Raw genomic sequence first — 144,179 nt, forward strand, 5'->3', positions numbered from 1 at the left:
GATTAACTGTAGATAAGATAAAATAAGATAAGATAAAATAAGATAATCCTTTATTAGTCCCGCAGCGGGGAAATTTACAGGATTACAGCAGCATAGATATAGTGCAAACAAGGTACATAGTATTTTAAATAATCAAGTAAGTAAGAAAAATAAAAAATCCACAATAACTAAAAAAAACAAAAAATCTTATAAATACAGACAGAATAATTATAGTTATAGTATTGGTGGTATTCCCGCTTAGGTATCCTTAATGATACACAGTTATAGTTGCCCACTTTGTCTTGACACTGTGCAATAATTATGTTACATAGTAAATCATTAATTGGATCATTTAAAAAATAAATAAATGAATATACACCGTTAAAAACACAAATCACACGAGTTTCGCATTCGTGGTTCATTTTGCGCTCGTCGGCACCCGTAGCTCTGCGACATTGGATGACGCTGCGTCGGAAGAGGAGTATCTCTGTAATCCAAACATCGACGAGACAACCTCCATTGCTGTTATCTATAACAAATTATACCTCAGCGATTTAACTAACAGTATGGCTGCTCAGAAGATAAACGAGGCTCATGAGCACATAGCGAAAGCTGAAAAATGGTGAGTTTGGATGAATACCGTGGTTTCTTTTCCTCACCAGGAAATGGCATGTTGTGTTACTGTCAAAGGCCACTGTGGTGTTCTTCATCGGGGTAATGCGACATAAATATACAGTGTGTTTCTGCATCCTCAGTTCATTATAGTTAAATGTAATAACAACCATTCAACCACAATCCTGTCTTCTTCTGTCTTTTCTACTAAACGGATCACGCAGTTTATTTATGATTTGCTGATCATCATGTAAAACCCTCTGAGGCAAATGTGTGATTCATGTTTTTTTTGTTTTTGTTTTTTTTGCTTTACAAAATAACTTGCATTGAATGTATTTGTAGCTTAAAGACAGGTCTGACAAAGTGGAAGCCGGATTTTGACAGTGCTGCGTCAGAATACGCCAAAGCAGGTGACTTAACATTCATGTAATATGAAGTAATCATTTAACAAATGTCCCCCATTTGTGTCGCTCACTGTCTACTCGTGTCCTTCTTGTTTTAGCCGTGTGCTTCAAGAATGCGAAGCAGTATGACCAAGCAAAAGAAGCTTACCTGAAGGAAGCTGAATATCACACAGAAAACAAGACGTATCCTTTCTGTCTTCTGAACACAGCTGCAGGACACTATACTGCACTTTGATTTGTGTCTGTTTCCTTAACTTTTTTCCTACAGGCTTTTCCATGCTGCAAAGTAAGTATCTTGTGTTACAACCCAGCTATTAGTCAGCAGCAAACATAAATAAACAACTTTTTTATTTTTTATTCAAACTCTATTTTTTTCTCTCAGGGCTATTGAACAGGCAGGTATGATGATGAAGGTGAGTGCAGATTAAACATTGAACTCAATAACAGATGGATGTAGGTAAACTGTCTGCAGCAGAATTATAATTCAGCTGCGTTTGCATTGCTACAGGAACAAAAGAAGATGCCAGAGGCTATTCAGTTAATAGAGAAAGCCTGTATGATGTACATGGAGAATGGGACTCCTGACACTGCTGCCATGGCTCTGGACCGGGCTGGAAAGTAAATATATCTTCTTATTTTCTACACTTAAGGAAGTTGGCTGTTTTACCTTACATCAATTCCTTAACTGTTTGCTTTAAGTCTTATTATTTATTATCCAACACTGTACCTTTTAGTTCTAATTAATATCCATCCACTTAAAAGGGGTTACTGATGCAATGTCAGATTAGTTCAGGGGCCAAGAATATTTAGACTTTCCTTTGATCTAAAAACTTTATTTTATTATTCACCAGACTGATAGAGCCTATAAACCTAGAGAAAGCTGTGGACCTGTATCAGAAGGCAGCTGGCGTGTTTGAGGTAAAATTGAGCTTCTGACAAACCTACATTTATTATTTAATTGATAAGGATTGTTGATTTTATGTATTTATGCTTATAAACATCAATGTTTTTTCTCTGTAGAATGAGGACCGCCTGCGTCAGGCAGTTGAACTGCTGGGGAAAGCCTCCAGACTTCTGGTCAGGTTAAGAAGGTAAAATAAATAAAGATAAGGTGGAGGGGACGGATGTAGATGGTGTTTTTTTTTTATTTTTATAAAACACAGTATCAGTTTTAGCTGTCTTGTTTCAGCTAATGCTGAAGTAGTTAGCTATCAAGCAAGTTGAAAGATAACTTTTATTCATTAACCTCACTTAGATCTCACCCATATATAAAGGTGTTAAAGCTGTTTCAAATATTTTATATATTCACCTGCTAATGTGTCAAATTGACACAACAGCCCCAAACTGTTTATTCTTGTTTTTAAATAAAGTTAAAAGACAGTACCTGCTTCTCATCATTCCTCACTTGGTTATTGTTTCTCACCAGGTTGGATGAAGCTACAGTCGCTCTGCAGAAAGAGAAGAACATGTACAAAGAGATTGAGAACTTCCCCATGTGCTTCAAGGTGGGTTGTTGTTGTCAAACATAATATATTACCACAGTCGGCTAGAATTTAATATCTAGGCAATGCTGTGGTGTCCCTGCCGGGTATTTAAGTTGACGTGCAACCTGTATTTCTCTTAGATCATCAATATACCACAGCAGTGTAAACTCAGAACTGTTGTCTCAGTATAAACTAAACATATTGAAGATATTTGGTGGAATATGTTACAAAATGCATCATTATCGCACTTTATGAGTTTTTAGATGCTTATGGAGTTTTGTGGCGGTAGTTGTTAGTAGGATGAATTCATTGTTGGTTTGTTATCATTAAAGGAATCATTAATAATAGTATAATGTAAAATGAATGAATGTAAAAATGAGGAGCAGACTGGAGATCCTACCAGATCTTTAGGGCCTGTTCAGTAGCTAACCCTGACCTCTGACCCCTAAGAAATGTAAACACATTCAAATGGATTTAATCAGCTGATATTAATCATACATGTTGGTCTATGCTTTTCATTCTTTAGAAAACAACTGCTCAAGTACTGGTTCATCTTCATAGAGCGGACTACGTAGCAGCTGATAAATGTGTCAGAGAAAGTTACAGGTATGATCTTTATCACATTCTGTAATTTCTGTAATCTGGAATTACAAAGAGACAAAGTTTCCTTGTGCAAGGCATTAAATCTCTACCAGGTGACAGCTGATTTCCTGTAGTCAAACAGAAAACTTTGCAGTCAAAAGTTGATGGTATGCAAAGGCTCTCTTGGGAGTCTGTTTACCCTTGACATTACCTCACGTTCACGGTGTAACACTTCTGCCTCTTGAAACTGAGGATCATAACATGAAGTGCTGCTTGGTCTCACTAGCCTGCCCGGGTACAGTGGAAGCGAAGATTGCATTGCCATGGAGACGCTACTGCAGGGCTACGATGAGCAGGACGAGGACCAGGTCTACCGTGTGTGCAGCTCACCTTTACTGAAGTACATGGACAATGACGTGAGTACTGGTAACACCATTATAAATATGTATATATAAACATAGATTTATTTATTTGGGGTGTTTTGACAGCAATCTGCTGCAGATAATACACTGACTGAGGATAAGTACCTCTTACAACCCCACTTCCAAAAATCTAAACTATCATTTTGGGTTCAACACTCCAAAACTCATTTAATCTGCTTCATGAAGACGTTGCGTATGGTTTGATGAGGTTTGATCTACAGGGCGATGGTGTCATAAACAAACAACCCAACAACTTTTATCACATTTAAATTAAAATGTTGCTTAACTAGATTCATGCGCAACATTACAACATCACTTTTTTCCTGCGGAGCCCCGCCTTTTTCAAACCACTGTCAAAAGCACAAAAAACAACAGAAATCTCTCATATGAAATAACCAAAATTGTTCAAACTTCTGCAGAAAATGTACAGCAAATATAGTAAGAAGCTTATTACAGATAGATTTTCAGGGTCTTTAAAATCTGATGACTCACTTTACTCCCTGGTGTCTCACAGTACGCTAAACTGGCCATTTCCTTGAGGGTACCTGGAGGAGGTGGAAAGAAGAAGAAGGCTGCTGCTGCTCCACAAGGCGGCGCTGGTGGTGCGCCAGCTGCCGCTGAGGATGAGGATGATTATGAGGGAGGCCTGTGTTAGCCTTCAGCCTCCAAAGGGCCGACTCTACCCATCTGCTGCTCCTCCACTATACCCTCTGTGTACGAGTTAAAAACCTTGACGAATCCTTTCAGCTCTGAAGCCCAGATGTGTGGATGTTTAATCTTTATTGTGCAAGAAATAAGAAAAAAAGCTAATTTGAAAAAAACACCCTACAGTTATAGTGAGTGCTGCAGAAGAGTCGACCCGAGTCTGAGCAGCTTTTCAATTTGTGTTTCTTTGAGGTGGATCCTCGGTGTAATGAAACATCTTCAATGTCCTATAATGTATGAAAGCCTGTCGTATGTAAATGTTCCATTACTTCGTCTCTGTGAAGCTGTACATTTTGCTCTTATTGTTTGTGAGTCTTAAGATTACTATAGGTATATTCAAATCAGAAATGCTCTAAGTATGTCTAATGAATTGATCAGTGTATAGGTGTTTATTTGTACAGTTAAATTATTCATGTTTATGGCTGCAGCCTGTTGAAAATGTTACTGGAACAATATGCAATCAGTTTGTTAATGCATGTTTGCAATAATGTAATGGTAAATCAACGATTTGTGAATATTAAGGCTTAAAAATGATTGACACTTCAGCATTAATGCCTATTCAAGTTATTCAAGAATATTTAAATAACAGTACAGTTCCTGATGGCGCAGCTTGTAGCCAAGTTTACACGTTTTCTTCGGTGTGTGTGTGTTCTCTTCCACATTTAACAAAAGAAAGTCGTGGCTGTGTCTTTATTTCCAATTTTCACAGTACAATCCTCAAATTCAATGGACTTAAACATGAAAAAGGAACCATGCAGTGATGCTTTCAGTACATTGTCCCCACTGATTTTATGGAATTGTGCTTTAGCTTATCGCTCATACTGTTAATATGAGAAGCTCACTATAAGGGACAAATTCATTAACTTGCCAATTAAAATGATTATATTACTATATAACTAAAGGTGATAAAGGGACTGTTTACATTTTTTATTTGTGCTGTTGTGGCCCACTACTTGTATATTCCTCAAAGCATATCTCTAAAGTTCGCACATGCATCAATAAACATTTCCATCTTGTGGCATTTTATGGTCTCTGTTTATGGTCTCTGTGTGTGTGTGTGTGTGTGTGTGTGCGTGCGTGCGTGCGTGCACACATACTCATTCATGCTACTTTTGTGATGCCCTCTCATTGTCTGTGATGCATATGTGCATTAGCAAGTTCAAAACAAACTAAATGCTGCCTTTGGTGAAAATAAAAAATGTAGTGTTTACGAAAAACTTCAAGAGTTTGTCAAAATGTATAAAAATGTGAAGTCCTGTCAATGCAATACATTCCACACTATCTTAAACCACATGCCATACTGCCATTTTTTCAATCAATCGGTTGATTGGGGGGGGTAAAAAAACCCTTTCCATGGCACTTGTCATAGCAGAAAAAGTTTTGGGTTCAATTCCATTTAGGTGTCCTAGTTAGCCAGGACCAAGGAACTGACTCACCTAAATGACATGCAGTTGCTTTTTTTTTTTTTTTTTACTGGGATCAATCCCACCTGTACTTTTCCTGCTATGGCAAGACAAAATGTGGAGGTATCTATTTATTAAATGTATAGCCGCTTGTCCGGGCCAGCCAGTCAATTCAGGAAGGGGTCGCTTTTGCACAGACCACAGCAATCCTACACATCACCATTGAACAGTCTATTGAAGGGAATACTTCCATTGAATTGGAGAAAGCATTTGACAGGACAACACAATGGCATCTAAAGGATCACTACGGCATTCTCATCAAGATTATGGATTTAATCAAGAACTCAATTGATGAAACTTCATGCAAAGTCATGCTTGCAAGCCAGCTTTCTCAGAGCTTAAAGGTCACCACGAGCAACAAGAAGGGTTGTCACATTCCTGTTACTCCTGGCAACTGACTGGACAAGATGGAAACAAATGAAGGGAATAGAAATGGAATTCAGTGGACAATGTGGGAGTTTAGCTGCTCCCACATTGTCTGTTGAATTCCATTTCTATGGTCTACTTGACCTTGACTTTGCAGATGACATAGCTCTCCTTTGGCACACACAGATACGAATGCAGAAGAAGACGTACGGACTCTCACAAGCTGCAACAAAGGTTTTAGTGGTGTGGTGGCCATCTTCAAACCGGATGGTCTCAGGTTCAGTCGGCTGCAGTTGTTTTCCATTAAAATCCTGTTTAAGCACTGTTGACCAACACACAGATTATCCACCTGCTCACTCACAATCCTTCCCCACCAGCAAACAACAGCTGAATGCAAAACTCAACACCGTTCCAGATGTTTTATTTTCAGATCTCTGGACCTCTGTCATACCACAACGCCTTAAACATACAGGAACAATTTCACATTTCATTCCACCGTGAACTGTCTCCCTTAAACTTGTATGTACATGTAATGAAAATTAGTCATGGCAATAATGAAGTTTTTCTATCATGCTACAATGTCCTCTAATGCATAGTTTGGACCAAAGGGCTTCGTGTTTCAGCCCTTCATGTGAGGAATCTTTTTTTTGTGTCAGCTCGTTTCTTCTTCGATGACTGAATGCACACGACGCGCCACAGTGTTCATGAGTATGAATGTTAAAAACAGCGAGAGGTTCACAAGTGATGAGCAAGAATCTACCACCTAATGCATGTTACCCTGATTCAAAAACAGCCCTCTGCTGGTCTCAATTCTTGCCAACCTATAGATGAGTCCACACATGGATTATTGGCAATTAATCTCTACGAGGAAAACAGTCCACAGCGTTACATTTACTTTCCTAATTCAGCCTTAAATTGTTTCCCTTTGCAGTAAACATACTCAGTGTCAGCCTTTCTGATATATCATACCCACATTAAAATTCATGCCATTTAAATAGCTCTCATCTTTTCTACAATCTCATATTCTTTCCATCAAAGCCTACATATTGTAACATATAACTCATACAATGAATATCTGTGAAAAGAGCTCTTCCTGAGAAAGATATGTATGTAGTAGATAACAGTTCTCCTCATACAAACAAAACAAGTCAAGTAAAGATTGTCTGATAATGTTTTCTGCGTTGTGTCTCTCAGGAGGCTCCCATGTGACCTCTGACCTTTAAAAAAAAAAAAAAAAAAAAAAAAAAAGGAGGTCTTTATGTTCATGTTTCTTGGTCAAAACCAGCGTTTTCCCTCAATCCACATCCTTCAAAAAAACTTGGAGGAATGAAAGCTCAATATTGCACAGTCCCACAGTCCAAGCGTTCCAGTTGGGAGAAAATATGAGATTGTGCTCATGTGGTCATTATTGTGCACTTATTTGTTGATGGGAAGCCCTTAAAGTTTAATGTTGCAGCCCGTTATCTCTCCGCCTACCATGCGATTGTAAAAATGTTAGAGACAGGCATGAAGAGCGATGAGTTACCTCGGCAATTGTGTTTAAAAACATACCTTTATGTTAGGGACTTTAAATAACTTAGGAAAATTGTCCATAAAGATTTCTCCGTCTCCAACTGGACACCAGCTGCTTGTTTTATCAACTGGATGACAAACTGAGCCAGGTTTCGTGAGATAAATACAGCACCTGCAAATCTGTCCTCAATTGTTAATATTATGACTGCAATTGTTGTTGTTTTTATCAGTTAATAGTATAAAATACCAGTTTATAACTCAAGTGTGGTGCTAACACTGTATCGCTGCCATCAGAGCTCAGTAGAACAGGACAGTGCTGGTCCTCAGCTGACTTTGTGCTCCCTCAGCACATAAATCGGCTGAAACAGCTGCTCGCATCATCGACCACTTTCAGAATGAGCGGCTCCTCCAGTCCCAAAAAGCTCCGACCTTCATCAGTCTACGCCTCCTTGCTGTGTTTCACTCAGTTTTCTCTCTGGTCCACTTGATCATAGTCTCTGGAGAGCGGTAGAGGAAGATGAGTTTGGCGTACATGTCCTCCTCCAGGTCCAGCTCCCCCGTCTCTCGGACCAGGAAGATGTCCGTGCACAGTTTGAGGATGCGGTCCACGTTGGGCAGCTCCTCGAACATGATGGTGTGGGAGATGCCGCTGAAGAACTCGCGCACAAACTTGCCGATGACCAGAACCACAGAGGCGTACAAGCCCATGATCCTAGACAGGAAATAGAGAAAGGAAATAAGACAATGTGCTCCTTGACTCTTCCTCATCACAGTCCTGGCATATAACAAAAGGTTATTTTGTGATTTTTTGTTTTTGGTGCCTCGTCTGCTCCCAGTTCATTTTTGCTGGTCAAATTTATACAGATAATGGTTTTACGACGGCCTACAGAGCGGCACAACCGCACATACACATCATGTGGTGAAAGTTTAATTCTTAGAAAGAAAAAAAACGATCAGAATAGGCAGGTCAGAGAAGTAAAAACATTTTAAAATCAGCCAAGAAAAAAAGCAATCAGGGCATCTCTAGCTGCTTTCCTATCCTGTTAATCATCCTGCGACCCCCTAGATTTATCCAGGGATCCCTTGGTTAGGAATCATTGTTTCCTGTTGTTTCTAATAACAAGTTTAAGTTCAAATGACCATGCAAATGAGGTGAATAATCACCAGACCATGCTCACTGTGTGTAGAGCTTTGGATAATGTCTTAAAAGGTAAAATGTTTATTGAATGTAAATGCAGCTATTTCATTAATGCACCAAAGTAGGACAAATGCTTGTTTCGGTTTTCTAAATAACCACATACCCATATCCCGCCAGAAAGCCCAAACTGGGCGGGCTGACTTTGTCGCTAAATACATAGAGTTCCAGGCCTTGAGTCTTGTTGGGAGCCCTCTTTGGTATCGGGCCCGGCTTCGTCTGGCTGACAATCCACCATTCCTGGACCAGATTCCCGTCTCTATTCAGGTTCAAGGTGACGTTCAACATCTTTTCATCTACAAAGATGAGGAATACAATTATGTTCTTTAATCAGAATAAAACTGCTACAAATGCAAACAATGTTTTGTTTCTTTAAAAAAAAAAAAGAACACATTTACAAAAAACGTTCTCCCATTCCCAGTTTCAAAACATTGAACTGTGTTATTAAAATCTTTCAGATCATTCTTATGGCACAGGAGATATTCTTTCCTTTCTAATAGTGGGCATTTTGTTTTTTTGATACTGCTTATCTAAACTTAAATAAATGTACAAAGATGATTCAGCACTTTATATTCCTACGGGCACTTTAAGAATAGGTGTCAATTTATTGAAAGGTGAAATGTTTACTTTAAATTGAGGCTCTTAAATTTCCTTTGGTCTCATTAAATCAAGTAACAACTATGCAAAAAAAAAATCCAATCAAAACATTGTTAAAAACGGTGACATTCACCTTTATAAAGATCAACAGCCTTGGCATCTGAGTCACTGGGGGCTCGAATAAAGCGAGGGAAGATCTCTTTTAGGGTCCTGCAGAGGAAGAAAGGCCATTACTGCAGCAAAACACTCTTTATTACATGACATAAAAAAGAGGAGGAGAGTATCTCATCTGTGACTGATGGAAACAAGAATTTAGCTCCTGATTATCACATTACAGTGAAAAAGTACAAAGAAGAGAGGAGGCACACTCTGATATACTCACACTTGTGTACTTGAGTAGTTTCCTGTACTGCTTAGGATCTCTATGAGCTCCTTCTTTGTTTCTTGTTCGAGAGCTCTCACCCATTTTCCTGACGCTGTTTCAGACTTGGCTCCAAGAGTGAAGTTTCTGAGATCATGACGAGAAACAAAACATACAAGAATTAATTTGAAGAATTTATCACTTCATGAAATTGCAGCTGCTTGTGAGCTAAATTTCTTATTCAAAATATTAACTGATATTAGATAAGATAGAAAGGTACATACAATACACATAACACAACATTAAAAAAATCAAATATACAGTATACAATATACAAAAGTCCAAATTGGCAGGTCGTGGCAAATATGTTATATAAATATATAAAGCAGTCTGTGTTAAATGCCAGTATGGCATATAGAGACAGACAACCACTCACACTCACATCCACACCTACGGGCAATTTAGAGTCTTCAATGCACCTAAGCTGCATGGCTGACACAGGGAGAACATGCAAACTCCACACAGAAGGTTGTTTTTTTGCCCAGGAATTGAACCCAGGCCCCTCTTGCTGTGAGGCGACAGTGCTAACCAAGGGAATAAAACACTTCTAATAAATGTTCCAGCTGGCTCTTAATCGACGGCCAGACGGAAGAAGCTCAAACCCTGAGATTAGTGGATGTGAGGTATCTGCAGCCTTCCCTGTGTACAGCACTGTCAAATACATTACAAAGTTGTTTCTGTGAACTGCAAATCACCTTCAACGCTATACAAACAATCTTGGAGAGCTTTTTTTTGCTCTTTGCACTTGAGCTGGTAACTCGAGCTTTTATGCTTTTGCATGCTATTTCAAGTATGTGTTGGCTAACGCCAAAGCTCCTCAGCTGATTGGCTCTCCTAAATATTCCCTCTGCGTTCTCATTAAAAGTTCATCAATCAGCTCATCAATGATTGTGCCCGAGTGCTTAAAATGGCAGAGAGAAGCAGAGGGTCAACAGCCAAACTGCACCCCTACCAATCATTTTGTGTGGATTTGTTTTTGTGTTTATATGCATATGATTGATTGATTTGGCCAGACTACAGTCTCTGCAAGTAGACCCTTTTAAAAAAAAGTCCTGCAGGACATCTTCACAACATCAACTCACGACTGAAATATAATCCTGAGGATTTTTTTATATTCCTCAAGGACCATCTGATTGTGTGTTACTGGATTTTAAGATGTCTTGTAATCCCATGAGCCAAATGTTCGGCATGCCCTGGTACTAAAAGTTAACTGACTACACGGTGAACAGTGCACTAAGTGTCATCAAATAATGTGAGTAAATAAATGTTTCCCCTTTTTTGTTGTACTCTCTGACTATTGATCATAATTCATCCACTTTCTTGTCACATAGTAAAGAAACATGCAGACACGGTGAATGGACAACATGCAGGAGATGTACCTTTGCACAGACCAGGACACAGTGACGTGGAATTCCTCATTACTGCCCAACATCTCAATCAGGTTTCTTCTGCTGGGTGGACTGATGGTCCACAGAGAGTTGGAGTTGCCTTTAAGATCTGCAATGATCAGGTCCTCTGGCAGGTAGCCCTCTAGCCACTGCAAGGCGTCCTAACCGCGGAAAAAAATATATTTAAAACGTGCAATGTGTGAAATTCTTAGCCAACCGCATAGCAGTGTTACTCTTCGCAGGGCAATGTTGGTCTGTCTCCCACTTTGGTTATGAATGAAATATCTCAACAGCTATTGGGTGGATTGACATTCAATGTGGTACAGGCCTTCATGTTCCTCACAGGATGAACTTTGGTAACTTTTTTATTTGTCCAAATATTTGTTTTCATTTGTTTACTTTAAGCAGAATACATTAGTTAAATAACTGAGTAGACGACTGACAGAAAAATAGAACAGCAACTATCTTAATAATTAATGAATCAAACAAGTTTTTTGAGCGTCCCCCTATTATAGCTTCTCAATTGTGAGAATCTGCTGCTTTTCTTAATGTGATAATAAACGAAAAACCTTTTTGGCCTGTTGATAGGAAAAAGCAAGTGTCTCGTTGCATTTCCTTGGGCTTTAGGAAATTGTAAAAGGCATTTATCACATTATCCTAATATTTTATAAACTAAACAATTAATTAATCGAGAAGAAAATAGTTTATGTTTCCTGCTAATTGGCAGTTTGTTAAAGTCCCTAAACTTTGAGTATAAACATGATAAACATTACCTGATAAAATTAAGCAAATTCATATTTGTGAGCAAAGACCCAACACTCCCTCATGAGCAAACATTGGGGCGACTCAACAAGGAAAAGGCAAGCAGAACAGAACAGCGTGTACATTTTTTTGGTATTTGTAAGATGGTAACTAAAAGAAGGAGAGAGCTATAAGGGCTTGAGCAGAACTATTGTCAGTTTAAATGTATAGCGGATAATTATCACCTGTAAAGAACACTATTAAAAAATTAACTGTGTTAAACTAGAGCCGAAACCGAGTGCATTTCTTTTTCAATACATTGACTTATACAACAACAAATGCTACAACTGACATTGTGTATTTGTTATATATGTCTTATACTTACATCACAAGTCTTATATCCGTTCATAAACGTTTCATATTCGAATTTTGTCACATCCTGCAGTTGTTTTTGCTGAGCGCTCATGGTGAAGATGGGCTGTGAAAAAAAGACATTGATTGTTTGTTTTTAGTATTTGTGAGTGTTTCCCAGATACAGAATCAAACATTGAACCACGCAGCCAGAAAACTTACACAACCTAGAAAATACGGTCACAGTATTCTGGCTTATCTCTCACATCTGATCAAAAAGTGCCAGTTCAAGCCATTCAAATAAAGACTTTCCTTAGAATGAATAACAGACTTATTTATTTCAACTTCTCAAAGGAGGAAGGATTTCATTTGATTTGAGAAGCATTTTAGATTTGGACAGAGTTTCTCAGTAAAGCACTAGGTAAGCTTGTTTTGCCTCAAATTATTTGATAAAAGAAACTGTGTTCACACCTGAAAGCCAGCCAGGGTGATTTCAAACGACACATCCAGTGGTGGGTTGTGAACTCCGGCCACGGATTTAACAAGGGACATGAAGAGCAGCGGAAACCAGACGATACAGATCAGCAGCACCACGATCATCCCTCCCATCCCGTACTTCACCACCTTCTTCTTCTTCTGGCCTCGGGGCTGGGGATACCTCTGAGGATGGATGCGATAAAGGACAGTGAGATGTTTTATATGACCTGGATAACAGCTGTGCAGACCTGATGCAACAGTAATGGCTACATGTTTTCTATGCCTGGACTACTTTTGGTAAATCCGTTAGAATTAGGCAATTAATAGGACTAGGATTAAAAAGTAAAGATGGACCAAAAACTTTCAGAAGAAGAGGTACTTGCACACTGATCCAGGAAGGACTGCAAGAGTGCATTACTTACTTAAGTGAGCCTTAGGATAAACATATTTTTAGTGCACTTTTGGGAATATCAGGCACCAAAAAAATGTTTTCTTTGTTAACTAATATACAGTTCAGTGCAGAAAGTGACAGCCCAACTGATTTAAGAAAAGAAAAGATCTACTTCAACAAATCACAATGGTAAATTTCATCATGAATTCCAACATGGCAGACTTTGGCTCTGAAAGCGATTCACTTTCCCCACAATGATAAAAACCTTCTCAGACTCTCTCCAGCATTTGAGGATAAAGATGTGAGCGTAGATGTCCTCCACGCAGATCCAGCTGGACAAAGACAGCGAGGTGTCCGTCCAAACCCAGTCCATCACGGCTCGCAGCTCTGTTAGGAACGGCACCAGACGGAAACTACAAACAACAGACACATCTTAGTTATTTAGGCAAAATATGAGAAAAAAATTAAATCTGATTCAGTATTTCTATTCAGAAAATCATGCTTAGGAATTATAATAAAACAGTATAGTTCTGTATAGTTTTAACTGGGGGGGGGGGGGGGGGGTTACACTAAGAAGCCAAAACAACGCTAAATGATCTTAATTAAAATTAGTTAAGAGTAATATGACTGGACAGCACTAAAAGTTGTTGGCGACCACTACACATTTTTACATCAATATCCAATGATGGAAAGTAACTAAGTACATTCATGTATTTCAGTAGAATTTTGAGGTTCTTGGAATTTACTAATTTATACTTTTACTGCACTAACTAACATCTCACAGGATAATATAGAGTTTTTTTTACTCCACTACATTTATTTGACAGCTAAAGTTACTAGTAACTGTTAAAACAAAGATTTTACACAATGGAAAATTCAAAAACTTCAAAAATAGAACACATTGTTAAAGACTAAACCAGTGGTTTGCAACTTTTACTTGAAATTGATTATTTCACATTGATACTTTTGGTTAATTAAAGGAACTGACTACTGCTTCCTCCACTTTTAATATCACTTAACAGCCCTTACATACTCGAACATACTCGAGCATGAACACAAATGTTCAGTATTTTCGCTTGAAGTGACATTAAAGACTTGAAAACTGATATATACAAGAGAACATTCCCAAAAGACCCTAAATAAATATCTTGTTCCCACATTTTTTAAACAAATAACTCCAGGTGTAATCCTGTCTTTCTCTCCATTCTTGCAACATCAGCTAGTAGTCAACCTTCAACACGACCGGAGCCTTAGACCTGTTTGCCCAGCTGGAAGAAATGATACTTTCCCCAGAGTAACTCACCCTTGAAACAGGAAAAGGTTGACATAATTGTAGCTTTTGGTGAGGAAGTTTCCCAAAACGCGGGTGGGATATCCACAGCGGATCTGATAGGCTGACAGCCCGAAGTAGATGCACTTGACAAAATACCACATCTGAGCGACTGTGTTCTCGTTGAAACGCCTACGAGGGTAAGAGAAGCAAAACAGTTTGTAAAATTGAAGTAATCTGGATCTTTTTTTCATTTATAGACAGCACAAAGACTGTAGGAATATTCTGTTTAATGTTATAAATAACAAATATTCCTATTTATTTTAGCTTTTTCAAGAAAAGTAGGACTGAACATATTCCTTTCAGCTGTAAAACATTCATAATCAAACATTTTTAGATGTTTTTCTTGATTAAAAATAGTAATTGAAGCATGCACCACAGACACAAAGCCATATTTCAAACCAAGGATATTTTCACCAAAGTACCTCAAAATATTGAACTTTAATTAGGACACTTAATGACTTGAGATTAAATACAAAACATATCTTATATGACGGAGGATTGAGTTCTTACTTTTCTGTGACTCCTGGCAGAATAAAGAACATCCAGAAGTGGATGCCAAAGACCAGGATGACCTGGAAGATGACTTTGCCCATTACAGACTTTCTGAGGTAGAGGGCCCGGTCCACCACCATGGTCCCGAACTGGATCAGGACCATGACCAAGAAAGGTCCTGGCACCTGATCCTCCGACAGAGACGATGTGATGTCTGCAGCTGAGTGTTTCTACAAGGGATGAAAATAAATGTTAACTTTGTCAGAAGTGATTTTGTTTATGGATTTGAATCTGATTCTAAAACTTACACCAAACGCCCAGAATCCAAACACAGTGATGATGAAGTCGACTGTGTCAGCGAGGAACATCAGCACATAGACGTCTGTGACTGCGCTGTACTCCGGGTGGATCAAGTTGTAGAAGAACTGCCTCATGGGAAGGTAGATCTCCATGAACCTATGAAGGAATAAAAAATAAAAAAAATGGGCCCTTTAAAACAGATTCATTCTTATGTGGCTTGTTAGAATGATTTAGGAGAATTCGCTGCATTCACCAATTTTCTTGTGTTTTGAATTTTCTCTCAAGTACAAACATTTTTTCCAGTGGTCAAGGCCTCTCATAAGAGTTGTGCATTTTTTTTTTACAAAGGTATGGTTTTGGTTTATTCTTAGTTGACTTTATGGCACATTTTTAGGATGAAATCTTATAATATTAGAAATGCTATTTGTGGTTATATTATTACATTAATTAGGATTTTGTTGCATATTTTTTCTGATGTTTGTCTGTAACTCATCGTTAATGCTACCTATTTTGGCCAGGACAGGTTTAAAAGGTTAAAGAAATATATGTGAGTTGACAGACACCACTGGTCTTATTTTGAGAGAGAACATAGGCAACATAAGTGTTTTCTCTCTACGTTTAAACTACTGCTACAGACGTAATATCTCATAAACCGCTTTTTATTACATTTAGAACAGTAACATGTTTTGATCGTCTGTTGCAGCACTTACCAAAATTACACTGACGGGAATGCTGTAATTAAAGGTCTAAATTTAGACCTTTGAAAGGTTTTAGCTGCTGTCTCACTGATTTGATTTTCCATTATTTGTCCAGAATACTTGCTGAGCACAGTTCTCATAACTACCCTCATAAAGTTACAAACTTTCTTGTATAATTACAGTGAGGACTGTTGGCCAGTAAGCAGCTGTGGGTGAAGATTAAAAAAACACAACTTTTGTGAACCAGCTGTGCTTCATTGTACCGCTTTATGACGAAAGCTTTTCCCTTGAGGAGCTGCCCCCTCAGCTTCTCCATGATCAGCTGTTTGCGGGTCTTCTGCTGGACGCTGGCCTCGCTGCCGTCCTTGTGACTGCTGTTGTGGGAAGTCGTACTTCCTGTGGAAACAATTTACATTTCAAGCTCTAAATGAGGCATGGCGAGGAGTCGAGTCACTGATAAAGTCTTAGATTCATAAACACAAAGACTTAATCCAAGAGTGAAGACTAGAGACCACAAGACGTGTTTTTTATGACACAAGCCCCGAGGACTCCTTCTATTTATTGTTGTTATAGTTTTTATTGTTAGAAGAGTAACAGATATGCTTACAGCAAAATGACACATCACATTCAGGGATATTTTTAAGGGAAGAGTGTTAACTGTCCCACATTCAGCCTCATGTTTTCTAGTTAGTAGTATGAAATAGACAATAGACAAAGATCCTCACCTCTCTTGGACCTTGCAGAAGAGCGGAGTGATCGGTGAGAAATGTGCGAGCCTCCACTGGAGCTCTTGCGTCGCTGGTAGGTCTGCTGTTGCGGGTATTGCACCAGGACATGTCCCGAATCAATGGAGGTCCCAAAGGTTATCGATCTCAAGGTGTGAGTGGAGCCTCTCCCATCGCTCATCAGTGAGGAGGCGTGATCAGACCCCATCTCACTCTGCTTGTCTCTCCCATCGTCCTCCGACTCGCTCTGACGAGAGGGCGCTCTCTTTTCTTTGGAGTCGTCTTCGTCCCAAAGACCGTGGCACTGTAAAATGAAAAGAGGAAAGAAACAGGGATTTGTTGAGGAAAGAAGGAGAACTGCAAGAAACAGCCAAATATTCTAGCAAGATTCAATGTCTGTGCAGCAGGGACATACATCTAAATTGGGTCAATATTGGCCTTTTATTCAAGATTGCTAATCGCTAATTGCATAGAAAGACCAAAAGAGTGAGACCATCTCACAACACTTTACAATTTCCCCAACGTTTCTGTGGCATTCATCCCAGAACTCCTTTTTTTCGAGTATAATATTGTCCCTAACTAAGAGTTTACATAGTCAAAACTGATTGGTTAGGTCTTGCCTAACATTGACTTATCATCAAATCATGTTGGTTTTTTTTAGCTCAATGATCCCCTTTGTTTAATATAATATTTTTCATATAGAAAAATTGTACAAACAACAAAATGATTGGCCAAGATATACATGTAACTATCACTTTGCTGTTTCAGAATAATGGACTTTCTTGACCTCTAATACATTTGGTGTTCCCTTGAACATTTATGGCAGCAAGGCAGAGTATGAGTGATTGACTAAAGATGAACCACAATGTTCCGTGTTCGTTGTTGGTTTGGGTCTTTTTGTGGAATTTGTTGACAACTAGAAAAATTTACAATGTCACAATTTGTATAATTTGTTAAGATGCACATATTCAGGTTAACATTCTCCAAATATTCTGTGTTTGCAGAAACCTTCAAAATGGATCTGTGGAAGAAGAGAGCCAGTAATTGGACCAGGTCGTAGTGGACGTAGCCATCCTTCTTCTCCACTCCAATGATGTTGGGAGGATAATATGGCTTATTCTTATCTAAGAGGTTCTCGTTGAAGCCGAAGAAGCCGAACTGGAAGAAGTACTTGACGACGATGGTGACCTGGAGGGGAAACAAAGTGTGTGTCAGTGAAGCTGTCAGGAAGTTTTACAATGAAACATAATAGAAACTCAATTCTTACTCTTACTCTACAATGCAATTATCTTTTTCTTATTTTATTTTTTATCTTTATTTTATATTCATAATCAATGCACCAATGCAACAGTTTAATCTTTTGACTCCTACCTTTTGGATTGCAAACGTTTTTTTTAAATATAACAAATGTCAAGCTCTCTGAGCCTGTCTCAACTTTCTGCCGGCAGACAGATAATATGGTCCAGTCCTCCGTACCAGAGCTTTATTACCAGTAGAGATATCCACCATATTGTTCCAATGCTGATACAAAACTAAGTCTGTATCTGACTGTACCTCAGTATAGACGATGGCCGTCATCCAGTAGCGCTTGCTGGGCCGGGGGACTGACAGCATGGCCCAGAGGAAGATGGTGGTTGGAAGGACCAGGGTGGCGCAGGAGGCCGATACCATGTGGTTGATGATGATGACCAGGTAGCACACCATCTCTGAGTGGGCCACCAGCATGTTGTAGAGGGCGTAGCAGAGCTGGAGGATCAGAGGCTGTTTTGTGTAGAATTTATCCGACTGCTCCAGCTCCTCATCATAAAACATCCTGAAAGGACACAAAGAGACGGATTAATTTGGTGTTTGATTATTTTTCTGATTGTAAAAGATTACAGAAACATGAATATCTGGGTTGATCTGGGTTATTCTTGATTCACAAAAATGCCTGCAATCATGGGTGGATTACTGGGCTAAAGTGATAAAATGTCACATAAAGAGACACAAACAACCACAAAGAGATGCAAAAAGACCACAAGGACATGTAAAACAACCCGTGACTACAAAAAAGACACAAAACAACTACAAAGATATGCAGAACGACCACAAGGAGACACAAACAGGCAACAAAGAGATACAAAACAACTACAAACAGATTTAAATCAACAACAGAGACACTCAAAACAACTAAAAACAGATGCAAAACGCTCAAATAGGGACAAAACATGACCACAAAGAAGCACAAATAGAGAAAGATTTTACCCGTTGTTAATATTTGTTTGCAGAATTTACATTGACATCTTATTGAGATCTGATGGCTCGGTTTGAAACACACACAGGCAAGTTGTGAAGGGCCACAAAGAGACTCCAAACGACTACATTGAGATGCAAAATGACCACAAAGAGCCAAGATGACCACAAAAAGACACAAAACAACTACAAAGAGGCACAACATGACCACAAGGAGATGCAAAACAACCACAAAAAGATGCTAAACCAAGCAGCAAGAGGCACAGTAGAGAAGCAAAATTGACCATAAAGACATGTAGAATGACTACAAAGAGACACAAAATGACTACAAAGAGATGCAAAATGACTCAGAATGACACTTTCAGTCTGTGTGTCTTGTTTCCTATGTAGGAGGGGTGATGGGTCTATAACATATCTGTGCCCAGGGCCCCACTGTCTCATAATCAGTTTAACAAGTACTTTTCAATCACAGACTGCCACAGCAAAGAGGACCTCAAAGTCTGGCTCATGTTAAAGTTAATTTTTGTTGTTGTTGTCCGGATGTACAGCAGTATATTTTTGTACCTAGATTTATATGAAATCTGCAGTGCACCAATGTTCATGACTGGTGTAGCTTGGTTCATTTGAAAATTCGCAATATCAGTATCGACAGGATTAAGCATTAAATGGAAAGTTTTTGATATTCTGTAATACAGAAACACTTCAGAAAGTAATCAGAAAGTGTATAGTTTAATACCAATACCTGTGGACGACACAAACTTACACCTAACAACTTACAGGACACACTAGAAGCTATTACTAAAATGAACAAGATGAATCTGCAGCAAAAGGTTTGAGACAAATATCTGTTGATTGTGACTCCTGTGAGGCTTCATGCTGAAACAGGTTTTAGTAGTTGTAGCACTTACTTGTTGAGCAGCAGTTCGCTGGCGGTCAGCTCAGTGGTCATCGAGGGCAACATGATGTCCGACCTGCTGTCTGAGCGGCTGTCAGAGGTCATCACCATGCGCCTCTTCCTATCCATGTCACTCTCGTCATCGCTGACTTCCAGACGGTCGAAGCTGACGGCCTTGCTGTAACTGGGAGGCACGTCAGCGTCAGACGTCTTGGAAACATCTGTATCGGGGGTGTAGAGCTGCCCGACCCGCCCGTCCGTCTGCATGAAGTCCTGCTGATCTCCTCCATCTTCACTCTCAGGGGTGAAGTCTCTCTCCTGGGCCGAAGGGGCAGGCTCTGTCTCCTCCAGCCTGAGAGAGGGGCCCTCATCTGGGCCGAAGGATTCCCAGGGAGCCTTTTCTCTCTCCCCTCTGTCCTGGTATTTTGGTACCTCCTCACCCTGCAGTCCCTCCTGGCCCTCACCCTCCTTCTCCTCCTCCTCCCTCCTTCTCCTTTGGTTCTGCATCGCTCCGGCTGTTGCCCTCGGCCCCCTCACTCTCATCCAGCTGGTGGGATTCCCAGGGAACCTGCTGCTGCTGTTGTTTGTCTTCCCCTTGATCCTGCTCATCCTCCACTTCTTCTATGGTGTCTGTGGTGCCCTGTCTGGAGTAGAGTGTGATGCACTGGGTCGCTTCACTGCAGGGGGAAAAAACAGCAGGGATTGTGTAAATATAAACGCTCAAGTCTATCCGTTCACATGGAAATATAAAAAACTGGATGCCTGTTATAGAATCAGCCAAATATCAGAAAAATATCTGCTCACTTGCACATCCTCAGCAGGTTCCAGGTGTACTGATATGTAAAGTTATAACTTTCCAACCAATATTTATTAAAGCCTTTTCATTCTAACTATCCACTATCTTCTTTTTCTAAAACAGACAGCATTTATAAGCAGAATATTAAAAAAACATTTAATAAACTATAATTTGATATTACATTTTTAAGTGTTTTTAGTATATGTAACAAGTATAACATCACCTATAAAGACATATATTTGTATCATTTATGTATTTTACAATACTATATTGTCATTCACTATTATCTCCACATATATTTGTATCATTTATGTATTTTACAATACTATATTGTCATTCACTATTATCTCCACCAAGATATTATCTATTCTGCCTTGTGTGTGCTCTTTGTCTGTCTGTCCACAGCTAATCTCGCATACTACTGGACCCATCAGCATATTATTTTTGTTTCCATTTATGACTTTACGCTCAAGGTCCCTCTCATGGTTACAAGGATTAACACTTTTTGAAAACATATTTAAATGACCACATATTCTATTGACTGTTTTAACCATCATTGACTGCTGACTCTTCACTTTTCCCACCTGCTGGTAGGGGCCGCAAGTGATCAAAAACTGCTTCAGTCTTTTTTTAAGTACAGATTAAAATTGTTCCTGTATTGATGTGCATGGCTTGTTAAGATAATTGCATGTAGCCATAGCATATATGTATGTATAACTATCGCTTAGCAAATAACAAACTAAAAGGAGCGCTAACTACAACATAGGGTAGGAGGAGAACTAGTTAGTTGTTAGCAGACGGTGAAAGTACTGCAGTGTGTTTGGCTAACAGAGCTAACAGTTAACAAAACCAAACACACAGCAGGACTGACAGTTTCTGTTCAGAGGAAGCATTAAATCAGTCAGCATGAACCGTTACACAGTGAACTGCAGTTTAGCTGCCCGGAGCAGGTGCAGACAGCTGCATGGATTAAAATGAGAGCGTATCTCTTGCTTCAGATGTCCAAGTGAAAAAAAAATCTGATACGCTTGCGGTCTAGACGAGGCAATTGTAGTGTGTATTGATTCAATCAAACATTACAGCAGTGGTCTTTGCAGAAACACCTGGAAGAGATCTGCATTTCATATAGTGACTTTTCTAGTTATTTTGTTAAAGTTGATGACAAATAGAGTAAAAAAAAACTATATCTGCTTACAACTACACAATAGTGTGTTCCAAACCATTTATTAATTTATTAAGATCAGTGTTTTTGTTGTTGTTGTATGAAGTACTGTATGTCTAATGATCACTTAAACAAGAAAAGTAGTGTTCCAATCCGAAATTACAGACAGATAATATCTGAAGAGAAACAATCCAAGAGCCATGGTTATCTTTGCATTTTTGACAGAATGTAATATACGGGGTTAAAAAAAAAAGCCATGCAATGATTCTGCTGAAGTGAAAAATCAACAAACAATGATCTGGAGAAGTCTTTTGATAAAACAGAAGTCAGGAGCCGTGATGATCTTCTTCATGTCCGTGACAATAAGAAGTAACACATGTGTGTGAATGGATGATGCATAGGCCAGGCACCTGGAAATGAAGCTGCTGCAGCTTTCCATTGACGAATTGGAAACATCCAGGCCGTACATCTTATGCAGTTTGGGCCTGGCTCGCTCGCTTGTTTTGGGAATGCACTCTGGCATTGCATCCAGGTCTTCCAGGGTGGATTGGCGAGAAAACAGTGTGGTGGCCTCGGTGAAGGCACTGAGAGATGGTAAGAGTGACACATGAAATGATTAGTGATGAGAAGGATGAGATGGGATCTATGTTAGGTCATACAGACAGGAGGGATTCCCCATATGCTGTGTAATAAAAGCATCCAAACTTAACGTTAAAAAATGTTTACTTTGTCACATGACCAAAAAAAATCCTGACATGGCAGAGACAGCGGATGAAATGGCTCAATGTGATGTTATTGGAAAAAACCTCACAGCTACTGTCAATGGCTGCCAATTACACCATAAAGGGATGGTTCACCCAAATGGCAAAAAACAGTTACATATTCTCAGTTAACTCTAGGGGTTTGTAGCCATGCAGACAGTTTTGGTTTTATAGGATAAGGGTCTGAGATATCAGTCTCAGTGATTTTTACTTCCAATATAAAGACGATGACATTTAAAGAAATTGAAACAAGATCTTATTCCAGAAAGACGTCCCAGTCACCCTGGAAAATCCACAGAAAACACACCATAGGAAGTATTTCTCTTGCAAAGTTCCAGAGAAATTGTTCACACATCACAAATGCTGTTGTTAAAAATCTTTAAATGTCCTTTTAAATGTCATATCTCAAAACCTGGACAAATAAAACCTAAAACTCTGCATGTCTAGACAAGAGGGAAGTAGGAAAAACATTAATACGAGACACCCGTGCCAAAAATGTATGCACATGTGGAACTACAATTGATAAATCGAGAGCATGTTTTAGTAATATTACTATTGTTTTCCCAAAAAAGAACGGATTATATTTTTATGACTTCCACCTTGACAATGGACAATTTTCAATAAAAAATTTAGGGAAAAGAATCTAGGGAATTTAAAGAATTGGCACGACAGTGAATTAACGTATAAAAAACTAAAACATATCGGTGTCCTGTCCAGTCATGTTTTAACAAAGAAAGAAAAAAGATTTTTCTGCAGTAAAGCTCCTAAGTATTTAAATGGCTTATTTCACATTGCTTAATCTTAAGACCTCAAAAGATAAACTAAATAAAATTTAGAAAAAATGGAAAACCTAAAATGGGGCAGAAAGTTCAGGGAGGAAGAAGTCATGAAGCCATAAATATTATTTTTTGCTGTGTCTCTCACCACTGGTGAACACTCCCTGAAACGATGGTGACTCCTTTGGTCTCCCATGTTGCATTGCTGAGGCTCTGTGTACCTGGATATGCTGTCTCTGGAGGCTGTGGAGTCCTGGCTCTCCATGGGGTAGCCTCTTCGCCTTCTGCGGACCCTGGTGGAGCCCGAGGCCAACTCGTCCTCACTTAGTTGATCAAAACTGGCCTGCCTGGACATGTTGAGCCTCATGGCCTTCTGGTAGTAGACGTGGATGCTCTCTCTAGATGGCACGTTACCCTGGAGGGAGAAAAGGAGTTAAATATTTACAAATATTTACTTATTACACCAAAGTCCTTCAATTGGCTTATAAATTGTTAAAAAAAAAACAAGACAAATTCTAATTTAAAAACGTACCTTTTTGACCTCTCTGGTCAGCATGCAGCGCTCTATACGCAGCACAGTGGAGATGTCGATGTACTCCCTGCACATGTCATTCATCCACTTGGTGAAGCTGTCCACCGTCGTCTGGAAGAGCACCCACGTGAACTTTATGATGTTGAACACCCGCTTGATGATGTTGTCTGACATGACACAAAACACCCACATTAGTTCAACTTTTCAGGCTGCAGTAAAGAATTGCAAAATGATGGCTCTTAGTGGCAGTAAGAAATATATCTATATATATATATATATATATATATATATATATATATATATATGTTGAAGGAATGATCGTGAAAGATTATGAAAAGGTAAAATAATATGAAAAAAAATATGTTTGAAGTCTGTGCTATTTCACCAAAACACTTCATGACACAGAAGGAGAAACTTAACAGCACAAAATCAAGTCCATCCGTTCTTTGAAGATTCATAAAACAATTTTCTTGAGGAGAAACCAACCTGGACCACTAGACTTCTTGTTTTCGTCATCTTTTTCTTGCCCATCTGAGAGATCACCAATCTCTATGGTCACATTACCTGCTGAAGTACAGTAAAAACACCTCATTATGGTGGAAAGAATTCAATGTAAATGAAATTCATTCCCACTCATGACTAAAGTTAAAGTTTGTTTCATGTGAGTAGACTTGCTTACTTTTTTTCTTGCTTTTTCTGTGTCTTACACCTTTGGTGTATTTTTTCCAAAATTTGCGTTTCTCTTTCCCCCGAGCCCTCAGGGCCGCTTTGGGGTCTGTGATCCAGGCGTGATAAAGAAACTAGAGAGCAGAGAGGGAGATTAGTGTCGATGAAAGGACATGAAGAATAGGAGTCTCTGAGGTAAATTATTCAAGAGCAACAACAAGCAAAAGGAGGAATTAAACACCAATTCAAGGTGGTTTTGTACGCTTTAGTCTCTCAATTACAAATCATGTACTTTAAATTACAACAGACCATTTTCGAAACAATACCTTCACTTTTTAAAATTATTCCACAATAACATTTTCAACATATAGCTCTCAATGTTTCTCAGTAGCCAACTCTCACATAGCTGCTCAGAAATAAATCTTTTTCAAAAACAGTCCATTCAAAAGTCTAGTAGAACTTTTAAAAAATATATATATTGTATATTTCTGATGATCCATTGCCTATCTCAAGCAAGTTTTCATACTCTGCAGTCGTTAATGAACTGAAACATGCACAAACCACTAACTGCTGATAACGACTGACCATAATAACTTATAACTGCAAAGCTCACAGCAGTAGACCAAATTAAAAGGTCAAAACAGACAGGAAACACATAACCCAACCAATATAATGGCAGTATAATGCTCCAGTTCATGCAACCAACTTCAAGTCAAAACAACATGCAAAAGGGCAAAGGCCAAAGCATTTCTATTCCAGTTTATGTTTGATGATTTATGCCAAATTAGCAATTGCTTCTGATGTGGATAAACTCATCTAGCAAAGGTGCGTGTGAATAAGTTTAACATTTGGTTATTTCTGCAGGAGCAGAACACCAAACATGAGCTGGAAAGGCAGTTTGCTGCGGCGTTAGTTGTTACTTTAAGTGATGTTGATATATAAAGCAAGCTGTGTTGAATAGTTCTGGTGGTGAGTACCTTGCCTGCCTTGACTAGATACTGCAGTATAGTTTTAGGCAGCTTAATGATAGACTTGGGCAAAGCCAGAACAGCAGAGGCAAACTTTCCAATAGCTCGCTACAGAGAGACAGAGTGGGAGAGGATTAGTAGAAAATGATTTCATATTATTAGAAATATCGTTAGGAGACAGTGAACAAAGGAGGATTTGGATACTGTGAAGGTAAACCGACATATTTAGTCACATCTACTAAATGTCAGTATTCAAAACCCTTTAACATCTTTGATCCTTAAAAAAATATATTACAAATTAAACATCATACAATTTCTAAAATAGAAATAACACTAAAATGTTAAAAGAAAAGTTCACACAAGAAATGTTTGTTTGAGAGATACATTGTGCACTAGGCTATTTTTTGCAAGCAATGCATCCTTTTATTTTTAGTTTATTGAATGTTTAGCATATAAAATCTCAATCTGCTTAACCAATCAGCGGATACAGTAAAGGTTAGAAAGTGACAAAGTATTTCTTTATACATTTAATTCCCTCCATTTCAGAGGGAAATATTGCACTTCTTACTCCCCTTTATTTAAGACAGAAGCAGTTATTTCAAGAATAAGATTTTACACATGAAAGACATAAGCTTATAAAACTAAACATCAATAAATAGATAAAGACGTGGTGTGTGATCTTTGTGACTGAAAGCAGTGTCTGCTGACACGTTCACACGTTACAATAACTGCAGAAGCAGTACTTTTTTACTTCTGTGCCAAATACATATATTCAAGCATACTTCAGTACTTTACTTTAGTATTCCAGAGTTTTACTTATATTGAAGTATTTTGACATTTTTGTATTGGAACTTTTACTTTAAGCAAAGAATCTGAGTACTTTTTCTCTGGATACAGAAAATATAAATGAGTAACAAGTACAATATTTCCTTACTTCAAACTGTTAAGTACATGAGTAAACATACTTTATTATTTACCTCGGCTGAATACAACATCTTCATCAATAATAAATCATGTAATTCAATTAAATAACTCTGACAGAGACAGAATTAAAATCGTATTTCACACTAGTGGAAGTTACCTGAAACGCTGACTTCTTTGGCTGTTCATCGTCTTTTTTCTCTTCCTCCAACTCTTCATCCTCACTGTCAGTTTCAAACAAGTAATAGTCTCCACTTCTAACCACTGAAGGGGGCAGAGGGTAAAGTGTCGTTATATTCAGTCAAACAGAGGCTGAAGTCATTCATCTTTTTTCAACCACATTAAAATGAGCTTCAGAGAGGGTTCCCTTGCTGAAAGGAAGATGCAGGACAATCAAACCACTTACCGTAAAATTCTAAGTAAATCACTACTTTAAACATTTAACTGACTTTACAATAAGTCATGATATAGACACACATTTAAAAAACATCAGAGACATGAAAGGATGAAACAGAAATGCAGAAAACACATAATGTTAGTATGACTAATAGAACTATGAGCACATAGCACAATGAAGGGTGTCTATTAAATAATTATTCCTTATTCCAGTAAGCACAGTCGCCTTTAAGCTACTTGACAGAGCAAGTGACTCCTCTCTACAGCAGTTAAGTGGGATAGACAAGGCTGACTTATGTCCTTGAACAGAACCGCAGTAGGCGGGAGGTGAGGGAGGATGCTGGGATATGAAGATGAAACATCAAATGACAAATAGATGAAATGCAGAAATAATTTGAAAATGTCATGTGGGGGCGTAGAACGACATGAGACATGAGTTCAAACCAAACAGGCGACCACTGTATTGACTAACAAAGATGCTGGTATTTTTTTTTTTATTTACCACAAAGAGAGACAGCAAAGGTCGTCCAGTAGTCTAGCAAAGGTCATTTATATATTCAATCACTGGTCCAATCGTTCCCTTTTCATTTTCTCCTGTTTGGTGATCATGTCCACAGGCAAAGAATGAACAAACCCTTTCATCCTTTATTCCAGTACTGACAATAAAGGCGGGTCGACTTCATATCTTTGCATGAAAATGTTTTATAATGGAGTGATTCTCTACTGTGGGCTCTTTAGGTAAGACCGCGGATTATGTTTTAAACAATGTCAAGTACAAACCTCCAGACATTAGTCATTTTCTCTTGCAAAAGTCTCATTGTGTCTATTTAAGGCAACCCTTCCTCTTCACCGATACTGACACGGTTTTAAAGATCATCTTGAGTCTGAAGAGCCTCTCCACACATAGTGTACACGAGAGCTGCAGGTAGTAACAAGAGCCCTTGAATAGAGACAGAAAAGGACTAAAGTCTGAATGGAGTGACAGACTATTGTGTGTTGGTGCCTTCAGAGCCCAGGGGCAGTATGGGAATCCTCGAGCGTTCTGGTCAAGGACACAAGGGCCAATCAGAGTGGAGGAAGAGAAAAAAGAGGTTTGGGGGGTCAACCTACTGGAAGCATGGTCAACCCACGGCCTCCACCACTGCTTTTTTTTGGTCTTGGCTTTCGTTCGCTGTGCTCCTAAAATTTCACAAATACATCAAGGCAACATTTCATAAGAAAATGAATTCTTCTGCAAACTTCAAGGCATATTTTTTTTTCTATATTAAGCTGCTTTTTTAAGATCAAATACTAATGCAAATACATCGTTATACAACATATGATAATGAATTAGTTTGACATTAAGGCATTGATGCACTCTCACCCATCTTCCTTGAGCTCTACTAGCAAACATTTAACCTCAACACCAACTTTTCTAACATTGACTGCACAGACAGAGGCAGCCGTGGTCATACCTTCATCATCATCCTCCTCGGGCTGGACGAAGGCCGGTCCGTCTCCAGACTCCTGTGCCAGGCTCAGTATCCTCTCCTTGCCCCTCTTAAACTTTTGCTGCCTCACCTTAATGCGCTCCATCCTGATTAGATCAGAGAGGCAGTGAAGAGACACAAAGTATCGACACAGAGGAACATCACTGATGGCCTAACAGACTGACCATGAACATATCCAGGCTTCGTATACAAAATTAGTGTACGTTCTGAAACAGTGGAGTGCTCATTAGAGCGGGCAAGTGGATATTATCAGAGCTCATGAGTAACTCCTGAGATAAGTATAAGTGGAGGGAATACATTGACTCCATGTTGTGTGATATACTGAGTGACGGCTTCCTGGAAACAGTAAAGACCGAGCCAGGAGTTGCTTTTAACACAGAACAGATTTTAAATGGCTTTCCTAATCATGTTTCCTTGTGGACTAAATTGAGACTCATCAAAGATTTTCAAAGTCATGAAATATACATAACCGTGCTGGATGTTTTAGTAATTATATTCTATAGCCAACCAATTCCATGAAATGACAAAAAACAACAATTATAATATATATATACACATACTAATATATCTTATTGAGCTGTGCCATAGAGCTCCATTATTGTCCAAAAAGTATTAAAAACACATCAAAGAGCCACACTGTTGCACTGGCTGACCTGTTTCTTCATTATAATGAACAGGCACGGTGTAGTTTATTTTGAGTTAATTTTACATACCGTCCTACTGTCGCAAATACCTATTAGAGCACCAAATGTGTATTAATCAGCTGCTGAAAGTAGTCCCCTAAAAATGCACTATTAGCAACAGTTTGAGTAACATTTGCTATAAATCACAGCGTAATTACTGAGCCTATGAATTTTCTTTGTATCTGTTAACTTTCTTTTCTTTTTTTTTAAAGCACAATGAGTAGGAATTTCCTAAAAAAACTCCAAGTTCGTTCCAAGACAAATTCTAATCATTATGCCTTTGAGATTTCCATCTCTGGTAGGAATGGATGGGCTTTGGACGGAGTGCCATAGACAGTCAAAAATGACAGAGAGAGAGACTAACACATTGTTGGTTTTGGTCTTTTCATGGGATTTGTTGACAAAACTACAGAATAATGCCAGCCTCATCCTTCAAATAAAAGACAGGCAGCCACTGTCACAATATAAAATTTTCACTGCAAGATTATTGTGGCAAAAATAAGTCACAATAACGATATTATTGCTATATCTATAGAAAATGTGAAAAAATATATCATTTTATCTTTGTTTATCGTATGTTTTGTGTATTTGTTTGGAAATTATTTACACCATATTATGTTGATATGATTATGTGTGTTATTATTATGATATCATTCGTTTTCAAATATCACAGTTATCGTCAACACTGGTTTATTGCTATATTGCTCTTCCAAAACTTCCCCTAGTATTGCATATAATGCACCTCACCACCAAACCACAGCACTACTACACATGGAGTAATTCAAACAGTTGGAGTCTCACTGTCTCTTCAGCTGCTCTACAGATTTGCGCTCTTCCTCCAGTCTCGCTCTCACCGCCTTCACTATCGTGGCTTGGAAAAGCTCCGCCCCTCTGAAACACAATCAAATGTTCAAATCAACCAGAGTCAGAGAGAGTGTGAAGGCTTTATCCTACTTTACCATTTACTGACCAAAAGTATATTCCCTTTCTTTGGAAGCTGAAACAATGTCACACAACCCTTCAATGTGTTTATTGATTCCATATTTATCCAAATACAACATCATAATATTGAGGAAGTCAGTAACCAAAGGAGCCCAGTTGAATTTTACTGAAATACCATTGAAATTAACTCCACATTATCTCTCACGCATGTTTCTAATTACTGTAGTTTGTGTTTCGTATTAAACACTGACAAGACGCATATCATTCCAAACATACTGACAAAGAACTCCAGAACAGATTTTGGATTTGGCAGACATGTTTTCTTAATAAACATCACTAGTTTTTTTCTTTTCCCTCATGTCAAGATCTTGTTTTTTACATGTTCTTTGCTTACTGAATAATTCTTGCAAACCTTACGCCTTGTAGCATCGAAGCGCTCTTGTGTATTTATCAAATAGTCAGATTCGTAGACTTTTTCACAGCATACTTTTTAATATGTCATGGCAGTAAAAGCCAAAGCAGGCCAAAGCAGGCCAAAGCAGGCCAAAGCAGGCCGGCTCAGCCTCATCTGCGTACCTGCACGCAAGGATCTGCGACGCTCTGATATCAGCCACCACGTGGAGGAAGTAGTAGCTCATGAAGACTCGTCTCTGCAGCAGCAGGAAGGCGAAGCAGATACTGTCCCAGATGATCCCGGCCTCACTGCTGGGCAGCCCACATCCCTCTAGGATTGGTGAAAGTGACATTTATTATGAGGGTTAATATCAAGAATGTTAAATTAGACTTTTGTTTTATACGGAAGCCCTGAAATCTATGTGAGAACCAAACAATATTGGTGATCCATTTTTTGTGTGTTGAAACATGGGGGGATAAAAAAAAGTTTTGTCCCGTTGAATTTTTTGTACATTGTTTTTCTTCATCTGTCAGTTTTGTAAGGTCAATTTTTTTTGTCATGATCATTTTATTAATTGATTGTTATTGTAATCCTTGTTTTCCTTGCAAATTTCCTTGCAAATTTCCACTAATAAAGGATTATCTTATCTTATCTTATCTTATCTTTTGGTCACAATAAGCTGAAGGGCATCACTAGCTCATGTTCTAAATAGCACTAAAAGCTTTTATGTTTTCTTCGGGTTAGTTTGTTTGCTTTTAGTCCTATTAAGAACATGGAGTAGTGGTGCACCTTAGCCTCTTGTGGCCAAAATGTGAACAACAACAACAAACCATGTCAAAATGATCCTGAAAACAAACAAAAAAATCCACCTGTTTTCACAGATAAAAATAAATTGAAAAAAGTTAATTTGATCCTGGCAAAACTTATTTTCACCACCTGTTACCCAGAAGGAATTTAAAAAAGATTATCTTGGCAAAACCTTTTTTTCCACATGCTCTTCAATCATAAACGCAAACAAAGGATGCACTGAACTAAATTGGCCCTAAGAGATAAGCCTACAAAATAAACAAGGGTGTGTTTGTTTAATTTCAGCCTTTTGGGAAAGTCACTCTTGGACACAATCTAAAGCAGCAACTCACACACACACACACACACACACACACACACACACACACACACACACACACACACACACACACACACACACACACAACTAGTAGTTTTGCTCCTCCTGATATTGAATGTCATTTTCTTGTGAAATTTATTAGCAATCATAAGATGCACAAAGAAGTAAAATGTTGAGTGAACTCACTCTGGTCTGCTTTGACTTTGTTAACATCGTATTGCTTGATGGTGCAGGCCAGACTGAACAACTGGATCAACCAGCACCGGTCCTCAACCAGAGAGTTGATGTAGCCACAAGCCAGGATCTAAGAACAAGAATACTTTATTTTAAACTTGAATACAATGACTTATTTTATATATTATATCTTTACATATCTTACTTAAGATCTTTGATTGCACATAACACATAGGCAGTGTTGGTATTAACTAAAATATTAAGAACAAAGAAGTTTATAATAAATGTGTTTTTCTTCTACATTCATGCAGACAGAGCTTTTAAAATCTAAACATTATATCGTTACATGTACTTTATGAAGGATTTCTCACTGATCTTGATATACAATTTGCGATAGACTACTCACAGACAAAACATTCTTCATGGTGATTACAAAGATGTTGTAGGCGATCAGGAAGTCCCAGTAGTGGAGGATCTTTTTGATTGGTTTGAGCAACAGCTCACCACCAAAGAGCAGGAAGTAGAAGCAGGCCACCAGGTAGCCCATACAGAAGACGCTGATCCTGGTTGTCCCCGTGATGAAGATGATGGTGAGGACGAACCAGAACAGGTAGCTAAACATGATGACCTTCAGCATGTCCAGGTAGGACCTAGAAGACAGAAGTGAAAACGATACGTCAGCGTTTTTTCTCCCAAAAAATACAGATTCCACGGATAATTTAATAAATTATGATGCTTTTGTTGCTCCAAATAGAAAAAAATTCCCTTCAATACCCAGAGGTGATCTGACATCAGTAAACACAACATACAGAGCATCCTCATTCTGCAGCATAAGCAGAAGAGTGTCCACACATACTGTGTATTCGATGTGGCTCCTTTTTAAATAGCTGTATTGCCTCTATTATCTGAAACAAATACCCCCAAAAATACTCGTTAGCTGCAGCTCTCACTTCTTTTAAATCAAGCCTGAATTATTTTCTGTTTGCTGCTGCCTTTTATTAAATAATTTCTTACACTGCACTGATTTATTCTTGTATTTTATTCCTTTTCTTTTTCTAATTTAGCTTGTTCCTATTTTCTATTCTCTTGGCTCTGTAATGACTTTTAATTGTAATTAAATGTCCTTTGTTTTTTTACTTTGTTTTATGTGAAGGGCTTTGAACTTTTTCCAACCAGGTCTGCGTGACATTACATGAACACAGCATCACGTTTACCAACACAGCTGGTTAGGGATGTAAAGATGAAGCTCTCAATTGATACTATTCAGAATGTTTTTAATTAATCTGAAATTGGGCATTCTGCATAGTGAGTACTTCTACTTTTGGTACTTTAAGTATATTTTGATGATACTACTTTCTACTTTTACTTAATTTAAATTTTGAATGCAGAACTTTTATTTTTAATAGAGTGTTTCTACACTTTTGTATTGTTACTTTAACTTAAATAAAAGATCTGAGTACCTCTTACAACACTTGCTGAATTTAATTTTAATCTTATAGCAGCTCAATTAGTTTATTTTGCATTTTCCAGAGCCATGTTAATCACCTGTTATTGTGAGCTCAATACTTCAGTCACCTGGTGACAACAGAACCAACGCCTGAGCAAACATGGATGGATTCGGGCCAGCTGAGCTAAATTGCTATTAAGGTAGCATGCTTACCACATCACAAAAGTCAAAAACAACATTTCAGTTCATTCTGTTGCTGTGTGCATAATCGGCCCATCAATCACACTTAGTGTATCACTTAGTGTCAGGACACCGGTAAGAGTTTGATCAATGAACGTGAGCCAGAGCTGAAACCTGACTCCTGTCACTCAGCACAGATACATGTACACTTCATGCACCTGTGTGTCTAACATGCTAAAAGCATGTGTGTGGACCCAGTGTTTTCTTCTGTGAGAGACCATTAATATGATGTGTGGAGTGAAAACATAGGAAGCAATGTGCATTAATTTGATGGACCTGGGGAAAACATGGCACCACAACAACATCTGCACAGTTTAGGAAGCAGCTCTGATGAAGTGGGTTCGGATCGGACAACACGTTGATGGGCCGGAATAGCTGAGTGAGTGTCCTTCTTCATCAGGGGAGAGAATACCTTTTCCATACTTAAAAGCTATTTATTGAGTTAGAGTACCGGGCAAAAGCGTCTGAGTCGCGGAGTGACGGACAGAGTGTTTTTGTGGATTATGGATTTTCCCCCCCCCCAACCCGTATCCGTAATACGATCCTGGAGGGAAACGATGGAATAAGTGCAGAGCTGCTGTGGCGTGGACAGACGGGCTGTACAGCTCTCTTTCTTTCTACTTGGGCTTGTTGATGGACGCAGAGTGCGTTAATAAAAGACTTGTCCACTTTGCGCATCAAAACAGTGGAATGTGAAGAGCAACATAATCAATGACTGTGGACAGGTCAGGATGCTCTCGCTGTCTTTCTAACTCGCTCTCTATTTCCTTGCCTTTCAAAACCCTATCTTCCTTATTTTTTATTTGCAAAGTCAGTTTCTAGCTCTAGATTAAAATATCGGACGACAGCCAAAATTCTGAATTATGTATATACACTGGGTATTCAGTAACATCTCTCACTAAGCTACTGTCATCTGTATTACCTTTATTTATCCAGTATAAGGGATTTGCTGAGCAAGTAAGTTCTTATTCAGCACCACTCCACTTAAGATTTCTACACTTACACAGATGGCTGCCAAGTACAACAACAGTTTTCTACTGACTTGGCCTCTGAGCAGTGCGACTGGAGAGGCCTTGATACAAAGCAAGCAAGCGTCTTACTCAACTGCACCTCAGTGGTTGTTGCTGAAACTGAGGAGAATGATACCTTTGTTTAACGTTTCTAAATCTTAAACCTGAAACCATCTGCTCCACTGCCTTTTAGCCCAATCGCAGAGTTCAAAGCTCCTCTTGGTGACTTTGCACAATAGCTGCCCCCCTTTTTGTTTTGAACATGCATTAATTGATTTGTTGGCCACTTGGGGGGGCGGCGAAACAAGTTGACATATCATCACCTTTTAAGCTGTTATGGTAAACCAGTCAGTTCTCATTCCCAGGGCGTCAAATACCGAATAACAGGTCTTTATCATCTACCAAGGGTGATGTTAAGATAATGAATTACCTTTGCTGCATTACAGCTACATACCAGTGAACTATCCAGTAAAACATAGACCAAAATAGGAATATCTACACTCTATCACAACAATGGTAAAACTTTAAAGTTAATATTTTTCTCTTAAAAGGGTATATAAAAAAGTTTACCTCTACATAGACACTACAAGACTTCATGCTTTAATCCAAACTGCTTCTCCATACTGTGGGATGTAACCCATGCATGATACGAATATAAACAGATTTTAATAGCGCTGCATGTTTTGATAACATTTTACTTTTGACTTAATTGGAGACATCTAACATCATTAAGCATCAATTAAGCCGGCTACTTCATTTCCTTTCCATTTCTGTGCCTTGTTGTCCTCCATGTTAATGCCGGTTCAGTGGAGCTCCAATGGCACCACAATTATCTGTTTCAAGTGAATCTATTGTAAATTATAGTGTATGTGTTGAAATACAAGTGTATTTCAACACATATGTAGCCCTTATAGCCCTTATAGTTTTTTTTTTAAAAAAAAACTCAGGGCAATTTTTGCTGCAGTGTAATAGTAGCATAACTTTAGTGTAAATTGCTGTACCTGCAGTGGATGAAGTCGGGGACGGGGTTGTGGACGCTAAAAGACGCTGCGTCTAGGTCTCTGCAGATCTCCACGTTGTCTCCAGCCATGATACGAATCGCCGCCTTGTTTTCATCATCAAAGACCTGCCTCTGGAGAGAGGCACACAGCAGCAACATGAAGTCATCTAGAAAAGGAGAGAGGAGAAATCCTACTTATGCTAAGCCAAATCTTGCCAATACTAGAAACTATAAGGACAAATCATCAGTATAATAACCACTACATATACGTCAATCAGAAAACATACAGATGAGGAACGATGGATTGGGTTGGGACAGGAAATCTGGAACATAGAGCCACATGACCACATTGGAGTCCGTGGTAGAGTTTGGAAACCTCCAGGGATAGTCTGAAACGAAGACATGCACCATTATCATCGGACATTCATTTATGTAAAAACACTATAAAAAGGTCAGGTATATTATGGAGCATAGGACTTAAAATAAGAGCAACCTAGTCGCCAGAATAAAATGTTGACATTGTACATTTCTACAACCTACGGATATGTTGAATCTCGACTAAACCAAAAACGCATTTCATATCAACATTTCTACATACCAGTATATCAACATTATATTGTTATTAACCACTGGTGACACTTTTACCACTTATACATTATGTTTAGGTTTATGCAAAAAAACTACTTGGGTAGGTTTAGTAAAAGATCATGTTTTTATTAAAATAAGTGTATTACTTTTGGTTTAACACAGGATACAAACACTGGTTCCTGTTTGAAAGTCTTGTGTTTGTTTGATCCATTTAGACACCGCAATCACGCTCAACCTCTTTTATACGCAGACTTTGATTAACGTTATTGTGATACCTCAATTACAAATGTAATCAGGAAAAAAGTATATTCCCTCGAATTATAATTGACAATGCAGTTTTGTTACAAACTGGTTGAGTTAGTCACACAAACCTTTACAGGCTGCTGGTGGGATCCCGATGCAGACAAAGTACTGGAAGGTCAGCATGCAGGCCAGGAAGAAGCAGTACTTGGGCCAGATCTCAGCTATGGCTTTCCTCCTGCGTCTAAACATGACTGCGATCAGGGCGAAGGCGTGAAGCATGGCGTAGAAGTCCATACGCTGCCCGATAACATTGACTACCAACAGCAGGCATGTCTGAGAGAAACATACAAGGAATACAAACGTGAAGTGATGTTTTCAGATAAAATCATCCAATTTGTTCTAGCTCTTTTCACTTGTCTCGACCTCAAGTCCAAACTTGTAGAAGAAGTAGTTGATGAAGTATTTGATGAAGCGGATGATGCCGATGTCCAGATGCTGTCGTGTGATGTCATGGAAGATAATCCTGGCAGCTGGAGGCGACAGTTTGTTTCTCAGCCTGAAGTATTCCTGATGCCGATAAATGGTCACCTCAAACGCTAACAGAGCCAGCATCAGGAGGTTGTTCTGCACAGATGGAGAAAGTCTTTAAATATGCATTATATATGTATTAAATGAAAATTTTAACAACTGATTGGTCATTTATAAAAAAAGAAGAAAAAAAAGCTTAGGAGCCATTTTTTACTTATTTAATTTCTGGCAACCTTTGATGGAAATTTGGCATTTCATACCCAAAAGCTCAGTTTGAACGTACTGTAATTTACTTTCATCTGACGTGCTCTTTATCTTAACATTAATCGTCCAATATAACACGGGGTGAGAAATTGATGTACAAATGATCATTTTGGGTGTGAAGTATTCCTTAAACATAGCATTTGAGACCCTGTTGGTCAAATATAATTCTCGTTTTGCGACTGTTAAAGGAACAGTCACTTCCTGGATGAAAACAAATTGACATTTTTAAATTTAGGTTTTTGCATGGATAAACAAAAACGATATAACGTGTTAATTAGTGAGCTTTAGAGAGGCTGATAGGCAGATTTTGTTACCTTCGGAAGGAGCCAGGCTAGCTGTTTCTCCCTGTTTCCAGTCTTTGTGCTAAGCTAAGCTAATCAGCTGCTGGCTCCAGAGAACAGATTTGAAAGAGGTATCAACCGCATCTTATAACTATTCCTTTTACAATTTTGTTCATGATCATAGTTTAATGAATTGTTCTTCCCTTGCTGTGATGATATTATGTGTATGCTGCAAAAGTTCAGCTGAGGAAAGTTTCCACTGCTCACCCTGATGTAGCCCAGAAGGTCAGCAGACTTCTCCAGGCCGACCCAGTTGGCTGGATCCACTGGTCCTTTATACAGCAGAGACTTCTTCATCTCAGTGGTCAGAACCTCTGAGTAGACCGGCTGTGGACAGAAAATGTAATTGTATGAATGTAGTAAAAATAGATTATTACTGCATCTTAGGATAGTAAAGATAACATTAAGCAGTATGTAGTATCTACAACGAGGGTCAAAGAGCATATTCTGATTATATTCACCGGAGTGCAGTTCCTCGAGTAGGTAAGGGGGTTTATAGACTTCAGCTGGTACAACATTTTACATACGATGATGACACACGTCCAGACAGTGCAAACACTGGAGGCAAGGGGACGATACTGGCTGTAGGGCAGTGCAAAGGCCCAGGACGCCAGGAACACATAGTTGAACAAAGACACCTGCACAGGAGACAATATAGGCGATGAGGACAGAAAACAACGCCACACATACATCCTTTTTCCACTGACATTCTCCTTTTCTAGGAGACTAGCATTACTATTTTTTTGTGTTACAAGTTTCTGAACACTTTTACACAGCACTTCAAATAAAAAAGGTGAAAAATAATGTGAGGCAAATAAAAAAAGGTCAAGAATAAATAAAAGATCATTACATTACATAAATCTAAGTCTATAAAAGTGAGTTTTAATAAGAATTTAGAAGCCTTTGCAGCTTATCCTGGCTAAACCTCTCAGTCAGTTGGTGCCAAACTCTAAGAGCCCTGATGGCAAGAAAACAGCTACTACAGTTCGCCCAAATACCCGCAGACTATTATCCGGCGAGTCTGTGGTGTAAAAAAAAATCCTGGTTTATTTCAAATTGGTTCAAGTTGGCACAGTGTTGCAAGAGACAAAGTTATTTTATAGAGTGTATGAGCAATAAATTCGACCAAGAAAATGTGACCAATGCCCAATGTAACTATAGGAGCTTGTGATTATTTAAATTTAATAACTATTTGCTTCAGTACTTTATTAAATGTACTTAGTTATTGAAGGTTGTGACATGATAGTCTTTCATTTTCAAACAATGGCCTTTTTGAGGCTTTTGACAGTGTAGCACTTGGGCCACTGTCAAATGTAAAATCCACTTTAAACATCTTTGAATCATAAAAAAACTACTTTTATCTACTGTTTAAACATCAGTAACTCCATCTAGCATGCACATAAAAAAACTTCAAATCGAGAGCAAAATAATCAACTGATAATATAAGTAATCAATGTACACAGTGGATGCTACCGTGAAGCTGACCAGTCAAATCACAGTCAATCAAACTCAAACATGATTGATAGAGTGATTCCCTGTTGTTGTTGAAGATATTGATCCTTGTTCCACATTGTAACCTCAAGCTTTCATACCTCACTGACAGAGACCAGGACAATGTAGCAGGACACGATCTTGATGATGTGGATCTCCAGTAACCACCAGATGAACAGCTGCAGTTTGTGGAAATACTCCAGGAACTTGAGGAAGAGCACAGTCAGACGGTCGACCACCAGGTGCCATTTATTCTTCAGATCTGAAGAAGCAGAGAGATAGAGAAAAAAAAAAAGGTTTATGGAAAAACAGCGAGATTGAGCAGGTGCAAATGGAAAGTGTTTCCAGGTTTTAATTACAGCAGTATGTCCTCTGTTTGAACAGCATTATTCCTCTGCCGGTATTTTGCTTAGATGTCTTCTCAGACACCAACTCAAGCTGGAACAAACTGATAATATGATTCTCTTTTGTAAGACGTAACTAATTGGAACAACAAGTTTTGGAATTGGTCCAGTATTGAGGTAGTACGGTGCATAAGGCAGCCAGGAAATATTCAGCCATGACATTGAACATCTTTTAAATAATCAGACACTGACAACACAGGCACTCATATATATTGGGTTTTTGGTCTTGTTTTTGTATTACCATTATATATATATATTATATATATATATATATATATATATATACACACACTCACCTTTTTGTTTTAAATGTCTGTTTCCCTCTGCGACTACCCTGTTTAGTTGTATTGTTGTTTTTGCCACTGAATAACTTGAAAGTGCAATTATTTAATTTTGCTAGTTACGTTGAAAATCCAATAAACAAAGTGTTACGTTGAAAATCCAATTAACAAAGTTTTAGAAAAAGTAATGATAACTTCTTCCAAAGATAATAAGTAATCGTTTAACCAAGACAGCAAAACATTTATATAAAATGTATTATAAATTTAAATCCATTTAGTAAACATGCAAATTAGTCAAGAAGTTAGGTTTTTATTGAGTTTGTTAGAAGATTGAAATGGGAGTGACGTGTGTGACAATCTGCATGTTGGTGAGGGAAAGAGAAATTTCAACATGTACACCATTTTATAGAGTCAACTTAACAGCTAAACATGTGTTTTACATGTATTATGAAACTGTAAAATGATTGTTAATGTAATATTTTCCCCATATGCAGTAAAGATGTCAAGATGTATGAAAGCACAGCTGAAATCTTCATTAACAAGCACATTCGAAAGTGTTGCTTTAATTACCTGAGAACGACAACTTAACATTTGGTTTTATATTCTCACAAAGGTTATTAAACCTGCAGCCACAGTTTGGTGGGTGTATGTTTTCACAAAGCGTTAGTTGTTAATAGAGGCCCCATTGTTTGGATAAGAAAACTCTGAGAGGGCATATAGCTCATATAGCTTGCAGCTCATTATAAACTGAGAGGCCCTGCAGGGTTGTGTTTTATCACCTATTTTATTTTCTGTGTATATAAACAACATTTAAATTTAAGATCACTGTGACTGTCCGCGTAAATATGCTAACAGTGCAGTGTTAGTTGGCTTTAGCAGGACAATGTTATGGGTGAAAGTGACCACTTGAGCTATACTCTGAGTCAGAACAGACGACCAGAGGTAAATCTTACAGAACCCCAAAAAATCTGCAGTACAACCGATTTTTACAGCTTTACTCAGGATGATGAATGGCTTGCTGGTGAGAGTGCAGGCAGCAGATACTTGGGCAGCAGACTGAGCCTCTCTCAGAGAGCTTTGGCCTTTAAAAAACTGTATGCAACATACGTCTTTTGAGCAGACTGAAGAGCTACAGGATGAGAGAGATCTGTGAGAAAAAGTATCCGTGCTCATGATTGAAAGTGCTCTGAAGCTGCTTCAGAACAGAACATGTGAACCTCAGCTGTAAACACAGTGAGAGGAGAAACATGGCCGGCGGTGTGGGAAGCTTTGATACACTTTGGAAGGAAAAACATGAAATGATGAAGTATTTAAATACCTGTCTTAAATGTGAGCAGCAACACAGCCTCTAGATGAGCAGTTTTATTATCATATGAATTTGTTTTGATATTTGTTTGTTCACAGGCACATTAAACACAAGCACTTTCATAGCACTTTGTATGACGGCCTTGTCCAAAATGCATTATAAACTTATAATGCCTTATATTCTGCTTGTATATACATAGTTATAAGCACTCATAAAGATTTCATAATGCTTTATACCAATAACTAATAACATTTTCATAGTGTATTATAATCCGCATAGCTATAATACATTATACTCTTTTTTAATGCATTATTATTTGATTATAATGTATAATAATTAATTGGTCATTGTTTAGAGTATAATCCTTGGAAAAAGTGATCAGTAATAAAGTATTATGATAATTGAACTTATAAATCTTTATAGAATGCCTTATAACGACTTTGTTGAATACTAAGTTCTGATTTGTCTTTATAGTAAACTGCCGCTATGAATAACAGGTTGTTGCTATGGACACAGTTCTAATATCCCTACACAGCTAGACTAGTTTCTTTTTTTAAGCGAGAGCAAGAAAATGATTTCTAAATCCATAAAATCATTTTAAGATCAATAATTGAGTGAAATTATTATTTTATTTTGTAACCAAGCAGGTTTTAAGTAGGCTACTGCTCACACTGTCTGGGTTCAATTCAAAGTAATGACTGACTCGCTGTACATTTTACCTTTACTGGGATTACTGTTATAAAGCTTTATGAATATTCAGTGCTATAAGCAGTCCCGGCTATAAAGCATTATAGACAATTTCCAAAAATTGAGGTGAGACACTAATGACATTTTGGTGAAATTACGTAAAGAGTAACGCACATCTGTCAGAATGATATTGTGGTGTGACATCTCTTTAATAGCATTTTAATCCAGCTCTGTAAAATAATGCTATTCTAAAGGCACATAAATTAGTATAGTACTACACTGGAGGACATCATACGATTGTTTTTTAACCCAGAAAGCTCAGTCACCACTCAGACAGCAAAGCTAAACGTGCAGCAGATTCCCATTCAAAGACAACAATGCAGGAGCCGAGCCTATAGTGTGTTTGTTATTGCAGTCTGGCTGCATTCACCATCTGCTTCTTCATCAAACAGTGCCTGAGAATGGTGTTGGGCCTGACTCTATATCAACCGAGGAGGAGTAAAGTAGGATGAGCAAGTGAAGCTTCTAATGAGGTTAAATACTGTAGCTTTAAATGCCACTATTTGCCATGAATAAAAGCTTTACATTTACGTTAGTATCAAACTGATCAAACCTGAGCTCTGCTCGGTGCTCGGCTCTGGCTCCGTCCCAGCGCTGTAGTGTTGGCTCTCCTCTGTGCTGGACTGTCGCGGGTCGGAGAAGCTCTTGGGCTTCTCGCCAGTCATGTCAGTGTCATACATCACCACCACCAGGGCCTGCTCCTGCTCCTGCTCCTTCTCCTTCTCCTTCTCCTTCTCCTGCTCCTTCTCCTTCTCCGTCCCCCACTCTCCCTGATCCTCCTGCTTCACCTGTGGCTCCTGTTCCTCTCTGGACAGCCTGGCGTCCACAGAGTTGGCGCTGAGCATGGTGAGGTCTGCCAGACTGCCATCCTGGTGTACCAGTCTGAAGATATGAGAATACGTTATTACAGACACATGCATGCAGACTCACACACACACACAACTGCATCTCTATACTTATGAGGACCTTAAATGACCTGATGTTCTATTTAGGTGCATTTTTTAGGGGTCTTTCTTTCGGGGCAATATTTGGAACTACGAAGTAGCAGTTGACAAAAGTCTCACCACACAGGTCCATTTAGTAGCATTTCTGATAAAATCACTCAATCTTCCAGTAGTAAATTAAATAAAATCAGAACTGGTGCAATGATTGGTGTTGGCGCTGGTCTTCCTAATTTCTAACTTTAGGGATTCTTCCTAAACTTAGTCAAGAAGGCTGAAAAGAGAAGTCAAGGCGTCATATCATTAAAATCTAGTCTGCACTTGACGAAAGGTCCAATAGCTGCTGACATTCATAGAATATGGGGATGCATCCGCAGTCGGCCTGCCTGGGTTGGAATGTATTTTTATACTTATTGACTGTTGACATTTGACCCTGTCATCATTTTGAAAATATCTAATTTAGAATTTTAGCTTTTTAAGCCCTTTTTAGAGAGATTGGAGAGAAGATTGTGAAGATGTGAAAATGTGACCTACACCTATATCATTCCGCTAAAAACAAAAAACTCCCACTAAAGTGGGATTAACTTTAACATATTAGAAAGTAATCTGAATCTGATCTTAATTCTCACAGCAATTTAAAGAAATAAAGTCAGGGATAAAATCCAGCCCTGTTTCTACATAATTTATCATGTCTTATTTCTTATCTTTTTGAAGGCGTTCTGCCCTCATAAGTATATAAATACAAAACACATTGATACATGACTCCAGGTGATTGTCAAAAGGCTCTGATGCAGATGTTTGGATGGGAATCACCAGCTGTGACCACTAACTGAACAACAGAGCAGCATTTCATCAGGCATGAAACCGATCCATAAGCAGTGCACATTCCTTCTGCATTCTTTAAGACAATATATGTTGTTTGATTTTTTTGCGGGATGTTTTAGGATTTTTTCTTCTTGCAGGAGAATAATGGTAGCATCTGAAGGGAGGCATTAACCCTTTAAATTCCTTTCAGGCAATGGGTAAAGGTCGTGTTTATCTTGCATGAACCGGCCGCATACCAAGGCAAGCATTTCGTTATCCACTGGTCAGACTTACTTGCTCTGTTGAGTGGGAATTTTTTGCTTGATGCTGCTCAGAACAATAAAGTTACACAGAAGTCAAGATGAACAGAGAGGAGAGACACCGGCAAAGGCAGGCTGACACTGACACTGACATTATCAACGTAGGTTTATTAAAATAAATGAAAAATGGCCAAAAGGCTCCTGTGGTTTGGGATAGGCAAGCTTTTTCAGGAGGGGGCGATTTTCTGGGATTCAGTGCAGAGAAGTGGGTGTGTGGCAAGATACTAAAAGGGAAGAACAGTTTTAAAATTCAAACATGCTTGTTTGACACTCCATAAAACTCTTAGAGAGAAGTGGAAGGGTTTTTTGGGAGGTAAAAGGCCTGGGCTGGGTTTGGAGGGCGGTTAAAGAGCCATAAAAATAATAGTGAACCCAAAAAGAGAAGGCTACAGGCAAAATAATAATACAAAAAACCTGAAAACGAACACCATTCATGTCAGTAAAATACATAAACTCTCGGAGTAAGATATTTCAGAAAATCATCAATGTATCATCTTTGGCAAAAATAGGGTAACACAGACAATCCAACGAGGGGGGAATGGATCAATTGCAACAGGAAGAGGATGTTGAGGCTCAGAGGTGAACTGGGATGGTGAGGGATGCCACAGAAAGCGAGCAGATACCCACCTATTCATGATCAGATAGACACGGCCATTGACTTTAGCATGGCTGTGTGGAGAGAGAGGTGGCAGAGGAGAGATGGCAGAGAGAAGCAGAGCAGAGACGAGCTGAGCAAGCCGCAGCAAAAAACAATGGAAAATCCACAACAACACCGCCGTAAAGTTAAACACACACCACAACCCAGACTGTGGAAATTTGAATGTTCTAACACGGAGAGCACAACAAAGCACACAACGACAGATGTGTGATGAGAACAGCGGTTATAATGGGTGTTTAACAGGGTGCGTTAAGTGTGATTATCCAGAACAGTGCGAGATGAAAAGGGATGAACATTTTCACCTCACGCTCAACTAAGGTCTGTTTACATGCAAATATTGTCAGTTTTTTGGAGTAAGGGGCATTCTTCAGTATTACTGTTTATCAGCGTTCAGTTTTATCATGTGCTGATTCAGTTTATGCATCTCACATAGCCTTATTTCTTTTTTTCTTGTTTTTGAGAGCTGACTTTTTTGCAGTATATTACATTTCCTGATGCAGTGCATCTATACTAGATACTAGGCTAGTTTACGTTACAGCTCAGCCGAAGAGGACGCAATTAATGTTTACACATCGCGCTGTCAAGAGCGTGAGCTTTTCGTCCATGAGTAGATGCACACTTCCTTCTTCGCAGGGAAACTGTTGGCAGGTGTAGTTCGGTAAAAAGAAAATAGTTCCGACATGAAATTGCTCACAAGAAGGTGGGTAATCTTGAGTAACGAGTACGAGTGCCATCTAGCTTCATTATATTCAAGAGTAGGCAGACAATTACGACCAATATCTCTTAACAAATGGCTAAACAACACCAAAACAACCTAGGTTGATAAAAAAAAAAAGCACTGCAGTTAAGAGGAAAATTTATTTTGGGGTGAACTGTCCCTTTAAAGTGCCTTACTATACAAACATGACAAATGGATAACTGTAGTCTGGTCCATATTCAGCTGTATGTTTTTAAAGAACCAATGAAATATTATATTACTTCCTCAATATGATGTATTTTATTTTCAAACAGGATGTTTGGATGTGACATTATAGTAGACAACAAGGGATCAAACAAATGTAGTACTGAAGTTTAAATGCCCATATCTCAGGATTTCTAACACAAAAGACTGTAGATAAACTTTGCTAAGCAAAATGAAATCGACTGGATTAGATCTGGTTGTTTATGAACAACCTCCCTTTGTGGCCATCTTACTTTTGTTTAAATTACGCAGTATGTTTTTGTAATTCAGCTGTCTGAATTTACACAAACCAGAATAGAAAAACTAAAACGTCAACTTCTAAATTATGGTTTGAACCAAAGAAAATAAACAGAGCGTGTCTCACCTGTAGATAGCGCTCTCCTCTTTGGCCACTACAGCCTGGAGATCAGTGAGCTGGAGGAAGCGGTCGTGGAAGTAGTGCAGGTGGAGAATACACACCAACAGGAAAGACGTGGGAATGAAAATCCTGGTAAAGAGCATGGGGACAGTAAACCTCTTCAGGCCCAGGTCCTCCAAGCTGCATAGATGGAAAAAAGAGGAAACAGGAAAAACAGACTTGAGCTCACATCTTTTTTGAGGTACCTCTGAGCGAGGTGAACAAAAAAAGGTCAATACAATTTCAATTTTTCTTTTCTAATTAACGGTAAGAAAGCCAATGAAATGCTATTCTGTCATTGCTGGTTTTCATACAATTATGTTTTACGTGGTATCATTATTGTTATATACTATAACACATTCCTTTCAACAAAACAAATCTTTCAAACTACCAAGCTCTTATTCAAGTCAAACATTTAACATTTACATTTGAATACAGGGGAAAGTCTTGAAAACGTTATGTGTCAGAGCAACTAAAAGCCCTGAAAGGCAGGTGAGATAAAAAAAAAAAGGAATTCAGGTGATCCATTTTCTAAGTCTGGTCAAACCTCATTTCTATCCTGTGTTGTACATAAGAACAGGTGAAAAAAGGTTCTGCCAAGCAATAATTGTAAGTTCATTAAAATTATGTGATACAGATGTGAAAAACAAAGTTTGCCAGGATAATTATCATTTACTTATTTTCCATCTTTGAAAAGAAGTCAAAAAAAATGTTAGCAGGTAAATGTTTTTTAGGGATCATTTTGAAGTGTTTGTTGTTGTAATACTTTTTTCGACCACAAGAGCCTAAGGTGCACCACTACCCCATTTCTTAATAGGACCAAAGGCGTTAATATATTCCCTAACGGCACATTAATGCTGATTAAAGTACATTCTAGCCAAAAGAAAACCTGACAGTATGGCCGCTGTAACTACAAATATTTCAAACTCCCTAAAATGTCATCTGCATATATAATTCACTTTTTTATTACCTTAACAATTCTGTATTTCAATAATGCAGGTGATTCAGATAAGCTCACCTCCCTTTCGTCATTGCCAACGTTTTGGTCCAGAAGGTATTGCTGTCAAACTGGTAGGTGTAGACCAGGATGAGGACCAGCATGGTGTACATCACCACAGACATCCAGAAGTACTTTAGGATCCTTCGCCACCACTCATAGTGCACCTAGATAAAAATTATTGTGATAATTGCATTTCAGGAGTCATAAATTATCTGACATTAAGAGCTACCATCTACTTAATCAATCAAAGAGCTCAGAGCTCTGTGTTTACTATGGTAACAGTTTCAGTTGAATGGTAGTTTTTCAGATGTGAAGGAGTTACGATGTGGTGTACCACAAGAAAGCTGGTTGGGACTATTACTATTTTCTGTATTCACCAAAGACCTTTTTTCTTGTTCTTAATCAAGCAAGAGCAGTTATGTATGCAGATGATAGAATGCTATATTTACCAGCATTATCAATTGGAGAACTGTCTAGTGCATTGGATAGGGGATTACAATCAGCTGTAAATGGACATGGAGTTAAAAATGTGTTCTTATTTTTCAAAAAAAAAAAAGTATTGTTTTTGGATCAAATTTTAGATTTAAACATAAGCCACAGAACTGTTATCAATTTCCATATTGTAGTAATGGCCATAACGTTTATACAAGGCATGTATTGAGATGTTGTCTTTCACTTCCTGTTTCAAAAATTGTACTGCCCCATAATATTCTGACTATAAAATCGTTATTGAGGAATTTTCTTGTTCTATTTATATTTCAGGGACTGTAAATGCTTTTTTTGAAATGGTGCTGCTGTTGTTTTTGATGTTTTTAACAGTGTAAGTACCTATTGTTCTGTTGTTATTGTCATTAGTGATTTTATTTGTTGTTGATTTATTGCTTTTTGAAGTTTCCTTTTTTTGTTAAATGTTTTACTTGTTGTCATTTGTTGTTATTATTGTCCTTAGTAGTTTTATAGTTGTTAATTATTTTCTTTATTGTTGTTTTGGATGTAGTTTACTTGTATTTTTCTTTTGTTTTCTTCTTCCCCTTTTGCTTTGGATTTTATTACATATTTGTTTTTACATTGTGATGTAGTGTTCTGGTATAAATAAATAAAGTAGTGGTTATAAAACAGTTGAGAATACATTGAGAATTATGAGCCTGCTGTAGACAAACTTTATAATATACTAACATTGTCAGCACCTTCTGTCTTTTGGAAATGGAACTTGGAAACTTTACAGCGTTGTGCCCATATGCTTAATTTGTAATAAACACATACAGTACCACTTAGTAAAACAGCCTTTAAAGGATGAGAGTACATTTTGGATTGCATCCAAATTGGTTTCAAAGTTCTTAATAAGCAAAAGAGGTCCTGCGGTTTTAGTCTTGAGATTTTTGCATATAAAGATTAATTTACTAAATTTTATTAAAAGTAAAATCACAAAATATTCCATGTATGAAATATGTCTGCCAGACTTATTAATAAATAGGTACTGTACATTTTTAAATGTGCATACGTTTGACACATGAGATCAGCCACAAAAAGTGTAAAGATTTCAGTCAACATTGTGTCATTTAAATTTTTGTCATATTCAATCATGCGCTTGAATAAGAAGATACAGAACAATATAGTTAAAGAATGTGGAACAAATGTTTAAAATTGAAGAAACTGAGGGGGAATGTGAGATTGGTAATATGTGGCTACATAGAGTTTGTGTGCGTTTTGTTACCTGGTAGAGCGCCACACAGGAGAGGAACATTATCATGTATATGATCTTGTACATGACGATTGTTCCCTCGAAGCTGACGAAGAAGAACATGCCACCACATATGTAGATCCAGTATTTCACCAGCAGAGCCATGACCATGTTGCCCAGAACCTGCATGACGTCCGGGTCCCCTCCCTCCTCAGAGTCCTCTTCCTCTATAAAACACAGCAGCAAATCAGAAAACTCTGCACTGACTTGACTTATACTGATTTTTACTGAATTTCTGTCAATCAGTCATCAGTCCTTTCTAACTAACATACATACATATACAAACATTTATACTTTACATTTAGTAAAAAACCTTTCCAAAAACTGAAACCAAGAGAGAAAGATGAACAACAGACATTTATTTTGATTAACAATGGATTGCAGTAGAACAACATTATTTTTTGTTATACTGCAATCCATAATTTTAGTCTTTATTTGCCATTCAGAAGCAGAATATATACATTTAATTGATGGTTTATAATGTTTATTAAAGTAATAATCTTGAATATTTTTCATTTAATTTATTGCCTGTTAAGTCACCATCTACTACCGAATGAGGTAACACAATGGTGATTGAGCCAATGGCTCACTAATGAGAGTATTGCAATTTTTTCAGCATTACAAACTGGGCGTCTGTGGCAACATTCACAGAAACAATATTGCAGTATCTTCACATTAAAAGCATTTAACTGGCAAAACACAAGTTTACTTTTATTATGAAGTAGTAACAAGAAATGCAATGTGTTTGTCAAGGAGCTTTACACTGAGTAATATCATTCATTAAAAATACATCTACAAAACAAAACAAGATGTTCAAGCTGGCATGGAATAAGAAGGAGCGGCCACAGTTCGCTGCAGGCTACAGGCTGCACACCTCCAACTTATCAGCAAGATAACCATTTTCTTTCACTCTCACAGATTCATGCCATGTACAGCGTAAAATCCGATCATGATGGCTCATAAACAGATGGAAAAAGGCCAATTATTGATAGACTTCTTTATTAAAACGACGATAGTTTGTTTTTGCAGGCACCAGTATACTTGGAACTGTAGTATTAAACCACATTGATTGTTACAACCAGTAAACAAGAGAGTCTCGAAAACATAGTTCTATCAAAACACCCCGGATCAAAATAAGTCTTATATTTGTTCATTATTGTATTGTTTAATGATATGTAAGGTGGATGCTCATGATGTTCTGTCAAGAGTTGAAAACACAATAAAAATAACAGTAATAAAAAAAAGAGAGCTTACAATTTTTGAAATTTAGATTACTCTGTAAAATATTGAAAGGTGAAATACATAAACTGCCTGGTAGATAATGAATTATGAATCAATGCATAACTGAATTTGTTTTGAAGGAAATACTGAAAAGTCTTATCTGATCTTTTAAGGGCAATAATCAAACCTATAGCCCTCAGGGAGGCTAGAAATCTGGATGGCATGCAGAGCGGCCTCAGCATTCCTCCCTCAAAAATAAACTAAAGAGTACAATATGACTAATAAAGCTTAGCGAAAGTTCAGTCAGGAAGACTAGCTTTACACTCCTGTTCATACTCATTACAGGTGATTGGGGGGGCGTTCACGTAAAATTAACCAACCAGTTTCGGCCATGGTTTCCTTTAGCCAATCACAACGTTGCTGTCAGAGTTTAAAAATATGCTCTCTGCTGCGGTCAGTTGTCATTTCAGCATATTGCAGACGTGACCCTCCTCCACCCCAGTCACCGCCAGTCGTCAGCACAGGCAGCATTAGGATTGCAGGAAGTCCCTTCATCATCGTCAATCGTGGCTGTACCTAGACTGTGGTCGTGCCGCCTGCTGTGGCCCTGCTGACACCCACTGCTACTACCATTTTATTATTATTAGTCACATTACTATTACCTGTACCATTACGCATATTGGCTTTGCTTCCACCCTGAACCCCTTTTTTTGCTTTCTCGCCTCACAGTTTCCACAAAACATTGTGGTACCTGGACCGTGGTCGTGCCTCCTGCTGGGACCTGGCTGACACCCACTGCTACTTCGATTATTATTATTATTAGTCACGTTACTTTTCCCTATATCTTTATTTAAATTCTACTATAGTCATTGCTGCTGGTATTATAAGTAGTCTTCATTTTTCCTCCTTCGTTACTCTGCTACTACTTTGATTATATGAATCATTATGTCATATAATTGAATGTGTTGTATCTCTGTTATGCTGTTCATTGTGTACACATGACATCTATTGCATTCTGTCCATCCTGGGAGAAGGATCCCTCCTCTGTCGCTCTCCCATAGGTTTCTTCCTTTTTTCTCCCTGTTAGGGGAGTTTTTCCTGTGCCGATGTGAGGGTTCAGGGACAGAGGATGTGAGGGTCTAAGGACAGAGGATGTGAGGGTTCCGGGACAGAGGATGTCGCATGTGTACAGATTGTAAAGCCCTCTGAGGCAAAATTGTATTCGTGATTTCGGGCTATACAAAATAATCTGAATTGAATTGAATCATAATCACCACCACCAGTGTCTGGACTCCAGGGGGATTGTGTTTAGCTGATCTCAGCGTCTTGGCGCTTAGCTGATCTCAGTGGCTTGGCCATGGAGTCCAATAGCCAAAGACTTTGTACTATTCATTCTTATGCATGTGTAATAAATTATTGTTAAATTTATTGAAGTCTCTTCTGATTGAAATAAAGCCGAAGGCTTGCAAACAAAGGCAAACCTTAATCCTTGGTCTGTATCTTTTCACACCTATGGGCAGTGCTAGCATCTTATACTGCAACAGATTTAATATCATTTCTACTATAATCCAAATAAAATAAGAGCCCAGGGCTTACCCTTCTTTTTCTGATCCTCCACATGAACATCTGAGAGACCAGCGCTGTCTTCCTTTAGTTTTTCCTCTCTCTCTGTAAGCGTTTGTTTTAACAGCAGCCAGAAGCTCAGCAGACACAGGACCTACACACAATAAATTAAATGTTTAGACAAACAGAAAAGAAAAGATGAACTGAGATATAATTTACATTAGCAGTGTATGGGCGATTTTCCAAACTTCCCGGCACATGTTTTATTCATCTGTATGCAGTATCTGTATCAAAATTTGACCCGGGTGTGAAGTAGATTTGCATACTTACACATGCATTGTTTATTAAATCTGTAGTATGAGTCATAATAAACACACAGTTGCAAGTCTGTGGTGTTCAACTTGGTTATAAAATCTTATTCTAGACACAGTTAGGTCTTTGACCCATTCAGAAATAATGAATTTGTTGACTATAAGAGAGACACAGTTTGACAGTATATTCCATTAGCTGCATACAGAGAACATCTGATGCATCAGAAAATCCTTGAATATATTATAAATCACAGGTTGTCACTCAATCTAAAGGTCTGTTTAATGATGCATGGATTTATATTAGACAGAATCAAAATAATGCTTTGTGTTAAACCCCCAAACCTTGGATGAAAGAGAGTGGAAAGCGTTGTTCTTCTTGACAAAGAACCCAAGGACTTTGCTGTGATCAATGATCTCAAAACTCCAAATGTACTGCAGGACTATCAGCAGGTTGCCGTAGGCGACCATGAAGGGAGAGGACAGCATGGCGTAACGCCTCCTGTCCCTCACCATCCACAGCGCGCAAGACCAGATGAGGAAGACAAACGTCAGCCAGCTGACGTATGTGATGCTCCACGCCTGAAGGGAACAAATACCAGAACATTTAAAATAAATGCTGAAACTCTGCTGCTGATGAAGGGCTAATGAAGGTGAAATACAAATATAATTTACAGAGGCACTATGTGACTCAGGAAATAGCTATATATGTCATATATTTTAGTAGTAGTGGAATAAATGTTCATATCCATTTCTTATCCAAAAGTACAAAGTACTAATACAACACTGTGAAAATACTCCACTACAAGCAAAAGTCCTAAACTCAGAGCCGTACTTAAGTTAAACTATAAAAGTTTTATTAGGAAAATTAACTTAAAAGTATGAAAACTCAAAGAAGCTATAATGTCAAATTAAACTGTAAATATAAACCACAAAACTGAAAACAAATAATCTGATTTTGGGGGATGTTATTTTTTGGTAAATTACATTCAAACTAACACAGCCGACTCCACTTAAAGAGTTGTTTTTGCAACAAATTTTATATGGTACATTTTAAATTCACAAATAAAAGTGTTTTGGGATGTTCCTGTGGCTCCCCGTTTACACCATCTGCGGGCTGCATGACTCACCATCATGGCTATTAGAGCACAGATGTAGCTCTGTTTCATGACGAAGTGGAAGATTTTGACCATTGCACTGACTCCTCTCTTCTTAATCCCATCCTCTCCTCCCTCAGACTTCTCCTCTCCTTCCTCCAACGCTGAATCCTCCGGGGGAAAACACACCTCATACACACACTCTTCTTTCTTCTCTGGTTGGACACAGAAACACAACTCACTGTTAGAATAGTTACGATACTCGTTGGCATTATTGAGATAACGCTTCTGCCTCACTTTAGAAAAAGTTGCTCTAGTGTCATTAAAAGGCAAAAAGACTGCCACAAAAATATTGTTTAATAATATTATTTTACAATAAAAAAAAAAAGAAAAGATAACCAGGAAAATAGCATGTATTTGTCTTAACAGTCTGAGTGTCTGTATTTTTTCATTGACTCAGACAAAGTGATATACAAATAAAAAATGTAAAGTAAAAAATGTCCCACGTGAGACACAAGAGTTAAGTGCAGCACTGCTGTGATTTAGTGTTGAACTTTTATAAAAAGTCGGGAAAATGTTTAAAAATGTAAAAATAATAATCAAAACCTGTGCAGCAGAAGCCACGATATCCTGACTTTTATTCCAGACTATATGATAGATATTCATCTTCATGAACCATGAATTTACATTTTGTACAATAGTTAATTGTGACTGGCCATTGCTAAAAATGTGTAGTCTTTAAAACCAAAACAAGACTTTATAAAGCTCCTGCAGTAACAGAAGACATTAAACAGCTGTATACCCCCCCATGAATAGTTAGTTGAGTGCTCCTTTAGGACAAAAGTGTGAATCCAGTGGCAACAAAGTAAAAGTACAAAGAAAGAGTCAAGATAGTAAAAGTTATCCAAAGAGAAAGGCGTCTCTATACCTAAAATGCATCCCTAGGAGCAAGGAGAGGGGAGGCTTCGGGAAAAGGGGGCGAGGAAAGGAACGGAGGATGCACAAAATGAGAAATGAGAAGAGCGTCTTAGGATTTCTTTCCAATATCCAAATATGAAGTATGACACAAAAGCAGCATAAACCTGCTTTGGTAACTTCTACCTTATACCATCTGTAACCTGAGAATAATTATTTTATAATTTCATAGTTATTTAGTTCTTAGTATTCTTTCTACAGTAGCTCCACTCTATTTCCATGTCATTCAGTTTAATCTTTTCTTTGACATTTAGAGAGAAGACGCCGGCGGTAAGCAGCTCACCTGTACCGTCGCTGGGCTGGTCCATTTTATACGTAGGGGTGGAGTACAAGTCCAGACAGACTGGTCCATTCTCAGCTGTGACGAAATCAAAGGACGTCCCATTTGAAGTGGGCACAGCCTGTAGATCGTCATCACAAATTACAAATAAAAAAAGTCACTGAGGAACAGGTTTGTTATGGGATCACACTACCGTACTGCTTCCTGCCCCACAAAGGCAAAGATGTAAAATTGCTTTTGTGTGATCAAATGATTCACTAACAGGATATTTCATTCATTTGGAAGATATAAAAAAAAAAAAAAAAGATTGTCTATGTCGCTTTTTGTTGTTTTAAGTTAGTTTGTTAGCAGATTAGTTAGCACACTTTGGCTTTGTAAGGCAGTACAGGGATTTATTCTACTTTTCACACTGCACATTCTTTATTTAAACCCGACACAACCTGCCACATAACCCAGAGCCAACAAGCAATTTATAAAATACCTTTCTGGGCTTTTGGAAGGATGGGAAATACAAGCTATGGACTGTGTTGTTGAATCTGTCCTTTATTCACCAGATATGTCTAGCATTTGTGCACTTCCAGTTTCCGTGTCTTGAAGTCTATGGGTTATTTTATTGGGTTTTTGTTTAGATTCCAGAAATAAGGTCTGTGGTTAACACAAGCTAAAGAGACATTTGTTCTATGATATGAAATATGTTAGTAAATAGCCTGCTTTGGAATTTGGATGCTTTTTTCTTCTCTGGTCTTAAATATGCAATTGATATGAAAACACAAAGCACCATCACGCCAATGATTTGTCCATCTTCAGCTTTGTGGTGGTGATATAAAGTCATGTTACCATGCTGTAGTTTTTTCATAGCCTAACGCTACCCTTTTACTTCTGCCAATTGTATTTACAATTTTAAAAAAGTGGTGTTCATGTTGTGAAGATTATCTCGCTGAACAAAATGTGTAAATATCACAAACGTTTGTTTACCACAGAGCTTATATTCAGCGATAATCCCAAATCCAATTTTAAAGTCCCAATTGGCTTTTTGTCGAGGGAACCAGTGCGATGCTCATTTCCAGGTTGGACTACAAAAATACGTCATCCCTTTACCACTCTATACATCACAAACAATTTTTACTTATATGTCTACACAGTGCTTCTGGGCCGACAGGAACAATGGGAAAAGAAGCTTAACATTAACTTTGAAACAAAGGTTAAGGATAACTCAGTTCTATGAGGGTGCAGTGTGAAAAGCACTTTGCAGTGATTTCTTTTCTTGCAGCAAGACTGAGGGTTGAAGTGGGGGTAAGATGCACAGATTTAAGACACATCCAGAGCAGCCCCCACCTCAGTTGTACTGAAGCCATCCTGAGTGGAGATGAGCTAGGAGGAGAAAAGAGCATACAAGGCAAGGAGCGTTATCGATGAGCCGCTGAAGTCAAAGGCCTCCTTTGTTCTTTATAGTCGCTGATAAGCAGGAACAAAGTCGAGCAGCACTACTCTGTAAATCGAGCCCATCACTCATCTGTGGCTGCACACCCTAAAAGCTTTTAAACCTCAGGAGGTGGCCGGTGGAGGCAGACTACGGACCTTGATGTGGGAACAAGGTCAGAATGAGTGTGTGTGTGTGTGTGTGTGTGTGTGTGTGTGTGTGTGTGTGTGTGTGTGTGTGTGTGTGTGTGTGTGTGTGTGTGTGTGTGTGTGTGTGTGTGTGTGTGTGTGTGTGTGTGTGTGTGTGTGTCTATTAAAAAGGTGAAAGCTGGGGTTAAACAAGATGTAATGTAACAACTTGAGTTTACAGTTTAACAAAGTAGGTTTCATGTTTATTTTTTACCATTAACGCACTAAAACATTACACGATTTTTCCGTTCAACCTTGTTATTGTTTCAGCTAAACTGAATCAAATCAGTTATCAGCTGTTATTTGGGTTTTTAGCAGCCAAGCTTGTTGAAAGATTCTCAACAGATCTTCATTATATTTCAAGGCTGTTGTCTTAGAAAAATATATTCTTAAGCACGTATTGATGTTTGTTTGTTAATTTAACAATGGGGTTGTGTTTAGGTTTGTACAATGGTATCCTAACCAAAGGATGATTACTTCATGACCTAATAATAATCAATACTTTGTTAGTCATGTGTGTCTGTGTTAACCCTGACATACGTTTTTCTCATCTGTTCCTTGGCGTGATTCCCACCACATCTTCCTCTTCCTGTTGGCAGAGTTATTTGCTCTGTTTCCATCCAGATCTTCCTCCTCGCACATATCGCCATCCTTGTCGTCCTGAGAAAACAAAGATAGACAGTTTGGATGGTATATATCTTTACCACTAGACGTGATCTCAGTCTGCTATTGTGCAATGGAGAAAATACTGTCACGAATCTGTTTAAATCAGCTTCTATTGGAGACTTTTTTACAGTGTAGGAGCAGCATATCTGATGAGGAGGTGGCCTTTTAGAGAGGAAATTATGTAGTTTTACTGTATTTCTTACCATTGATTTTCTCAATTGTATTCACAACAAACAGTATCATCTAGTCAGTGTCCAGGTGGCTCAAATACCACAAAATACTGAAAAGAGAAAACTACACAAAACTTCTTTACAGGCTCTTGAGTCTTTAAGACATAATTTCTTCTTAAATTTACATTGGAAACTAAATTCAACTTGTTCTCAGTTTGCCGTGTTTCATGAATTTTGAGCATCAGCGTCTTAGAAAAACTAAATAATGCTGTCATCCAAATCTTGATTAGAAACAATATTGAAACAGAATCTAAAATATTAAGCTAAATAACAAATAACCACATTTGTTTATAAGTCTAGGGTTATGTTTTAAATTCGGTTTGTTTGTTTGTCAGCAGGATTACGGAAAAACTACTAGCCCGATTTTCATTAAACTTAGTGGAAGGGTTAAGCATGGGCCAATGAAGAACCCATTACATTTTTGAGCGGATCTGATCACACGAAGGATACACATAATATTCTTTAATTCGTAAACATTTCGATATAGGGCATGGCCTCGGCAGTGGTCTGTGTCCCTCCGAGTGGCCTTTAAGTTTTCAGTTAAATAAGAATTTGTTTCGCAAAATACATTCATATACTGCAACTTTTGCCTGAAGAAAAAATTAAATTTTCATTAGCGGTTATTAACTTGGTTCTAATTGTGTCTGTAGTTCTGGTGAGAAATATGTTTTCTTTTGGAATAAAAAATGGCAATTGGACACTTGTGATTTCAACACAATCATTTGTTAATAAAACCAACATGAAATCCAGACTGCACAATCAAAATGTTTTTCTCTATAAATAAATAATAATGTTGTGTGATTGCCATTTTTTGGATTTTTTTTGTTTTCAGTATGTAGTCAGATATCGCTTCCTTGTGTCTCATTCCTTTGGATACTTTTATTAAAATATAATTTAGTTATTGTGTTTTCACAGGTTTTACTGCATAGTCAAACTACTGCTGAATAAACAGGTTGAAAAAAAACTCAAGCATTAAATGAAGTGAAAAATGGTAACAGAGCATTCAGATTTTTCTTGTCTATTTGGCGAAGATGAGATCTATAATAATCTGGCATCTCCACTATCGAACAAACCTGTCAGCTGCTGATTTATCTCGTAATCATGTTTTATTATTAGTGTCGTCTAAAGTGTAAGAGTAGGTGAAAAAAGCACATACTCTCCCACTCACACACACAACCCCCCCCCCTCTCTGTGGAGAGATCAATAATGCATACAGCCCTGCAGGTTTACAGGGACGTATTGACCCCTCTATAAAAACACTAATCTATAACTCCATTACAGGACAGTAGAGCTGAGCCTCCAACTCTGAGATGAAGGAAGACAGGTTGAATTCAGGAGTGAGGGTCTCCATGACATTTCCAATGTTACATTAACTTTCATTGAGTTTCGTTTCGGTATTGGGAGGTGAAGAGTGAGTATAAAAAAGGTGGAGGTCCTCAATAACCATTGCATACTTTTTGGGCCAATCTGTTATGAGATACAACAGATTTTTAAAGGGTTAGTTCACCCAAAACACACATTTCATTCAAATAGTTTTGGTTTCACCCAAAACTACGTTGTAGTGGAGGTAAATGGAATTATACTAATTTATTTATTTAATTTATTTGTTTTTTCGTAGTCAGAGTTTACAATCTGACGCGCCTGTCTATACAACTTTCTAGTTTAAAACTTTAAAGTAACTGACCCCAGTTTTAACTAAAATTATAAATATGACATCATATTTTAGATTTTGTAAACATTTTTAAAACTACCAAAAATGCATTATGGCTACATAAGTCATCATATTTGGACCAGTATAGTCTGATTTGTTATGTAACAGTAACATTTACTCCTATAGAGCACTGGAACACTGGAGCATGGTACCAAGATGCATCTTCCCTTCACGCTTTGTCAAAATTAGACCACCAGTGTCTCAGATAACACCTGAGCTACAGCGGACAGATCCAGCCAACGATCGATCGTCCTGGAATCTTCCATCAATACAGTTTCTCTGATCACGAGGCCACCTGGCTGCCCATTTAATTCAATCTGGTTCTATTTCGGTTCACTGTCTGGAATTTACTGAGGAGCCGCACGGAGGTGTTATGTGTGTGTGCTGAATTTAACGAAACATCTTTGACACCCGCTGACTGTCTGCATCCACCAAGATTTGCATTAACTACACATTCAGCTTTCTCCAAGCAGGAGCTCATTCATGTTTAACAGCACAACTATTAGTTAAATCAAACAGTTTGAGTGGGAAAAAGTATAGTTATTTTATCTAGAGGTGATAATCTAGGTCTATTTCAGTTTTCTGTTTCACTTAAGGGTGGTAATTATCTAAAAATCCAACCTGAGATAGCTGTGATTTTGTGATGAAGAGTTGTAATCCACATCTTTGATAAACTCTTTGTCTTGTATTTTATTGTCTGGTCACTTAATTGCATTGCTGCATCTTCCAGAATAATGCATAATGCCCAGAAGGAGGTGTGAACTTGGTGCATTCGGCTGAGTTGATAGCACTAGTGAAACATTTATGACAAATCATGAAGTATGTCTTGAGGCTGCATTGCCAACTTGTCTATCGAGGCTCTGTTTATTTCTCTCTTAATGCTTGACTGAATCACTGGTAAATCTAGACAGAAGCCCTTACGCTATGTTTTTAAAGTAAACGGAAAAAGCATCATAAAATTGCATCGTAAATCACATTCATGGATTTTCAGTCAAAATCAACTACTATAATAAACCTGTATGGACAAATTATTACAAAGTTGTGAACTCAAAAGGTTTACTCTCTTTTATGTTTGCTGTCCTCACCATCAGCTGGTCGATGGGTTCCTGCAGCCAGAGGCGGATGAGCGTGGCCAGGGTGTAGTAGAGGATCAGCAGGATGATGGGATTGACAAAGTGGTTCCACTTAAGCTCCGGGTGCACGATGAGCTTCCATGTGTAGGAGCAGTTGCTCTGAACAATGGGGGAGATGCCAAATATACTGCAGAGACAGACAGACAGACAGACAGACAGACAGACAGACAGACAGACAGGTATATGAAGACAGGAACGTTGACCAAGATTTGATTTGAACTTTGAGTATATATTAGGACAGTATACATACATAAACAAACACTTGGAATTTTAATATAAAAGGGAGGAGGGATGGAGCTACGAGTGAGTCCAATTTAGTTTTTATAATCTGAAAGAGGTGCTGCCTAGTAGGGTTATTCTTCAGTGTTCTTCTTAGTTTTATAAATAAAGGCCCTGATGATCATAATAGGTGGTATATTACGGTAATGTACACTGGTAATCAATAGGGAAATAACTTTGCCAAGAAACAGTTGACTGGCCCTCATGTAAACAGCTTCATAAATTAAGTGTAGTCCTTGACCTTCTGTTAGGTGACATTCCTGCCAGACAATTTCCTTCCACGTTCAGAACGTTCAGAAGCAAAATGCACTGAGTCTATAACTCTGTTTGTACCACAAAGGATGCCGTATGATTCACTCCTCTTCCTCTGAGCAGAACAAAGATCATCTGCTCACCAGGAAGTGCGCTGACGTATCCCAGTGACAGCCACACAGATTTAGATGTCTCCCGAGTCTCTGCCATGTGGAGGAGCGCACACCCCTCTCTGACCCCATCACACTTCCTGAATGGTTTCTTGTTGCAGCTGGGGGGAAAGCCCACTGGTCACATGACTGGGGACTTCCATTGTAAGGAGGGACGGCAGGAAGTGGAGTGGAAGCCAGGCCTCTCAACAGTCTCACTCAACACCGGGCCGGCGGCAAGGCCGAGTCGACTTTCAACAAGCTCAATTAGGGCAAGCACCGAGGTGGCCTTTTGTCCAATGGGAGCTGCACGTATTTACGTTTGTAAGTTTCCCTCAGACGGTGCGAGGATGTGCAGAGAGGCAACGGGCCGGATCAGAGAGGAGCGTGTTACTTTTATCATCACATTGGGCCTCAGTTTTCACGCAGTGGTAGACAGAAATACCTCAGCGCTGTGGAAAGTCAACACGAACGGACAAAGACACGGGAGATGATGAAATAGTTGGCCTGTTCATGTAAAGAGCTATCAAAGAAGAATCAGATTTACTGCTGTGAACCAAATAAAGCAAATTTACAAGTTAGTATTGAAGTTAATGGTCAGTGATGTTGATTATTTAGCCTTTAAGCAGCGACAACAGCGAGTGGCTGGTATTGTTGTGTGAGTCATCACTGCAAAATGTGGTCATGGAGCAAATATTATAACACTTTGTTTGAATCCTTTTAATAATTTGGAGAGCCCTTCAGGGAGTTTTGGCCCCAAGGCTGTTAACCACTGATTTAGATACTACTCCTACTGTTTAGTTCATAGAGCATTCACGGTTTAAACAGACTATTGATGAGTTCTCTAACAAGAAGCCTGTCAATACAGCACTGTAATCACACCTTATCTGCCATCTGAAGCAGAAGAAGGATGGTGAGGACACAAGGTTTGTCCAAGGCAGCTTCCTCTATACATAGCTGTAAATAGCCTTGGTCCTGACACACAGCGGCACAGCTTTCAAATGAGAAACCGTGAGATCAATACAACCCTGCTACACCAAGGGCACTGAGACACCATGAGACAACGGCTACAATGAGACAACAATAGTGATACAACAGCTAGACGGAGACAACCGCTACAGTGAGACAATAGAGAGACTGAGACAACAGCTACATTAAAACAACTGCTACAGTAAGACAGATGATGTAATTATGATTATCATACATACATACTGGTTTCTATATTATATCCAACTGTGTAATTTATGGCCCAATTTAACCAGGGTCAAAAACGTATTTGTCTTTCGCTGTTGACTACAGTACATATTTTTTCCAAAATAAGTTCCCATGAGGCAGGACCAGAAGCGAAAAGATTTTGCCTCTCAATGGCATTTGACTTAATATCTTCCTTTCAAAATAAAGTGGGCATGTTTAAAAAAAAAAAAAGAAATTCAAAATCTACATATTGTAAATGTATCTCATTATTGATTATAACTATGTGTATTTTAATGCATATTCAGACCGAAATGAATATTAAATAAGAGCAATGGCCACTGTTGTAAAAAGTTTTTTAAAAGTTTTATATGAGATTTTGGCATCATTTTGTCTCATTGAGACTTCCATGGTAATATAAAAGTACCAATAAAGTATTTATTATTTTTGACTGATTAGAACTCTGTAGCATCTCCTATGGCTCAATGTTCCTCCTTTCTTGCAAACATCTAGGGTGGTAGTCTTGTTTTTAATTCTTAAGTAATTAGCAAATAAACTGCATTCTTTGCATTCCAGGTTGTCAGTCAAACAGGGAGATTAGTATTCATCACAACTGTGTCTAACGTATGTTGGCGAGATGTGCAAAGATGTGGCTTTACTCCAACCACAACGTTTCACCGCTGCAGCCACAGACAGCTGATTGTCTCCTTACTCATGCATAATAAAACAACACTGGTTGAACCGAAGAGCCTAAAAGCTCTGCTTGGGATATTGATGTGCTGTGAGAATGAGTTTGATGTATCTTCCCTCCAGCTGGGTTTGCCTTTTCCATGGCCTTCTTGTTTGTAACGTTGGTAAATATTTATTATCATTTAAACAAACTTGCCTGGGGCGCAATAAATATTGTCGAGTCAAATGCGTTTTTGCTGCTGAGCGCTGTCATCACATCATGTTAGTTTGACATTAGTAAGGAGCCAGACAGCATATGTATGGGCTTGTGCTGTTTAAATAGAGAAATACTATTATAACTATTCATCATAGACATGAGATCTAATGCCGGTAAATTTTCTATAGCTTGAGCCATTACTCATTGCTGTTACTAAGGCATTTTGTTCTCAAGGTTTAATTCATCTCTTTCTGTAGGAAGAAAGGCTCTCAGGTTTAAATTTAGAAAAATAATCTAAATCTAATGCATCCTAAAAAGCAGAGATTATTGCTGTTTTGGATTGATGAAATATGTTCGAACCTCGAGACTGGCAAAAAAAATACAGGATTGACACTCTCAGTGTTTAAGATTCTGTGTCAGTTTTTCTGGATATTAAACGTGCATGTGTGTCACCTGATGTAATAATCGTCCGGTGGTATGGACTCCTGGAAGAACTGGAACTGGTAGAGGTAGAGGACAATGAGGTGTCCAGCGCTAAAGATGGCCATCAGGACACACATGCAGCTGAAGATGAGCGTGTCAAAGGTCCGGCAGAGGGACCACCAGGTGCCCAGGAACAGGAAGCTGAAGAAGTAGACCGCCGAGGTCAACGAGGGCAGCATTATACCTGAAAACACAAAAAAAGGGGAATACAAAGTCAGATTGTCAGTTGTAGTTAACTTATCTGATTCGGATGATTATGAATTATCAGCTTTCTCCAACTTTTTGCATGTCTATTGATTCTGTTGAAATCTGGTATTTCTGCATTGGAAAGCTAAAGATGAGCTACACCTATATTATCATGTTTTATTTTTATTTTTTTTATTGTTTCATTATATTTTGTCAGTTATTTCATAGAACATAATTTGTATGGATTTATCTTTATTGTCTCATAGCATTGCTGAAGAGCACTTTTGTTTTTGTTATGTTTTAAGATCACACTGTGTTGTGTTCAACAATAATGAAAAGCTGTATAAAAAAGTCTGAATCAAACCCATACGACAAATAAGAAGCAGACTTTGTGAATAGGATAATGTGACATTCAGTTCTTTCTTAAAAATGTTCTGCCTCTCATATTTCAACAAAATTATTTTTAAAAACTATTTGCCTTCAGAACATTACTACAGAAAAAACAACAACAGTACAGTAACTGAAAAAAAGGTGATAGTAATCACTGTAAACCTAATCAGGTGGTAATGCTATGAAGGCACAGACTCACTGTACAGCGTCCAAAGCTGCTCACCTGTCATGCACAACAAGATGGTGACCACCACCTTCCCCGCAGTCGTGATCAAGTTCCCGATAATCTCCTTCACTTTGGACGCGACCTCCGCCACAAGCCTGAGGATCTTCCTCTTGGTGCTCTCCTTTGCTTCCTCCTCCTCCTCTTCTTCCTCTTCCTCCTCGTCCAACTCCTCCTCTTCCTCATCCTCCTCGGCCTCGTACCCCGCTTCAAAGTCCTCCTCTAGCAGGATGTTGTCGTCCAGGCTCAGCTTCTCCTCTTCTTCCTTTACGGGCAGGGATTAAAGCGACACGTCACATTTCAGTATAAAATGATTTATGATGCAGTTTAGAGGAGCTCTCCGTGGTGCTGAAAATACTTTTCTACAGGTAGCACTTGCTTAACAATCTCTATGTATACTCTAGTTTAGCATTTTCTAATCATGTATGCGGTCTGTTTGGCTGCTTGAGACATGATCAGTGACCTGTGGCAGATGTTTTCCTCTGGAACCACACGTTGGCTTGAATCTCATCCAGTCACTTCTTCCTTGGCTGCTGTATCTAACCAAATATGTGAGGCTCTTTTCCTACAGTCTCAATTAAATCGAGACATAATAACAAGTGAGACATTAGCCGGGATTTATATAGAATGCATAATGCACTAGACAAAGAAAGTAGCAGGTGGTGTACAGCCTGTTTTGAATCAAACAACAATTTCAGCTCAGATGGCTCACTGACTGGAAATAAAAGGCCGAAGACAACGCCAGCTCTATAGATGAATTCCTGTTGTTTTTTCAGTAATGGCAAGAGATGCCATCTGTGCCAGATTGAGCAGCGCAGTCGAAGTGAAAGTGAATGTGGATTTAATTAACACTGAGTCATAAAGAGAAGGGATGACTTGCCAGGGGATGGGGGCTGTATTCCAAGTCATTAACACTCAAAGGAGCTCCATTCAATCAGTTATGACTCCCAAAAGGTGGTGCTTCTTTTTGTTTGCATATGTTAAGTGCAAGTAAAAACATCCAGATGTCATCTGTTAACCAATATGGACAGTCAGAGACTTGAACTGCAGTCTGGACACGTTGACAAGCCCATAGTGGGAAAAAATAATTTGTCCTTCTCCTGGTCAAGACATTGAAAGGTTGTTGATGTTTACATTGGGATTTGTGCCCACGTGAGGTTTGTGGACGCATTTCCTTTTTATATTTACTTTCTAATTAAGACATTTTTTATTCATCTGTTTAGTTTGATGGACATAAAGGTCTGCCTGCACACAGTTTTCTAAGATGTTTATCCTAACACACGAATGACCTAAAGCAATGTTTATACTAGCCCAAGTCACTATTTACTGAAATGTAGCTCCTGCTTTTATAGCATTTTAAATGAATTGGTCGTCTTTGTAAATCAAGATTTAACATCTTCATTTAAATGTTTTACTTTTATGTTAAACATAACAAGTCATGAAAAAGAATGTCTAAAAAAGAATCTTGCACACAGCGGTCACAAAGTAAAAGTCCAGCTGATGTAAGAAAATATCACTCAATAGTTTTTTATTATTTTGTCGAAAACTTTTTTCTTTATCAAGGACAACTACTATATTTTACAAAAGGTGAGGATTTGCTGCTTTCATCTGATTTATGTCATTATAAAGAGAATATATTTTTGTTTTGGAATGTTGATTGGACAAAACAAGTTATTTGAAGACGTCACCTTGAATATGGGTAATTGTAGTGGGCATTTTTCAAGTAATGGACAGATTAATTGAAAATAAAAAATAAACAGTGGCAACCCTACATTAAAGGCAACTTATTTTACTAAATTACTAATAAATAAATCAATTAAATCAGATAAATAGATGGATGGATGTAAAAGTCAAACACTGGTTTCAGGACACTGCATGTCTTCACAAATGAAACCCACTTGTTCCTCGGCTTCGAAGTCGGCGTTGCACTGGGCCATGTCCTCAGGCGGCCTCTTCTGGACCAGACTGCGACACAGCAGCCAGATGGCCAAGCCCAACACGAACATGCCGATGTCGGGGATGAACACTCGGATGCTGTTGCCTGCATCTGCACCAATCACACTGGAGACAAACAGAGGATACCACAATGACGGAAAGCAGACACTCGATGATTCCTAATGTCTCCCAAAACTGTGATGTGGAACAATCTTGCAGGCTAGGATGGAACCAAATGATGGAAAATGGGGCAGAGTACAACAAACTTAACTGTCCATAGACGATCACGTCTAATATGAAACATTTTTCCTTAGACTGGCACTTATGGTTGCTCGTTAACTTCACTTGGATCAGGCCCATAAATAACTTTGCTGTCGTGAGTTTGGATCTGGCCTGGGATATTTGTCACATGTCGCCACCCTCTGTCTCTCTTAATCTTTCATGTCTCTCTGATTATATAAAAAAATGGTTTAACAATCTTTAAAAAGCTTGCAGTAGTTGTCACTGGGCATTAATTCCCTACAATCCGTGTTCACATAGACTGGACTATACTCAAACTCATGAGTATATTAATTGCAGAAATTACATCTTTCAGAAAACACATCTGTTCACATGGGGATAATTAATTTTTCCATTACTCAGCTTCTCTTTTAATATGTTTTGTGTTGAATTCTTCAGCTTTTATATGGAGTTCCACCCACTTTAATGAAATCAGGCTTGCCGGTTTTAAATGCATTGCCGTCAACAAGTGAGTGAAATTCCATTCAAACAAAAAGGCCATGAGAGAGCGTGGGTTTTCTTTTTAACCAACGTGTGAAAAACATGTTTACTCCATTGAAAATTGCATCCTTTGTTCACAATAACGTGGTGTGAACAATACACTCTTTTTTCCCTCATAAAACTGCTTGAAATAAAGTGAGAGGGTTTAAAACTACTTTAGATTTTCCAGATTTAAAGTCTTAATTAAGTTGTGCTGATGCTCATAGACATCTTGTAAATTATCCTCACACCAAACACTGTGTGAGGATTATAATAATTTATAAACAATTAATATTTACCCCAGTTCTGGTCTACACAGTGTGTGTTTTTCATTGATTGACTGAATTGAATGACATTGTTTGAGCAAACAGAGCTATTAATAATAATAATAATAATTAAGCCTTTATTAGTCCCACAATGGGGAAATTCGGTTCTCTGCATTTGACCCATCCCGGAGGAGCAGTGGGCTGCAATGAAGCGCCCGGGGAGCAATTTTGGGGTTAGGTGTCTCGCTCAAGGACACCTCGGCCACCGACCTTGTGGTTGCGGGTCAAGCGCTCTACCTCATGTGCCACAGCCGCCCCATATTGTAACATGTGTTATTTGATTAGCCTGCTCACCTCTAACTAAATACTAACTAAATACTCCTCAAACAGGAAGCTAAACAGTGGCGGACAACTGTTGCCATTACAGCTACAGAAACGCCAGGCTTCAATCCACTAAGAGGTATTCATGCTGCCTGAGGACAAGTTTTATGAGGTGTCATGATTGCATGTACAATTAAAGCAAATAAAAATTGTCCTTGAAATGGCTAGCAGGTTTCAAAACCTTTAAAGCTCACCAGCCAAACCAATGTCTATTTCAGTTTTATGACAATCACACCAACTTCCTGTGTTTGGCCACCAAAGGGTTTAATTTCATTTCATGCTGAGCTTCAAGTTTAATTAAATTGTTTACAATAAACAAAACATACTGGTGTTTCCGCGGTGAAGGCTGCAGAGAAAAAAGCTGACCAAATGTTTGGATCAAGTTATAAAGCAACTGGTGATTTCAAACAAAACCAATCTCATTCTAGCCTTGAGTGGATATTAAACTTGTAAAAGTTAACAAGTTGAAAACGGAAAGCTAATCAACATGATGGAAAATGCACACTCAGATAAATAGTTGGAGTCTAATTTAATCAAGGACGTCGGTTTCCATGTGCTTTATTGTTGTGAAGCTTCGTGCTTCCTCACATTGGATGAAACAGATGGAAATTATCAGAGCCAGAAAAGGTCAAGCGAGTCAGCAACTTTAAAGATGACTACTTTTCCCGCTCATCATGTGAGAATATTACAATAACATTAGCAGTGCTAAGACCTGTCCTCACTGCCTTCATGAGGCAGCGGGGGAAAACGACAAATACAGAGACCCCAAAGTATGTTCTAAATCACATAAATATTTGATATTTAGAAAGGATTTGTAAAGGTCAAGCTTGAGGAAACTAAAGGATCTGTCTGGGTGAAAAGACACACCACAGCTGTGAATTATTTTTAGGCTCCATAGATCTGACATCGACTCTGCATTTTCCTCCACATGGGCCGTAAAAGGGAGAAAGCATCCTCCTACGCAGCTGTAAATATTGTATATACTGTATATGATCCCCAACACAAACAGGTAAATGCGGGCGGGATATAATGTTTATGGCTTTACTTCCGCCACTTACAGTATACTATCCACCGAGGGCTGTTGAGTACTGGAAAAAGGATGTGGCTGAGTTTGGACATTCCCGTACTTAGGAAACCACATCTAACACGATCACGGGAGTGTGAGGAGACAGACACAGCGGCAAAAGCTTTGAAAAATAGGCCCCTCAACTGATTGTCAGCCGTAACTGGGTTTAGCGTTCATCAAGAATCCACACGGGGACGAGTTTAGGAGCATTTATAAACCTTGTCCGATGACGGGGCCAGCGCGGCTAAATGCAAAAAGTGGTGTTTAATGTTATTGTGGGGTTGCTATATTTAGGACACTTTGCACAAATGATGCAACCTTCTACAGTGGAGAACCACATCTCTGATCTTTAACATGTGAGAGAAATATGTTAATATTAATGGCTTTTGCTGTTGATTCTGATTTTTTACAAAAGAAAGATGTGGTCATATTGCTGTCTCTGCATTTTATCAGCAAAAAGCCCAATAACTTGCTCAAAAAGCATTGCCAAACTGTGAGAAAGATTCTTGCTCAGTTAAACAAAATCCACAATTGTATAATTTATGATGCATAATCGTCAGGAGAAATGTGATTTTTGAAACAGTTTTTCACATTCTTGGTCCCCCCAAGCTTTTTACATGTTACTTACATGAATGCATTTGTTGTGAGTGTGTTGAAATCATCATTATCTTACCTCTCAAAGCCAATTTGTCTTATGGATTTCTCCCACTGGGAACCTGGAAAAAACAGTGAGTTAGTGAATATAATATACTTTTATATAACAGTCATTAAAAACTTGGTCAAGCAGCTTTTATACAAAACTTTCAAATAAGCAAAACAAGATTTCTTTCCATTACTGTACATAGTATAGTAATGTTTATTATTCATTATAAATATAATATAAAGAATTGAGATTTTGTCTGTAAAACAAATTTTTTAATCCTCTGACAAAATAACAATAACAAAACAAACCTTTAAAAACACCTGCTTGAAATCATTTGTAAGAGCCAGAATATGTTTTTGTTTCAGTTGATATTTCAAAGGAGGAAAATAATCAATCTTTCTGTGCTCACGCAGAAAATAAAAACATTTAATTTGTGGTTTGTTTCCAAAGCTTGGACTGGCTGAGGTGTTCCTGAACGTCACTCCAGCGCTCAAAGGGAGATTTTCCAGGAAATCAACCGGCACACTGAGAAGAACTGCTGAAGTTTGACCGGCCTTTGTTCTACTGCCAGAGAAAACATAACATCAGCCTGCGAACTGAGGATCTCGACTCAATGACATATCGACACAACCGGCTGTTTCGACAGTGTATTAGGCGACTAATTAGGTGCTGAACCGGTGCGGTGCTGAAGTTTCTGTTTTATGGAGCGCGGTGAGGAGAGTGAGGATGTTTAAACACACTTCAGTGACAGTAACTCAAAACAGACTGCAGAGAAAACGCTGCATCAGAGTTACTTCATCTGCTCTGTCACCTGTGTCCAAACTACTTTCAGGAGGTTGTTAAGGATGAAAAAGTGTTTTTGAAGCAACTGTTGTTAAACTAGAAATGAAATGTTCAATTCCAAAGTAAAAAGAAAAATAATTTAAACCCAACCATTACTTCAGGATGACAAATATTTTTATTTTTAAGGGGTAAAAGTATTTTTAATAAAAGCATAAAGGTCACTTTGGATTCAGCTAAAATCAGAAAATAACTGTCAAAAGATAAAAAATAAAAGGTAATTCTCCACAAACACACACACACACACACACACACACACACGCACACACACACACACACACCCTATGTATCCAGTAAAGGAATGAGTCACACTGTTAGGCACTTTGTCAGAAACAGGAAACTCTGAATTCCACTCAAGATGAATAAAACGGTAATGGACTGTCAGTGCAAACCTTGGTGTTTCTTTATTACTCATCAGTGGATAAAATGCTTCCCTATCTCAGATGTTATATGTTGTGTGGTTTGGGTAGAGGAGAAGAGTTTGGAGGTCAGTTGATTCCTGACATTTAAAAAAATAATAATTAAGAAACCATATGTGATGGGAGGAGCCCATATGACTAACCCCTGACATAACCTCTGACATCCAACACCCACAGCCGTCCTCCGGCTGAACTGTTAAGCCTCCACACGTCTACTCCCATTTTTAAGGGCTGAGTGACCGAACTGTGATGCAACACATCACGAACTGTTAAACCTAAAAAGTAAAATCAACGTATACAAATCAGTTATTATTCTTCATGCATTTTGAGTTATTATCCATAGCTTGGGAAATGACTTGAAATCAATATCACAATACTTTTTAGAAATTTACCTCAACAACAATTTTCTTTGAGCGTTGGTGCCACTTTCTTTCTAACATCACAGTTCCTTACTGCATATTGATTATAATAATGTTATATTATAATAATATTAATTTCAATTATTCAAAATTTTAAATCATCTTATCATATCTCTTCATATTAAAAACTATTTAGTAACATAACAAATAGAAAAGCAATCGGTACTTTTAATTAGATGAAAATGATAATGATGAAAATCTTATTTTGGGGCTAGTTGTTAAGACCAGTTCTAAAAACGTCTTTCTTCTGTTGTAATAACTTAGATCCAGAGCACCACCTGTAAGGAGCATGTTTTAGAAAAAAGTCCTACTCAACCTACTAAATGTTAAGCCTAAAATTCTTGCTGAAGCTGAAAGATTTATAAACTGATATTATATATATCAACATTGTATCAAAGTGCTCTGTATGTAATGTAATCAAGTTGTTAGTAATCCCAAACCCCTGAGAATTAACACCCAACTTGGCATCTATAAACATAATTTAACTGCTTTAACCTCATTGTTTTGGTTTTATAGCTCACACGCAGACTACATGGTTGGGTCTCACTGATCCTCAACCCCAAATTAAACCATGGGCATGTTAGTCAAAGATGACTGAGTGGGAATATGGACAGATGTTGGCACCACGATAGCAGCTGATTTGGCACCGCGGCTGGTGTGATCCCATTGCAAGATGGCCGCTAGTTGTCTGATGGTTTTATTTAATCATTGTATCCTCTAGTGGTCAAGAAAAGCAAATAAAAATGAAAACTCATACAGAACACACTGTCATAAACAAACTTGTCTGGTGGGAGCAGTTTCAAGCATCAGTGTCAATACTTTTAATGCCAGCCACTTGCATATTATATTATCTCACAGTTTTTGGGCCTCCGGTCCATTAAACTAGCTACTTTCCCGTTTGTGTTATTTACAAGCCAAAGAACTTTAAGTGAACGTGATGCACAGGAAATATGGTTCACTGATGTTGTTGTAATCCCCAAAAGTCACCCACAAAGGTTGATAAAGAACATATATAACTTAATGCCCCATTTAAAGCTTAAAATAAAAACTCTTCCGCTTAAAATGTCAGCCTAGTGACCCCAGGCCAAACAAATTCTGTTTCAGTAACTACCAAGTCCAAACATCTGCAACACCCAACTTCCCCCAGTCCAAACGGAGCTCACAGGTGAAAGAGGAAACCAGTTTCATACATGAGGACTGCCAGATGTGAAGTCAGGCCAGTCTGGTCCATAAGACGAGGAGAGGAATATTGTGTAATACAGCATTGACTCAGCATGGAGCCTTCTGGAAAAGAGTGTGAGACTTTCTGCCCATCGAGGCGAGGCCGCTTTCCACCCCAGCTGAGCACCAAAAATACCTGTACTCAGACTTAATGTGGAAATCATAAAACAGCCTCTGTACTTGCTGGGCCGTTAACCTCTCAGCACAGCATTTCTTTGCACTCTCTCTTCTATCTCTGGGGCTTAATTCCTGTTGCCCTTTTCCGCGGAGACTGGTGATATGCAGCGTCAACACTTCAGCACGTCATGACTGTAATCAGGCAATCAGTATGCCGATTGAGAATTCAGTAAATGTCTCACATTCAAGATATGTGTGGATACGGAGGGCAGTAAAGGTCAACAATGGCCTTAATTACGTGACTTAATTACGAATACCTCTGAGGAACTGGTCACAAAACAGCCATTTAACAGGCCGTTTATTCCTTATGAGCTGGTGAAATATCCATTGCCATCAGATATGAGCCGAATCAAACTTGCAAATACTTTTTTATGGTTTGTTTTTACTTCCTTAATCTCTAGATGGGTGGGGTTTGCCACTTAGTACAATGACTGCCAAAGAGTTTAGACAATCACATGAAAGTATTTGGTATCTGGTGGTCTTTGACAGTTAATACAAATGCCTATGTCTGTACTGACTCAACATGGTGGGAACGCATTTACAAACAAAGGAAAGACAGATGACTCCAAAGGAAGCCGGCCCCAGCTCATCTGGTGACCAGTCACTGACCTGATCTAACAGCTGGAGGTGTTAGCCTTTTTGGAAAAGGTTTTCTCTTCAAACTCAACACAGTTTACTGCTCTAATGGTGCATTTGGCTACGATGAATAGGGGAAATTACATGAAGCTATCCGGAGGGAGGATAACCGCCTCACCGCAAAGGAGGACTCCTTGTTTATACTTGGCTGCCAAAAGGAAAAGGGTGTCAAGGGGTGTGATGCCAGATATAGAAATCTGAGATAAGGTATTTACTCAGAATGTAGGCAGCGCATCAAGGGGACAAAGAGTAATGTCTGACTTCCTGTTGCATATGTAGCCCAAAAATATAAATAGGAATAGCATGACACTGACTTCAGGAGGTAGAAAAATCCAACAACAAGTACACAAATCATCACAGTGATGATGTCAGAAATGGGCTGAACAAATGTTGCTTTAAAAAATCAATGCTAACACTTGGTCATTTAAAAAAAAAAAAATTCTAAGTGTCTCCTTAGGTCCATATGAAGTTTTTCATCATGAGTGTGTGATGTTATATTATTTCTCCACCCGGCGCCTCATTAATTGTCAAATGCCAGCCAGGATCCACCAGCTGCTCATCTTCCTGAGCCCAATGCTAATACAGGGACTTTGCTGTTAAATGTTCCAGATAATGACTTAAGATGGTATTCATTCAAATGCCAATGGAGCTTCATGATAGAAACCCTGAGTACCTTGAATTACAGATAACCATAGGCAGGTATGGCAGAGTCTTTTAGTTATTATTTTTTGGAGTGATAGTCTAGATAAATTGTATCTTTTAAAAAAATATGTTTGTAAGCATACTTTGAACTATGTCTTTAGTAATCTAGGCTGAGAATATGTTACTGACTTACCGTACTTCTTTCATATCATATATCACTATTGGTTTATTGTCACTGAAAAACCGTCAAAACAGACATTTTAAATATTACCGAGGTCTTTTCCTAAATTTGATGTCATGTTTCACTTAGTATAACTCAGATACAAGCATCATTATTATCTTCCTGTTATTTTTAATGAAAGTTTAGCTGATGTGCATGCCTCCCTTTGTTGTCCCGTTGTGAATTTTGGCAATTACTATTTCTATCTATGAATATCAGTGAACCACCCAGTCAATAATTTGATTGACTGTTGTGAAATAAAGCTTTTCAAAGTACAAATTATGTTGCAAAGATTCACAACATATGTTAATTTGTTTCACAATTTACAATCCTGTTAGTGCAGGTAAATATTATGTAAATCAACGGACAGACATACATACACAGATAACACATAGATTAACACAGCAGATGGATAGATATTATGGTCTCATCACACCAGGGTTTGATCTGCCAAAAACTGCCGCCCTTTAGTAATAAAGATCTCCTTGAGTGAATATTTAGTCTACCCTCTCTGAACGGTTCTGTGTGTTTCTGCCTGAGGCGATAAGGTCCGTTCTGCCCTCTGAGCAAAGTTGGCTGGACTTCGACGTTGGAAAGCGTGTTACCTCCATTAGAAAGAACAAGTCATTAGAACACACGGTCAGGGTCTGTCCCGTCTAGACACATTCAAAATTTACAGTTTGATTCAGAGTTTCATGAGAAGCCCAAGGCCAACTATTAACACCTTCCCAACGCTGAGTCAGTAGCGTACAGTGTTTGCTTTACTGGCAGCAAGAATCTTTATTTTTTTCTTCCTACGTCGCCATATGGCACAAGGATGATGATTACATTGAGGAATGTGTTACAATCATAAATCTTCAAGATGTGACAAAATGCAATAAGAGTGAGGATATTTCTAGAAATTGAGAATCGTTATTAGTGAGCATATTTTACCCTTTACTGCAAATGGAGCATGTCTTCACTTTTTCTGGGTGGAAACTTCCCCTGTACACCTTTTCTGGTGATATACAACTTTGTGACACTGCATCAAGAGCGCAGGTCAGAGTTTAAACACAAATCTGTCAGTGTGATGGATAGCCGACACGTGTGCACACAGTCTGTCATTAACATGTGGCCCAACAAGTAGAGATCTCACAATTTGGGTCTTACATGAGATCTCAGAGTGAGTGAGTTTCTAGAGAATCATGGGTTGATTCTTGTTAAGACCATCTCAAAATGTATATACTCAACTATCCAACCCAGTCTCCTACAAATTAAGACATGTAAATCAAATGTGTTGTCACATTGTATTGAAATAATGAGGAAAGATATTTAATGAATGTATCTGCAAAGTAGCAAAATCATACAACAGTATTGTGATTTCTGTTACCAAAAATATCCACTTATGGCAACTAAAGCATGGTAAGCATTTTACAGTTATGTGTAAGCTTCATTTATTACTTCTGCCTTAAGGAGCTAGGGCTACATCATAGCTGATGACCACCTCCTAACATTTTTTACCACACCCTTGGACTATGATGGCTACAGAGATACCACGTGGGAAGAGAAAGAACTGTAACTGATCAGTTTGGGCTGCATGTGTTTTTTCTGATGCCAGTAGAGGTTGTAAACTGTGAAGGTAACATGAAGCAAGTTGAAAAAAGGGTCAGCTATCTCCTTCTTTTCAGTAAAAAAAAAATCCTTCTGCTCACCATTTATTGTTGCTTTTTAATCACAGTTAATGAAAAACAACATATCAAATTTCTGTCTTTTCACACCCTGCATCTATCCTACCCACATTTGTAGGTATCTAACACTACTGGACTGGACACTGGATGTTTCCTCCATATAATGGTATTTGGCAAAACCATTTTATTGCATATAAACATAATTTTTAGGAGGCAAGATTGCATCTGTTCAAACAAAATTTAGTTTAAAGGGTTAACTAGTCTGTTGACGTCTCTAAAAACATATGAGTATTTCCTTTATGTCTTTCAAAAGGTTTGCACACAGCAAAAGCTGAAATCAATCAAATCCATTCTGCACCTTTTTCTCGTGGATTCTTGAGCTGCAGGTTGCTTTGATTTCAACCCACACAACAAACATCACTACCTTCAGAGCCTTTTCCATAAAGGCTGCAGTGTACTATACTCACAGTTGAAGTCAGATGTGATGGAGTTCCTGGCCAGGAGGCTGTTGACGGTAATCTGATAGATGATGTGCAGCAGCACGAAGGACATACTGGTGAAGCAGAGGGACTGCAGCAGACGCCCTGTGTGGCCTGGAGAAGGAGAGCAGCTACAGTGAGTTCACCACCAACACCAACACCACTCAGTTTAAGGATTCCCACATGTTATTTCTGACGTTCATGCACTGAAATCCAGAAAAGATCTCTTTGATGATTCAAGGCACAGAAACTTGAGTAAAATGTTAATATTTTTTTGTGCAACATTAAGAAGTGTCTGGTATTTCTGAGAGAACAACGATCAATGTTCATGTGATCAGCTGGGAAGTCTGGATCTGTTTTGAATGAATTAGAGAAGAAAGGTGAAGGTGGGTGGGAGAGAGGGATTTTCTGTGGATCATAATACATACCCTGGTTAAGAGCTGGGAACACTATGACACAGCAAAGCTTATTTCTGTTGCAAAGTCAAATAAACATTCTGGTGGACCACAAGACCTCTAACTTTCTCTAATTCATTGTAGAAAGGAGCCAAACCAGCTTTTATACCCGATTTGATTCTTTGGTTTCTTGGCTTTGGTGTTCTTTGGCTGTCTTTCTTTAATTTAGGTAAAGAACACAGCTGTCAGTGGACATTACTGTTCCTGGGAGGGAAGGATGAGAGCAGCAACAGCTGTCCAACACATGGCTATTTTATAGTGTACCTACAGGTATTTGGGATAATTTCAGGAGTTGTTATGGTGATAATTCTCTATAGTAGGATTTCTCAGACCCCCTCTTGTTTGTGGGAAGAAAAAAAAAAATTAACTTTACTGCATCCTTGCGGGGAACATAATAGTTTTACTGTAGTGTATTGCGAAATATCCTGGCTAAAGTGAAGCACTACTGCCGAGCCTCAGGCCGTCGAGGGCTAACCTTATCAAATGTGTGCAACAACAGACCATGGCAGACAAATTTAAAGGTAGAAGTGAAAACAAATTGTGCTAATTTCCCGTTGTAGCTCCCTGTGCTTTCACAAAAAAAGGAAAGAATGCTTGTAAATAAAGAGGTATGAGGACCAAATTGGTCCAAAGGCTCTGAACAACGCAACCGCTTTGGCTCTGTCCCCCTTTTTTTACTATTTGCAATACAGCATTTTGGTTGTGTGACAGCCATCTGTCTTGGTTGCCTGACGGTCATCTTGAATTTGTATTTTGCTTCGCTTCATTATTCAGTCTCTAAGCGCCATCCCAAGAGCATGTTTAAAAAGCTTTACAAAACAGAGGGCATTGTTCAGTTTTAACAATTGCTGCTTTTTCCCTTTATCAATCAGAGAGCAGTATCCATTTGACGACATTATGACCTGATTTAACCGCATGGTTTTGCCAAATCATGGCGTCGGAGAGGGACAATAAAAAGTTTGCAATGCAATCATTTGGTCTTTTTGAGAAGTCTCTGCCAGCAGTGATGGGATGTAACAAAGGACATTTACTCAAGTACTGTGCTTGAGCAAAAGTTTTAGGTACTTAACCTGAGCATTTCCATTTTATACGTCTATTCCACTAACTTTTTTAAGCCAATGTTGTACTTGACATCATTATTTACTATTTATAAATTATCTTTGCAGATTAGTTATACAAAATGTATTTATTTGTATTATAAGGGATTAAGCTACCCAGCTGTATATAATGTTGTTACAATTAGCTTCACCTTTACCAGCTGCAACATTGGTGATATGTATATATAAGTGCATTAAAAATTATAATCCAGTGATGATATATTATTCTTAAATGTCTGTTCTGCAGAATTTAGTGATTTTACTTTAAGTATATTTTGATTCTAATGCTTATGACCTTTCTCTTAAGTTAGATTTTGAATGCAGGACTTTTACTTGTCACAGAGTATGTCAACACTGTGATATTACTTTTACATTAATAAAGCGCTGAGTACTTCCTCCACCACTGCCTTCCAGATGACACAAAAGTATGATAAATGATGGATAAAAAATAAAGCCAAACTAGGACATGCGTTAACACCAGACACCCTCTTTTAGAAGTCTACTAGCTAAAACATAAACCTGATAAATCATCCATTTCATCAAATATTTATACAAATTCATGCAACAGTACTAAAAGACTCCCCAAAGGGAAATTGTCATTGCCCATTCAACGAGGCATATAGCACCCACCGTAAAGGCTCTTAAAATGCCTGGAGCCCAAATGAGAGCAACAGTTTAGATTTTGTTCACCTCCACTGAGAATTGAATGCCTTCAAGGGGATGTGGAGCCAAATAATGCAATTACAACATTAGAGAGTAAATCACGTTTTATAAAATATTGTTTGTCTCCAGTAATATCTTTGGGCACACCACACTGCTTTGGCTTCTTCAAGCAAATTACACCTGATGAATTATTCATGTCAAACATTTGGTCTAAATTAACTTTCTAGATTTAACTGCCCCATGTCCTTTAAGATTCAACAGACAAAATGAAACAGACCATCAAAACACAGCACTGAATTACACTCAATCCCTCAGTGAACTCCCTCTAAAAAAATGTGGTCCTTTTTTCCTGCACGGTGAGATGTGTATTTTTGTAAGTTTGCACTGTTGGTGTTTATTCTGGAAGGTTTTTATACAATTTGAATTGCCAGGAGGGAGGAGATAACTGTCATGTTGTAACTTTAAAGTTTTTGATCCCACAGTGTAGTAATTACATTAAAACCACTATAAGTTAAATAGACATTTGATGATTAAATGTGGGCAATGCTTTCACAATCCTCCTCAACCACAACCAGCTGTTACTTAAAATGTTATAAACAGGCGTGGCTCCCAAACTAAATCCTTTTTTCCTTTTAATAATCTGACATATATTTACCTAAAAGTTTCCAAACATTTCATAACCAGTAAAAATTCAACCTTTTACTAAGACTGTGCTCACTGAAACAACCTCACGCTGTTTCCCTCCCTGATGACAGACAGGTGAGGCAGACAGATGTTCTGGCAGGTGTGGCACTGGAAGAATATCTAATACCATGAGCGGCTGTGTTAACTTAATTATGTGTAATAATCGCTTCTTATGTGCTTCTGTGCTTTACAAGTACAAGTCCATTTACCATTTGTTTGATCACTGTAAAAATCACACTATAATAAGGATGTTAAAATTATCATTTCCTCTAATATGACAAATCATATTGCAATTGTAATATCAGTCAAATTGATTGCAATTTACTATTATTCCAAAATCGTTCAGCCCTAGTCAGTTATAAATATTTCGGCTACAGAAAGGACAATGATGACCAAAGACAAACAAAACAAAGACAATTTCTGTATATTTCAATTTCAATTTAATTTAATTTTAATATCTATTGCAGGAAAAAAATATATTGCAATGTCAGTTTGTTATAATATCGTGCAGCTCTAGTCTTAAGACTATAAAGATGTACCCAAAGAGTAAAACCCCACAAGGAAATTGACTTCCAATGGGAGAATGAGTGGGATATCTACTGTAAACTCTTTTGACATCTAAATACACACTAAATTAACTTTTATTTGAAATATAATGTATGTCATAACCAAGAGAAAAACATTATTAGGGAAGCTACAAAACATCTTAAAAAAGATCTGCTTCATGTTTGATTTGCATGTCTTGTTGGTGTTCTATCGTGTATTTATCTCAATAAGGGTTGACCAACGGTTGAAGTCAGCAGCTATGAGATACATGAACACTAAGCTTTACTAGGAGACTTCTCTATTTAACTATTGATGAGAGTGTAAGTGGTCCACTTTCTCTGCTCCGTCCGTTCTCCTTTACTTCCTGATTGTTATTTCAGCTGGAGACGAGCGGAGACGTCTCTCCGACTGGATGTTGTTGCCTCCACCAATATGGGTTTATGTATTATTAAACACTGCATGTGGTCTCCTACAGATAACCCACAATATGTGTATTGTTTTGCAGTGAGGGGAGTGCATGAAGGCGCGGCTGAAGTTGGCGACCGCAAAACCCATATTCATCACCCGTAAGGAGAACAGTCACCTCAGTCTCATAAAACCTCAGCCACAGAGGTTCACTATTTATTTTCTGGAACTATTTTCTAAATCTAAATACCAAAGAGCCTGAATACCAACCTTCACATCAGCTGAATTAACTAATAACACTTGTCAAATGCTAGCAGATCATGGTGTTACAAGATGAAACCCATCTCAGGAATCAATGGAGCCTTAGGAGCAAATTTTATAACCTCCTTCGATAATTGAAGCGGTTAGCCGTTATCAAAAACAGCTCTCATCTCAATGTTCTTTCTTTCTCTCGGAAGGACATTTTACAGGCTCTTCTGGGTTTCTTTTCTCAACAGCACAGCGTGTGTGTTCAGTTTTTATCATCTATGAGGACATTATCTGACCAAATAATCCAAACTTGAGCCTTAAATGCTCATTTTCATCAAGTGGAGGGTAGATCTGGTTCCAGATGAATCAGGTCTTTCTATCTCAGATCTGGCTGGCCATGGATCCTTTCTATTATTACAGATGGACTCTTGCCCGTACAAACCGACTTTAACCTATAGTTCATGGGCCGAACTATGTGCCAAATCCATCCTCATCTCAAGGAAATTCAAGTCCCCTGGAGAAGAAGGGCTGGTTTACATTACAGAGAACAATATTGCGATCCAAACTGTAGGCTTTTGGGAAACGTGTGAAGGATCAAATACAGTTACGGCGTAGATCTTACCTTGCATTGTTGTGCTTGTGGGCTCTGCAAAGAGCGGGATAAGCAGGAGGAAGATGAGGTAGACGAATGACAGGACATTGTACCTGAACAGGCAAGCTGCAGAAAAACAAGACACAAATGCAGATTGAACAGCAAATTTCACCTCTTGATCATAATAAACAACAATCCATGTAAAGACCAACGGCGTCTTTATTGCATTGGGTGCATTACATAACGTTTAACAATAAATAAAGTGCAGAAGCTGGCAGTGGCAACAAGCTGCCTGATCGGGAGTCCTCATTGAGATCAACTGAACACAGATTTGAGAGAAACATGTGGTGAAACTCATTAAAATGCTCCTGATGAAGAAAAGCTGTTCATAGTCATAAAAAAGCTTAAACATTCCTCTAACCAAACTTAACAATCACAAACCTCATTATCTGTTCATCTGGCCTTCATCACAAAAAAAGCCATGACTTAATTTAGTCATTCAAGGAATTGACGTTTGTTTTGAAGTACAATAATCACCCGATTGTCCTTGGGTGTTAAGAGGGACAATTAAGTGAGGAGCCTGCGGTCAGCTCTGCTTCTCCCGGCTGTATAGTGCCTCACAAAGGACCGCTTTGTATCATATGTGAAGATTTCATTTTGCAAATATCTCATAGTATGTCATGGTATGTGAGCATTGTTGTAACTGGATCCTTTTTCTATGACAAAACTCTACAAAGAAATCCTAATTGCTTAATTTGTTCAATTTAGTTTCATTTAACTTAATTTATTCTAGTGTTAAATGTTAAGGATATATGGCAATCAGTCAAATGAAAGAGTCATGTTTGCATAAGAAAAGACATGGAAACAATATTATGTATTATTATTGTTATTTTTATTTTTAACCTGATAGCATTTTATTTATTTTAAAACTGCAACCAGTAGTTGATTAGTCAACAGCTGGTTCCAACTTCTCAAATGTGAGGATTTGAAACTTTTCTCTTCATTATTTAATTGTAAACAGATTATCGTCGGCATTTAGACAATGAAATGTGACATTTTTCATTGTTCTCACATTTTATAGACCAAACGATGAACTGATAACAAAGAAAATAATCAACAGAATAATCCCTGATGAAAATATTTGCCAGTTGCAGCCCATCCTTGAATGCAATGCACTGTTTTAGCATTTAGGATGTGTGACTCCACATTACACACTGAATTATGTAACTCAACACACTCACCCTTTACCGAACACTCCGCCTACACAAACTTATATACACACCCCGTGGAGACACATGGAGGAAGTCTTTTGAGCTCTTGATGAAAGTTAAAATGCTTAAGTGCACGCCTTCCAAAAACCATTAATTGACGTATTGATCAGTCACGCACCTCATTTCCCATTCAGACTGACCATCTGCCCTGATCGGTGGCTTTTACCAGTTAAACGGCTCACATAACCTGCTGACTGAACATCAATTAACGCATCCAAAATGAACCACACTGTAGCAAACACTTACCCATTTCACCTCTGAAGCCTGTGCATGAGGCACAGCTTGAGTTTTAACAACCGTAGCTGTAAATTCAGCTCAAAGAATATTTCACCCAACATTTACAACTCATAGTTTTTCAGGTTTTCCTGAAGTATGCACTAATGAGATTAGCCCCTTCCCGTCGGGCATTTCTTTAACCATTTTTAGGTCAGGAGGTAGAGAGGGAACTGACTGAAGTATACAGTAACCTTGTACAAAATGAGGACACACAGTCTGACCTCCTACATTTTTCTGAGCGGTTATATCAACAAGGACAAGGTTTACAACCAGGTCGGCTGCATGAGTTACAGTCTGAGTCACAGAGATCTTCTCGTCGGGGTAGCTACTGGTCTTGAACTACAGAAAAATTACCTTTAAGCGCTGAAAATGGTGCTTTTATTTATCTTTGCACACTCAATGGACCTATTCATTGACATTTGACTTGGCTCTGACTTTTCCCTTGCTGGAGCTCGACAGTAAGTGAACCTCCTGGATTTCTCTGTGCTCAGATACAGAATAATGAAAACCAAAAAAAGTTAATCAATGTTATGGGGGGGCTGTCATCTTTGAGAAAAACGACCAACATGTGCAGATAATGTGATTACGTTTCAAGTATGCACAAATGCTTGATATGCCAGACAGTCCAACTGCAAACATGACAACTTATAAAGGCACTTCATCACTGTTGTTCATCAATTTTGTTTCCTTTTAAAACATTTAAACAAGTTGGTGAGAGATATTTTATGCCTAAGCCTCCAGGGTGAGTGACTCATAATCTTTTAACACAGTTTCTACCCACACCCACTCCATTTTATCTTAATTTAATGTAGCATTAAATTAGCTCTCAACCTTCCCAAGTTGGTAGTCAAGAGCCTGCTGCCCACATAATTCATCTGCTCAAATCTAAAAAAGTAATTTTGTATCCATACAGATAATCTATCTGTTTCTACATGACTCTATTCCCACTGTTGCCTGCAGACACTTGAGTGCAGTCTTCCTGACCATTTGCCTTCGCTGTATGACTCACCATTTGAGGATTTTTACAGAGGGAATGAAAATAAACTGCCGTTGTTTTCAGACATCAGATTACTGCGAAACCTCCCCCATTCACGTCTGGATCGGCTTTTGTCTCTCCCAGTAAAAAGCTATTGTTACAGTCACACAAAGGGCTAAACACAAGAGGAGCAAGCCCATCTTAAATGTGAAATCAAGGCCAGCTGACTTAAGAGTTTGAGCCCAAAAACATAAATGTCATGATAGAAGATAAGGTGGTGCGGTGCCTGGCTGGACCGAGTACCGGGCGATAACAGAGGAATTTAAACCCCTCTGAAGAACATAATGAAGAGAATACCACATGATGTCTACGGCACCACTGTGCAGAACTTTACTATTTTTATTAGACAATTTAAAATAAGTGGTCACATCCAGAATCCAAATTCTGAGTTTAACAAGCGTAAAATAATTACTGGATAAAGAATAAGCATTTCAGATGACATAACATGTCTTTTTGGAGAAGCTAATTTAATGCAGGGCTGCAACTGACATATATTTAAAGGTAATGATTATCGATATCGATTATCGTTTGGTCTATAATAAAATAAATCTAAACATTTAAGTTGAGGTCTTTATATACATTATTTTAGCAAATTAAATATCAAAAACCCAAACATGCTCAGTTTATTATCATTTTAAAAACAACAACAGTTTTTTAAAACAACCTAACCTAAAATAGTTTTTTGTTTTTTTTACCTCTGACACCACTCACCATGTTGGTTTACTGAATGAACTAACATAGAGAACTAACATTTAAATGAAGCATTTATTAACATGTATTTATTTATTTTATGTCTAGGAATGATACAATTATGATTAAAATTTGCTTGAGTTGTAGAGTGGAATTATTTGTTTACAACCACTTCTCCTCTGGAGAATCATGTTGGTGCAAACTGTGCCTGCCTGAAGATTTGTGAAGCAACAACTGAACATCTATAGATACACAAATATATTTTGTCCTTATTAAGTCCAAATTAAAGCTTAAAGCGTCATGATTTTAGTGATGCTGCCCGCATCTGCACGTATTTCCCAACTCAGTTTGCTCCAGCTATCAGTGCTTTACCCTGCTGCAACCTGCCCGACTCAGCACATCTGACCTGCAGCTCCGTCTGTACACCCACAGCACAAAATATTGATATCAGACCAGACACTTGGGAAAGCGAACGCACATAATCATGTTCACACTGCAAACTCTGCCAGTAAACACGTAAACAGCGGCCTGTTTGATCAGCTAAACTGTAACTGTGTGCAAATGTGTGTGTGTGTGAGGTGGTGGTAGAGGAGACTGTGTACACATGGGCCCAGCAGTTCTGTGCTTTTCAATAGAGGTGCTGTCAGATGGCCAACAGGAAACACAGACTATGTTATGTCAGCAGATAAGTCTTTCACTAGGACACGAGAAAGAGACGGTGTGCATATACATGTTTTACGCTACACAGAGCATATCCAGTAAGGGTAATGTAGATGTTTGGAGTCAGAGAACATCTGTTCTGCTGCAGTATGTTCCGGTTCTGTATAAAAAAAACAGAACCGGAAAAAAAGCCCAAAAACTCATTGCAGCAAAGCCAGAAATCTTAAAAAATGGACCAAAGCAAAAGGCAAAAAAGACATAAAACCTAAAATGATCATCCAGCCACGGGATGGGTTGACGGTTATTGATTCACAGAGATCCATTCACTTTTAATTAAGATGAGATCTTTGACTGTCAAACAAAACAACAAAATAAAGTAAGCTGCTGATCAGGTGATGCTGATGGCAGAAATAACTTCTCTCATCCCTAACGCAGTCTGTTCCTGTACTCCAGCCTTTCTTTCCACTCTACATTTCCTTCATCCTGCCAGTTACTGTGCAAAGCTGCGGTGAATGACAAGTGCTCATTTGCACTTTGAAAAAACATAAAATATTAAAGGTATGTTTACGATAAAAGGGAAAGGCAATTCTTCCCTGCCTCACAACCGCATTATTAATTCATACTGTTAAAACGACTTTCCACGAATTAATGGAGACAATGCATGGCCTCACGATTGCTTTTGGAAATAAAGGAGCCGTCGGGCTGTCAAGTGATGCATTATGGTGGTACTGAGTGGGTCTTATCTATAGAAAGCATGCTGTTAGCTTTAAAAGTACCTCAGCCCCATAAGTCTTACACAGACACCACAGTGGAACCTCAGTGGCAGTTAAACATTAATAATTTTTCAATTGTGGCCTACCACAGAATCACAGCTTAAAACACAAAGTAAACAGCATTTAATAGAGTATGCGAGGTGTGATCATGCCTCGAGCTTCATGCCCACAAACTCTTAATCAGCGTTTTAGTGTGTCTTCAGAGAAACTGGTATTATCTGAGACTTTTTCAGCCTTTTTAAAGCTGTTAAAAGTCGCTCTTAAATACAAATAAAGCTGCCACGTTTGACAATGAGTCATCTTCTAAATCTGCATAGCAATGAGTGAATCAAACAAAACATTCACGAACACAGCAACAATAACTTCATCTGTGGAGAGCGCCTATCTCAACATAGTTACAATTCTGTAAACAAACCAAAAACACAAATGCACCGCTGACTAAAACTCGTGGAATCTGAAATGACACAAGACAAGTAGCTCTAACGCTGTCAAGGCAATCTAAATGTTAATTAACAGTATCAACACTACAAGACTGTACTGAATGTCCAGTCAGCAGCTAAACAATCAATTACAAGGCTGATGATTAATTAACAGGTAAAAAGCTAACCAGAAACCACACTTGAAACCACAGAAATAAGTTAATAATGCAACAAAAAAACACAGGTTAACTGCAATTTTACCAATTGGAGCCACAAAGGCAACCCAACAGTTTCTGCTTTTACTCTGAATAGAAGAAACTAACTGTTACAGTAAATCGTTTTTTAAAACTTTGAAAATAGAAAAACAAGCGCTTGATACGTCTGTTTTTTTTTTATATTTCTAGCCAGATTCCAAAAACTTGTTGCTGCAGTGACTGGATGTTCTGTTGTTGGCTGTGTTTCTTTACTAAATCCAATAAAAGGTGACAGCCAGGTGCTGGTACACCACTGCTTTGGTTTGTAATTTATATATAATAGCCATGTGTGACTCACTGCAGTCTATTGGTTTTGTTTGTGCTCTGTTTTAGTGCACGCACACACACACACACACACCTCGGCAGTAGTGATGAATAAACTGTGACCTCCAGAATTATGAGGTCAATCACAAATCATCATAAAAATCTATTAATTTTTACAATTGGTTTTTGCTATCAGGGTTTTGCACACTTTATGTACTGGTGTACCTCAGATTTTCATATGTGTGCAAAGAAAGTGGGATTTTTTTGTTAATAAACAGTTAAATAATAAGCTACAGGCTACATTAAAAGTTACATTTAAGAATGATGAACTGATTTTTTTATGACAGTATCAGATAAAGTGACATTAATTGATCAATCAACAAAGATGCATAAAAAGTGTGGATTAATAAAAAAATAAAAATAAACTCACCAGCTGCAAGACATATTGGCAGCAGTAACCTGAAGACCAGCCCGCACACCACCTCAGAGGCCATGGCTCCGTGTTGAATCCAGGTAAAAGAAGCCGGGGATTGTCTCTCTAAGGTTCCTCTTGCATCCCAAACTCCTGCGCTCTGTCAAATCCCAGCTGACCATCAGACTGATGCGCTCCTCCAGACGGACACATCGGCTCTCCCTGACGACACCTGGACTCCGGTATTTATTCCACAATGAAAAATTGCGCATTTACCCAGCTTCACCACAGCGGACATGTCACCGGCGGGTAAGGTCACCAGGATGGTTCAGTTGCTCAGATGCGTCAAAGTCATGTTGGGACTCAGGTGCGCCAACAGCGTGGAAATGCCGGAGAAAAGAGCCAACAAGTCCGCAAGTCCAATTAACCTCCTTCTTTTCTTTTTTTTTTTACTACTACTATAAACCCACATTAACAAAAAACGTTCACACTGCAGGAAAGTCTATTGGTACTTGTTAACTGTGAAGCCTGACAGAAACACTCAGAATAACCGGCCGGATCACCCTTCCTTTCTCTGCCCCCTTGGTGAAATTTGACTTCCAACTTCTGGTGTGCGGATTGTATTCGCCAACAGGAGGCTACAGGACAAGCCTGTGATTGACAGATGACTCAGCCAATCAGAAGTCTTCGTCCGGTAGCCGGTCCAGCCCCTTGTGATAATTGGAAGCAGAGGTGGGACGCCGAGGTGGATGCAAATACCACAAGTATTAAAAGATAACAAATACACAGCTTTTGTTTAATAATTAATAAAATATGATTTGGTATTTTTCGTATTTAATCTGCAAACTTAAGTCTATGGGCATTAAATAAGCACGATCACTCCAAGGGAAGGTTTTATAAATGTAATGAAACTTTCACTGATCATAGAGTCCCTTCAGGTCCTCTGTCCAGCGGTTCATTACTGAGAAACAGCGACGCCTACTGGTGTGAAACCAGTCTGCACAAAGCAGCACTTCCACTTACTCTAATCCTTGTTACCACAAAACAGGCCTGTCAGATTTCTCCTTGTGGGCAGGAAAATCATTTTTTTACCAAAGATGTTCTTGAAATGATTAAGAGCATTGTAGCAAAAACATCTTCTCTGATTACATTTAATCCAGTTATATGCTGAGTAAACAGACATTTATCATGACTCAAACCTCTAACCCCAAAGGGGCTGGGATCTGTTTGTGACTTTCCGAGTGTCCCTATCAAAATATTGTGAGTTGATTTGCATCATTGTGGTGTTGTCAGTGGGATAACGTGCGGAGGTTTAATCCCTGGGACCGCTGATGACGTATGCTTAAGCAAGAAAGAAACTGAATCGCTTCCCTGCTACATGGCTCCTGCTCTAACCCTTTGTCTGAACTCTTGACTTTTAAGATCAATATTGATAGAAATTCGACTTTAATATGTTGACCGTTACAATATAGAGGAATTGCTTTCTATATATATCTTCTGTTAAAAGCAACTAGCTTATAATTGTCCATTACTTAAATATTTCTATTTGCTTTTTTTTTTCCAAGATGAGAAGATCCTGTCTGTGCATTAGGTCAAGGAGGTGATCAGCCTAGCTTAGCATAAAGACTAAAAGCAGGGGGGAACAGCTAGGATGGCTCCCGCCAAAGCTAGAGTGCAGAGAGGATCCTAATGACTTTGGTGATGCTCTGATGTTTTTGTGGCGCTGCCAAAAGGTCAATTTTTTGTACCTATCCTGTGAAATTTCTCTACATTGACTTGAGATGTTGATACAAACTTTCGCACAGATGTTCATTGTCCCCAAATGATTAATTCTTATTACTCTGGTGACCCCTTGACTTTTCTTGAGTCATTAATGGGTCATTGTTTTATTAAAACAATTTAAGTCTGTGGCATAGTGCCATCCATCAAGAAAGATGCCTGATGCGGCTCTGCTGTACTGAGAACTTGTGTTGAGTCACCTAACATTTACTTGACCTCAGTTTTAAAATAAGAAACATGTGCAAACTTACGCTGAATTATTTATTTTTCCTAATTTCTAAATTAAATCTTTATTAAAGCTTTTCATTACCATAACGTCAGAGATATGTTTATGCTTATTTTTGTCAACTGGGGCACACATTCATTTTCCTACTTACTAAATGATCTTATTTAAGACGGTTTTGTCCCGATTGTTGTAAAGATTATAAAAGAGCAGTTCCCTCTAAATTTTAACTGAAAATAATGACGCAAAGGGAATATAAAAATGTTGATATTACTGTAGCTGGATTTCTTCTTATTTTCCAGATATAAAAAAAACATAAACGTCTGCTTAAAGTTGTTTATCACAGCTATTAAAAAAACTGCATTCAAGAAAATACCAAAGAGCACTGACCTCATGTTTGCTTGTTGTGTTTACGAGAAGGAGATTTGCCCAGTTTTAGCTGGAGCATTAACATATGATTAAAACAAATCCATTGGGCATAAATTTGTGTTAAATGACAATATTGATCGATGCATTAGGCAGGAGGAAAGCAAGGTATGATGGGAGTCATCAGGGCGGAGCCGAATGAGCCTCCTCTACCTCTAAAAACAGGGCGCTTAAAGCAGCAAAGGGCCTGCTTTGGATGTGATGAATCACTGTTTGGCCCTAATCACCAAAATGGATTAAGTTCATGAAAATAAGAAAAATAAACAGCTAAAATGTTGCTGAGGGAAAGAATGGTTTTGAGAGATCATCAACATGCTAGCTGCCAACCTCTCGGCCCCGAAGACTCACTTTCCCCTGGAAATCCAGACCGCCTGGATGCTCTCGCGTGGGAGCAGTCAGAGAGTCACTCATGAGGCCCTGAACTGCAGCCAGCCGTGATCAATAACCGACCTCAGAACATGGCAGCCCTTGATTTGTTTCTGCTGTTTGAAGTCCGGCCCTGCTGATCTAATCCCTCAGATGGATGTGAATCTTAAGTAACATTTGTCTTTGATCCATTATTCATCCGATTCTTTCTAAAGGGGAGTTATTGATAAATCGGCCACCAGTTCTACAAAGTGAAGGTTTAGTGAACGTTCAGGTCAGTTGTTCCTGGATGACCTGCCTCACATTAAGGTAAAAATAATTATAACAGCTACAGGAATTATTTGTATTACCGGTACTTTATATTGGATCTTTTTTCTTTTGAGTGCTTCACAGGCATTGTGTTGGAAAGTGCATGACATTTTTAGGGGCAGTTTATAGGGAAACAAAGGGGTTTGAGGCCCGGAAGTTTAAATAAAATAATCTTAATGCTGCAGCATACAGATTAGACAATAGTGTGCCTCCATCTTTGTATCAATAGTTTAGGGAAGTCCCTTTCCTGTTTCAACATGATAATTAACCAGCACACAATGCCAGTCTGCAAGGTTTTCCCAGTTTGGTGTGAAAGAAGTTGACTGGCCTGCACAGTTGGATGTTTGAGCTCTGACCTCAAACCCATCCAACACCTTTGGGATGAACCAGAACGCTGACTGAGAACAAGACCTCATCACTCAGTATCAGTGTTCGACCTTGTGTTGCTCAACGGGAGCAAATCCCTGCAGCCAGGATCCACAATCTGCTGGAAAGCCTGAAACCAGAAGATGATGTTCACAATCACATGGGTTCAATGTCTGCATGCCTACATACATTTGGACAAATAGCGTACATCTTTGGGTGAGTGTCTACAGAGTAGATGATGCAGGTCTAATGAGTCATCATTTGCTTGAACAACGTAGGAATCATTAAAAAATCATAAAATGTGTTTGTCCTTAACTTCAATTCCAAAATAAAATGTTCGGGAAAAGAGACATCAGGTCTTGTAAATGTATTATAAGCACAAAAGTAATTAACTGAATTATTTTGTTATTTTAATTATTTTATAAATGACAGTTGGTAATCAATGTGAATGAAATGACGACATCACTGTCACAGACATGATCTCTAAAGTTTGGAAATGTTTTTTTTAAAAATACAGTTGACAAAACAATCTCCCCAACAGGTCAGATTATTAGCATTCAGCAACATCACACAGTCCTCAACAGCAGACTTTCATTATTATCTTCTATTTCTTATTTTTTAAAATGGTCCTTGCTGTTTAGTCTGTTACAGAAACCCTGCCAACCCTAAAAAAAACATCATGAATTCTGTATTTATTGTATTTTCCCACACTGATCCCACACTGCCAGTCTGCAGCAGCTTTTGCCAAGAAGAAAACAGAAGTGCAAATGAGATTAACGTCCATATTGCTTCAGTATTGATCCGTGAGTGAAATCCAAACTGTGTGTGTATTCAATATTTACATGGATGCACTTTCCATGCACTCTAAAGGTACGCCTGCTTAAGTGGGCTTTCTAGTGTCTTTCTGTGGCGTCTGTGGGCAGATCTGCTCTCTTTTGGAATTTAGACATAAATACCGTTTATTGTTGTATGAAAACCTTGCAACTCCAGTTTGGATGATGTTTGTATTTTAACTGCACACATGTGAATTATTATCTTGTTGGTTTATTCTGGTATCTTTGCACGCATAAAAACACATTTCAACTATACTGCAGTTGTTTAAAAACATCACAGTTTGAAATTATACGGGTTTCTTTTTCTAAACATATTGAAATATTGACCTGTTTTAGGTGCTAAATGAAAAGTCAGGATAAACAAAAAGATTACAATCAATGCTAAAGGGGGCATTAAGGTCTTTACCAAATGTCATAGTAATCCGTCCTATAGTTATATAGACATTTCACTCAAAATGTTTACATTGTCAATTATTTTATTGTTTCCGTCTTTACCATGTAAAGTGCCTTTGAGTACCTTTTAAAGCGCTATACAAATAAAATGTATTATTATTATTATTAAATGTCAACCTTGTGGTAACATTAGAGATAAAGTCCGGGGATCACTAAAGTCAGTGTTATTCTCCCTCTGGGAAGCATGAATGTTTTTAAAACATTTAACAGCTATTCATCCAGTATTTGTTGAGATATTTTAGTCTGGACAGACAGACATTGCCATCCGAAGAACCAGGCTGCTAGTTTAAAAACCTAAGCTTCAACTCTCACTAATAAACTGTCCTCACTTGATATTCATCCCAATCACAAATAGCAGTCTCTGCATCAAATCCAGACGTGATACCTGACTTTCAGAGTATTTATCTGCAACAACTGCATGTCTGTCTGGATGTAAGACACAAACATGAAAGCTAGTTCAATATTGCGAATTGATGAAGGATAATGGCATTCATTAGCTGATGATTGAACGTCTGTTTAGTGGTATCATCAAAGCTTATATCGCCTCAGCATTAGCGGACAGGAAGATGCTCATGTTAATGCACACATCCAGGATGTCAGCCTCATCAAAAAGATATGTTGGAGGCTCTTGTATTACCGTCAGGTTGCTTGAAACATTACATTTACATCCTGAAAGAGGGACGGCACTAAGATTTGAAGAGCAGCTTTTTGCTGTGAGGCCATTTATTATTGAGGACTGTTTGTGCGTCCGCCTAAGTCCCAAAGGATGGAAGAACTCTTAACACTGCGGTGATGACCTAAGAGGTCAAAGGTCATAGGGACTTCATTCCTCTGGTCCAGAATCCGTGTTTCACAACACAATGGATTTCTTAGGAATAATCTGCGTCTGCTCTCAGAGAAAACAAGCAGGAAGTGACTTGATGAGCAGGAACGTTGAGTGTTTCAGTGAATAAAATAAACTATATAAGATTCAGTCAGAGTTTCATGACTTTGCAGCCCAGAATTATAGCTATTTGCTTTATTATCTTAACTTTTCATAGCAGCCAGGGTTAGGTTTGTTTGGTTGAGCTTTCAGAAGCTTTAAATGCAGACTAATAAATTATTTTGAGGTCGGCGACTCCTTCTGGGAACACTCAACCTCCCCCGTCCTCACTGTCACATATATCATAATTTTCTGATGTTCAGAGTCATGATTCAGTGTTTGCTCTGTGATGAAGTGCCGTTTATATTTACCTAGTTTACCTCAGCCTCTCTCAACGACTTTGTACTGCAACCAATGATTTCCTACATTTCTCAGAATTACCTTCAACGTTTCCCTGAATTGTTTTCAGGTGTGTGAGGTTACATGTGGAACAATATAGCAAATAAGTGCTATACTAAGAGCCAGGGGTTAATTTGTTTACTTACTTAACGAAAGTGCAATAACAAAGTGTAAAGGTTCAAAAAATAAACTCTCTATGCAGACATACACTGCAGAATTATTATTATTCTTGCACTGATGTGTAAACGGTATTTTAACAGTGTTGTTTAAACATTAACTGCATTATTTTATGAACTGATCAAACTCTGTGTAAAATATTTATATGCAAACTTTTTGCAAACAGTTATAGAATAACCTGTGGAATAAATGTATTGGAGTACATGTACAATATTAACCTTTCCTTCTATGACCAATTTATCCCCAGAATAAGAATTTTTGAGAATCATTTAACATCAAAACTGCCCAAAAATGTGACATATGCTATCAATAAAGATTTAAATGATCTGTAAAACAATATTGTTACTTTTATTTTTGCCTTCATACTTGTATTTCATGCCTTTTTTTGGGACCCAGCAGGAAGCAGCTTATTCATTTTTAGAGTCCTACAGTTCACACTAACATCAACCCATAAACCTCCTCTCCTCTTGCTGATGAACGTTTTTTACATGAGCTGCTCAGCATCATCATAATCACAATCTGAAGATGGATCACACAACAAATAACTGGTGATTTATCTTGTGTTGCCGCTGAGGGTTCATTACGGGCCTAATGCACATCTAATCTGATTCAAGTTTAATCATTAAAAGCACAAACAATACTGCTTCCCCCCTCACAAAAACATATCGTGGTTGAAGTTGAGCCTCATCCTGTGATATACTAACCTTGTTAAGAGCTTCAAAATATACTTTAAAACCCAACCAATCATCAGGCCCTGCATTAGGTTTAATGTGATTGTAACTGGGAACTGAGTTTGTTATTTAAAGTTTCCTGCTGATCCTGCAGAATCTGCACTGCTATAACACCTGTTTTATTCAGACGACGTTCATTTATTGATCAGTGTGGTGAAAAGCATAAAGGAGTCAGCAGACATAAGCAAACTTATTTATCTAGAAGGGAAAAAATGTAAATTCATAACAAACAATGCTCCTAATTTTAAACAAGACGTTTTTGTTACCCCTTTAGTTTTATTTATTTTTACGCATTTGTTATAGGTCTGTTGCTATAGGTCTTTATGGTTTATGCAGACTTCTTTGATCTGATATTCTCCTGATCAGTCAATGTTGGAAAGTAACCGAGTACATATACCCAAATATAGGATACTGTACTTAAGTCCATTTTTGAGGTACCTTAAATTGAGTGTTCACATTTTCTGCTTCATTATACATGTACTCCACTTAAATTCAGAGGGAAATGTTGCCTTTTTCCACTAAATTTATTTGACAGCTTTAGTTACTTTGCAGAGTTAAATTATGAATCAAAAAATTTAACTATCAAATAAATGATGTATTAATACGTATAAGACCAAAGTTGGAAAAAATCCCCCCTCACTTACCAGCTGCAACATTAAAGTAACTTACACATTACTGCATAACAGTATTTTTTGCTGTAAGTGATGAGTTCGTTTTTGTACTTCAAGTATAGTTTGAAAATAAAACCTTTATTCCAGTAAAACTCTTACTATTACTTGCAAAAGTATTTCAACATATCATTTCTATTTTTTCATAAGTAAAGATCTGCCACTTTGTTTTGTAGACTATTTAAAAATAAATTCTACATACATGATATTTACTGTAACTGTGTAGTGGAGGTTGTTCCAGGTGCCGACAGGGGGCGCTGTGTGTGCATCACATGAAGCCAATAAGGGAGAAAAGGAGGAAATCCAACATGGCGTCAACAATAACAAAAATACCGCTACTGTTTTGCTTAGCTTCATTTTCTTTGCAAATCAGCTCCTCCAGATTCATTTCGGAGCCTTGTTATAAACCCATCAAAGACGACAGACCGGACTCTGTCAAGTGAGTGACGACAAAATGTACATTTTATTCTGACTGTGACAAAGTTTAATTACGTGGACTTGTTTATCTCCTGAGTGAACAAACGTTTGTGTTAATAATAATAATAATAATAATAATAATAATAATAATAATAATAATAATAATAGCACAAGGAGATTTTACTTAAATAATTTACATTTTATGCAAAAAATAATTCTCTCTTTATTCTGCTACATTTTGAGGTCAGTGTTTTTACTTGTTAACTCAGCAACCTGGGATCTTGGGGAGAAATTAACGATGAGAAACTACAAGCAAAGAGAAGATTGTGAATTGAAAATAACACGACAAATAGTGGATAGTTACAAAGCATTTTCTTGAAAAATATGACACAACAGCCGTTTTGCAGGGACACGTGAAAATGAGGAATATATATATATATATATATACCTAATATATACCTTGTTATTAACAAGGAGTAATTCAGCAGCAGTTTCTATCACATTACTTGCAGCTGGACAAAGCAAACTCAATGCCTCTGAACAAAATTCTAGATAATGCACACAAACCTGAAAATCACAATGAGCTTGAAACTAAAGTAGCAAACTCAATGTTCCTCTAAACAAAACGGTCTCTAGCCAACCAAGTAATTCAAAGACGACACAAAGCAGAAACCCAGCTCCATCAACAAAGCTAACCCCCAAAAATAAATAAGCATGAGGTGTCCTATTTACTACCAAAGCTGCAGACACTACATTTAAGATTACCAGTCTGCAGCTTCCCATGAACATAAGCATCTCGACTCTCAGAGCAAGTCAACACAAGACCAGACAAACCGGTTCTGATTCATTTTCAAAGCAGCAGTATGTTCTGCAAAAACATACTGTACAATGATAAAAGCAAGGTTTCCCAGCCACATTTAACTAATTACTTAGCCAACTAGTCTGAACACTCATCCCTGGACGGATGCTGGATGAGGGTACTTAATGCACCGATTCCACCGGAACACAAAGACAACCAGAAGCTGGCCACCCTGCAGGGGAAAAAAGGGGAAATGCTCTCAAGACATTGGGATCAACCACTTCAGCATACAAGTGCTGTCTGGATGAATGGATGGATGAATGGCTTCTACAAACAATGTGCCGTATTATGGAAGAGGCCGAGTGAGCACATGGACCAGATTTTATAGCCTTGAAAGCCCAGGTGGGCTTAATCAAGCTAACAACCCTCCCATGTCATCCAACTGGCTGCTGAGGTTGGCTAGGACAGCCTTCAAGACCGTTGGAGGGACATCACAAATGTTAAAATTGAAACATGACTGTTCTGTGATATCATGTGTTTCTACATAAGATCACAGATAAACTGTCAGTGTCTTTATTCCTACAAGATTACTGTGTTTCTTTGTTATTCCTATTGATGATATTAACAAACTCTATATATATATACGCAAATCCTTTTACTTATTTCAGGACACGGCCCCGCCCACATGAGTATGTGAACGTGTCGGATCTTCCTCCATCTTGGGACTGGAGGAACATCGAGGGGAAGAATTATGTGAGCGTCACACGGAACCAGCACATCCCCCAGTACTGTGGGTCCTGCTGGGCCATGGGAGCCACCAGTGCACTTGCTGGTAACCATGAGGGGATGGAGGAGGGAGGAATAGAGGGATAGAAAGAAGCTGCGACTGATGAAAGATCTTGTTATGTACAGTATGCGTATTGTTACGTGTTATATGGAGCCGTTTTTATTATTATTATATTCCTTTATTGATCCCCATGGGGGAAATTCAAGTGTTGCAGCAGCTCAACTACACAGAAACAGATAATAAATACACATATTATACAATAAAATAAAAAATAAGAATACAAATAAAAATAAAACTGTACAGACAGTATCACATTAGTGTGGCAGCTGTAGCACAGTGAGCATGGAAAGCAGAGTCCATTAAAATAAAAGCCAAGACTTTGATCCCTTGAGTAAATCTTACCATTTGAACATTTGTTATTGTCAATCTCTTTTCTCCAAGACCGTATCAACATAAAGCGTGGAGGTGTTTGGCCGTCGGCCTACCTGTCAGTCCAGAACGTGATAGACTGTGGAGGGGCGGGCTCTTGTTACGGAGGAGATCACCTGAGAGTCTACGCCTACGCACACAAGAGAGGCATTCCTGATGAAACCTGCAACAACTACCAAGCCAAGAACCAAAGTATAAAAAATATACGATTTTATCTTTTTTTATTTTTTATTTTACTCTGATTATTCTGGCTTTTGTTAACTTTACACTATATGGCCAGAAGTATGTGGACATACTGGTCTTTTTTTTAACGGTTTGGAATTGGATCCCTTAGTTCCTTTAAGGGAAACGTTAATGTGACAGCAAACAATGATAATTTATACCAAAGTGTGCTTCCAACAGTTTGCTTTTTCAACATGACAATACCCCCATGCACAAAGTGAGCTCCGAAAAATTAATTTTCACAGAGCCTCGACCTCAACCCCTATCAAACACCTTTAGGATGAAGTGGAACGAACAATTGCGAGCCCGGTCTTATCACCAGACCTCAGTGTTGGTCCTCACTTACGCTCTTGTGGCGCAATGGGATCAGTACACTGCATCTAGGTTCCACAATCTGGAGGAAAGTCTTCCCAAAGAAGTGGAGGCTGTTAATATCCATTATAATGTAATGAGACAGTCTCGTATGGGTAAATGGTAAATGGACTTATCCATCAGGACTAACTGAGCATTTACACCCAGTCAAACACATCGATGTGTAGTGTCTTGCATAAGGACACATCGACATGGACTGGATGAGTCGGGGATTAAACTGCCAATAGTCTGATTGACGCTCGACCCGCTGTACCTCTGAGCCACTGCCACCGATGGGTATAATGATTGGATGTCCGCATTTTGTTGGCCGTATAGTGCATGTGCATTTTAGTGGAAAAACATAAATAAATTTAGGCTAAAGTCTTTAGAAGTGTTGTTATATTCTTAACTGTAGTCTTGTAAAAAAAATAAAAAATAAAAAGGATATTATCGGGGAACTGTATACAGCATTGTTGGTTGCAGTTGGTCTTCAAAGCAGCTGCTCTGAGTCTCAAACTAAACACATTTATTTCATTTTAACACTGTAAAATTATACTGGAAATTTTAAATTCAACTTCATGGAAATAGTATGGAACTGAAGAGTTGGCGTTGTATTGCCCTGTGAATCATTAGAGATTGTCTCATTTGTTTTAGAGTGTGAGCAGTTCAACCAGTGTGGCACCTGCTCCTTCTTCAAGTCGTGTGCCGTCGTGAAGAACTACACTGTATGGAAAGTGAGCGACTACGGAGAAGTTTCTGGAAGAGACAAGATAAAAGCGGAGATTTACACCCATGGGCCCATCAGGTAGAGTAAGTCATCCTCCCCAGTCATTTTTTCATTATCCATCCACCTACACTCTCAGTGAAGAAGAGACTCAGCCTGAACTTTTCACAGCGATTCCTCATAGGGAAGTTTTTATTAGTAGATACATATTTTATCATTTTAAAACCTTTGAGAAAAGTAGCAGGAATGTAGTTTAAACTATTGATCTTCTATCTTACATACAGACATTTTTTTCACCATGCGTCCACTTTAATAAACACAACTTAGATTTGTATCACCGAAAATTTTATTATTTTCCTTTATCCTGTCCATTTATAGCTTAATATCTTTCATTAGCTGTTATTACTTTAGTAAAGTTCTGGCTTTGACAGCTTTATTTTGTATTTTAATTAAATCCATGCAGTATGAACAAGGTCTTAAAAAGTCTTCAATATGCTTTTCTAATAACTGCAGATTAAGTTTAAAAACGTTCTCATTTGAAATGTATGGGCTAATAATAATCGTCTGACATGAAGAATTTCAAAAAACGTGAAAAATTCAAGTTTGACAATGAGTATGAAAGAAATAATGATAGTGTCCATATTCATTTGGTAAACAAATTATATCAATAAAAGACCTTAGGGGGGGAAACAACAGGAACAAAATCTGAGAGCAGATTCAGATCAGAAAACTACTACCTGATTTGACCCCATTAGAAATCCTCTTTCTATGACTCATCGTCACATGTCAGTGATCATATAATGTGAAAAGAAAACAAGAAGAAGTTTAAAGGACTTCAGAAACTCTCCACTCTGTCTTTCAGTTGTGCCCTGATGGCCACTGACGGCCTGGAGGAATACACCGGAGGGATCTTCTCAGAGTTTCACCCTCTGTCTTTGCCCAATCACATTGTCTCTGTGGCTGGTTGGGGTGTGGCGGATGACGAGACCGAGTACTGGATCGTCAGGAACTCCTGGGGAGAATTTTGGGTGGGTCTCTCTCTCTTTCTCTGCACCACACCCTGCCTGCTCAGCCTGCCCGTCAGTCTGACATCAATCAGCTCTGTAGCTAAAACGTGCACACATCACTACTTTAAAGGTCATGAATTCACTCTTTTATCCATTAGGTTGCCAGCCAGTGGTTTCACTGACTTTGGTTTCCTGCATGCAGAATAATTAATGTTTATTTTGTTCTGTTTTCAGGGGGAACACGGCTGGGCAAGAATAGTCACCAGTGCCTATAAAGGAGGAAAAGGCAATTGGTTCAATCTGGGTATTGAGAAAAACTGTGCATATGGAGACCCTGTTGTAACATAGGTGTCTTATTAAACTGATAAAAAAAGACTTTAGTTTTGTCCTGGCTCTGCTTTTGTAAACATTTAAACTCATTTTGATGATTTGGAAAGGACGGGTGTTTTAGGAAATATTTTTTTTGTCATTTGTGTTACATAGGGTGTATTTGCCAAAATATTTCTTGGACAGAAGCAGTAACTTCCTGGAGTCTTAGCTGGTTGCCGGGCAACTAGTTCAGTCCATGAACAACAAATAAGAGGGAACATGTTTAATAATGAACTTCAGAGGATTTAGTTCCCTTTGGACAGAGCGAGGCTAACTGTTTCCCCTCTATTTCGTTATGCTAAACTGAGCTAACGGCTGCTGGCTCAAGCTACATATTTACCGTACAGAGTCTCATCAGTCTTTTATCATCTAACTAACTCTCTTTAAGAAGCTTAAACACATTGAGACACTAAATATAGATAAATATTCTAACACAGAATAAGAAATGATAATAATAGATAATTTCTTATGCCCTGCGAGGCCTTAAATTTAACCTGCTTCTCCTGAATTCAATTTTAAGCTCAAAATATCTCATCTTCCAAAAGAAACACGGTGTACAAAAACTGCTGGTTCTTCACTAACACTTTTATCACTTCTTTCAATGACGGGCGAGCTGTGCCTTGCATTTGTGGTGAAATAGCGTTTGCAGTTAGAAAGGGGATGTTACGGTTACACTTCTCTTTTGACACACTGCATAACATCTGCACAAAACATCTTGTAATGAGTGTCTGAAGGCTGACCATCCAGAGTTTAGATTAATCTAAACTGGTTTGGATTGGATTAATCTTATTTCTCTGTCATATGTGTTGTCCATAAACAACATCAAAACCCATCAATATGTATTAAAACCATGGCTGTAAGTAGTGTCCAATAATACACTATTTACTATTTAGTTAAAATACTTTTGGTACGGCACCTAGCTGTTTTAGATCACGTTTTATTTATGTTTTTGTAGTTTGACCCATAGGAGAGACTAAAGATTACGCTGCATTCAGATGTACAGATATAGATAGTAGGCAGTGGCTGGCCTCTCCCAGCTTTTGAGTCTTTATGTGTGAACAATCTTTTTAGTTCCCTCCCTAAAGGACTAAATGGTGAAATTCAGGTGAATTAATACTGAGTATTAGCATGAAAAACTGACATTAACCTTATATTTTCAGCTCCCACAAGGTTGATGACCCCCCAACAAATTCCCAGAATACTTAGGACATGATGTCAGTGTCCTGAATGGCAGCTAAGACCCAGACTGTGAATGAAAGCAGGATTTGTAACATAGAAGACTGTGAATAGTGTTTCTTGATTGTTTCAAAGTCACTCTAAAATTAGGAATCTGACTTGGTGTGTGTTTGTTGGTATTAGTGCTTTCTCCTTCATACCGACAGGACAGCTTTGCTAATCAGTTTCAGGATTTAAGACAAAGTCGTACATTTGAAAGTCAGTTAAAGCAAATACTCTTTATGTCCTCTAAGACTGTTGCGAGTGGAGCAAAGCCAGGCTGCACATCTGGAGGGGAGCAGAGTTTTGAGAATCCACACCCTTTTTTGGGGGGTTGCTGGAGACAAAAATGATCTTTCATGAACACTGAGATGCCTTTCCCTGTAATCATGCTGTCATGCGTCAGTTTCCCATCTGTACTGCTGTTGCACTGCTCTGCTTTTCACTCCTGCAGCTCAGAAGTCAAATCTTGCTCAGAAGTCAAATCTTGCACTGAAAAAAAAACTTTTTTAGGGTCAGTGAAGACAGGATGTGAAAGTAGGGGTCCTACCTTTGCATGCATCAGCAGAGCAAAGCAGGAACATGAATGACTTGTGAATGGAAGCTAAAGTTTCGTTATACCAGTTTCCTGTGTGACTCAAGCTCCTCTTTGGTTGTAGTTTCATAGTTGCACACACAAGCAGTCTCCTGCTGATGAGATTTCTGCTCTTAATCCTTTAATCTAATTTGTCCAATAGTGGTTGGCTCCTTTCCATCTGTTAGTATTTGTGTGTTTGTGTGAACGGATGCCAGATTTTCTTTCCACCGATCAGATTCATCAATAGTCCTATTGTTAACAGAATGATAACTTGGCTTCTTATTATCTTCTCATTCAGGTGTTGTTGTTTTTTATCTCTGTCTTGCCTACCATCCCTCCACTTCTCCACACACAGTCAAGTCAGCGGGGGTGAGCAAGAAAAATACCGGAAGTTGTCCGATATTTCTTTTAAATTGAGTTTATTTCACCACGTTTGAAAAACAAGATGTACTATCACATAATGTTGTGTGTTATGCTGCAACATTAGTGATGCTTGCACATTAACATCAATAATTATCATCTAGTACATATCATTTTGAAATGTGCCATCCTGCATAATGAGTGCATTTACTCTTGGTACTTAAAATAATGCTATTTAATGCTATTACTTTTGTACTTTGGGTAAGATTTTGAATGAAGGACTTTTACTTGAATACTTCCTCAACCACTGGTCACTCAAAACAAATGTTATTTTACATTTTTTTTGTAAAGTACTGTACATATTGTTCTCATGCTCTTTAGGTTACAATTTTCTGTAGTTCCATGTTTAATGTGTCCAAACAAGTGGTGGAAGCAATAGAAGCTTAGCTTACTTAATTGCCAACATTTTTAAAGTATGGGATTGCTACTTTTACTAAGATAAAACATCTGAGTACACTTATTTAAAGTATTGTAAGTATTGTACAAAATAAAATGGATTTTATTTAATTGTCACTTGTTATTTCATTTGGTTTCTTAGTTTAGTTTTATCCTAACGATTGTTTTAATGTTTCATCTTTTGCTGCCTTGTCTGTCGAAGCAATTTGTAAAACTTGTTTTTTAAAGTTGCTATATAAATAAAGTTATTATTATTATTATTATTATTGCATTTTTTGTTTTATTTTGAAAAACGAACAGCAGAAGTGCTGTCTTCTATCTTGCTCGTTAACTTAACAGCTGAGAGGAGAGATTTGGTTGCGCATCAGTGGCAGGCTGTCGCTCCTCACCGCTGTCTCTCTACAAGAGGAGGGCTTTTTTCTTTTCTTTTTTGACTTTTTATCTCATATTTTGAATCCTGTGGACTGGACGCAGGAGCTTTTTTTATTATTTATTATTGTATCCGACGCAGCCTCAGAGCAACTTGCCATGAGCATAACGCGGCTGGAGACCTAAGCAGTCGGGTCTGGAAGAGGGGAAGATGCCTCATGGACCGCTCCATCACCGCCAGTGCGCCAGTTCAGGGCATCCCAAACGCCGAATAACAAAGAAATGCCGAGGTTTAGCGTCAGAGGGATGGTTGCGGTGGTGCTGATCCTCCTGGTCGGCGGTGCTTTCTTTTACTGCGAGTACCTCATCTACTACCCGACCATCCTCAAGTGCGCCTGGCCGAAGATCAGCCATGCACGGGGGGGAGAGGGCATCGACGGCCGTCCGATGGACTCAGCGGTCCGCGCTATGGTGCTGTCGGACACGCACCTGCTCGGAGCCGTTGGAGGACACTGGTTTGACAAGCTGAGGAGGTATAATGTCTTTTTTTTTTCTTTCCTTTTTTCTAATGCGATCTATCACTCTTCCTCTATCCATCCGTCTGCACGACTGTAAACAAAAACAACAAATAACGCTTACTTGTTGTCTCCAAACGCACAGGGAATGGCAGATGGAGAGGGCTTTCCAGACCGCTCTGTGGCTGCTCAGGCCCGAAATAGTGTTTATTCTCGGGGATATCTTCGACGAAGGCAAGTGGAGCTCGCCGAAGGTAACGTAGAGCTCCCCTTCTTGCTTTGTCTGCAAAACCACAGTGCTGATGATGATGATGATGATGATGATGGTGGTGGTGGTGGTGGGAGAACAGTATGTGGATGCAGAGCAGAGGCCGGTACCCTCCGGTCATCATCATCATCATCACCATCATCACATTGTACCATCCAGATACCAGAGGCTTTAAAGAAAACACTAATAGCAGCAACCTGCATCCTCTCAGCCCTCCATGGTTCATCCATCCTGCTTTAGGAAGAAAGAAAAAAAAAAGAACATCCCCTGGGAATTCTCACACATCTATTACTGGATCCTCAAATGGGATCCGTCAAGTGCGATAGAAGAAAGATGAGGTGTTGAGCAAGTGCAGCACGGAGGGAAACCTCATTAAAACAGGAAATAGAGCTCGCAGACAGTCACATCCACAATAATCTATTGTGTTCTCCTCGTCAGACTCCTCATTCATTTTCACACTTGGTTGGCATCTCTTCTCTAATTTGTGGGATTATTTTATTTTTTTGCAAGACGACGGACTCAAAGCTTTGAATTTTCAGAAAGAGAAATACTGATAGAAGGTTTGCTGCTAGAGATATTTTTATTATGTATCAATTACATTCTTTACTGATTGGTTTACATATCATAAAAAAACTCACATTTTAGAACTGGAGTCAGTCAGTTCATCCCCAAAAATGTAAAATACATGTTTTTCCGGTAACTGGTAGTCTTATTTATCAGTCTAGATTGTTTTGGTGTGAGTTGCCTGGTTTCAGAGATATCGAGATTTCTACCTTCCCTCCAATCTAATGGGACTTTGTGGCACTTGACTTGCAGTGCTCAGAGCACCAGAAAAATATATTTGAAAAACTCAAAATCAATATCTCTTTCTGGGAAATCATGACCTGGATGCTCAAGATAATTCACAGACCTTTTTGTGTAAATGTAGGAATATGGTTGAAAAAAAATTGTTCCCTTTAAGTGAATTTACAGAAGGAGAAATAATAGTAAAAGTAGGGCTTCAACTAATGATTTTTTTTTGACTAATTTGAATGATATAGACCATAAAAAGGAAGCAAATTTACATATTTTATAACCTAAAACCAGCAATTTTATTCAAATTTGTGCATCTGTCAATCCGCCCTAATTCAAAGTAGCATCAGGGAGTCATTTAGAGATGCATCAGTGGGAAAAACATCACGTAAACCCACAGCACTGATGTTATTAAAGGCCTCCTGTGTGCGGCTTCGGCCCCTGCAGGTGCAAAAATTGAATCTGGAGTCTGAATCAAAGCCACCCGGCTCAGACAGCCACCCATGGGGGCTGCTGGGTGAACCCACAGAGATCCCATTAGCTCTCATGAGCTTCCCAGGGGGAGTTCAGTCTTATTAGAGGCCCGCGCTGAAAACCTGCCTCAACCGTGTGTTTGTGTTGTTCTCTCGGCAGCACTGGGAGGACGACGTGCGCCGCTTCCACAGGATGTTCAGACATTCCACTGACACCGAACTGGTTGTACTGGTCGGCAACCACGACATCGGTTTCCATTACGAGTAAGAACAGGCTTAACAGCATTGTTGTTTCTTATTGTTCAACCTTAAGTCTGCACATGCTTCATCAGGCTCAGGTTACCTCTGATAAAGACGTATGTGAGTTCAGGGAGGAAGTAACAATAAAAGAAGGACTTTGACTTCACTATTTGTCACTTATTAACCTCAGAATACTTCAGTATCATGATTTTTTTTTTGTTTTATTATTCCGTATCAGACATATCTGATAACAGACTTTGACTAGAAAAGTTTTTATATCTATATAATCTATATATATCTATAATAAAAGACTATGGGCTGCCAAAACATTTGAATAAAAGCCTCATACTGTTAGAGTGACTTTATCCATGTTGCATTAGCTTTGAGGAAATATTTGATTATGAGCCAATTAGGAGAGATATTACTGAGTATACTGTCCAAGGGTTGGACACCATAAAAGCAGTCAGGGGCTTATATAACTGCGAGGAGACTGAGGTCATATCTGATGTGTTCTTTTATGAGATGGCGATATATTTATAATATTGTCAACAAATCGAAACACAAAAGGCTTCATTACAGTCAACATAGGCTCTGTAGAACTGAAAGAATCAACTGTACAAGATGAATGCAATACTTGTAGTTCATTTTTGAGCCTGCATGTTTGTATCTGATTGCATTATATTGCAGAGATGTTGCGTTCATCGTGTCCACACCCCGTATGTAACACTGATTCTGTTTGAAACACTTACAATCTCAGGGGAAGCAGCAGTGAAAGCAAATATAACAAGATGCATGAAATAATCCTGCAGTTTAATATTTGATGCCTGTGTGATTCATAAATTTGGGATTATGCAGACACACAGCGGCTCATATGTGCTTTGATTGAGTGCGTGACGCTCTTATGTAACCCCCATATGACAGACAGACATGGCAGACGGAGCAGCAGGTTGGGTTTTTTTTGTTGCGGTGTGTTGAGCGTGTTGTTTCTCTCGCTGCAGGATGGACTGGTTCAAGCTGCAGCGCTTCGAGAAGGTCTTCAACGCTTCCTCCACCAGGATCGTCACCAAAAAGGGGGTCAAGTGAGTGGAAGTAGGAAGCAATTTAGATGATGACCCTGCACGAATGTGACTCTGCAGACTGGAAGGTCACAGGTTTAATCCCCCCCGAGTCAGTCTCAGACAGAAAAAGTGCTTTTAAATAAGTAAACAAAGAGTTAACTAACTGCAAAAATCCACTTCTCATCAAGTCATTTTAGTTTGTTAGTGAGCCCGGAAAGTCTGTAAATGTTCTCCTTGTTTTCCTGAAACAAGTGAAAACGAAGTATATTAAACTAGAAGAAGTGTATTTTACTATTTTCAGGGTTTTTCCCAAGAAAAGTTTAATATTTTTCAATTCTGGTGCATTTACCTAGATTATTAATCCTCTTAATTGAATTTCTATTGAAGATCCAGACGGTCATTTTTTTCATCTCTAATTAAGGCGGAAATATTGTTTCATTCTAATATTCTATAATTTCTTCAGTTTATTTAAGAAAATATGCTTTGAGGACTCCAACATGACAGAAATCCTTTGAATCGATGAAGAATTGTATTTACTATATTACTATTACAAACAAAAAATAACATGACAACTTGAAAATGTATTGGATATTTGTATATATATAGAATATATAGGCAAAAAGAAAATATAATATTAAAACATAAACTTAAAAATAAAAGATGATGAAGATAATATATGCATTTTCAGCTGTTTTCCTTTTGTTAATGTAACACATATTGAGAAAGTCATTTTTACATATCTAAAATAAGAATTTATTACAATGTCTCCGATTGGTAAGCATTTTAACAGGTTTATAGCCGATACAGAATTCGTTTTTGTTTCGCTTCTTTTTCATTGCCCATAAGTTATTTATTGCTGTCAGGATGTAAAAACCAATTTCAACAACATATTAAAAAGTGCATATCACTGGAAACCGTACAGTATGCCTTTAATGTAACACATATTGAGAAAGTCATTTTTACATATCTAAAATAAGAATTTATTATGTATTTTATTGTATGCATCGTAGACTGCAATATTTTTAGTTATTTCCAAACTATGCATTATGTTTTCATAATACATATTCAACCCATGCAAAAAGGTATTAAAATGAAAACTGAAATCAGTTTAAACTGTAACCTATTTTTTTATTTTAGACATTTTCATCTCCATTTGGTTCCTAGGGAAACATCTTTGGTCCCTGTTCACTTCCTGTCTGCTACTGCATCAACAAACATGGCAGCAGGAAATACAAAGGGACCCATTTAGAATGTTAATGTTGTGAAAGGTCTGTAAAACTGTATATTTATGATCAGAATATTTAGTATTAAACCCTGATTAAATAGTGCCAGTTTTTTTTTTAAGGCAATTAAGTCCACAGATGCCTTAAAAATCCAGAATTGACATTTTGAATGTTGTTATGGTTTGACTGGTACTAAACTGCAACCAGACAATTAACCTTGTTTGTGCAGCAGAGATTCAGCGCTGCACTAATGTACAACGTTACATCACTGCTGTGTGTGTGTGTGTGTGTGTGTGTGTGTGTGTGTGTGTGTGTGTGTGTGTGTGTGTGTGTGTGTGTGTGTGTGTGTGTGTGTGTGTGTGTGTGTGGTCTTAAATTCAAGAGACAGCACACTGAACTGTTATCACGGCTGATCAGCAGCTCAACAGTCAAACCTTTAAGCCCAAAGAGGTCAGTGCAGCGATGCTTTAGTGTGAAGGCACTCGACTGAAATGTTCTGAAAGCACCCGGAATAAGAACATTATGATATGATTTGTCTATTCTCCTACTTCCTGCCAGAGTTGGAGTGTAATTATTTCCCCTCTCTCTTCAGTTTTCTGCTGGTGAACAGCGTGGCCCTGCACGGCGACGGCTGTCCCATCTGCCAGTCGGTGGAGAAGGAGCTGATCAAACTCTCCAGAGACATCAACTGTTCTCTTCAGGTGGGGAGAACGTTTCTGCAAGTCGGTTTTGCACACTTTTCAGGCTGTCAGCACCTCGAACACACTCTGCTGCTCATACAGTGTGAAAGATACAAGTCGAGTGAGGAAGAAGGAAAAAATATGCTTTATCCAAAGCTCAGTCTTACCTGCAGCTGTTTTGTTGTTTTTAAAAATGTGTTGGAAAACATTTGAAAGTTATGCCTGATTGCTCTCCTTTCTTCCTGCAAACAGCACAAATCCTGAAACAGAAGAAGTGGAAAGATATGAAAAAAAAAAAAAATGACGGACATGTGAGCCAGTGGAGAAGACAGCCCATTAATTCTTTGTCGTCTTTCCTGCAGAGTTCACAGTCGGGCAGCGGAGTGACGGACAGCTGTGAGGGCTCGCAGCTCTACCCCCCCACACCCCCCATCATGTTACAGGTAAACCTCGGGTGTACTCTGCATGTTTTATCTCTCTCTGTCTAAAAAACATAAAGCAGAGCTGGATACAGTCGCTCCTCGTCAGAAGCTTTAGAATTAGTGCTGAAATGATTTCTAAGTGCTTAAAGGATAAGTCTGTCTTGACACAACTCATATGAACATTTAAAGATTAATTTCTTCATCCTGTCCTTACTGCCCTTGAAGTGACTCACTATTTTGAGTGTCTTCCAAAGTTACTGGCTTCTTAGTTGGAAATTCTCTTTTTTCTTAGCTGTCTTTCCTAGCGACCTTCAGAGGAGGGATAGTCACAGAAAGACAAGAATTTTTTCACTAAAAGACAAACCTACTAAATTTGATTCACTCTGCTGAAGTCTCAATTTATCTGCGAGGACTGTGGATTTTGTCTCTGAATATTGTGTGAAGACAGACTTAAACATTCCGACTCCTTTAAATAATTATGTTAGCATTTGATTTGACGTTTGTACTATTTCATCTGTTTCACATCACTGTAAAATATAATCCCTTCTGGTTTTCACAGCACCATCATAGAACAAGAGACTTAGTGATTATTGCCCAACTTGCTCTACCAATGGAGTTACAGAAACAACAAGCATTTGAAGACATTTGTCAATATTTAATGACAATTAATAGATCAATCTAAAAAGATTATAAAGAATAATCATCTAACATTTGCCTGTTAACTGAGACTATGTACAAACTTAATTCCGTTCTTTCACTTACTGTTCATAACCCACCGTACTTTTTTTAATTATTTTGTAAAGATCCAGAATTTCTTTTTAACAGATAACAAACATGACTTTAGTATCAATTTGTATCACATTCACAAGACATCTAGAAAATATTATTTTATAACATAACCTAATGGACAGCTACAGCCATTAACACGTCACTCAGTGTTAACATTATACTGTTGTTCAAATTACTTGTTTCGTCTGAAAATAAAGATATTAAATTATGTACAATTATATTAACCATAAAAACAGCTCACATTTGAGAAGTTTAAACCAGAAAACATTTATTTATCAATAATTATTTATATTATTTATTCATTTTTCCTTGATGAATGACTGAAACAATTAATATCAAGTTGATTTATGACGAATCATTTTCGATCGACAAAATGTATTGTTTGATTTAATTGTTGTGTTTAGTGTTACCACAGCTTTTTGGATGCTTGTGTGTGGGTTTTTGGACTAAACTATCATTGGATCATTGCTGCTCATAAACTCCTCCCACTCTTCTTTTTTTTTTTTTTTTTTTTTTTCTTTTAGATATTCAATTTCCAAAACATCATGTAATATTTAAACTAATATAAAAAGGTATTAATTCTCCTGTTCTCCCCGTCCTCCAGCACTACCCTCTGTTCAGGGTGAGCGATGCCGGCTGCACAGGACTGGATGCTGCGCCGCCTGAAGAGCGACACCTGCTGTTCAGAGAGAAGTACGACGTGTTGTCGAAGGAGGCCTCACAGAGGGTGAGTGCTCTGCAGTCTCCTCACACCGACTCTATTTCGGGTTTTTTTGTATTTCTTCTGGATCTCTTCTGGAGCGGCTTCATCCAATTAAAACACAGTACAACGATCCGCTGTCAGAAATAGTCCTGTACAGAAAACTGCAAATGATGATGATGATGATGAAACTGGTGATGTAAGCGAGCAGCAACCGGCCTTCTGATGGTACCATGTGGGATTATCTGTCCTCAGCTGCTGCAGTGGTTTAAACCCCGCCTCATTCTGAGTGGACACACCCACAGCGGATGTGAGGTTCTCCATGATAACAAGTACCCGGAGATCAGCGTGCCATCCTTCAGCTGGAGGAACAGAAACAACCCCAGCTTCATCCTGGTGAGTGGAGCCAACATCTGGAGGGCCCTGCTCTGTTCATTTAGAGAAGATGTAGACCAATGGTTGTGGATGATAGAGAGGGTGGGTTTACTCTTTGTGTAGATAAATAACACTTTTTTTTTATTGTTAATGATGTTTTTTAAGAAGCTATAAACAATATTTTTTACAATATGTTTACTTAATTATTATGGGTTTCAGCTTAGCTTTAATGTTTTGGTTAAATGAACTCACTGTACACTAACTGTTCAGTACAATTAGAGCCTTAACCTCGAACAGGAATGGTTAAGGCAATTTAACAGTGACCCAATAAATTGATTCTTGACAATTATTTATTTTTAGTTACATGTCAGCTGCATGTTTTTTATTGTGGCACCATATTTGGACTAAACTATCCCAGGATCTTTGCTCCACATTACACTATGTCAGTCTTTTCTTTGACCTATCAAAACTTTAAAACAAGATTTTTCTAAATAAAAGTAAGCTAAATATTTCCCAGATGGACTTGGGAGCAGCTTTCTGAGCACTTCAAGAACTTTCTTGTTCATATTGCAATATGAATATCTACAATTAATTAAGATATTGTGATATAAAAAGATCCAGAACATGGCATGGACCTTGTGGTGCGATTTCCTTTTGAAATATATTCTAGTCATCAAAAAAATGTGTGATTATGCCAATATTTTGAATAGCATCATTAAATTATGTTAAGGGGACAATTAAAAAAAAATCAGGGATTATATCTTTACAGTCAATATGACATTAAAATGTGCAGTAAAGAACCAAAGTGTTCACATCTGAAATTCTTGGAGGCTCCCTGGTGGCCGAGGGGCCCTAGGCAGCCACCTCTGCTAATATAAACACTGAATATCACCTCAAATCCATTTATCCTCCTTGTCTCCCCCTTCTCCCCCATCTCAGGCGTCTGTGTCACCCGGCAGCCATGCTCTGTCCAAGTGCTTCCTGCCGGAGGAGAGCACAGTGATCGGCGTCTACTGCTCGGCCGGCGCCTGCATGCTGCTGCTGTTCCTCGCTCACTGTCTGTGGATGAAAGGCCTGCTGCAGTGTCTCAGCCTCTGCCTGCTGGGGAAGCACAAGTCTCTGTGAACTACGATACCCAGAGTGCACCAGGACGGAGCCATGAGAGTAGAGTCCATTGGACTTGGTAAATGCTAGATGTGAGGGTTTTATGATGTTCTCTCTCTCTCTCTCTCTCTCTTCAGAACGGGGCGAGAAATCTGTTCGTACAACCTCGATTTGTTTTGTCCAAATGTTCTTACGGCACTGTGAAGGAGTGTATGTTTTAAATGTCTCAAAGGGACGATCACTTCAGATATTGATGATGTGATTATAACCTGTGATGACAAAGCAGATCAGGGGCCAAATTGTTGTGACAGATCATCACTGCTGTTTGTTTTACCTTCCATGGGAGTGCTAGACCGATGGATTTCACGAAAAATGGAAACTTTTCAATCACAGAAAAGTAACAGACACTGACTTTACAACAGTTTACCTGTGACTGGCTGAAGTATTCGAAAATACACACACACGTTATTGATTAAGACAATTTAAATAAGTACATATGTAAATACTAACTGTCTCTGGTCTGATTTAAGGTGGTAAAGTCAGATTTATGTCTCTTCACTCTGATGTTAACTGTGAACTGATGTAAACACACCGATCATCTCACACCCTGAACACTGGTCGTTTCTGTTGTTGTTGATGTCTGATAATTCATCCGGGTTCCTCGCTGTTTTTACGATGCATATGTGAATATATTTATTGCTGACTTTCTGTGCCAAATGTTTGTGAGGGGCTTTGCCAAGTTGTTGAAACATTTCTGATGAACTGTAAATAGTAAATAAGAGTCTAAAACTCTGTTTTTACAGAGTTGTGGTTTAAACTAGAGTTGGATAATCAATATTAGAGGTACGATCAATCACCTGAAGCTATGTCACTTGATTGATAATAATATTAAATATCATGGGATATTCTCTACACTGGCGACTTTTCTAATCCAGCAATTGGCATCAGAGATGGTCACAACGTTATGATTTAAGAAATTAATGAGATTGAAACACAAATGAGTGTTTTTTTGCAAAACAAAATCATGTCAAATAAAAAAAGTTGTAAAAGAATGACTCAATATTGGGGACATCTTCCTGACACAGATCATATTTGACTCCGCTTTTATTTGTCTATTTACATTTTATTAAGGACTGGACAAGATGAAGCTGTTTACTGAGTGACTACATTTGTCGATTATCTGGGATTTTATAACTTTGTGGTGCTCGCTGTAATATTTATGTGAGTTTAAGGTCACATTTTTTTAATGATGCAACTCAATGAGCAGAATTATTGGATTTTTAAAATGATTTTTGCATCAATATGATGATTTGTCACTTGTTTAAGAAACAGGATTCTTCTACGTCCACAAATTGTGGGTCACAAATTCTATTTGAGTAACTGTCCAAAAGTAAAAAAATATTTACATTTACTAAATTTAAAGTGTGTAAAACAGAATCCTGACAAGCTAAGAACCTTGATTAATAAAATGGTCACCAAGTAATTTTCTGTCAATCAACTAACTGATTTATCAAATAATTGTCTCAGTTCAAGAAAAGAAGTTCTCACATTTTTAGTAAATTGTTGACACATGCAGTTTGACATTTTTGTGATGGAAGACTGTTCTCCATATTGTCCACTCCTAATCTTTGTTACTGGGACAGATTTTTTTACATTCAGTTTAGTCAATGTGACGTTCCCTGTATCAGGAGGGAGGTAATTAAAAGTATAATCCCTAGTTTTTTTTAAAAATCAGACCACAGTCTGCACAAAACACCCTGAACACCGGAGGTACCAGCACAGGTGATCTCTATTATTGTGCCTGATTAGACGTCCTCTCATGTTTGATTGACATCTCCCTGACTCTCCTGTTGGCGTTATTGCACCTGAACTACACTTTTGTCTTATAATGAACATGAAGTACTGGGATTAATCCCCAGTGTCCAGCAGCTCCGACCACCTTTAACCTGTGGCGATGTCTAACAAGAGAGAAATTTACAACACCTGTGAGGGGCCTTTAGATCAGAATAAACAAATTGTATGTATCGGGATAAATCAGTATATCTAAAAAGGCCTTTTTCACAGCAGGAAAAGCACATAAGGCATAAATAAATAAATTAAAGATGGTTAAATTCCATTTAGCTGCTTCAGTTTCAGGGTCCTGGTGTTGTGCATGCTGGTTCACTGTGACTGCTTTCAGGGAATGAAATGGAGCTTTAATGTTTTTGTTGGTAAAACCTTTGCTTTTTCTACTATGACTAAATGTCTAAATGTCAACAAGTGAAAAAGGTCTATATTTATACCAAAACATTTCTGCTGAAACACAGTAAAGATACTGAATGTACTCCTTCTACTGTACGTACGACCCCTCACACCAACTCCACCGAAGCATCCGCAAAAAAAATAAAAGAGAACTCAGTGGAAACAAATCTGGACACCAAGATGGAAATAAAGCAAAGTCCTCTAATGTGCCTCTTTATTTAAAGAAAATAAAAATGTCATTTAATCATCCTCCCAGGCCAAACAAGGTTTTTGCACCTCCAGTCAGTTCACTCTCTTTTGGGGATAGACGTGTACTGTAGCAGAAGAAAAGGCTGATGCTGTTTGTACAAGGAGAAGAGCTTGTCTTGTTGGGTGCTGCTCACACATTCATAGTGCCTGTGCCATCGGGTATGGCTCCAAAGGACCAAAGAATTACTAATATTGCACGCTCTCATTTATTCATCTCCATTCTAAACATGCTTTCCTATGTGTGTATGTATACATATTTACCGTATACATACATAGGTATGTACACCTAGGCACACACATAATTAAACATGTATAATTGTACATATATATTTATATAGACCTATAAATTTACATGTACATACATTTATAAAATTTTACACACAACGCACACTCGCCCTCACATACGCGCACGCACGCACGCACACACAATGCGTCTGTGAGTCTATGTTTGTTTTATGTACACATGCGCACAGGCACGCACATCGGTACAGATCTCAGACACACTTCATATCGAAAAAACGTTGGTTCCTATTAAAACAACACCAGGTTGCAATTTTGGACACTTTCAATGGATTTCCAATGTTTGTTTTAAAGCTGTGAAATTCAAAAAGAAATAAAAAGAAAAAAGGAGGAAAAAGAAAAACCAAGAAAAGAAAAAAAGAAAAAAAAAGGCATGGCGCTGCAACATCTGGTCTTCACTGCAGGTAAGTGGTTAATTTGCATAATGTATACAGGTTTTTAGGATTTTTTCCCTATTTTTTATTTTTTACTAAACAGCATTTCCTTTTTTTATAAACCAGAAAAAACTAAACTCTACAGAGAAAGTCCCCTACCCGCAGTCTTCCGCTGCTGATAGAGATTGACATCAAGCTGTACAGCGCAGTCGAAAACATACTTACATCTGAGCTCATTTACAGGTACAGCCATAATCAAGGCACAAAGATCTACAAGTAGATTTGTTTTTCTTTCAATTAAGTTGTACAAAATAATATTACATTTTACAGTCTGTACAGGATAATTCAACCTTGCACAGTGTACAAGTTAAAAAAAAAAAAAAGAAAAAAAAAAAAGGAGAACAATACATTTTTCTCTCCCGTCCCCCTCCCTCCCTCCCCTCCCGTCTGTATTTTTCTAAGCTAAAAGGATGGTTTGTGTGGAAAAAAAGGAGGCAGGTCCGAGTCCGTGGAGGCAGCAGGGCTAAGGTGCAGAGAGCTCAGTCCCTTTTCCTTCATTTAAATCCTTCTTCGTGTCGTCGTAATTTCCTGCCCCCCGACTCCCACTTTAATCTCTCGCTCCGCATGTCTCTCGGCTGCTCGGTGCGCCCTGCAGCTCGGCAAGCTAACATCGTGACAGGGTAATAAATATTGTGATGCTACATTGTGTGTATGCTTCCTCTGGAGAAAAAAAAAACAAAAAAAAAAAAAAAAAAAAAGTTATTAAGGAACCTGATGCAAAGTGCATTTATCTCTTCATCCACTCGGTTCCCCTCCGTCCACTCCCGTTGCTCTCCGGTGTCGTCCAGTCGTCTCCCACGCGGAGGAGAAGGAGCAGGTCGGAGGGGGTGATGGGGCAAAAAAAAGGGGGAGGGGGCAAAGGTCATGGTGGCGATGCCAGCTTTAACCGGCAGGTGACACACAAACATAAACACACACACTCCCGCTCACATGGCATTCCTCCTTCTCTTCATCACACACACGCGCACACACACACACACACATTGCCTCTACACTGAGGTCCCGTAGGTGTGTTTTTATGTATCCACACCCACCAGTCCAGGTCCAATGACAAAGCCAAAAAAACAGAAGGACACAAAGGGGCAAAAAAAAAAAAAAAATAGGAGGTAGCCCAAGGCTTAGTGGAATGACAAAAAAAAAAAAAAAAAATCAAGGCATTCAAAAGGAAGGATTAAAAAGAAAAAGAAGAAAACAAGAAGCGGCACGCAACAACTTTGTTCCCCAACCTTCCTCTCACAATCGGTGAAAAATGGGGACGCATCGGTCTCATGGAGAGAGAGAGAAAAAAAAATAGAAGTACAAAATGCTAAGAAGTTAAGAAGAGGAAGAGGATTTGACACACTTCAGTAGTACTTCATAGTCCTCGACAGGAGGGGTGGTCAGGGGGGTTGTTGAGGGTTTCTCTCAGGGGGGAGGAGGGGTGAGGAGTAAGGATGGAGGAGGAGGAAGAGGAGGAAGGGTTTCGTCAAGGATGCAGAATGATGGAGAAAAAACACAGAAGGCTGACTGAGGCGGTCTCCCATCACAAGAGTTCGTACTGCCGCAGGTGCATTCTCTGGATGATGTCCCGGCAGTCGTTGAACACCCGCCGGATGTTCTCTGTGTCCACGGCGCAGGTGAAGTGGGGGTAGCAGTAATGTCTGCCGTCGCCACTCGCAGTGCTGATCCGCTGAGGAGAAGAGACGGGACAGAAGACATTAGGGGGAAGAAATATAGATTGAAACCCAGTTTCTACATTTAACTAATCTCTGAATTCCTTCAATCTTCAGGTGTGCAGCTCAGTCGTTGTTCCTGACCTTTGACCTTAAGGAATCTGAAAACTTTTCTTTTAGGTTTAAAATAATAGCACTTCCTGTCGATTTGAGAGCTGTTTACAGCTTGTCGGTGAAATATACCCAGCTAGACAGTGTGGAGATGGCTTTCAACTGCGGTCCTTGTGTACAAACAGGAACTGAAATGTCATAAGACAGAGTGGTCGGAGGAAGCCGTTCTTCAACTCCAGGGCTCCTTGACATGCGCCGACTGTGGATTACATAAACGTCTTCATAAACAGCGAGACGAAACATCCCAACTCCCAACCGTAGAACCCTCCCTAAATAAAACAGAGCCTGAGGTGAAACGGAACAAAGCCTTCAGGCTCAAAGACAGGGCTAGCCTCAAAATGGCAGATCGGAGAATAAAAATGAGGTGTTCAGGGCAACACTGAAATCCAGAGACAAAATTGGAACACAATACATTCTACGCCTGCTTTGACAGTCTGGTTAAGAGGGACACCGATGATGCAGTTGTCTGCCTGCTGCACCTCCTCCAGCAGCTGGATTCCCTAAGTGTCTTTGTTAGGATCCTCTTTGTGGACTTTTAACACCATCCAAAGGCATCTGATGATCCGAAAGCTACAGCATCTCAACACTAACACACCACTAACAACGGAGCGCCACAGGGTTTGGGTCTTAAGACCCTTCCTGTCCACACTTTACGCCGATGACTGCACCAGCGCCTCACCGATCACCGCTTTACTAAAATACTCCGATGACACAATCATTCTTGCACTTCTCACAGATAACCTCTCTGCTCCGGACTATCACAACACGGTTGAACACTTCACCCAGTGTTGCGAGGATAACCATCTTCACCCTTAATGTCAGCAAAGCAAAGCATCTCATCATCATCAACAACAATCAAACGGTTGAAATGATTGACAGTTTTAAATACCTCGGAGAGACACTGGACAATGGAGCTTTGACCAGCGCACTAAAGACATTAAAAAAAAGGAGCCATCAAAGACTATTAGCCAAAATAAAAATCTCCCCAAAGCCAAAAAATGACCTGTCACGTGCATTGTTTATAATCAACAATGTTTCAGAAATATGGACAGCGCTATTTGTGTGTAGAGGGTGTGTGTGTAGGCACTGCACTGTACTGAAACAGAGAGCGGAGGAGATCGATAGGCAAACAAGACAGAACATGGTTTCCTAGTTCGAGAGAGAGAGAGAGAGAGAGAGAGAGAGAGAGAGAACAAGAGATTCTTCTTGTCGCAAACAGCTGATTTTGAAAGAGAATCATTCATAAATTCAAGACATATCTGCCAATGCTCCTATGTGAGTGCTCTGATTACTAACTATATTCTTTGATTTTTTAAACAGTAGCCTTATGTTGTTGTTATTTATCTTTTCTGAGGCTATTGCATCGTTAAATCAATATATATTTTACTTGTAACTTTTAACACCCAGAGTCGCTAAAAAAAGTGTTATCCATCTCCTCAATACTCCTACATCTTTCATATAGGCCTACATTTATTTCAATCCCCCTCTGTGTGCCTTGAAATTATGCCCCCCCCTCCTGCATAATAACTATATATATACACATGTGCTGAGGACCACCATGAGAAAGCTCCAGAAAAAGCCAGTGGGTGGATCTTGAGTTAAAGATTATTTAGCAGGATGTACAATTTGTCCTCATGGGAAAAGTAACAATCAGCAGAGGTGTTTTATCAAGTTCAAAGTGACAGAAAATACACAGTTGGCATTTGTGTTTGGAAGCATTGAGAATAAAAACTGTTTAGAGTTATAAATTAACAGGACGAGGTTTTTCACGGCTGGACATTCGTTAACTTCATCTCACTTTAAAACAGTCCAGACTTACAGCCATATACTTACAAGAAACTCGTCTCGGATGAAGAACTTAGCTCTCGTCACTCTTGGGTCTTCACCAGGTTCAGGAGTTGCTAAAAGATCCACAGATTCACAGTTTAACATGCATAACACTGCATAAAAAGGAACTCCATTAGTACTTTGGACATTTCCGTGGGGCCACAAACCTTCATTTGGTATGGTGTAGCGAGCATATTCGGGGAAGTAGTCTTCAATTTTGGATTTTCCAGCTAATACTTTCTCAGCCAGCATGTCCTGCTTGTTCAGGAATAATATGACCGATATAGTGCGTAACCATCTGAAAAACAAGAAAAGAAATCAATTAAAGAAATAGTTTTACACATATATATATATACTGGGATTTTAATGTCTCTTATTTGAATTAACAACACCACAGAATATTTAGTTTTAAGTTAAACTTAAAATTAGACCACCTTTATCCTATTTGCTCAAAGAAAGTCAAGAGCTGGAACTACCGGTCCCATGAACATCAGTTCAGTTTCTATGACATGAGGCAGTGTTGATAATAAAAAAAGGTTTGTTTATTCAGGGAGGAGGTATGCTTTTCTTTTTGGAGGGTGTTTATATGTTGTCATTAGCAGATTTGAGATGCATGACAGCATGACATACATGCTGTCATGCTGTATGTCAGGAGTTCTCAACATTTTGTATCTTAAGGCCCACTTCTGACTGTTAAAAATGTCCGAGGTCCACCTTCCCAAATAAATGAGAGAAAAAAAACACATGCACAACACACAAAAAAAGGAGAAAAAATACACTGGGCTATAAATATGTGTTACGCCACAGTCAGCTGTAATGACCAAAATAAATATTCTGCCTACCCTCACCAATCGCTGCATGACATAATGAATCCTCCCACGTCAATGTTTTCGTTTCAAAACCTGATCAATTTCCTGTCACTGTTTAAGAACATTTAGATAGTAAAATATAAAAATAACTAGCTTTGTAAATTACCCCCCAGAATATTTCCTTATTTAAACTAAACCACTTCCAGTACCAGCACTGCCCGCTAGATTGCGCTCTGAGGCCCACGGCCGAGAATAGCTGCTGTAGTGGGTTGTAATTCATAAAGCACCATTTGAAATTTACTGAACTTCCATTCATGATTTAAGAAACAGGACAGCAGAAGCGAGACAAGAAAGGGTTAACTGAGCAGGGAAAGAACCCAAGAAGAGAATTTAACCACTAGGCTCAAACTTCATTCATGTTTCTGACTCACCTGTTGTTCCAAATACTGCGGAAGAGGTCCAGGGCTTCCCGTAGCCTGTTGGTGTTATTGTCTTCCCTTATTACCATGTTGTAGCTGCTGCTGGCCACCACGAAGATGATAGCAGTGACGTCTAGAAGGAGAGGAGAGGAGAGGAACTACTATCAGGACAGCTCTCTGACATCACATGTGTGGAGGAATAACCCAAACAACAAGAGGTGACGTGACGCCGAAGCTGGCCGGAAATATTTAGAGACAGACAAGATGTGACGGGAGGTGAATGCGTTTGTACATTGAGGCTATTTGAAGACGATCAAGAACAAAAAAGGGCTGAAAGTCTCACCGTTAAAGCACTGGATCCATTTTCTCCTTTCATCTCTCTGGCCTCCAACATCAAACATGCTATGGAGGAGACAAAATACTGGGTCAGACCCACAACAACACCCTCACTGTTGCCCTCTTTAATCAAAGAAACATATTTTATAGTGGGACATCAGGTACATATTGTGCTGCAGTTGGCTGCCCTGAGAGCGTTTAGGAGCCAGTTTTATTTTTAATGATTATTCATATAAAGAAACGTTTGTTAGATGATTACAAACGATTTGTCTGTCTTGAGCTAAATCTGCTCCTGATGTTAGGTCTGCTTTGCAAAATAAGATCGTAGCTTCTAATGGGACAGATCTGAAAACATGATTAATCAATTAATGAATAATAATATGACGAACAGCATTATTTGCACACACTCGGTACCCTGTGTGACCCTGGCTGGATATTTTGAAGTCATCAAAGCTGAATAATAAAAAAAAGGGCCTTTATATCAATCATTCAGGATGATATAATTTCATACAAAGGCCCGTTTCAGATGGTAGAATACGTCTGTTGTGTCTGCAACTGTGGAAATGGGTTATCTCATCTGCCATCATGAAAACAGTTATGAAACTTTAACTTTTACTGGTTTCTCTACTGCAAATAATGTTCAAAACTTCCAGCTGGCTCAGAAATCTCACCGGTCGACCACAGATATTTCATTTTACATTTTAGGTAATAAGATCAAGCTCAGCTTCCGGGCGCTGCGCAGTTTGGGGTTCAGCGTTTTGTTCATTATTGTTAAGGGGTATGAACTTATGACATTTCAGACTTAACACAAGACCAAGGCAAATATAGCAACGACACCCAAGAGGGCATTCTTAACTGTGATTAGTGGTAAAACAGTGATGCAAGAGGAGTCAAATGTTAAAAAAGCCTGCGTCATCTCAATAATGATCGGACGACAAATTATTTGCAGGAACTGCAAAAATGCCTGAAGAGCCTCCTGTTCAGGAATGTGACAGAATTTGGAGAAGCTGCTTCCTAGGAAAAAATGTGGACTGGATAGAAGCTTTGTTTTTTTCATGCACTGGTCAATTTTTAACAATTTCAGAAAATTTGTAATACTAAAGAAATTATCTTAATGCAAGTAATAAACTGGGGAAGTTTCATGCTGAAATCTATTAGTTAATTTTCCTCTACCCTGTTCCCCTGTAGTGTCTTGTAAAATGCTTGGAATTTTTAAATACATATCTTTGAAGGCCGTTTTTTTTAAATGTTTTTTTCTAGGCCAGAAATCTCCACTTCAGTGGCACTTAGATACACCAAACTTTCGAGTTTCATTCCTTTCTATATTCTCAAGGTTTTTACAGTGGGGTCTGTTCATATATTATGTATAGCTTGATCAATGGAACTTTACTATTGTTGATGGTATTTTCTGATGCTCGGAGTGACACAAAGGGATATTTAAAATTCCCTCTGCAAAAACCTTGGACTTTAATGGTCAACAAAATGAACAAGAATCTTGAACCGGGCTTCATCCAATGTTCAGATCGCAAAATAAAATAAAAAGTATCTGAGCAACACTTACTGAAAGTTCACTTTGTCTACTTGGAACCTCGTCTCGAAAATCCCTGAAGTTAACACTCGGCAGCGTAGCAGGTCCTGTAGAACATGCAAATAAAGACAAATACAATTCTGTCAAATTTACAACAAGCAAACATTTTTGAAGTGATTTCCAAACTGTAAACTGTGCAGATTGATGGACTGACCTGGTCCGTTGGTGTGTAGTCGTTCTGTCTTACAGAGTCAATTCTGTCGAGGAAACTGCGGAGAGAAACAGAAAAGACTTATGATTTTGCACTAAGGTCTATCAATTTATATATGCTGCGGAAACATGAAAGTTATTAAGATTCACATCCATAAAACAATCAAATATCCCTATAATTTCCCTCTAGGAAATGAATCACATTAGTCTCCATGAATACTGAGTCAAACATACATACAGGGAACCAGAGCTCATCTCACAAAGAAACCCAAGACCTTTCACCAATCACAACACAATCGCATCTATTCATTTCAACTTCTCTCTTTGACTGCAATTTCCAAATCTGATCACATGTCACAACTGTTATATCGGTCATTAAACCCTTCTCTTGTGCTGCGTACGCTCAAACTGTTGTTTAGATGTTCATGTGAGCTACACCGGATGCTGCAAAAGGCATCCGCCATGTCTGACTGCCTGTAGAGGCTCGGTAGGCCGGTGTTTATGCAGCCGGTTGCCACAAGAGGGCAGGGCTGTTCAGTCTGGGCTATTTTGGTCTGTCTCTAGCCAGAGTGATTACATAAGGCGGTTATTGTGGAGGTTAGACAGTTTGCTGTTGCCGTCTCTTCACTACTGAGAGAGAATGTGCAGCAGCAGCAGCAGCAGCAGCAGCAGCAGCAGCAGCAGCAGCAGCAGCAGCAGCAGCAGCAGCAGCAGCAGCAGCAGCTGGGCCTCTCTGCAGCACAGCAGGCTCAGGACACCGAGGCTGGGGACACACGGGCCCCTGGATGGTCTGGATCACACAACTAAAGGGATTCAAACAATGGTGATCTAAGAGCCACTATGTATCTGTTTTTTTTAATCTATTTCTGAATAACCTTTATTTAGCCAGGATAATCCCATTGAGATTTTGAATCCCTTTTAGAAAGGCGTCCAGGCCAAGATGGCAGCGTAAAAGTTTTCACCACATAAGTAAAAGATAAAAGCCTTAAGAACAAAACGGCACAGTTAAAAACTAAAATAACCGTAAGAAAATTCACATAAAGTGACGGCAGACTAATAACAAACCAGCAAATTGCATCAATCAAGATAATCCCTTATTCTGTTTAGAAAATCTTGCATACATAAGAAATTATTTAGTTCAAAATGTCTAGATCACACCAAGATGAAGGTCCAAAAACTTCAAAAGCGCTTTCACCAAAAAACTGTGCGGGTTCTAGGGATGACGTACAGCTACTGATATACTTAAAAAAAATGTATCCAGATTTATATGAAAGCTCTATTACTACACTGCTGTGGGAGAAGCACTGAACAGGTATTTAAGGTACGTTATGGTACCCAATGCCTCCCCTTCTGTTACCTGAACTGACTTACTACAGGAGCAACAGAAGGCCACATTGGAGCTCCAAATTACCCAGGGACCAAAGCAAAAATGCCCTTGACAGTACTGGAGGTACAAATATGTTTGCCAGTATGAAATGCAAATGTATCACTCTGAAAATAACCTTCATACCTTTAACCCTCTCTTGTGTTCTCTGTCTAGTATATCATTTGAGCTAAAAAGAGTTCTTGATTAATTGATTACTAGTCAAAATTTTTATCAAAGACTATTTTGACAATTGTTATATTGTTTTGTTCATTATTTATGCATTTTTAAAAACAAAATTACAAAGGTTTGTTGGTTACAGCTTCTCAAATGTGAGATTTTTTAATTGATTAGTCAAGAAAATAATCAACAGAATAACTGATAATGACAACCGATTAGGAGTAGTAAGGAGTAGTCCAGGCCACAGCCACAATTGTGCAACAATAATTAAAACTACTATGAAGAGAATGGTACAAATTAAGAAAAATATACAGTAGAGGAAATAAAGGTGCGTCAGGTATTTCTGGAGGAGAAGAGGTCCCGGGTTACAGCTGAAGTTGGTGACTGAATCCAGTATGTAGGACACAGATGTGGACCAAACAGCCCAGCTCATCACGCTTATTTTTTTCTCAAACCGTCTCTAGCTTCAGGATGTCACTGAAAAAGTCAACATGGCAACAAGAAACCTGATGCAAATAAGATCAGTAAGTCAGGTTTTATATTTGGTCTCAGCCGCAAATGGCCGTCAGTTCTTTTCTTAATTCAGACCCTAAAAGTAGCCCACCTCACACACACAGCAGAGAATGAATGCTCTATTAGGAACCATTAGGTAACAGAGACAACGCTCATATGCCCTGACAACGCTGTTTCTATCACACTGACTTTATTTCTGCCTCACACAGTCCACACAAAAGCAGAAGTAAGGCTATTTCTGAAGGAACTCTAGACTTTCTCACACAGGGTAGATGCATCTGCTGTTTCGCTATATATAACGCTAGCATTAAAACTTTATTTCCATGAGAAAATGTTACCAAATGATCTACTTCTTGTTTTAATTGTTTTGTTGATTTAGTTTTCACAATCCCACAAAAATGACAAATACAGGCTACATGTTACCACGGAGTAACTGTCATCTAAAAAATCCTCCTCATTTATTATTTTAGTGCACGTTACATTATGTACTTATTAACCAGATCAGGTATGTGTGCCAAGTCAGTCTCCCAAGGCTGACCAGAGGTCTAATCCTGTAAGGAAAACTCCCACAATTCTCCACACCTGTCTTTGACCTACAAATGGACCTTCGGACGCGTGTAACTTTCTTTCTATATGACCTTTAAACACCTAAACCTGCAGCATAAAGACACCCTGGTAACCATAAGGAGTAGTGCTGAACGATTTAGATGAAATATCTAGTTGGGATTTTTTTTGACTGATATTGCAAATGCGTTATGATTTGCGATCTTAGAGGGAATTATCTTTTTTAAGCTATTATCCTTATTTTTATTGAAAAATAGTATTATAATGATTATGGTGTGGAGAATATAACGTGTACGACAGGAAACTCAGATTGAATCATGTCAATCATTTTAAGAGGTCTGAAAGGGTAAAACTTCACAAAAACTATTTGTATGAGAAAGGAGTTTTTCTAATTTCTCACACGGGCAATTATTTCATTAAACACCCAGGTTAACAAGATTCTTACTGACTATAGAGGGCAGTAATAACTAAATACAGCTGGTACCCCCCCTCCCAGAAAGTCAGCAAGGGGTAGACAAAACATAAAGAAGCCTAGGAGGTGATGTAAATAATGCAGTTTACCAAAACATTCACAAAAAAGCCTGACAAATGTTTTTATGAGGTGGGACATTAATTCAAAATGTATGTTCGACCTTACCTGATAATGCTGCAATTCAAATTTTTGCTTTTTTTTTTTTTTTTTTTTATTGTTTTCTCGATTAATTGTTTAACCTATAAAATGTCCAAATATAGTGTCACACTCGGCAACATGCAGAGATGTACGTTGGCATCATTCTAAAACTACATTTAGCAAATCAGACAATTAATTATATTTACATTTCAATTTGTGCTTCCTTGGAAGGGGAACAAATCCAGCAAACCCATTAAAACTGCACCATATTTGAAAAAAAACACAATATAAAGTTGAGTATCACAAACACTCGTCTGCCCTGAGCAGACACTGACACTGATTCACACACAAAAACATCAACAAAACCTCCAAAAATCTCCCGCTTTTGCCCCATTACTGCAACAATGTGGGAGTATTTTTAGTCAGCCTTCCTTGCAGAAACCTAGCTAGGTTATAATTACTGAGCGCTTTGTGACTGCCATGTGACAGAAGTACTATTGGTAGAGCTCTGGAGAGCCAAATATAGAAAGACAGAAAGACAGAAAGAAAGAAAGAAAGAAAGAAAGAAAGAAAGAAAGAAAGAAAGAATAACCTGGGTCCTGGGTCCAAGAACAAAAAACACAGAAAGAGATTACTTTGATTACCGAGTGGTCGTCCAGATAATGCCTTATCAAAAGGTTTGGGTGCAGTTTTTCAGAGGCTACAGCTGTTCTGGTCGAATGCTACAAATAGACGAGCCGGATTTCAGGTCCACTGAAATCTGCGGTTTGGTTTCTTCAATTTCCTCCCAGAACTGTTCTCTGCTGGCATCAAGGATCGTTTTGTGATGTGGTCCTCTTGTCAAATGTGTGGATTTGAGGGATAACAGGTCACCAGTATTTCCACTTTCTTCTCAGTATGTGTACAATACATACATTATGGTTTATTATCTGTAATAAATTTGTCGCTTTGCTTTTTCCACTTCAATGTCTGTTCAGAACGATTTAACCATGTTAATCCAGCTGTAACTTCACATTTATTCAGATTTATCTTTTACTGGTCCATGCCAGTTTGTACTTAATTGGCATGTTGAATAAAAAAAAAAAGGAAAACTGCACTACTGTCTTGACTATTACAGTCCCTCTCTTTCTGTCTGCGCAGCTGGGTTGTCTCTGTATTTAGCCAAAACACACTGTACTCGTCCCGCAGGCCAGTCTGTGTTGCTATGTATAGGCTTTGTTGAGGACAGTATCACTTGACTTGGCCTGGTCTTTCTGTGTTGTTGGACTCATCTTTCCATAAGACACAGACATAGGCATGAATATACACACAACTCAGGGGCCTTCAATTTTCATTCAAACATTGAAAACAATCTGAATGCATCAAGATAACACGTCTAAAAAAAAAAAAAAAAAAAGAGCCCATTGTGGATAAAGAAAAGACAGTAAAAAGTTACAACAATGGTGAAATAAAGACTGGAAAAAGTCCTCTCCAACAGACCGGCAACCTTCACACCAACCAACAGCCTCCCAGCCTCATGTGCTCATTTGATAATTGGGTTGACTTTTTACAAATAGTGGACCATCTTTAATTAGCAGTGCAGAGGATCCGATCAATAGTTTCCATATTTTGAGCCGCTCAGGCCAGCGCTCAGGCTAGCATAATGGACTTTCACTTTAGTCTCCATTTGACTGGTGACAGTGCTTTAAAACTCACTGCTGGACATGGCAGCAGCCCCACCACACTCGTTTCTAGCTGGTAAAGCTTTATTTAAATGTTTTTGTTAATGCCCATACATATCTTTCTTAGTTGTATATTTACTGCAGCTCTTTTTTGTTTATTTTACAATGACCCAAAGAAAACATTCCATGACATTAATTTGGAGTAAATAGGAAAGCAACAGATGTATGAGCAGCTATTACAACCCCACCGTTGTAATCGCTGAATGAAAATACAAAAGAGCACCACCTTAAGTAAGTCAAAGTTCCCTGATGGGAAATTAACGCTCAACGGCATCACTGTACCGACCACACTGTTTGACAAACAAATTATCTCTGGGAAGTGCAAAAGCAGAACCACGACAGTAACAACAGTGACTGCTCGTTATTAAACAGGACACTAAATAAATAGATTTAAATAAACAGGATCCCCATTTCAATGATCAACTGATCTACAGCTTTAGCTAAAAGTTACTTTCATTATCGATTAATGGAGGATTCATTATTTTCTTCAACACTTGGTCTATAAAATCTCTCTGAAAAGGGGATTGTTTGTCTTGGGTTGTCAGAACAAACAGTCTAAAACACAAAGATATTTGATATAAAATCTTATATTACAGAGATAAGTAGAATCACCTCACATTGGAGCAGCTGTGTTCTTGTTTTAAACTACTGAATTACCAAAATAGTTGCTGATAAATTGTGTGTAAATCAATGAATCAATCACTAAAAATGTAAGCACTACTGTGATCTTTCCTAAAATTGTTTCGAACTGTAATCTAATATGAATATACTTGACAACGTTTCCTTCATGCTTCATCTGTCTTGTCTCACAAAACACACCCAGTAGCCTAACAAACCCGGCCGCACTACACTTCACACAACACAGGCTGTCAGAGGTACTGAGCTGCTACAGCGCACACACAGAGCCTCGTGCAGCGGCACAAAGTGAAGGTGGAGCTGTGCAGGATCCTGGTCACCTGGTGGAAAGATCTGAGCCCCGGGTTCAACTCATCCATCCAAACAGGAACACTGTGCAGTTTGGGAGATGGATCTGAAACTAGACAAATCCATCAACGGCTCAGTGGGTACTTCCTAAATATAGGAGCAAGAACGGAGACACTCCTGAAAGTCAAACCAAATCTTGTGTAAACAAAAGTGCCTGCTTTATCTCAAGGCCGCCAATTCGCCTTCCAGGGCCGCATCAAGTCATGGTTTTGAAAGGTGTTGTATAAAAAATGTGAAATACATTGTGATGCCCTTTTGTCTCTGCTCAATGTCTACGTGGACCATTACATTACCCCTGCTTAAAATAGACTCAGCCTGCAAAATTCTAGCTACAGTGGGAACACGGGGAATCTGTCGGGCCTGAACCGTGTCCCGTGTGGAGCTCCCAGCTACAGTTCTCACAGTGAAATTGACCGATGGGTTTCTCTAAATAATGTTGAGGCCCGACATCGATACACTATCTGTCAGCTACTGAATTAGTCTGTGCCAAAAATAGACAACAAAATAAAAATAGACTAATCAGCAATATCGAGTAGGTTTCAATTCTCTGGCCTGTAAACAACCACAGCCTCCATGTCAAATTAGTTGTTCCGCTTGGAAGTCAACCGGTGACCCGGTGAAAATGAGCTTTTCCTCTTTTCCCCTAATCAAAAGTCAATAACCATTAATATCAGACAGGGGAGTCTACCGTATCAGTGCAGATTGCATAAGCCTGAACCGAGCTGTTGGTTATTAGAAATTAACCAAATCTACACAGAAGGAATTAATTTCTCCATTAACAAAATGCTCAAATCTTATTTTAAGGTTTTAAACATGCAGATTCTGTGCCGGAACTCAAGTTGTCAAGGCCTGTGCTGTTTGTGTAGTTCTCAAACTGGCCTCCGGGTGGCATCCCTTCGCTCCCGCTGCTCACAGCCTCTCTTCCACACTGACCCTGCCTGCTTTTAGCAGCTGGGTTCCCATGGCAACCCCAGTCGGTCCATACCGCTCCTCTCTCTCGTTCTCTCTCTATCCCCCTGTCTCTTCCTAAGCCAGGCCGCACTTGTATCCTTCCATTCCCAGACTCTCCCATACATCAACACAAAGCAGAGCCGCGCTCTGTGCTAGCTTTCTACATGGTATGTGTGTCACTGTGTGTGCGTGTGTTTCTTTGGTGGGAGGGCACAGCAAATTTAGGTTTATGAAGACAGATTATTTTAGAGTGCCACCGTCTCAAGCACACAACCAAAAATAAATCACATTTTCAGGAAGGGGGAGGAATGTAATGTCTCGTCTTCTGTAGTATGTAAAGAGACACAAAGTCTGTCACAACACGGTTACATGACGCAGCGTCAGCGGTGATGAATTAGACGCACAGGGTTAAATGAGTTGAGAGCCGAACCGTGGGGATTGATGAGGATGTTACAAGTCACGGCGCAGTCAATAGGAGTCCCATGAGACGGGCCCTGATTACGGTAATGCCCACTGGGCTCTTTATGGTCAAGTGGTAACAGCAAACAGTGGTGATATTGTGACATATTTGTAACAACCTCCATAGTGAGAAAAGCAAGCTTCAGACAACCCACATGGGTAGTCTTGGTCAACAAATTTTAGCCCCATTGAATTAATTCAAATCCACTTGCATAAAACTCTCTGTACTTTCATGCCACTACTATACAACTCTAAAATGTGCTAAAGATAATGTCAAACACGGCAAAATCTTTCAATATAGTTGCGAGTGATGTTCAAAAACAAGTCATCTCCTTTCTGAATATAATGGGCTAGACTTGCAACACCAAAATTTTTCTAGATATACAGGTAGTGTGGGTTTCCAACTGTGCTTTCCACTGAATGCACAATTAGCAACTTTCAATTCACAACTGCTTGTTTTTTACCATGAGAGATGTATGTATATGAATACACAGGGTGACAATATATATGTATGTTCCGCAGGTTTAAATTGTATGGTCAACAACTGATAGTTTTCAGTAAAGTCAGTATATAAACAAATCAAAATAAATCAAAAAGCACACAGTTTCCTTTATTTTATTATTGATCAATCTGTCAATGTCTTACTTTTGTTGTCTATAAAATGTTTACGACATAGTGACAAATACTCTAGTCTTGTCTGGCCAACACTCCAAAACCCAAATCCATTTTGTCTACAATCACATGCAACAAAGAGAAACATCAAATCCTGACTATGGGACATTTTTGCTTGAGAAATAAATAAAATAAAAAATAAAACATTATTTCTTGGTTCCCCAAATAGTTGCAGATTCATTTTCTGTTCCATTTGTTTAAGATCGAGTTTCTGGGTCTTCATGCTCAAGCAGACATGTCAAGACAAATTAGCAAGTGACACAAAGGAACATGTAAGTACATTACACCTTTGTTTAACCTGTAGCAGCTGTAAAAACACAATAGGTGTGGACTGGAATTACATTTCTAAATAAATATTGTTCCAGAGTACAGTATCACTCTGAAGAACCACAACCGCAGGAGGAACCGGATGTTCCCCCTGACATAGCATATTGTTTTGTCAGGACAAGATGGGCTCCTTATCTATCTGGTCTGTGCAGAGAAGCTGCAGAATCTCAGGTTAAGAAGGCCCACAACAATAAATCATCCAACCGTACTGCCCCACCACGGCTTGAGCCAAATGTTTACTTAAGTTAGCCTCCAAGCTACCTCCCTCAGCCCGGCCTGATGACACAGCCGACGGCTAGAACCGTCTTGGCAAACAGAAAAAATATAAAAGGTTTCTATAAATAGCTCTGAGCCCTCCCCCTCCCCCTTTTGACCACATTCCTCAGGAGGTGAAAGTTGAAGCTTGTTTGACTAGCGGCCAAGGTGGAGGGAGACCTTCTGCCTGGGTGTGGCTGGACGCTGCTAGCTGCTAGCCTCGATGCTAACCAGGCCTGCAGGCTAAACAACCCGAGCTACAGCTTTAAGGCCGGGCCCGACAGGCGCTGAGGAGTCTGACAGCCCCCCCCCCCATGTGACACCAACCATGCTAATGTCAATGCTAAACACACGTGGTCATGTGGGGTTTTTTTTTTTTTTTTTTGATGGATTTGTGCTCTGCTTGTGATAGGCCGACTCGGCAGCAACAGGGAGGAGAGTGTGGAGCCCCTGTGTCATGATTAGACAGCAAAATGTCTCCTTGTGTGTCAAACCCTGCTTTGATCACCCCCCCCTCGGTCTCTAGCAGTGGCAGAAATGGTTGAGCTGTGTGTGTGTGTGTGTGTGTGTGTGTGTGTGTGTGTGTGTGTGTGTGTGAGAGAGAGAGAAGTAGGGGGAGACAGAGGAAGCTTATTCGTACACTGGCGATGATTTGTTTTATGTCGGGGCATTAGGAGGAGAAGGTATGGCCAGGCGGTGCGTAGTCGCTAACACACGCACAGAACCAACACAGAGGCGTTGTGTGTGTGTCTCACCTTCTGCTGCTGACCTTCCCTTTGTTTACAGCGCATTGCCGGGATACTCCCTTTGATTCGGCTGCGCACACGTGACCCTCCGCCAGTTTCTGCTCTGCAGTGCTGCTGCTAAAAATAGCCTCAGCTTGCCCTGGCTCCACAGCTAGTTTACATAAGCTCTAAGGGGGGTGGGTGGAAGGGGAGGGGGAGAAAAGGGAGCGACAGAGAGGGGGAGAGAGAGAGAGGAGGGGGAGCCTCAGTGAAGCCTCAGAGAGAGAGAGAGAGAGAGGAGGAAGAGAAGGGGGGTCTATGGACGACCATTCCACAATCTCTGAGCAGGGAACCTGCAGCGCCACTGCTGTCCTCCAGCAGTCTGTGCCTTTACACTCCTGGTCAACAGCAGGGTGTGTGTGTGTGTGTGTGTGTGTGTGTGTGTGTGTGTGTGTGTGTGTGTGTGTGAGAGAGGTATGTGTTTTTGTGTGTGTGTGTGTGTGTGTGTGTGTGTGTGTGTGTGTGTGTGTGTGTGTGTGTACTGTGTGTGTGTGTGTAGTCGGCACACAGTAACAGACCCGCAGATATCCGCCATTCACCAGCCTCGCGCTGTGTCTCTGTCTGTCCTTTAAAATGGACGCACATTTTAACCCAAAAATAAAATTCTATTTATAGATACAATTCCCCTTCTTTAAGTGGAACATAAATTCCCATTTCTCTCTGCAGCGCGGTTCAGATTAAACATTCAGAGAGACAAAACTAACAATTAACAAGAAGCTACAAAATAATCTAAACATGACACAATTTTGCTAATTTGATATGTAAAGTGAGATGAGAGTTACTTAACAGGGGGGAAAAAAGGCAATTGTGAGTGAGTTTTTTTTGTACATTTTGATATTGATTTAGATTTTAAATATACTATTCAGAACGTGTATTGTTTTTCCAATGGAGCAGTTCCTGCTTTTCCAATGTGATCCAACTAATTTCTAAACTAAATACAGGCTGTCAGAGCCTCTGGTCTCTAGAAACAAAATAAAAACACACTGGCAGTGCAGCTAATCTTGTGACATGTAGCATGCTATGCTGGGCAGCTTTAGGCTCTCTCTTAACTATTTCCAAATGCCCAGACAGGCTGAAAGCTTTTCTAAAAAAACGACATCTACAACTTCAAACGACGTCCTCGGTTCTTTAAAAAAAAAAAAAAACTCACCTTACGGACAGAAAGAGCCATTAACAATTACAGTTTAACACTAAATCTCGGGCCCTACTGATGACCGTGAAGATGTTAAAGGTTGGATTTACACACGCATTTAGGAGAAAGCGTCATATAGGGAACAACATGTGTTCTGCAACATCCTCTCTGCTGTTACTTTCTGGCCTCAAGAGAGGACTGAATAGATAGACTGAGAGAGCAAGAAGGAAAGTGTGTGGAGGGAGAGAGGGAGAGAGGGAGGGAGGGAGTCGGTCCCACAGGGGGCTCTAACAACCTTAAGGACAGTGGTTTGTGTAGATGGAGTCCCACTGAGCTTCCAGTAGATTGGATTCTACAGTTCAGCTCAAAACCACTCCTTCCTTTTTCCTCAGAAATCATGCACACAAACACACTCACAGATATATTCAAACACACACACTTCCATAGTGCCCTCTTTGATTATCCCTCAGTCAGCTGACAGCAGTGTCATCTGATTTTAGCAAGCGACACAAAGGTTTTTGTTATTCTGGATTAAGCCATTTTATAATTCTTTTTATGAACAGTTTTGTATAAATTGCTGTAGTTATAATAATGTGCTGTCGTAAACTTAAAAAACAACAACATAATTTACAAGAAAAAGATTAAGTGAACTAAACTGAACTAAAACAATTTAAGCTATTTTCAGGAGTTTGTGTTACACGACTTTAACCTACTTTGATATAAAAAAAAAAATGTATATAAACATTAATAGTTAATCTGGTAAAATGCATTCAAAGCATTTTTCTGTGATGAAATAAGGATACATTTTACTGGCTTATTTTGCATTTTGATTTTGATCTTTGTAGCTTTGTTTGACTTTTCGGAGCAAGTTGGCTGAGCTGCGACATCATCCATAATTTTTTGTTTTAGTACTAAAATTGTTGATATTTAATACAAAATCAAAAATTTAAATTAAATTGTTTTTGTTCTTTCTTTGAGCATCTGATGAGCTCATACCTCTCGATGTCTTCCTCTCCTCCATACCCTGCCATTGCTGAATTTCTGTTTAGTTTTAGTTGTATTAAGTCTTCTGATTGTCCCAACAGACTGTGATCGTCTTACAGACTCTCAAACCTCATCCTTTATAGACGCAAAAATTCAAACTGTGACTTCAGATTTCATTCTCAAACCTTGCAAGCCTTAAAACAACACAGTGCATGAAGTTTAACAAACATCAAATGTGTTAAAAATAACCTGATAACCAATCTGGAACAAGTAATTACATTAAAATATAAAACACACAGTTCGGACATGTTAGAAGAGCCCAAACCCGGCCACAACCAGCCTCATCTGTTGGTATTACACTGTGTAACATCAAAGCAGCTAAAACATTAAGAAACGAAGCAACTTATTGGTGACAAGAGAAGGCAGCAGTGACATGCAGCCTGTGTATAAATATCTCTCTCTCGGGCTTTTCCGTGAACAGAAGAGGCTCCTTATTGAGGAGATCCACTGTTTGCGAAGCGTAGCCCCTCTGTTTCTGTAGGCCCTTCAGGGGCCGGAGCTGGCTGACAATGGCGGCCATTCTTAGCGCTTTACTGCCCCAGATGACTGTGTCAGTGGCCCCCCGGCTGGTGACAGAGTCCCGTGACCAGCACTACACCCCAGCCCCAGCCCCAGCCCCAACACCAACGCCAGCCAAGAACCAGACCCAGCCTCGGATGTGTCTATACACAGTCCCATCTCCTGGACCGCTGTAGATCTGTCCCGTCCCAGTCATACTTCTCCATACTGGACCAACTAGACCACATAACATCCTGACTTATGATGATCCTTGTATAGCATGCATGAGTTCTGTTCTTTGTAGGTTGAAATGTTTACAATTCCTATTTACAATTTTTTTCAACTTTAAGAGCAGCAGGTGAAGGATTTTGAAGGTTATGGAAATATAAGCTCAATGTATTTAATAAATACATTGTGTAACACCATTATTTGTCAGATAATGGACCTTCTTTATTACAGAGCTGCAACAATGAGTTGATTAATCGATTAGTGAAGAAAAGTAACTGGCAACTGTTTTTGATAATGAATTAAATTGTTTCAGTCCTCTTTTGAGCATTAACTCCAAACACTGGTTCTGAACTCAAATCCAGCTCCTCCATTGTGAAGAGATGCTGATATTCTCTGTTTTTCACTGTAAAATAATACCTTTAGGTTTTGTCCGGGTCAATAGATAGAAAGATATTTAAAGATGTGGCTTTGAAAAACATCAATCGGATCAAATGAGATCAATCCGGTAATTGAGAAAACAATCAACAGATTAAAAAATGATAATTGGAATTAGATGCAGCTCTACTGTTTTTTACTAAATATTTTTAGCTTAATTTGATCTTTCCCCTTTCTATTTATTCCTTGATAGGATCAATGGCTGAAGCAAGAACAATCTGATATTTGTCTCAGTACGAAGGGTGAGTCAGGGCCAAGTTTCTTTTCCTGTTTGTTTTGAATTCATGTGTACATTTACTGGTGTGTTTGGTTTGGATTGCCATTAACTCAAGATGGGATCGTGGGGATTAATAACTGCAGAGGGATCATAATTTGGATTTACAAAACTATGAGTTTTATAGTAGGTAAGGCAAATAAGACTGCAACCAGTTATTATTTCTATAAATCAGTTAATCTGCCTTATTTATATGATTAATTGATGAATCCTCTTGTCTACCAGCAAATAGTAAATACTAAAGCCCAGGGTGATATCTTCAAATTGTTAGTTTTGTCTCATCTCATAACATATGACTTGAAAAGGATCAAATCCTCACAATTAGCTGTAACTACAATGAAAGGCATTAAAAAAAAAAGAAGTGATAGAGATAAGTTGCAGAGGTAAGTAGTTGCGGATTTCTTTTTGTTGATCAACTAATCAATTATTTTATTAATTATTTCATCTCTACTGTTATTAGGCTATATAGCAGCGTATCCCTGTAGATTAATAGCTATTCCATTCATTCAGGAGGACTCATTAAACTTTTTCTTATCTGCATCACAGATTTCATACAGCAAAACACTGAGAGCACACGAGTAAACTACAATGACCACAATGCATTGTACCTAAGACAAAAAGCATGGTTCTCTCTTATAGCCAGTGGTCTTTTGATTAAAAATGATCAAAGGAAGGAAGGTTGGCCACTCAAAACATTTTGGAGGTACATCATTTTAAATCACCAAAAAAATGAATTAAAAATCCTGTTAGCAGCATCTAAAGCCATCACGCTGCTGTACCCAACCCAGCATCAGTGCCATCTCTGTCCCAGGCCTCATTCTCACTGCAGGAATAAATCCCTGCTGTATCGCTCAGCTGTTTCATAGCCTCATTTCGTCAGTTACACTCACAGACTCCAACTCCATCCAGGGTAGCTCTCCTCTGGCCCGGTACCTGAGCCTGAGGAGAGCTACCAAGCCACGGAGCACACAAACACAGGGAGATCTCCACAACCGCCCTGACAGCTTCTAACACTGGATAACAAACAGCCACTACAGTAATAATTACCTTTGTGTATCAGTTATGTCATGAATTGTGTCATATTTGCTTGGGCATTGCAACAAACACTCGCCACAGGAAGAAAAAAAAAAGCAGGAGGCCTGGGAGTTCAGATTTGCGTGTGAAAAAGTGTTTGATTTTGCTGTTGACACATCCAAAGCATTGCAATGGAACCAGCCGTCCGCAGCCGAAAATAGCTCATAATCAATCAACTGGCAGACACATATCTGTGCTCTTAAAACGTATAAATGTGCAATGCAGAGGGCGGATCAATGGGTGACAGGATTCCACAAGCATCGATATGGACGCGCTCTTTGGCATAACAAGCGCTCGCCATCGGCCCATACTTATTTCCTGTGCCTCTGTCCAATGGGCCGGCCATAGTTAGGCCCGCTGGAAAATATCTGCCAGTGTAGCAAGGTCTGTGAAGGACAACACGGCGGAAATTTGCAGAGGTAAATAATCTACCCTCACAAAATCTAAACACCACATTTAGCTATATCTAACTACATTTTTCTTCTGATATGATCTTGTTTGGTGTTTTCTTTAATTTTATTTACAACAAAACATCTACTGTGTTCGACTGTTAACATGAAAGTTTGCTGCCTGCAAATCTGTTCCTCCAACAAACAGCCACATGTTGGCCAACTTCCTCTTTAATATTGACTGATCGAAAGCACTCTTATCACAGTTTTGATCCAAGACATAACTACAACACAAGACTGTGGAAGTTATTAAGAATTTGGACAAGAGAGCAGGTGTAGAGAACAAAAGTAGAAGACAAAATGAAAGCTTCCTGGAATGACTATGTAAGGTTTTCAGAGCGGGTTGGGTCGGTGCTAAGCTCAAAAGTTGCTAACACCGAGAAGAAGGGACAAGCAGATAGACCCTTATAGTTTTGAACTTAAGAGGAATAGCCAACAAAAACACAACAGGCATTCTCCAAACAATACAAAGTTTGTTTAAGTACAGCCCGAGTCCAAAGTTGTGACCTCTGCTCCCTTCCTTTCAACCCAGTTGGCTGCTGAAGCCGTCTGCCGGTGTTTCACTACTTCCAGAGGTAGTCGCTGAAAACGGTTAATGTAGTTCAGTGGTCATAACAACAATAGGTGTGTGTGTGTATTTGTGTGTGAGGGCCTTTACACACAGACACGTCTGCTGCCATGTAGCATAGAGTATCTATGAATGCCCTCCGTCCACATAGTTCATGCAGAGGTTAAAACTGAGAGAGGAAGTAAGTGAGAGGCCACGCAGTCTGACAAATTCCAGACATCAATCAAACCCACTGACAATAGAGGCATATTGTAATGTTACTACGGACTGCAAAGTGAGATTTCTCCAAATGTGAACACTGCTTTTTCATTCTCCAAAAAGCATTGTAGGAATTGAGACCGATTCAATACATTTCAAGGTGAATTTTTAGTAAATTCACTGCACTAAAATCACACATACGCTCTCCTTTAGACAAGGAAAAGCACTTGAGAACCAAAACACAACAACTGTCACTCAACTGAACTGCCATTCAAGTAGGACAAACTCAAAACTACTGACATATAAAGTCAGAGCCACCATGTTAGGAATGCAAGATTATTAACCCCATCAAAACTGAAAACTCAACTTTGTTCTATTGTTCACTAAACGACATGAAGCTGTTACTTATTATGTTTTATCTCCTTTACACACCAGTAAAATAAATTTGTTAGCTTGATGATGATTTATTGGCCAAACACACAACTGCTCACCAGCTCTTAACCAATCAGGAGCAGCAACGCAACAGCCAGAGAGGCGGTGATAGGAGGACAGCAAGAAGGGCAGGAGAGAGAAGTAATCAAAGAATGAATGATATTGAAGAAAAGAAGGTTGGGAACAGGGCTGACAATTTGGACTCAAAATAAACAATTAAGCATCAGAGTAAAGGTATTATAACTTAGCTAGAAAGCTATAAATAGCTTCCATGCGAAAATAAAAAATGCTGTCTACTTGCAACATACGAACAGAAAGCATAGCCACCAAGTTCAAAACGAATAAATGCACTTCAACACAAAAAAGGGACATTTAAACCACTATTTAAATACTGTATGCTTTTCACTGTCTTCATTCCACTCTGTTAATGTTTACTCATGTCACAGGACAGCTGTATTTTCTGTGCTTCAGCTAGTTGCAAGCGTCAGTGGTTTCAGTTATTACAATATGGAATATTCTTTCTGATCTCAACATTCAGAAGACCACTGCATTTACAGAGCTGTAAGGACATTAAGAAAGACGATTTTAAAATGTTGATGATACCACAGTATAATGTGGTATTGTTACTGGAATAGGGACTAAAATAAACACAAGATGCTTTTTTACGTATTGTGCAGTCGTACTGCACACAGACTGACTCAGAGCAGCAAAGACAAACACAGGCCTTGGACTGTAACAGCTCCACCTTACAGATTCATGTGACTCCTCCAACCATCACCTGACTATCTCTCTCCTTTCTATGGAAGCTGCTTTCAGGCAGGGCAACCAGGGGAAGACTTGACCCGAAGTCAAATTTATGTTCAAGAAATGGAAGATATTCAGGAAGAGAGCACAGAGACTGTTTGTCTACGTGCGACGCCGTCTTTAAAAACATCTCAGCACTACAGCCATGTAACACGGGGCTCAGAGATCGCTGACAACAAGACAATAAATAGCGTCACTGATAAAACAGGCCTTTTGTCAGAACCCTGAGAGATAAAGGGAGCCAACACTTGGGAGAGGAGGGGGCAACTTCCAGCAGGCCGCACTCCTGTGTCGGTACCATGTACACGTCCTCATATTTACATGTAAATCCAGAGGCGAGTCAGAGAGGAAGTAGAAGGAGAGCACTGTAATCAGCTAGCCGCTTTGCATGTCCAAACTTCCTTTTACATGCAAGTCCGCTGTGTACGACCGGCACCCTATGGTGGCCCAAGGTGAAGTAGGAGCCTTCCATAAAATCTGGGGCACCGTGCAAAGAGGCATCAGTTTCTGCGCCTTGCCTCACTGCAGTTATCAGTATTTCCTAACTACAGTATCTGGAGTACAATTGTATTAGGAAAAACGCTATAGAGATTGTAGCCAAAATCAAATCATGACCCACATAGCTTTTGTCCAGCCTTAGCGACAATGAATTTTAGTCTTCTATGTGTTTACAGACACATGTTGCATCAATACAATTCTGGTGAATAAGGCATTTTAATACAGGCCAGACCAGGCTTTGCATATTGCCATGGTGAGAAGTCATACACACTGACATGAGGAGACAAATGTACAATTTTCCAAAGGATGAATAAAACTGCTGCTTGCCTTGCCACGCCCAGAGTAAACATATCTCAGCCATTTTCATATATGACATGGCACCAGCACACACACACCGCAGAGCGTTCACATCAAACATGACACAAAGAAGACGTACAGAGCAGGGATGTGACTAAAGTTTACCGGCTATTCATAAGCTCACTTATCTTGATCACCCTACACTATAACTGCACAAATAACGTATTACATAACGTATGTAGTCATGAACAATCTTTTGTAAGCCTGCAAGTATCCAAAGATCACACCACAAAATGTCTTTAAATGTTTGGACTCACTATTGTGCACAGTCGATGAGCTGGTACTCATTGGACCTCTCATAGCATGCCTTCACTCCTTCGTCGTCCCACAGCTTCTTCGCGTGATCAAAGAACTCCTGAAGAAGAAAAAAAAAAAAGAAAATTTAAGAAACAGACAAGAGACAATAATATATATTAGAAAACAAAAAGACTTGAAAGAGTACAATGTCATCATAGAAAGGTCAAGGGCTTTGAATTCATTCACATTGACAGTTTTGAGGCACACTAATCAGGGTAAACCCACCTAAAGCTACTTTACGAATGGACTATTAATTATAAAGAAAGATTCATTCATAACATTAAAGAAAGTTTACTTAATTTTGACCTACACATAAAGGCCAAACTATGTCAACTTTGCAGATTTTTTGCATTCGTTCATTAGAAGATGAAGGTTAGTATTAATAGGCAAGTAAACCATGAGTTCAGAAGCTGCAGACATTTGGTAAATCTGAACTTGTACTTTGAAAATGTAACTTAAACTGGATAGCTAAAATAAACAAAACACACCGAATATGAAATTACCCATTTTCTATATATCCAAAGAGAACTAGGTCATACAGTTTGTCATCCACACCATGTACCACACTTAAAGTAACACACAATGAATACATATGTACAAACATCTGCCCACAACAACCACTGTCCTCTACTGTTGGTCACCGTGCGGTTTAGTAAAAGCACTGGGTTCCAACGACTGCCATTCATCAGTAGGGGCAAAGACAATAGTAGACTATCTTATCCAACAAGTATTTGTACCATGTTTTACAGGCAGAGCTCTTTTTATGGGAAACATTCTTATTTGTTTTCAATAGAATTGTAATGTCCCTACAAAATAAATGGAGCTGGAGTAAGGATGTGATTAGCCTAGCTTAGCATACAGACTTGAAGCCAGAGGAAACAGCTAGCCTGACTACCAACAGAGCCGGGCACAGTGACTGTGCACAACTTCCCAGAGTCTTGATGTCAAAATAAGGTTGCCAGGTTTGGTACTGGACCATCGAGCGTGTAAAAGGGAATTATAGGAAAACCTGCTCTCACAAACCCAATCTAGCAACCTGCTCTACAGCCAGAGATGCTGCACAAGCATGCTGGTGGATATACAAACCACATTTAAAAAATGTTTTTGTTGTTTTGTGTTCTGATTAAAAAAACAAGATACAAGCTCCAGCTACGTACGTAATGCACAGACATTCATTGATATACATAAAGAATGTTCCATCCAACTCTCTTAAAGAAAGAAAACAAGCCTATTTTCCATAAGGGTTAAGTGTTCCTTTAACATCTTTTTAATAGTATAAGTAGGATTATTTGTTCTGAAATCTACTCAAGAAAAAAACAGCACTTGCAAAAAACAAAAGTATCTCAGTTACAAATGGACACATGCATGCCCTTCAAAGTGCTGGGCATTATTTCTTCATTTGAAAGGCTTCTCACATATTGTCTTTTTAAGGAAAAGAGAGTCACATCAAACGTAAAGTAATATCCTTCGCATTATGCCATAACAGCACGAGTGTAGGCAACTCTAGAAAAAAGTATTTGAACTTGAAAGCATAAAATACTGATTTTATCTTTCCCAAAAATTACAAATAAGTTATTTGTAGTAGCAGAGGGCGCTGACTTGAGATCTCATTCACATCCTTGATACAGAACTGAATTTAAGCTCACAACTTGCTCACAAGCTCTCTTCTCTGAACTGTAACTTAAAGCAATAAAGGTGGTACTCTTGGAGGCCATAACTTAGATATATTACATCTCCCAACATATAGGAAACATAGGAATGATCCTGTGAATGACTATACATGTCTCAGTCAGAACTTTATGAAGGGAGCTCATCTTATCAATGACTTTGAGACATTTCCCAGGACTATCTGTATGCCCTTAACAAAAGACGATTGGGCTAATATCCCTCGTCGCCTCCTGTGCACATGTCTTTCAGATGGGCTCCTCCTCTAGCCAGGAACCACCACATGACTCTCTGCACTCAGCACTGGCTCTGCGCTCTGACCGGGGAGAGGGTGAAAGTAGCCCCGAACCAGAGGGAGCGAGGGAGAAGGAGCCTGATAAATGATCACATGCTCCGGGAGATCTCCTCTCGGCAGATCCGGTGATTAAGTTCAACATGGAGGATCCACTGAAGTCTCACACAGAGAGAGAGAGAGAGAGAGAGAGACGTTAATATTGATTTATGTTTTTTGTTACAGATGAATATAGGCTCACACTTCAGGTCCGGATGTTGTCATGTTAGGTGTGTTTACGTAAATGTTACCAAAGTATTGTACGTCATTTTTTATTTTACCACCATGGATAAGTTTTGCATTTACCTGCTAAACCAAAGAGTATTAAAAAAGAAAATGAGGCCACATTTGCTCTCTAGCCCTTATTTGTTTTACCCTTCTGTTACAGTCAAACTATAACGCCCACCTCAATAAGATTCAACAGCCCTGATAACATTCTTCTGCTATTGGTTCTGCAGGTCTCAACAAATATATATATTTTTTTTTTACATCAGCGGACATCGAGGAACTTAAAAACCCAAAGAAGGGCCCGACAAAGCTAGCAAGCGTTGGGACTGGATGGAGGGAGGACGAGGGGTAGAGGGTGGAAGGGGCAGAGAGGGTGGGGGGGGAGAGCAGAGTATGGTCCTCAGGGCTCTTTTCCACAGAGGCGTGTGACACTGGGCCTTTGAATAAATGCAGTGTGTGCTGCAGTGCCCTACAGAAGAACTGATAACACAGAAAGAGACCAGGAGGGAATTTGCTTCAACACAAGCTTTTTTAACTCTTCCCAGTCCACCTCCGCTCCGCTCCCCCCCCCTCCTCCCCCTCCATCACCAGACATGAGATACTGATTCTGTGGTGGCTCTGCTCGGACCAATTCTCAGTTCAGCCTTAGTTTCAATGTTAATCAAGTTACGCGTGTGATGTAATATTTCTCTTGAATCATATAGGTCAGTCTGACACAGGGAACAAAATGGCCCAAATCTGATTTGACTTAGCAAAACAAAGTAGTCGTTGGAGCAAATGGCTACATATTCCTTTGGGTAAAGTTTTGAACAGACCTTTGGTCTTAGGGCAGAATGTACAGCCACAAATCCCTCCATACATAGCCAGCCCGACAACCAGCGAGCTCCTCAGTTATCAGTAACCACATTTATAGGATTTGAATAGAATACCTGTGTTAGATAGTCACCCAGCACAGAGAGACCTGACTTTCAATGGTTGCCGTAGTTAGAAAACAAAAAGAATGAGTACAGACCAATTTAGCTTAAAAAAAAAAAGGAAAAAAAAGGAGAGCAAAAGCAAAGCAGCGACGTAGCAATTGTTCATCTTTCATACCAAAAAAAACAGACCAACCCTTTGTGCCACCCTTTGCCCTACATCTGGGATCCTCACGTAATCAATTTAAGGAAAAACAAACTTCCAGGACTGAAGCTGTTCATCATAAGGAAATCACCAAGACGCGCTCACAACAAGGGAACGCTATAAAAGGTGGTGGTGCCCTTCTTGGCTGTTTTGAAGAACAAAATTAGCAGAAAGCAGGTCACTTTTCCTTATTAGAAGTCATAATTTTGGCGTGGCCTGTAAACTGACATCAGGCAACACGCTCACTGACAGTTGCCGATGTGCACAAGTTTAATAGACACGCTGTATTATCATCGGTACAGTAATTCTGCACACTACACAAAAATAGATCAGTTCAACAAAAGGGTGGGGTTGAACATAATACGAAGCTCTCCTTCCACAACTGACTTTAATTCACACAAAGAAGAAAAAACACCAAAAACACAAAGATCTTTTGTGGACTTAATGCTTGTCCTTTTGTTGAGACAGTATAGAAATAACTTTGCCAGGTCTCAAATGCTACTCAATAGTTACAGTGACCTGCTTCTTTTAGCATCAAATAGACATGATTACATCATGTGGGCTTGACCATGTCTGATGAAGAGAAAGCTCCATGGTGTAAAAACAGGCGCTCATTTGAATTTGTTCCACTTCATTCGACGGACACTGTCGGGTAGCTAGCATTGCTACCACAGTGGCATTTGTTTCCATTTGCATAGACGACCGTTTGTGTCGCTGCTTTCTTTTCCATGGGCCTACTGTTATCCCAAACTACTGCAGGGAAAAGGTTTTACAAAAAAAAAAAGGATGCTTTGATGATAAAGAGTACAGGCCAGCAAAACTAAGCATGGCGATTTACATAATAGGGCAAGGGGAAATACTGTAGCCAAAACTTTCAGAACGGTTTTGTTGTGTTGGAGGCATGTGTTCTTAATATTCCTTTCTGTATCGTACACATAGGTCATGTGACTTTACATACAGATATTTCACACTAGTTTGACAGCAAAAAAACCTCAACAATAAATGGCATGATTTTACGCTGACGTACAAGAACCATACAGAAGAGAAATCCATCCCTTAGTCACGTAGAAGAGACAACAACGTCTCCACCAACAGTTCCTTCAAAAGACCATGATGCAATGCGGCCATAGTTCTGTTGCTTGTCGCCTTTCTATTTGACCAACCAAACACAGCACGCCAAAACTTTGTTCAACTGGAAATAACTAGCCATGCTATCACTTCAAATTATAATGCCCCATAAACTTATATAATTTGATAAGGAACACTATTATTTCAATCGCTAGTTCAAAAACCAACAACTTTAAACAAAACATAAGGGTGAGTACAGCCTTCATGAAAGACGGTAGAGAAAACAGCAGAGATTTAAAAAAAAATAAAGTTGTTCTAAGATTTTTACCTATAATATCCTATGATAATAGTAAATGAAGGCTTGATCTATCTCAGAGTGCCTAAAGAACTTTACTTTTCTTTCTCCAAAGTACAGAGACGGTTTGATTAAATCGGTTTCAGTAAATGTTCCTAGCAGAAAAAGATTCAAACAGGCGGGGATTTTTTTTTTTTTTTTTTTCTCAAAGAGTGGCAGCTAATAAAAGCAAATTTAATGACTCATCTCCATGGTCACCACTATGCAGTTAGGCATTTTAGTGATGTGTTAAGACTTTCATATCGTCTCAGTAAAGGTACATCACATGACAAGGTCATCTTGGGCGTGATCACTGTAATGAGAAAATTAGCGCCAATACGATAAGATAAATAATTTATAAGTCAATTGAGAAAGTTCTGGACTCTTGAAGATAACACCTTGGGGTCTGTCATGGAAATGGTTTGGAATGTTCTGTCATGTTACAGAAAAAACAACTGAATTGAGAAAACATTTGGCAGATTAGCTGATAATAAAAATAATCTTTTGTTGCAGCCCTGATAATACACTTTCAAAATGGTACAAGCCAAGCTAGCACCATCAGCCTCTCCAGCTATAAATATACAGCAAGTCATTCAGGGAAATGTAGGAAGTCAAAGATTATTGTTTACTTCTACTTCCTGTCCAGAGCAATAACTTATCACAAAGTCCACTGATCATGACGTTTATCGAGAGAAAATTTCCTTTTTAAGATTCATGAACTTGGTTCACCATGACATCATCTCTCCAAAAGTTTCCAGGTAAAACATACTTCCACATTTCGCAAACAGGCGCCAACAGGTGAAAGCCACAGGTTACTGATTGGCTGTGTTCCTGCACTGCTGTATTGGATATCATGCCTGGTGGCACTAAGTGACAATGTAGTGGTGACACTGACGGCACAAGTGAAGCCTGAGACTGATGACAAGCACAGACACTCCAAACAGAGCCATGTTGTTCCCTGGCCGGGCCTGGGAACTCAACGCCGGCACTCCCAATGGCCCCGGCCCTCACACAACACAACACCACAGCAGCACAGACTACTGCTGCCCTGTTAACACTCTCACTGTGGGCCCTATCAGGAAATTAACGCCCTAATCCCTTTAATGGATATTCTTGTGATGTAGAGTTAAATAAAGTTGTGGAGAGGGAAGCTGGGAAACCTCACTCAAAGCAGTTAGGTGATGGTATGGATAAGACCTGAGAGAAACCAAAACAAAAAAAAAACTCTGACCATAAGGCCTGAATATTAGTTAGCTTTTGACGCCTTGTTGGGAAAGTCATATGCCATATTGTGGTTAAGAGATAAAAACACAAGAGAAATTCAGTTCTCCATATCTTTTTTTATAAGGTGAACTGCAAACTTATTATTATAAATATTTTCCCAAAGGTGAAAGACACTTGACTGCAACTAATAATTATTTTTACTTTGAATTAATGTCAAAATCAAAATTTCTCAAGACTTCAAATGTCTTGTTTTGTCCTACCAAAAAAAACACAAAGATTTGCAGCAAATCGCACAGCAGAGAAGCTGGAACTTGGGAAACTTTGGCATCAATACACAATACATTGCTCTTTAGATCTATACACTAAAAGGAGACTATCCCTGTACTTGATTAATACACAATAGCATGTTCATACTTTCATTTGGTTCCCATAAAAACC

At 38.8% G+C, this 144,179-nt stretch overlaps 5 protein-coding genes across 8 annotated transcripts in view; 3 read left to right on the forward strand and 2 right to left on the reverse strand.

Moving 5' to 3' along the window:
- Positions 1-423: 423 nt before the first annotated feature.
- On the forward strand, positions 424-5,209 carry napgb (N-ethylmaleimide-sensitive factor attachment protein, gamma b). Its single transcript, XM_054596218.1, has 12 exons — positions 424-601; positions 934-1,001; positions 1,094-1,178; positions 1,264-1,281; positions 1,378-1,408; positions 1,504-1,613; positions 1,847-1,913; positions 2,016-2,086; positions 2,422-2,500; positions 3,006-3,085; positions 3,348-3,477; positions 3,998-5,209. Exons 1-12 carry the CDS (start codon positions 546-548, stop codon positions 4,136-4,138), a joined length of 936 nt encoding a protein of 311 aa, XP_054452193.1. The 5' UTR covers positions 424-545; the 3' UTR covers positions 4,139-5,209.
- Positions 5,210-7,273: 2,064 nt separating this feature from the next.
- LOC129112692 (piezo-type mechanosensitive ion channel component 2) lies at positions 7,274-85,693 on the reverse strand. The gene is given in 55 exon segments (XM_054624899.1): positions 7,274-8,241; positions 8,831-9,020; positions 9,455-9,531; positions 9,704-9,829; positions 11,122-11,291; positions 12,257-12,349; positions 12,694-12,882; positions 13,356-13,503; positions 14,394-14,552; positions 14,934-15,145; positions 15,224-15,371; positions 16,177-16,309; positions 16,639-16,942; positions 17,647-17,826; positions 18,193-18,451; positions 19,779-20,257; positions 20,259-20,442; positions 22,134-22,307; positions 23,482-23,675; positions 23,793-23,959; positions 24,279-24,356; positions 24,472-24,592; positions 25,436-25,534; positions 26,508-26,611; positions 27,854-27,922; positions 28,198-28,319; positions 29,718-29,807; positions 30,435-30,582; positions 31,565-31,682; positions 31,959-32,202; positions 35,251-35,416; positions 35,537-35,638; positions 36,209-36,413; positions 36,504-36,704; positions 37,421-37,525; positions 37,675-37,851; positions 38,806-38,966; positions 41,996-42,324; positions 45,491-45,664; positions 46,542-46,687; positions 48,238-48,431; positions 51,082-51,202; positions 51,702-51,938; positions 52,487-52,668; positions 53,712-53,829; positions 55,044-55,079; positions 55,857-55,976; positions 59,009-59,183; positions 62,267-62,480; positions 63,096-63,360; positions 64,994-65,156; positions 68,176-68,218; positions 74,854-74,979; positions 79,587-79,682; positions 85,630-85,693. Coding segments are annotated over 55 exon segments (8,952 nt in total). The 3' UTR covers positions 7,274-7,988.
- A 7,801-nt stretch (positions 85,694-93,494) lies between these two features.
- Positions 93,495-98,310, forward strand: LOC129115647 (cathepsin Z). Its single transcript, XM_054626976.1, has 6 exons — positions 93,495-93,642; positions 95,088-95,251; positions 95,648-95,827; positions 96,863-97,013; positions 97,795-97,960; positions 98,174-98,310. Exons 1-6 carry the CDS (start codon positions 93,512-93,514, stop codon positions 98,285-98,287), a joined length of 906 nt encoding a protein of 301 aa, XP_054482951.1. The 5' UTR covers positions 93,495-93,511; the 3' UTR covers positions 98,288-98,310.
- Positions 98,311-101,371: 3,061 nt separating this feature from the next.
- Positions 101,372-110,986, forward strand: mppe1 (metallophosphoesterase 1). The gene is made up of 9 exons (XM_054596413.1): positions 101,372-101,818; positions 101,946-102,054; positions 103,494-103,597; positions 104,572-104,652; positions 106,447-106,555; positions 106,897-106,977; positions 108,350-108,472; positions 108,701-108,841; positions 109,760-110,986. Exons 1-9 carry the CDS (start codon positions 101,568-101,570, stop codon positions 109,943-109,945), a joined length of 1,185 nt encoding a protein of 394 aa, XP_054452388.1. The 5' UTR covers positions 101,372-101,567; the 3' UTR covers positions 109,946-110,986.
- Positions 110,987-113,534: 2,548 nt separating this feature from the next.
- Positions 113,535-144,179, reverse strand: part of LOC129089387 (guanine nucleotide-binding protein G(olf) subunit alpha) — a 45,647-nt gene continuing 15,002 nt past the window's right edge. For 2 of the 4 annotated variants that reach the window (XM_054596807.1, XM_054596809.1), the window contains exons 5-12: positions 137,733-137,830; positions 120,105-120,159; positions 119,924-119,997; positions 118,370-118,428; positions 118,039-118,159; positions 116,966-117,096; positions 116,805-116,872; positions 113,535-114,817 (exon numbers count right to left, since the gene is read on the reverse strand). In XM_054596807.1, coding sequence (XP_054452782.1) covers positions 114,671-114,817; positions 116,805-116,872; positions 116,966-117,096; positions 118,039-118,159; positions 118,370-118,428; positions 119,924-119,997; positions 120,105-120,159; positions 137,733-137,830 — 753 coding nt within the window. In that variant the 3' untranslated portion in view covers positions 113,535-114,670. Of the gene's footprint in view, positions 114,818-116,804; positions 117,097-118,038; positions 118,160-118,369; positions 118,429-119,923; positions 119,998-120,104; positions 120,160-129,454; positions 129,584-137,732; positions 137,831-144,179 lie in introns of those variants that run through there. The other 2 variants (XM_054596810.1, XM_054596808.1) reach the window with 2 other exon arrangements.

This window comes from Anoplopoma fimbria, chromosome 3 (assembly GCF_027596085.1).
Source record: "Anoplopoma fimbria isolate UVic2021 breed Golden Eagle Sablefish chromosome 3, Afim_UVic_2022, whole genome shotgun sequence".
Taxonomy (NCBI): domain Eukaryota; kingdom Metazoa; phylum Chordata; class Actinopteri; order Perciformes; family Anoplopomatidae; genus Anoplopoma; species Anoplopoma fimbria.

What these genes read in the sequence shown, in the direction of transcription:
- napgb (XM_054596218.1), top strand. Translation starts at nt 546, where the DNA reads ATGGCTGCTCAGAAGATAAACGAGGCTCATGAGCACATAGCGAAAGCT. An exon ending in AGGCAGGTATGATGATGAAG is followed by an intron (nt 1,409 to 1,503) that starts GTGAGTGCAGAT and finishes GCATTGCTACAG; the next exon opens with GAACAAAAGAAGATGCCAGA. An exon ending in CTTCTGGTCAGGTTAAGAAG is followed by an intron (nt 2,087 to 2,421) that starts GTAAAATAAATA and finishes GTTTCTCACCAG; the next exon opens with GTTGGATGAAGCTACAGTCG.
- LOC129115647 (XM_054626976.1), top strand. Translation starts at nt 93,512, where the DNA reads ATGGCGTCAACAATAACAAAAATACCGCTACTGTTTTGCTTAGCTTCA. An exon ending in AGCCACCAGTGCACTTGCTG is followed by an intron (nt 95,252 to 95,647) that starts GTAACCATGAGG and finishes CTTTTCTCCAAG; the next exon opens with ACCGTATCAACATAAAGCGT. An exon ending in ACTCCTGGGGAGAATTTTGG is followed by an intron (nt 97,961 to 98,173) that starts GTGGGTCTCTCT and finishes TTCTGTTTTCAG; the next exon opens with GGGGAACACGGCTGGGCAAG.
- mppe1 (XM_054596413.1), top strand. Translation starts at nt 101,568, where the DNA reads ATGCCGAGGTTTAGCGTCAGAGGGATGGTTGCGGTGGTGCTGATCCTC. An exon ending in TGGTTTGACAAGCTGAGGAG is followed by an intron (nt 101,819 to 101,945) that starts GTATAATGTCTT and finishes CCAAACGCACAG; the next exon opens with GGAATGGCAGATGGAGAGGG. An exon ending in GACATCGGTTTCCATTACGA is followed by an intron (nt 103,598 to 104,571) that starts GTAAGAACAGGC and finishes CTCTCGCTGCAG; the next exon opens with GATGGACTGGTTCAAGCTGC.